This window comes from Panthera pardus, unplaced genomic scaffold (assembly GCF_024362965.1).
Source record: "Panthera pardus isolate Hobbes unplaced genomic scaffold, ASM2436296v1 HiC_scaffold_18, whole genome shotgun sequence".
NCBI classification, from domain to species: Eukaryota; Metazoa; Chordata; class Mammalia; order Carnivora; family Felidae; genus Panthera; species Panthera pardus.
In genome coordinates this window covers 30,221,499-30,358,364 of record NW_026526743.1, presented here as the reverse complement: position 1 = coordinate 30,358,364, position 136,866 = coordinate 30,221,499, and the positions used below count along the sequence as shown (strand labels likewise).

Genomic DNA, 136,866 nt, shown 5'->3' with positions numbered 1-136,866 from the left:
CAGGATCTGCTCTTGGAGAACTGATAAAGGGTCTTAGTAATTAGTTCTTTCTTTTCTGTGTGCTTATCAACATTGTTTAATAGTTTGTACCATCTAACTGTCAGGAAGCAACATTGGAATAATATCTCCAGTCTGGCGAATGTATCTTTAAAAATTTTTATGAAATTTATCATTGATGAGTAGTGTAATTTGGTACAATGTAATCTATGATGATGTGTCTTATCAGGACACTTCCCCCGGACTTGACCCCGTCTTTCTCACTGTCTTGCGGACCAGAGGCATTGTGCACCACACCAAATCCAACCTGGCCTTGCCAGCAGTTGGATAGCCCCAACCTAGACAGGTACTGCTCCTATATGAAGCCAGGCTCCTACAGCTTGTGCTGTGTTACACATGCTGAGCTACTCCTTGGGCAGTAGCTCCAGATTCAGGACTATCAGGCATTTCCTCTCCCCACCCCGCACATTATGCACATCCCATCTCCCGCCCCAGGACTTTCCTATTGTCATTAAAGTGCAAGACCACCATGACCACCATGACCACCATGACCCCCACTAGGCACTTTCTTTCCTCCTTGCAGAGGGATGGTGTGGAGACAAGGCAGCTTCCCATGGACTCCAAGAAGACATCCAGTAAGACAAAGCAATCATCTTGACAGGAAGTAATGCCCTTCCCTGTATGACTTCTCTCCTTTGCTGCCTCCTAAGTTTTTGCCACAAGCTTTGCTTTCTAGGTTAGCCAAAGCTCTCAGCCCCCTGCCTGTGTCCCCTTAGCACTCACTTCCTCTATCTGCTGACGACTTCCTACCACCAGCACTTTCTCCTGCATCTCAGCCTACACGTAGGGAAGGCTGGATGCACTGGAGAACCGATGCCCCAGAGGGCAGAGGATAAACCCTTCTGATTTCTCCCTCTTTGGGTGGGACAACTCTGAAACACATTCTACCCTGTGTCTCAGAGGTCCCCAGTGGGACTGAGCCCCAGATGCCTGCAGTGCTAACCATTGACCCGTGTCTTATTGATTCCCTTTCCCTCCTTGTCTCATTTCCTCACTCCTGTTCTGGTGCTTCTTGGAATCACCTCCCAAATAAGTGATTTCCACTGAAATCCTTGACTCTGGATCTGCTTCTTGGGAGACCCAACCTGAGGCACTAGGGTACCTGAGACCTTCTCCCATGATAAGAACCCCTTCCCTATCAAGGTCTCCCATTCTGATGGAAGAGTGACAAGGGTGTGCACTAGCCAGATAGGTCTTTATTTTTTTCCTATATTCTTGTACACTATTTCTTTTTTTTTTTTTTAACGTTTATTTATTTTTGAGACAGAGAGAGACAGGGGAGGGGCAGAGAGAGAGGGAGACACAGAATCCGAAACAGGCTCCAGGCTCTGAGCGGTCAGCACAGAGCCCGATGCGGGGCTCGAACTCATGGACTGTGAGATCATGACCTGAGCCAAAGTCGGACACTTAACCGACCGAGCCACCCAGGCGCCCCAGTGTACGCTATTTCTAAGTAAAATTTAAAGACGTAAATCATCAATGTTAACAGAATAGTGTGTTACCAGAGTATTGCAGCTTGTTATCTGCAACATTATATTAGTAGATCTCACTTTCGCATTTCATTTCTGTCAAAATGTTATTTCAATGATTTGAATAGGTAATAAATGGGAACATGGTAAAAAAAAATATGTGCAGAAGGATGGATAGTGAAAGCAAGTCTCTCTCCCCCATCTTAAGTCTACTCATCTGTTACTAGTTTCTTATGCATCTTTCCAGAAACGTTCTATGCATTAACAGTCACACGCACTCATGTTCGTGCACACACGCTCACGTTCATGCACACACGCTCACACACAAGTACACATGCCTAACTTCCTATAGGACAGGTGGAATCCTGTACTGTACTCTATGGATTCTTCTGAATGTTGCTTTCTCATGTGAGAGTAAATCTTGGTGGTCATCTCGTGTCAGTAAACCCACACTTGCCCTATTCCTTTAATAGTGGGGCTAGTTTTCCAGTGTATGCATCAGTTTCAATGCCTTTTAAGTAATCTTACTCCTTTAACATCACCTAGACCCTAACATGATCTAAAACCTTGAAATAACTCTTTTATTTGCTCACAATTCTACAATCTAAACTGGGCCCACCTGGGTAATACTTCTGGTCTTGCCTGTGGTTGTCCCTGTGGATGCGTCCAGCTTGGCAGGTGGATTTGGGGCTGGGATGGCTGGGTCCCTTGCTGTCATTCCATGCCATTTCAGGGTCTCTCTCTTTCCTCAAGAGCTCTCATGGCCTCTCTACATGGTCACTCCAGCAGGGGAGGGAGACTGGGCTTTTTATGTGGCTCTTCAGAGCTCTGGAAGCTGTCAGCCTTCTTAATGCTTAGGCCAGAAACTGGCCTGTCTTCACCTCTGCTGCATTCTATTGGTTGGACCACATCATGGACCCAGCCATGACTCAAGGACAAGGGACTTCACAAGGGTGCAGACATAGGGAAATGTGGTTCATTGGGGGTCACAAATCTGAAAGTACAAGGGACTTCAGGGGAAACTAACTAGTTAGGGGATCAGGGATCCCAACAGATGTACATCCTTTTGATGGGATTTGTGACATTTTGTTTGAAAATGTGATTATAATTTTTAACAATGGCAGCACATCCGTAATTCACATCATGGAATTGTAAGAAGATTTAGAGAGATCACCCGAAACTTCTCCTTCATTTGGCCAATGAAAGATCTGAAAATCTGAAAGGTTAACTAACAGTCGAAAGAATGACAGCATTTCCCTGACTCGTGGTCCCTGAGCCAGCCCCAATTCTTTATCCCCCTCCTTATCTTTCATGCCCTCCATGAAGTTCCCCTCTGTAGGCTTCTGCCCATTCAGTTCCTGGTTTAACAAACATGTATTGAGTACCTGCTATGTTCTGGGCACTGTTCCAGAAGGTCATTATTTCAGAGATGTAGTAATTCTAGCCCAACGTAAGTGGTGTGCTGGAGCTGGCTCGAACCATCACATGAGACCTGCCTGTGCGCATCTTCAACTCCGCGTTTGGTGACATCATGTTGGTAGCTTGAAATTGGCCGTGCTGGGAATATGTGTAGCACAAAACTTGAGAAACACTACAATTCAGGACTTTTTTTTCTCCCCAAAGAGTTGCTTGTTAAACATTTACCAGCACACCCTGGATTTAGTCTTAAACCACATTCTCTTTTAGGCTAAGAGGGGTTTCTTTACCACAGTCCATGCTGACCTACAGGTCTCTGTCTTGTCATTCACTGATTCACCCAATCAGTAAATATTAATTGATCAACTACCAAGTTATAGGCCCTGCATCAAGAAGGTGACCTCTGCTCTTTACCAGATAATTGTCTGCAGGCAGGAAAGTGGGCCTGGTGTTGCTAGATTTGCTTTAGTAACAGAACTTGGTAATCCAGATTTATACATAGCATTGCCCAAATTTGGAATGTAAGCAACAAATTGCAAAAATTTACAACTTGTGTCTGGGCCAAATTAAGCATGTCTTTAGGTTATATTTGTTAGGAGGGCCACTAGCCTATAACTTCTATTCTTTTATTATTATTATTATTATTATTATTATTATTAATTATTTTATTTTAGAGTGAGAGAGAGAGAGCACACGAGTGGGTGAGAGGGGCAGAGGGAGAGAGAGAATCTTAAGCAGGCTTCACACTCAGTATGGAGCCCAACGTAGGGCTTGATCCCACGACCCAGAGATCATGACCTGTGTCGAAATCAAGAGTCAGTTGCTCAACCAAATGAACCACCCAAGTGACCCTGCAACCTCTATTCTAATCCTCACAAAAGTGTGTGACATCAAGGCCCTAGGCTTTCCACCCCTCCATGCCCACTGGTGTCGCTGCAGTTAAACCACCTGGAAATCCAGGCATATGGAGGGCACTCCGCCCTCTCCCCTGTGTTTAAAACAAGATCCTTTGCTTACAGGTCTGTGTGGCTGCCAAGTAATAACCATTTCTTCAGGTTCATGTTTCACTCTCTACTCAGCTACACTGGCCTTCTTTTAGATGTTTGAAGAGCCCATGCTGCCTTCTACCACAGGGCCTTTGTACCTGCTGGCTCCTCCTCCTGGAACACTGCACTTTCACTTCAACACAAAGACTATTTTCTCAAGGAATCCCTGTTCTTCTAGACAAGCTCAAGTCCCTATAATTTATCTACCATTATGACCAGAGTTTGATCTTTTGTACCATTGTGATGGCCACAAGAATGCACTTCTTAGATCTTTTTGTGGAGGGGAGTCTAATTGATAACCCCAGCTGCTCTGCCCTGACCACCACCCCTCTGCTGGGGCCATACTTCCCAAGGGCTGCCCCTAGCCCATCACTGAGCATGGCAAGAACTCTCAGGCAGGTCTGTTCTTCAGAACATGAGACTCTTCTGATGGGTAACTTTGGCGTGGCCTGGATTCCCTGGGAACCACCCCACAGAGCAAGACCACTGTCTCTCTCCACCCCAGACCTGCTTCACCATCTGAAGACTGGCTCCCCCAGTCTTCTCCAGCCTCCTCCCTATTCTCACTCACAAATAAATCTCCTGCATGTTTAGTCCTGTCCTACTGGCTGCTTCTTGAGGGACCTAAACTAGTGTAAGCATCTATTATGGGGATAAATTTAGGTTTATAAGTGCAATTACTTGATGCTTGCTTACCTCCCAGACTCAACTGTGAAAGCAGGGGTTAGTTCAGAGATATGTTTGTCTTTGGCCGACTGTTAAATCCCAGCCCTTCCCACAGGGCCTGGCACACAGTGGGTATTCAGTAAACACTTGCCGATTTGACAAAATAATGAAACCATTGAAAATACAGTGAGTGTTGAAAAGTAAAGATCTGGTTAAATGTAACGTATGCTGGCCCTAACTATAGGCTGTACTAATTTCAACACAGAAACTGGAACTGGGGAGTGTCCCCTGGAGAATAAGGTAAATAAACATAAGACAAATGCAGCTAGTCCAAGTAGTTCGTGCGGTGATTTCAGAATGTTGAATGGGATGGCATTTCGATGTACTTACTGAAGGAACCTCTGCTTTCTCCCCAAGGCATGACAGTTTGGTAATGGAGAACACACTAGAAGAGTCAATTCAAATACTGTCCAAGATGGACAACCTCAGAAGTGGCACACAATGCCAGCAGTTGACAAAGGACTTCTCAGAGCTGACTAGCTTGAAATCTACAATGACCTGGCTTAGCATCTTTGGCAAGTCACTTTCTCTCTTCAGATTTTGATGTTCCCATCTGTACCATGAGGGGGTGGCGTTGGGGGCCCTGAAGCATTTCTAGCTTGGGCAAACTCTGGATTCTAAGTGGAGTGGACAGACATCTACCAAAGTGCCCGGTACTTAGGAGGCTTTCAATAAATCTTGCTTGAATGCATTAATGAAAACATGAATGGAGGATACCTCCTCTCTCCCCTGGGTACACAAGGTTTGGGGGCCCCAATCTGTGCTAGCAGGGGAGGCAGGAAGCAGCTGTTTACCTTTGAGGGAGCGGCTGGGTGATGTGCTTGTGCAAACAGCCATTTACCCAGGTGTCAAGAGGAGGGACAGAGAGAGAACACACATTTATTCCTTTCCTCGTGGTAATGATCCAGAAACCCCAACCTGCCTCTCTGCATTTTTCCAGGCAGTGCTGGAGTGGGGGCCTGTTGTTTTCTGACCAGGCTTGGGGCCAAGCAAGACTCCCTCCCTCGTTATTCCCACTTGTACTCCAAAGTCACTCCCTTCCCAGTAACTGTCTGGGGTAAATAAGATAAATAAGTTATCTTATTATTGGACGTTGTTTTCTGCTTGCTGTCTGTATCCTCTCACTGGAATAGAAACACCTTGAGAGTAGGTCATTTGTCTTGTTCACTGCCCTATCTCCATAGCTGGAGGGGTGTCTTGGACATGGTGGGCCTGCTCAATAAGTAGATGTTGACTGACTGATGGACAGGTGAGCTGTGCCCCAAGCCTGGTCTGGTGACATCACCAGCCTGGAATTACCACCATTAACGTCACCTCGTTGGGTACGTCAGCATCCTTGAGTCAATCATGGCAGTCATTCTCATAGTGTCTGTCTTACCTCCTACTTGTTCTTAGTGTATTTCTCTAACTGAGGTCTCCTCTGTAATTTAAATAAATGTATCTAAACTCTACATTGTATGCCATGACTATAAATGGAAACCAATATCACTTCCCATAAGGAGAAAGTAATCATAAATATGAGGACAGTGGTCATAAACCTTAGTGCCAAGGGGATGGCGAATGGAACACTATTTCAACGTGTTTCATCCTTTGGAAAACTAGGCATTGTATTGTATGCATTTACCAACCTTATTTTGATACAGGGTCCATAGGCTTCATCAAACCTTGTAAGGAGTTTATGTCCTCTTCCTTAAGAGCCATGGAGAAGACATTCCAAGGTGCAGTCTGCCAATGGTCCAAGTTTGAGGTCTTTCCTTTTCTAAAAAGGAAAATCCAGTCATGGTAGGATAGTGTGAAAGACATGTTAGCACTGAGCTGAGACCCTCCATGACGTAAGAACGACTAAAAGAAGACAGAAAGGGAAAGGGCTTTTTAGGTGTAATTTGGTGTCTGGGTGCCACATTAAGTCATCTTAGTTTCCTTGGGTGAAGGTAGGGTCTTCAGAAATATCAATTAAATTGCACAAAATTATTTAGGTTTAAATTTAATCGCACACAAATTATTTAGGGTTAAATTCCAAACCCATTATTTTGGATTAATTTATCAGTTCATATCACTAAATATTTGTTGTATGACTATGACTATTATTGACAAAGCTGTGCAATAAGTTCACGTACTAAAGAGCTTCTGAGTAATTGGCGAAAAATGGCTATGTAATCATGATATCAATATATATACATACATATATATACATATATATATATATATATATATATATATATATATATATATATGATAAAATTTAATTTCTCCCATGGTAGGTGAATCCCAAGATGCCATAAGATTGATGAGAATGTCCAGTGTTGGATGGCGGGGCTGAGAAAGGATTCCTAAACTTTGAGCCAAATCCTAAAGGATAGGCCCTCTGTCTATTATTCAAAATTGCCTGGTCATGAGAACTCTCCCTGGGACTTGTTAAAATAAAGATTCCTGGACTCTATTTCAGACCAGCTAGACCAGAATCTCCAGTAGAAGGACCCGGAAATCTTAAAAAAAAAAAAAAAAAGTACCCCAGGTGATTCTTATCATTAGACAAATTTGGAAGCCAATGTGCTACCTAAGTCAGTGGCTTGCAAAGTTGCCTGTGCATTTGTAGCCTGTCAATATATAGATACTGGGCTTATCTAATCAGATTCTCTGATTACAATGGCATGGCCATTTTAAGATGCTCCTAAGATAACTTTTGTGCTCACCATATCTTGAGAATCACTGAGCCTGGTTGGAGATGGGTGGTGTAGAGGTTAGGGTGTGGATAATGAATATCCCAGGCAGAGGGAAGAGCGTAAATAAATACTACCTGGTGTAGTATTTGGGAATCTACAAGTACCAGAGCACAAAGAGAGATCACAGTAAGAGATGCCGTGGCAAGGAACTTGGAATTTCTCCTATAGGTCAGCGCTTCTCACTGATAGATGTGTGTATGTGGTTGGAGACGCACCCATCAGAATCACCTTTAGAACCTGATAAGATGAAGTGTTAGAAGCAGAAGTCTATGAAGTAAGAAGAGCACTAGGATATTTTGTTCTGGTAACTCTTCTAGCTTTAGAGTGAATTTTAAAAATTATTGAAAAAGGTGCGTGGCTGGCTCAGTTGGTAAAGCATGTGACTCTTGATCTCAGGGTTACATGTTTGAGCCTCATATTGGGTATAGAAACAACTTAAAAATAAAAAATTCTTGAAGTATAGCATGCTTGCAGAAAAATGCGGGAATATAAATTTAAAGCTTGACGAATTAACACAAAGTCAATACCCAACCACCAGCCAGATGACGAGGTAGAATGCTACCATCAACTCAGATGCTCCACTTGTTTTCCCTTCCAGTTATTACCCTTGCTTTATCCCCGAAGTTAACCACTGTTCTCACGTCTAACATCATAGGTCAGTTTTCTTTATTTTTTGAGCTTAATATAAATGGAATCATGCAGTATAAACTTCTTTGGGTCTGGATTTTTCCATTCCACATCATGTTTGTGAAACTTGTCTGTGATGTTACACGTAGAAGTACTTTATATTTTCATTTTTGTATAGTATTTCAATTTACAAATATACAATACTTTGTCTATTCCATTGTTTCCAAATGCTGGCAATTATAAATAATGCTACTATGGACATTCTTGGATATAATCTTTGGTGTACGTATGTGTTCATTTCTGGTGGGAATATATCTCTGAGTGGTATTCCTGGATCATAGGGCATGGGCATATCCAATTCTCTATGCACTGTCAATGAGTTTTTAAAGTGTTTTTTTTTACCAGTTGACAATTCTACCAGCAGTGTGAGAGTTGTGCTTGCTCCATATCCTCACCTCACTTGGCATTAACAGTCTTTCTTATTCTTTCTTTCAGCTATTCTGCTAAAATACAGTGGTAGATACTTGTAGCTTTACTGTGCATTTCCCCAGTGACTAATAAACTTAAACACTTTTCTATGTGTTTATTGGCCATTTGGGTACCCACTTTGTGAAGTTCCTGTTTAAATTGTTAGCCCATTTTCTATTATTTTTCTTATCTATTTGTAGGAATTTATATATATTCTGGATATGACTTTTTTAGCATTTCTAGTTCATTTTTCACTCTGTGATTTGCTTTCCCACTCTCGTAAGGATGTCTTCTAATGAAGATCAATTTCTTCATTTTAATGAAGTCTAAAGTATCAATGTTTTCTTTTATGTGTTTATTTATGTCATGTTAAGAAAGCCTACCCCCAAGACACAAGACATGTCCTACATTATATTCTGAAAACTTAACAATTTTTTTTTAATATTTATTTATGGGGGGGGGGAGAGAATGAATGGGGGAAGAGCAGAGATAGAGTGAGACACAGAATCCAAAGCAGGCTCCAGGCTCTGAGCTGTCAGCACAGAGCCTGACATGGGGCTTGAATTCATGGATCTTGAGATCATGACCTGAGCCAAAGTTGGACGCTTAACCAACTGAGCCACCTAGGAGCCCCAGCGAGTCTATTTTTTAAGGTATTGATCATGGATATTTTAAAACCCAAGTCTCATAAGTTCAGTATCTGGACACCCCTTAAGTGTTCCTCTTTCAATTATTTTTTTAATCATGTAGTTTTGTCTCCTAAGATGGCTGCTAGTTTAGAATTAGATGCCAGATATCATAAGTTGACCTTTGAACAATGGAGGGGTCGGGGTGCCAACCCCATGCAGTCAAAACTCCATGTATAACTTTGACTCTCCCAAATGTAACTACTAAACAGCCTACTACTGACCAGGGGCATTACCAATAACATAAAGTCAATCAATGCATATTTTTATGTTATATATACTGTATACTATATTCTTACAATAAAGTAAGCTACAGAAAAGAAAATGTTATTAAGAAAATACATTTACATTGTACTGTATTTATTGAAAAAAATCCACAGATAAGTGGATCCATATAGTTCAAACCTTTGTTGTTCAAGGGTCAACTGTGTATATATAAAATTAAGATCACTTGAGACTCTGGGTAACTTTATTCTCTTACAAAGAAGATTTGCTTTTACCTCTAGTAATCAGGGTAGAGACAAATCACCTAATCCTATCAGAGATTGAGTTTATTCAAAACTGGACTTCAAAGAAAATTCTACCTCTTCAAACAAAACAAAACAAAACTGGACTTCATTCTTTGTGAGGGTTGGTTTATTCTGATTCACTGCCATTTCTTTACTGGGCTCTAAATTCCCATTTTCCCCCTTAGTCTGGTAAGACTGCCAGAAGCATTGCTCAGCTTCTGTCCTCAGCCACTGCTTGTGAACCAGATAATAGTCTTTGGGGGAAATAGGATGAATGTTGAGCTCACTGTTTGGTATTTGCCTTTTCTCAAGAATCTTAGCCCCTTAAGTCCTCGTAGTCTTGGTAGCCCTTTCATACCTTCAAACCTAATCAAATATTTTGTCTGGCTTTTCTAGTTGTCCTTGGCTGATGAATTGGTATACAGCAAACAGGTCTACCATTACAAGCCCTAAGATATGTGGTTACATAGGAAAATAAATTTAAGAAGAATACATATGTGGAGTGCCTAGGTGGCTCAGTCAGATAAGCATCCAACTCTTGATTTCAGTTCAGGTCATGATCTCACAGTTCATGGGATCAAGCCCTGCATCAGGCTCCATGCTGACAGTGTGGAGTCCACTTGGGATTCTCTCTCTTCTTCTCTCTCTGCCCTTCCTTTGCTCATGCTGTCTCTCTCACTCTCAACATAAATAAACATTAAAAAAAAAAAGAAGAATATGTAGGTGATCCTATATTCATTAAAATAAAAATATTGATAAGTTGTTAGAACAGAATGCATAGGAATATCATCTGAAAAAGGAGTAGTCACCTATTTACATTGGTTACATATTATGCAGTATCTCATTTTCTATACTACATATATTTATAATGATTGGACTTCAGTTTTCAGTGGGATATATTCATATATAAGAGGAAAATAATAAGGTCTTTTCAAAAAATTAAAGAAATAGAAATGGCATAATAGATAAAATAGCTGGAAAGTGAGCTTGTCTTTATGTTTGTTTCCTAATTTAGGAAAGCTGGGCTTACAGAATATCCACCTATATATAGAGAGAGCATGGTTAGACTTATGCTGTATTTGACCAACTTTCCCCTTGGTAAGCTTCATTATGGAGGGGCTTTTTAGTTAAGGGATTTTCCAGGTTGATGAGTTACCTGTGGGAACCTGACATTACTTACTGGGCCTTGTTATCCATTTGATCTGCAAATAAAAGGGAGACCAAAATTATAGAAGCCCTCCAACTTTAGGAAAACATTTACTTAACCAAACTAACTTTAGCACATAACTAATTAAAAAGGAATTTCTTCTTGGGAAGAGAAGATACACACTTACAGAGTGCTACAATTTATAAAAGGACTCAATTTGAAAACTCCATCCCATTGTTTTGCCAGCAAATACTGGACTCCAAATTTGGGAGTTAATACTAAGCTGAGCTAATTTTCGTCCTATTCATTCTACCCACGTTTCCAGTCTTTCATGATCATTTTGAGTCTGAATTTTGTCTCCAACTATATGAAACGACACTTCCATCATTTTATCAGTTGAAAGTTCAGTAGGCAGGCCTCCATGTCCTAATCTAAGTTATTTATTAAAATTTTGGGAAAAAAAATCGGAATCAAGGGTGGAATAAAGTAAGAGTTTACTAAAGGCTTCTCTGCAGGTTGTCGATAATAAATCAACACCCCTTGGGCATGATTGTTCCATCTACTTCAAATCCACCTGATACAGTATAAAGTTATCCATATTTCCTTCATTCCACTAGGACTGCCAATTATTTCATTCCCATTCGAATCCTCTCCTTGGTGAACTAACTTAGTCACAGCCCCTAAGAGCCAGCCCTTATGTACCTGGCCACATTAGATTGGACTAAGGGTGAACTGAGCCAAACAAATTTTCTATCTCAAGAGCTTGGTAAAGACTTGATAAGGAAGTAGATCTTAAAAGTTCTCATCATGCGAAAAAACATTAACTACGTGAGGGGATGGATGGCAAGTAAACCTATTGTGGTAACCATTCTGCAATATACACATAGATCAAGTGATTATATTGTACGCCTTCCACAACTTATACAATGTTGTATGCCAATTACATCTAAATAAAACTGGGAGAAAATGAAGAGAGAAATAAGACCTGAAGTCTGAGTCTGCTGGCTGTAGGGAGCTAAACAGGAGGGTCATGTGATTTAGGGGCTGGGGCCACCATCACAGGGTTACCATGATGGGCCATGTATAAACAGAAGAGTAGGGGCTGATCTGTAGGGAGAAAGAAAGAACCAAAACATACATGCTGAGAGAAACAGAAATTTGAAACCAGAAAGAAGGAAAAAGATGAAGAGAGTAGCTGTCTGTTGGCTTCCCAGTTCCCACGAGGTGTCTAACTTTATAACCTGTACTTTGATTCTGTGAGTTTTTCTGTAGTTTTAAAATTAACTCCTTTTTTGGCTTGAGTGAGTGTTGCAACTTTGTTCCCTCCAAAAGTCATATGCCGAAGCCCTAACCCTCAGTACCTCACAATGTGACTGTGTTTGGAGACAGGGCCTTTTAACAGGCATTGAAGTTTAAAATGAGGCATTGGGGGTGGGTCCTAACCCAATCTGACTGATGTCCTTCAGAAAAGACATTAGGCTGGAGAGAGAGACCAAGGATGAATGAGGCCACCAGAGAGTGGTCATCTGCAAGCCAAAGAAGGAGGTCTTGGGGAAACAAAACCTGCCAGCACCCTGATCTGGGGCTTCTACCTTCCAGAACTGTGAGAAAATACATTTCTGGTGTTTAAGCACCCTGCCTGTGATATACTTATTGCATGGAAGTCCTGGGGAACCACTACAGCAAGTTCAAGTGAGTTTCAGGGCTTTTAATTGTATGAACAGAAGACTTAGACTTAATTGGATCCAAGGATAAGAATATGTATTATTTCCCATCACTAGAAACCAGGAGGAAAAGAGCCCCGGGGTTGGTTACTTCAGAGATTCATGACATTGTCAAGGATCTATGTTCTTTGCATGTTTCCGCTTCACCATTCTCACGTCGGTATGTCAGCTCTGACCTGAGGCTGGATCCCTCATGTTGACAAGATAGATGCAACATTGCCAGACATGATATTGCCTAGAAGAAAAAATTATTATGTCTTTTTGAATGTTTGTTTTTAACAGCAAGGAAACCTTTCTCAGAAGCCCTGCTACACTCTTGTTTATGTCTCATGGGCCCCAAAAGCATAACAACCAATGAAAATGGGTCTGTCATGATAGCATCCATCCTGAATGAATATGGCCCCATGGAGGATGGTGGGACCTACATAAAATGGAGGTAGGGTTGCACAAGGAGAAGGGAGAATGAATTTGGAGTAGGTAACCAACAATGTCTTCCAGGTTTCTTTTACCAAGATTTCCTAGACAGCAATTATATGCACAAGATTATCACGGAAAATTTTGACAGATGTGTGGCTGAAAGAGAGATCCTTTTTTTAATGTCGCTCAAATGACTAAAGGTCTCATGTCACATGGCTTAAATTAGAGATATAAGGCAGTAAAATCATAGACATCCAGGTCAGATTATGGGGACCTTGAATGTTAGGGGGAGGGAAGAATATGAAATTGAAAAATATATAGTAAAATCTTAATCTAATAGGAGGCAAAGATATTTCAGGAAGATTGATCCACCACTGATTTCAGAAAACAATTCACAGGTAGATTAACTAAACAGCATACAGAGACCAGACTCCATTTTGGATTCATTCACTTTCCTTCCACCAATGTCTACTGAGCCTATGCCATGTGGCAGGCCCTATACTCAGCCACAGAAATCAGGGAATGAGCAAGACAGATATGGTGCCTTTCCTTGTGTGCCATTTCAAGTGAGGGGGAACTGAATTGACCAGGGTGGGCTAGGCTGTAGTAACTGGGAAACGCTGCTATCTCATGGCTCAACACCATGGAGATATATCTTTGCTCATGTACATTCTGAGGCTTGAATGGCCCTCCTCTGTCTTCTACCTGTGGCATCTGGACTGCCTGGCCACCAAGCACACCACAGTAGGGCAAGAGAGGTGCATGGAGAAGATGTAGGAAGAGTACCAGCTTTTAGTTGTCTCAGCCTTGAAGAGACACACATGTCTGCTGGGGGTCCACTGCCCAGAACTGGCCATGTGACCGCTCACCTACTGGCAGGACAGGTTGGGGAATCCATGGCGGAGGCTGGGGAGCAGCACGTGGACATTTAGTACACAGCAACTGTCTCTGCCACAGGATTTTATAATAAATACCTCAGGTAAAGGCTTGTTTCTTCTTCATCCGCTTATGAAGTTGTACTAAACAAGGGGTGGTTATAGAAACATCATTTTAATGACAACTTCTGCTTGAGGAGAAAAAGATTCATATTAACCTCGCTCTCAGACAGTGGGTATTAGGAAGAGACGGGGAGTAACAGGTCAGTAGTAAAGCAAGGTGACACTTTTATTTCTTTGCCCTGCAGTGATGCAGTGGAAAGAAGAGACCTCAATTTGCATCTCCGCTCCTATGTGCCTCTTTTGTGTCCTTAAGCAAGTCATTTAACCCCTGTTTGCCCACTTCTTCAACTAAAAAAGAAGGGGAATTACAATCTCCCTCAGAGAGATGTCATGAGGATTAAAATTTAAAAGATATACATATGCAAATGCAAATGTCTACATTGTGCCTCAACGGGAACAGGGTATAAACTCGTAAAATGTGAATGAATCTGCTGTAGATGAGTTAAAGCAAACTTGAGATCAGAGCACGCAGCCATGTTTTCCATGTCATTCTCCCTCAAATCTAACTCGGCTGCCTGGCCCTCAAGACTCCATGGTGCTTCCGGTCTCCTGCCATCTGTTCCCTGGGCAACTTCCCGGCATCTCATCTCACCACCCCTTCTCTTCCACACTCACTCGCTGCTCCCGCTGAACAATTTTACTAGTTTTCAGACTTTCGCTAAGTCTCTCAAAAATACCCAACACAATGACAACAAAACCTCTTCCCGTGTCACTGACCGCCTTATTGGAAAATACAGGTCATTCCCCGCCAGGGGGATCATCCTTTCTGTTCCATTGGCATCAGGCTTGGCCATCTCACTGGCTTTGACCAGTGTCGCGGGTGGGAGCGATGCGAGCAGACGCTTGGGAACACCACAGCATGCTTTCACGATCTCTTTTGCCTCTGCCACAAGACAGCCTCGGTCCTGAGATGAAAGTGTGGAGCAGGGCGGCAGCTGGCTCTTGGTAGGCAGAAATGTGGGTGAGCAACAGCCCTTTGTGCTGGTAGCCCACTAAGGTATTAGGGGGTGTTTGTTACAGTAGCATAATCAGTCCAAGAAGTGGCCAATATGACCTCATATCCCCACCACCCATATGACCTCTTCTCTTTCGTTAACTGTGTTGGAAACCTCTCTTCCCCTAGGGCACTTTTTCATCCCCCTTGCCTCCCCTAAATGCTTTTTACTTTGAAATGTCTTCACTAGGAAGCTTCCCCTGATCATCCTGATCGTAAATGATCTCTCCTTTCTCTACGCAACATCCTAACATGTTATCTGGGATACCTGTAAATAAATGTTTGCTGACTCCATCAAGGAAGGAATGCTTCTCCCATGACATGAGGAGAAAATTTCATTATTATAATACTTTCCCCGTGTCTTAAAATCTTCAGGGTAGACATCGATCATGCTTTTTCTTTTTACATTTCTGGAACCCTAGCGCCACATACTTACAAACGTAGAGGAGGAATCTGTTGAAGAATAACTGACAGGAGTTTCAGTTTTGGGTAGGATGGAGGGATCACAGGCTGAAAGCAGCTATAATACTTGGGACTTCAATCACAACAGTGGAAACTTGTTTGGTGGTGTTTCCAGATTACGAGAGCTTAATCTTTCAGGGCAACAATAGCTGACAAGTGGCTTCGGACTGCAGAATGGGTTTCTTTAGACCAATTAAATGCAAAAACTGCTTTCTCTGGGCCTGAGAATTGGCCATTCCCAGAGATGTTAACCAGAAGGTTGGACCTTTAATGGTCATAATTTTGTTGTTGTGTGGGTATGTGAATGACCAACAAGACTTTGTAGTAATCCCTCCAGATTTCTGGCTGCAGCATCCCCAGTGAAAGGTGGGGAGGGACACATGATGAAAGACCCCAGGGGATCAGAAGGAAAAGAAAAGGTGAGGAGAGCTGGCCAGTCCTGGTCAGGGTAGTGTTTGCATGGCAGTCTGCATACCTCGTGACACTGGCTTCATTTTCCAGCGCAAAAGGTATTTTTTGAAGAACAGTAGAGAGTCCTTCTTGAGCAACCAGTCACGTATTCCTGGGGAAAAAGAAAAGAGTTGAAGACATGGTGGCACTGGACAGGTGGGACAACAAATGAACAACCTGAGGAGAAAAAAGCCAGTTACCTGTAGATTTTAATTTCAGGACGAGAAGGATCCAGGACACTCATGGAATGTGTTGTGGATGAAGGAAGGAGGAATCCCAAAGGGGAAAAGGAAGGCAGTAGGTGGTAGCAGAGGCCAGCCTTAGGACCAGCCACGCAAGTTATGAGGGTGTACCTCGTTACTAGTAATTCTACCTGAAGATGTTTCAGTCCGCCACCATCATGGTTTTCATGTCCTGCCCGCCCTGGGTTTCTGGACTGCGTGGGTTGAGGTGAGCTGGGGGACCGGAGGGGGAATGAGAGTCCGACTTTCAGCGCACAACTCAGGTCATGATCCCAGGGGCATGGAATTGAGCCGCGCGTGGAGCTGCGCATCGAGCCCTGCATCGGGCTCCTTGCCGAGAGTAGAGCCTGCTTGAGATTCTTTCTCTTTCTCCCTCTGCCCCTCTCCCCCGCTCTCTGTCTCTCTCTTGAATACATAAATTAATTTTTTAAAAAGGCATTTTTGGGGGGCACCTGGGTGGCTCAGTCGGTTGAACGTCCGACTTCAGCCCAGGTCATGATCTCACATTTCGTGAGTTCCAGCCCTGCGTCGGGCTCTGTGCTGACAGCTCGGAGCCTGGAGCCTGGAGCCTGCTGCGGATTCTGTGTCTCCCTCTCTCTCTGCCCCTCCCCCACTCTCCCTTCGTCTCACTCTCTCAAAAATAAATAAATGTAAAAAAAAAAAAGGCATTTTTCAATTCCCAAAGCTCTAGTTCAAAATTTTAAATATTTTCCTTTTCTTCAACAAGTTGTTGACACAGGACACACTGAGTAGATAAAACTAAATGATTTTACAGCTGGCTTTAAAAAGACAAGCTCTTTTGCTAACTAGCCTTACTTCTTTAAACATGCTTTTAAAAAAAAAGTGCAAATCCTCTGACCTAACTTGTAAAACATTTAATATTTTGGACATGCGGCTTTAATGACCATCTAAAAGTCAGGCCGGCTGGACAATGGGGAGCTGCTGGAGTATTATTCATCCTTCACAAAGCCATGAGGTGGCTCTTTCTCCTGGGTCAAGAGGTCAAGCTCCACAGCATTAATTTCGCTGAGTTTCTTTGTTATAAATAACAAACAAGGTCATTTATTTTCATTTTCTTGTTTCTAATTGCATGCATGTACTCCCAAGGATGAACTCCATAAACAGGTGGTGGGAATGCTGGGGAGAAAGCTCGAAACTGTTCCAGAAAAGAGGGCATGTCCCACTCTGGCGAAACAGTTTGATGAGTTAGAGATTTCGTCACTGCAGGATATGCACCTGTGCTATTACTCGAAAAGCAAACACTCATCTGTTTGGCACGCACAGATCTATGTAAATTAGGGGAGATTATTTTGCTGCTAGTCCTTGGCTGTTTTGTGATCAAATGCAATTGTTTCTCATTTCTTAAGAAACAGAGTCTCTATTAGACTCCGTTCTCCCCCCAGTTATTTTGACCATTTCATTCTTTTCTGAGGTTATTAATAATAACATGCCCTATGAATTAGGCCTAGAAACAAGGGGTGCCTGTCAAAGAAAGGATGTCATCAGAGGCTCCAACTATGAGCAATACGTATCAGTGACGGTATACAGACCTGTCATGAAAAGGTTTAATTAATATCTGCTTAATAATTTTCTCTCCTTAATGCTTCTTTAGCTGCCCCTTGGTGAAGAATAAAAAATGGACACCCCCACCCCCCACCCATCCCTAAGAGAGTCCTGACCCTCAGCTCTCATTGTTTGGCAGTGGTTTTTGTGGGCAACACTGCAGGGCCCCTCCTGCTGGGAAAACTCTGAGCTTCCTGATTTTTCACTCCTGTAAAAACCTCCTCCCCCATCACTACCTTTGTCTCTTTGGGGAAAAAAAAAAAGGGTTTTCACTTGAGCAAAATAAAAACTACCCCGTATTTGTTTCTGGAGTGTAATTATAAACTTCATTGTACATTCTTCCTGGCTTTGATGCTTATCTTGAAGAGTTCAGTGAAAATAAATTGTTTTTATGAAAGCAGAGAAACCATTTGATAAACACGCTGTCTCTGAAAATTGTTCCTGCAAAAGAGGTCATTCTTTCGCTTCAAAAGAAATAGAACATATTTCAGAAAACAGGCAGGACAACAGTTTAGGATTTCTGTGAATACAGGATATTTTTTTTTTAAGGCAGGGTGTAAACACACTGAAAATTACACACCTCCTGATTGTGTAGAGTGTATTGGGTTTTTAAAATAGCTTTATTGAAGAGCTACTTAGGTCACAAGCAAATACTTGCTGCATTTCACGTTTCTGGGAACGAATTCTCAGCTCAGTACTTTTTTGCTACCAGGGGTTTGGGGGGGGTGAGCATTCCATAATTACTATGTATCTGTCAAAACCTATGGGTGTATCTATTCTTAGTAAAAGTAATAGTCAACTGAGAAAATGATTGGTTTTTCTAAAGTGGTTCTTACGCCTGGTAGTACAGAGACCAATATGGCCAAACTTGGTTGTAGTAATGTGAGTAGCAACCTCATGCATGCATATATATATATATATATATATATAGAGAGAGAGAGAGAGAGAGAGAGAGAGAGAGAGAGAGAGAGTTTCTCAATTTGCTCATTTCTGTATTTCTTGACCTAAGTAAAAATATCAAAATAGTTCTTATTTCCAGACCTGAAAAGTTTGGATTCACTGAAAACTGAAGCTAACAATGACAATGCATGGGGATTCCACCCGCCCCACTATAGTTCCTGTGTGTAACTCTCTCCTGGTAATTAGTTTTAGAGCCTGCCCTGGAGATGCGTATTGAGGGTCCAATGCTTCCTCTATACCATGTGCACATTCTCTGTTATGAAAGCCTTCGTAGGTCTTGACTTGATTTTATCTGCAGGTGATTTAAAATATGAATGTAAGTGTTGATTCTCTGACATGAAACTCCAAATTTCATGGAGATGAGTTATACAGATACTAAGAATCCATGCTGGATAGAAATGCTATGCTTTATGACATGAAGCCAGATTCAGACATAAAACCAAATATAAAATGTTTTACCAATATGATACATTAGCTGTTACTATGGGAATAGGATGAGAAGAAACTCGAGTAGTTCTGGCCTTGTTAATTTCCATTTGGAGCTGCTGTTAATTTGGCTACATTACATATTGCAAACAAGGATCATAATATTTGGATAGGGCTTTTCATGACCAAAACTCAAGAAAATTACACTGTATATAATGTTTAGTGGTATCCTCACCTCATCTGGGCAAACAATTCACAGAGAGGTTAAATTACTGTTCACAGATTCCGAAAAGCTGGCGTCTCAGTAAGTAAAGATCTTTGGGTATAAAGTTCAGCAGGTTTAATGCAGTCCTCATGGGAACTTTCTTAATGTGGAGACAGATAAAGTAGAGAAATAAAGTTTTTGAGTTCTGTCAAGATGTAAGATAGTTTTCTCATCATGCTCTCTCTGCTTTCATAAAAACAATCTATTTCCACCGAATTCTTCAAGATAAGCTTGTTTATCCTCCTCACCCCGCCCCCATTTTTTAAAAGAGATTCTTGGACGATACCTACTGTTCAATTGGAAACATCAAGCTAATAAGACTGACAGTTTTGACCCAAATCATACAGAAACCCGACAGGGATTTTCTTATGCCCAGAAGTTGAATTTTGGCTGTATAACTGATGCTTGTGCTGCCCTCCTAAATCAGTAACTGTTAGCACTGTTCAGCATAAATTCAAAGCATGTTTAAGATACGTTCTTGGAGAAGTTTCTTCAAACTCAAGGCTAACCTAGTACAAAGGAAACCTTTGTGGCATTTCAGAAACAAATGCTGACAGCCTGAAAAAGGTGACACCCTTAAGAATGACAAATAGCATGGCAGTCACAATGGCATTAACGTTTTTAAAAGCCTCATTCTAACGTTTTTAATGGATGCGTTTCAAATCCACTGGAACCCTTAAAATTAGATGGTATTCTGAATGCAATGGAGAGTTCACTCAGATGGGCTCTAAGTGAAACAACATATAATTCTAGTTGTGTTGCATACAAGAGGTCCAAAACAGCAGGGCGCAGAAGCCCCCCCACCCTCCCGCACCCTCAGGTAGTGTGTTCTTATTCACGTGATAGGTCTTGGGTTCCCTCTTCCCGAATCTTCCCTTAACCTGGTTCCCTGGGAATGCTTTTCCACTATTCAAACATCTTCCCCCCCTTTCCCTTTCTCCCTCTCTCCCTTCTTTCCCTTCTCCTTCTCACTTTCCTTGCTTAAATGGATATTAATTTATTGCAAACCACCTAAGCACCAAGCAAGGTCCAAGGGGCTGGGGATACAGCAGTGATCCAGCTCCGGCTCCGCAGAGGCATGTCTTACACCCACCCTTGAGCTTTCTTTTACAAATAACCAAGAAGGCGCAGAGCCTGGCATCCCTCCCACTGTATGTGAATTTATCAGATTGCTTCTCTCCATAGCAGTGGTCGTTGTGACAGGACAGGATCTCCAGGCCAGGTGAGTGGATGGGACAGGGCGTGTGTACATGTGTGCATATGGAAATGTGCGTGTGCATGTGGAGTGTGATGGGTCCAAATCATAGCCTCCTTTGATTTCCACGTGCGTCATCCGGGGATCCTCTCTCTCATTCACAAGTGCCTAAAACAGTGCCCGGCACAGAGTAGGCAAGCAAAATATAGCTGCTGAGTGTCTGGAGACTGTGGGCAAAACCTTGAGGTCGGCAGCCGTCCCGAATGACCTGTTTCTGCGCTAGCGATATTTTTCATTCTAAATGCCTCAACATACATATTTTCAGACTCCTCAGTTTCTCCATCCCCCCCCCCCAACCCGCCACTCTTTAATAGAGATCTACACTCGGAAATCAGCTACCTAAATCATCATCATAATAAAATAGTGACTGATGAATATTGTTTCCTTCTCCAAGGCATTTGCATCTTAACAGGGAGGGGGATTTTATGAGGAAAGCCAAGGGCCAAGAGGTGGTATTGGATATGACCCAGCATTCCTAACTCCTGGGAGCCTCCTGGGAGAAGGTTCTCGCTTCACTTTGTAGTGTGTACAGCTCAGGGCTCCATGCAATTCATCAGCCCACATGCAATTCCCACTCTGGCAGCTAGTGGGGTTTCCACTGTGAATATTTGTATTCTTGATGCTCAAGGTCTGATTACAACTTCAGGTTTAGTCTCTGTGTAACTTTGATTATACTTTCCTTCATCCTGTGTAATCAAGCTCAGATTGCTCCAGAGGCACAACAGAACGGGCACAAGGTGAGAAATGGGAGCGTGCAAAGAAACACTCGGCTTCCTAGCCTTTGGGGCTCCTGTTAACAACTACCTGGGAGAAAATAATTTCTTTTTTGGTACCTCAGATCAGCAAGCTGCTCCTCTCCTGCGGCCAGATGCTGCACTATCCGCCATTGTTAAATACTAATAGTGAAACTTAAAAGATGTTCTCTTGCGAGACAACAGGTGGCCACTGCAACCTCCCGCTCTGATTGGTGGAAAGGCCACAGGCGCCCAGTGGCCCAGAGAAAGGGCCTCCACTTCTGCGTTTCAAGAACCTGCTCAATGGGGTGTTGTCCTGATAATATCTCCGCTCGCTGCCAATTTGTGCAACCCGCTGGGCCATTAGGGAGCGCCGCTGGGTTGTCAACGTTAAATGGAGACCCGGGAGAGAGGACCTAAGCTTTTTCGAGGGGGGGGGGAATTGGAGTCAACCCAGGGACAATGTGAGCGGTTGTTCCTCTCCTGAATACACACCGCTCTCACGGGCAGTATCCAAACACACGTTTCAGCTAAGAGCAAATACACAAACTTTCACCTAATTGACGTTTATTTTTCCTGCTTGGTTCCAGAAAGATAATATTGGGTGAAGGTACATATACAGGTGTCACCAGGCCGGAGTGCCTGCTTTGGAGAACAGAAGAAATGAAAAGCAACCCATCTGATGTTTGAAAAAAAGTTCAGGCCCTGGTCCGGCCAAGTGTGCTCAGGGGAGGAAAGTGTTAGCGAGTGTCCGCTAAAATATTTGAAAATTTCTCCCTTCCGGTTGCAGCAGCAACTAGATAACCAAATTGTGGGGGGGGGGGGGGGGGTGGCACATCTCACCGCCTCTCCCTAACGTTCTCATCTAGCAATAAAGTCACTTCCCTTCGCCAAGGCTGAGGGCCAAACTCTCAAATTAACCCAAAGCAGTAAAGGGGGGTGGGGGGATAGGAAGGAGGGAGGGAGAGGGAGAGAGAGATAGCTTAAAGAAAGAGAAAGAAAGAAAGAGGAGGTGGGTGAGTGCAGTCTGAGGAAGTTAATCACCCAGAACCTTTTAGGAAAATGGGGACATTTTCTCTCCGAGAGCAGTGAATGATCCGCCTAGATCCAGTTACTCAAATGCCTTTCGAATACAAACAAGAGCAAAGGAAATACGAAGAGAACCGACACGAGGCTTAACCCGGGAAGCTTCAAGTCTGCCTACCTGTGAAAGGTCAGGCCCCAACACCCCTTCTGGAAAATACCACAGGTGTACATGGATGGGGTCCCGGCTCCCGGCTCCCAGGAGGCCCTCCTGCAGGTTAGCTGCCAGGATAGGTGCCTCCAAGCAGAGGACATTCGTGCGGGAAGAAGAGTAGGGTAGACGGGACGGAGGACCCGCACCACGAGGGACTAATGGGGGGGGGGCCGAGGGAAGGAAGCCCATGGAACGAGGGGTGGCAAGGGAGCGGACGGCTTGGGGATGCCGGTGGCAGGAGCCGGGGGCCGAGGGAAGCGGGGCTCGGAGAGGGGGTTGGGAGGGCCACACCGCGCCCCGCGGGCTGGCGGCGGGCCGGCCGAAGCGGCGGAGGAGAGGAGGGGAGCGAGGAGCGCTCCGAGGCATCGGGGACAAAGAGGACCGGAGAGGGAAGGGGGGCGAGGTGGGGAGAAGAGGGGCCCCGGGGAGGGGGAGGCCGCGGCGCGCGCGACGGGCACCGCCGGAGCTGCGCGACGCGCGGGGCGAGCCGCGAGGGGCCGCGCGGGGCAGGGGCCGCGGCGGGGCGGGGTCGGCGCGCCCGGGGGCGGTCCGGGCCGAGGAGCGCACCGGCGGGGCGGGCGGCGCGCCAGCTGCCCGCGGTGGGAGGGGCGGAGCGGCGGCGGCGCGGGGAGGGGACCGGCGGCGAAGGCAGGAGGGGGAGAAGGAGGGGAGGGGCCGGGCCCCTTGTCTCCGCGGCTCCTCTCCTCAGTCCGCCCGGGGAGGAGGAGGAGGAGCGGGGCCAGCGCCGCCGCCGCCGCCGTCCCAGCCTCGCCCCGCGCACCTGAACTCGCCGCGCCGCCCGGGCCCCCGCGCCGCGCCCCGGGCGCCCGGCCCGCGCGCAGCGCTGCCTCGGTGCCCCGGCGGGGCGCGTCCCCCGGGCCGCCTCCCGCTCTCCCGCGGCTCGCGTGGCCGCGCCTTTGTGTGCGGCGGCCGCGGCTCCCGGGCTCCTCGGGCTCCGGTCGCGGCGCCCCTCCGGCCCCGAGCCCCGCGCGCCGCCCCCGGGCAACCCCGGCCGGGCGCCCCCGACGGTGGATCTAGCGGCTTCGAGGAGGCGGGCACCGGCCCCGGCGAGCCCTAGCCCCGGCCCCTGGCCCCGGGCCCGGCTCCGGCATGGATGTGAGATTCTACCCCGCGGCGGCCGGGGACCCCGCCGGCCTGGACTTCGCGCAGTGTCTGGGGTACTACGGCTACAGCAAGGTGACCGGGCCGGGGCCGGGGGGCGGCGGGGCGGGGGCCACCTCCCCATCCCGGGCGCGCCCCGCGCTCCAGCTCCCCTCGCGCTGCACTTTTCTCTCCCCTCTCCACTCCTTTCCCTTTGCGCCCTCGTCTCTGTCCAACTCTCTCTCTCTACTCTTTCTGCCCCCTTCCCACCCTCCTTTTTGTCCCTCTGCCGGCGCTCCACTCTCTCTCCCCCCACCCCCCTCCAACCCCGCCGACTCTCCTTTGCCTTCCCAAAGAAACCAAGAGCGGCCCAAGGACTGAAGGGGGGGGGGGGGGAACACGCTTGTGATTCTTTGTTGTTATTAGTAAACACGATAGCAGCGCCCCGGAGTTGGGGGGGGGGCAACGCCGGAGTCAAGTGATCTCGTGGTCCGACGACCTCGCCGCCCTCACCCCCCACCCCCCCAGCCCCTCTTACCTTCCCCGCGCACTAGAGAGCTGGACCCAGGGCAGCTCGGGGAAGGAAAGGAACAAACTTTTGAGCGTGCCCTGGATTGAACGGAGGTGGGGGGGGGGGGCCGCGAAGTGTTGGGACCCCCGCAGGTGGCCTTTGCTGCCCTCTCGCTGGGGCGCTTTGACCGCGGAACGGAGATGCCGGGCCCCTCCCTGGTTAGCGCAAGTGGCTTCTCATCTTTCATTTTTTTGGGAGGGGTAAGTTTTGCATTTCGGGGAGATCAGGGTTGGAGACCTCCACACCACGCCGTGGGTCACCCTACCTCCCGCCCCCCCCGCTCCCCCCGCCCCCCCTCCCCGGTCCCCCGCGCCAACTTCGAGGACGGAGCGTTTCAGGTGGGCGAAGGTGGGTCTCAGAAGGGCAGCTGGCGCAGCTCGGACCGGCGAGTCGGTGCGGGAGTCACAGCCCTTGGGCCTGGGTGGCGCGGTCTCCCCTTCTCGGTGTTTCCTGAAGCCCCCAGGGCCAAGCTTTGGAGGAAATATCACCCCGAGGGCGATGTTCGGAGACCGAGCAGTGCTCTGGATGGCCTGTGCCTTTTGAATGTGGTTTTTCTTTCTCCTTCTCCCTGCTCCTCCCTCCTCCCCCCTCCCCCTTTCTTTCAAATCGTAGTTTGTTTATGATTGCTTGGATAACAGAGGAGGAAATAAGGAGCCGCTGAAAGAAAGGTGCTATACAAAACTAATGAATAAATAACAGGAAGAGAAGGAATTGTATCAAGAGTGAGGAACAGTTTGCTGTGCCCCGTGGCTGATGGAGGCTCCTGTTCCTTTCTATTTGTTTATACTCCGTTCCCAACTCCAGTGCTGAAGTTTGTGAAAGACCATTGGGGTCTCTCTGCCTCACCCTTGTGTCCTCGTCGTCCAGCCCCGCGCCTGGCACCGCGGGCCTCCCCACGAGTATAGAACGAAGGGACATTATTCAGTGTGCTTTAACCCTTTGGTGGTGTTGGGGGGGGGGGGGGTCGTTCATGGTCTCCAAATTCCAAGAGTGCTACGTTGAGCTTTGAAAGGGAAGCAAGAAAAGGCCTATCGCGGTAGCAGGGTTAAGGTTTTACTTTCTGTCCTCGGTTTTGGACTTACTCAGGTTAGTAAATGCTTTAAAAAGTCCCCCTTGTATGCTCAGTGAGGGACTTAGGCAGCCTAATTAAGTATGTCGTGTTTCTGAGAATCCACCTAATTGTTCCGGCGGGGTATTATTTATCTCCTTACAACTTAGCCTGTGTATGCAAGCCTTGGATAACTGGGCATGCTCTTATTTTTGGAAGCCATTACCTTGCTTAATGTAACTTCTTTCTCTGATTTAAGATCAGCAACACTCGAATGACACCAAAATAGAAACCTTTTGTACTAATCCAGTCACTGCAATGCGTGGCAAATCTCTCTGTTCACTGAGATCCCAAGGGTACTTCAAGGGACCAGAGGAAATTGTGGGTGTTTTGTGTGTGTGTCTTTTTTTTTTTTTTTTTTTTTTTTTTTTTTGAGAAAAGCTATTTTGAGTCCATTTAAACTGAGTAGTTACTTCAGGGAGAGCATAGAAAGCTTGAAAATCGACATTATTTATTGAGATGCTTGTTCAACTTCGGGAGGAGGATGCAAGTTGGTTTGCTATCATATGTTCTTAATGCAGTTTTTTGCCTGAAATAACCTGGTTTCTTAGTAAATCAGCAATCTGGTGGTCATAAGTGCTGTGTGTACCCGATTTGCGAAAGTTAGACACAGCGCTCCATATTGGTAGAAATCAAATTGTACTTATTTTAAAGGATGTTTGCATTTAATTCCTTGCAGATAAAAATACAATAATCTTTAATTTGAGCCCCAATACTTTATTTTCCTACTCTTAATTTCAGCAGTGAAAAACCCAGTTTTATTCCCTGTAATTTTTCTTTATAGGGAGAATGTAGTAGAAGACGATGTATTAACTTTATGGGTATAAAACAGCAAGTGCTAATTAAGGGTTTATAGCATTTTGTTTCACAGCTAACTTGTGTGTCTGAGTGGTGCTATTCAATATAGGTCTATATTGAACATGTAAAAACTAGCATACAAAGACCTCCATTTATTTCACTTGGAAATACCTGCATTTATTAATCTCTTAAGACTTAACTTTTGCTGCTGTGTATTATCATTCTGGATGGGAAATGATGAGTTTCAAAGAAGGCATGTTTCTGCCCTTTCTTGTTTTAACGACCATCTGGGAAACTTTAGAAGAAATACAGAACCCTTTGCTCCAGGCTTAACAAGTGAAAAGTTAGCGCTTATCTTTAAATTTATTTACAAACCGTGAATAATAGGGGTTCATTCATTTCTGTCTTTAACAAATGACCAGAGAGTCCTTTGTATAAATTATATGTGTGTGTATTATCTTTACATTCTGTGAGTATATGGATCCTTTTTAAATGTCAGCGCTCAGAAAGTGTACTGTCTACGGAGAATGGATGAAAGAGTTTTGAGGGTTCAAAAGTCCTTGCAAGTAAGAGAATAACTTCAAATAAAATATAGCCAGGATCATTAAAATCAGTTAATAATTCATGAACCAGCCACTGATGTATAAACTTACAGTCATCTCTGTTTTCTAAGGGCTAATTTCCATTTTAATTTCAAGTGGAAAATCTACTGTTTGAACATTTCTTTTTCTGATGTGGCCAACAAATGAAACCACCACCTACATTTTTAAAAGGGGGAGGGGCCTTATGTTGCTCAAGCGAATTAGCGACCCATTGTCTGTGTATCTAGAATTTTTCTTTTCCTGGGTTCAGTTTGTCTTTTCACCAGCAAGAAGGTAATATGCAACATATCAGTTGGCATGTCATTAGAAGTCTGCCACCCCGAAATAAACTATTATATTTAAGGTGGGCGTGCACAAGGTGAAATCACACAGTGGGTTAATAATGAACTTGGACCAAACTCAATATTTCATAGCTTTTTCTGCATATTCTTAGGTGGGTTTTTTTTTTTTGTTTTTTTGTTTTTTTGTTTTTTACCAGCCCCCAGTCCTTTCAAAATCTGGCTATTGACTTCTTATCCTATGCAGAATAGTCTTTTGTTGTTTTTACTCCATCAGTCCCAAACCTTGCTTTCTAATTACTATATGTGTTATTGATCATTCTGCTTAATTAAGACATTCTGATGTGAGTGTTTTCACTACACCTCCTTGGATTGGCCTCTACCTTGGCTAGCATGAAGAGTTAGAAGACCTGAAGGGTAGTTTGTCATTTGTCTATCTTCTTCGAGACCATGGTTCAAATTGAGAATACATTGAGAGGAGGATTTGATTGCAGCTCTCCTTAAATTGATACTTTGCACTGGCGTGAGAACTAATGATTTCATTTTAGGGCCTGCTGTATGGGGGTGTTGAATTTTGAGAGCAGGTTGAGAGATTTTTTTCTTTAAGCATATTATTTATTGTCAAGTTGGCTAATATATAGTGTATATAGTATGCTCTTGGTTTGGGGGGTAGACTCCTATGATTCCTCACTTACATACAACACCCAGTGCTCATCCCAACGGATGTTCCCCTCAATGCCCATCACCCATTTTCTCCTCTCCTCTCCTCTCCATGTTGAGGGATTTCCATGTGAGGTCTTCAAGCAAGATAATGGGGCGCCTGGGTGGTTCGGTTGGGTGTCTGACTTTGGCTCAGATCACGATCTTGCAGTCTGTGGGTTCGAACCCCACATCAGGCTCTGTGCTGACAGCTCAGAGCCTGCAGCCTGCTTCAGATTCTGTGTCTCCTCTCTGCCCCTCCCCCACTCACTCACACACTCACGTGTGCTCTCTCTCTCTCTCACAAATATAATAAACGTTAAAAAATTTTAAAAAAAGATATTGAAGTCACATTGTGAAAGACATGTAAAGTTTTTCTAAGAACCTTGGACAAGGGGTCATAAACTCAAAATGCTCCTCGGGACAGCCAGTTTAACCTACAGAAGATAGGGTTTGTGGTCACATGGAGAGCAGGCCCCATGTAAAGGGGTAGCCTTGTTCAGCATTTGTGGATTGTTGCCATGCCAACATCTGGGCCCAGTGTCTCCACGTTTTGCAGTTATTTTTCCAAGAGAATGATAATCTGAGTTTTTATGTAAGATATCTTGAATTCTAAATGTTGGCAGCAAATTCACATATTACTGAAATCCTTATGTGGGACCCTTAAAACATGCCTGTGGCTTGTGTCCCGCTTCTCTGCAGTTTTTGTCTTAGATAAACTCATATGCAGATGAGGTTCAAAAATCAATTTTTAATAAGTCATTTATGGTTTATGGTCAACTATGCAAACAGGTTGGACAGTTCCGCTCTCCTGTTCGATCATGCGGACAATTCAGCCGAGTGAGTACAAGAAGTAGAATCTAACCACTTTCAGTGTACTTCTAATTGAATAGTTTGAATTCTATCATTCATTCATTTTAGGTCTCAAGGCAACGGAACAGTTCTAGATCAGGGGCTGGCAGACGGCGGCCCACATGTCACATCTGCCTGTTCTTGTTTGGTTTGTGAGTTAAGAATGGTTTTTATGTTTTTAAATGGCAGAAAAATCAAAAGAAATATTTCATGACTGAAACTTACATGACATTCACATTTGTGTCCATAAATAAAGTTGCAGAACTGGCAGCCCAACTCACTTGTTGACATATTGTCTATGGCTGCTTGAGTGCGTCCGTGTCCAGGTTGAGTAGTTGTAACGTGTAGTATGGTCCCTTTACAGAAACAGTTTGCTGATCCCTGTTCTAGATAATCAGAGCACTTGATGGTACCAGGGTCTTCCTTTGTCCCAAGACTTGGCAGTAGAAGGAAGACGTAGTTAACAAGATGGTATAACTGGAGAGATTACCATTTCAGAGAATGTTTCTCAGAATGTTTCTAAACCAGTGGGAGTTTAGCCTTAGCTATACTCCAGTCATAGCTGGTGGGAGGAAGCTTGTGAAAGATACTCCAGTTCACCCTTACCTCAGACCAGTTCAATAAGAATCTTTGGGGATGGGAACCAGGTAGCAGTGTTTTTAAAGCTCCCTAGATGATTCCAGTGTGCAGCCATGGCTGAAAACTTTGTTTTAGGCTAGGGATCCTCCTTTGGAGTAAGTAACCTGGAGGGGCAGTAGTAGAAATGGGTAAAGTTTGTGATTGCTATAAAGTACGTAAGACTTACGACAGATGATTGGCTCTAGGTTGACACTCAGGGCCTTTTTCAGAACCCTGGTGGGTCCTAAGCACTGCTGACCTGGCTCCCCTCCACATCATATCAGACGTGAAAATGCTGCATCCACGTCCTGCATTTTATGTTCTATGATGTATTCATATATCATGGCTGAGTTGCTGCTGATTAGTTGACTTATGTTTGCATTTTGTCAGCATCTGTTAGTTTTAATTTTGTAGTGTGTGTGTGTGTGTGTGTTGTGTGGCCAATTAATTTTTTTCCTCACCTTTTAAACATTTTTGTGTGCCCTTGAGAAGCTTATACTTCTAGGTAACCAGTCGTTGGTGACTAATGGATAAAATAGTCCAGCTAACACTAAAGTCCGTCAGCTTACCATTTTGACACCCCACACAGTGGAATGTTGATGAAAACCCTGTGCTCCGTAAAGACTGATGCACAGTAAGCCAAAGAAAATTAATGTTAGTTGTTTTAGATGAAGTCAATGGAGGTATGTGGCCACGACATTCAAAGTATGTGTAGCTGTTGTAAGAACTATCTGTTTTGGGTCACAAGCTGTCAGGGGGATGCTGAATCCACTTGTCCACTTGAGGACTTGCTTTATCTCATTTGAACCAATATTTTGAAAAATTCAGTAGCTGTCTGTATCTAAAAATCTTTGCAATATAAATCTGGATGTTCAGCCCTTCCTCCCTTCCTTCCTTCCTTTCCTTCTTTCTTTTAAGAAACAATAAATTTGGCAATCCTGGACCTGTTCCCTTGCAAGGCAACATGTTCCTCTCCCCACTCTAACTTCCTCATATTCTGCCCTTGGTATTCCTCTCAAGTCCCAGGAGGCTTTGGGTTTGAAAACTTCAAGAAGAGATGAAGTTAAACAAGCGACCAATGTGATGCTCAAACCCTAGTGAAGTGAGGTTGCTGTCACTGGAAAAATATTCCTTATGGTATGTAGGGTAGTAGGTGAATGGAGACAGGTAATCTGTGATCATATTATTATAAGCAATGTTTCTCAAGCTTCAGCATGCACAAGAATCAACCTCAAGAGCTTTTTGTAATACAGACTCTTGGGCTTAGCCCTAGAGATTCTGAATCCTGGTGTCTAGGCTAGGGCTCCCACATGATGCTGATGTACTGTGGGCCTTCCAGTGGTAAGGTAAGAAGTTTGTTCTTTTTAAGAGTTTGTTGGTCACAATGCACTGGGCTACAGGTAACAGAACACCCAACAAACAGTGGCATAAAGCATAAGGACATTCGTTTACTTACAAAGAAGTCATTAGTTAGGTGGTCTCAGGCTATTTTGGATGAAGGCAATCATGTCTTTAAGAACCATCTTTTCTTTTTATTCTGCCATTCCTGAAGTTTTAGCAGTCTCCTCAGGGTCACAAGTTGGCTGCTGTAGCTCCAGACATCACATCTTCGCATGATCACATGTAAAATGGGAAGCAAGGTGGTGGTGGGGATGGGAGTGATAGCAAAAGTTTTCTGTACCTCTCTTAACAAGAAGGGATAAGAACTTTTCCAGTAGTTCCATTGCACTCTTGTTTATTGATCAGAAATGGATCGCATGCCCACCCTAAGCCAGTCATTAACAAAAAAGAAGGAGATTGCCGTGATCGGCTTAGATCAGTCCCATGTCAACTGGTGGGGGCCAGGCACATTGTCACATGAGCATAGATGATCTTTTATACTCTATTAGCAAGGAAGAAGGCCATTGGAAAGACAATCGGCTTTACTGCTGAGCACATTGTGAGGACTTTGGAGCGGGCCAGTGGTGTGGTTGGAGTTGTAAGTTGTGAAGAAGTATCTGACCTTTTGACTAGAGCACTGTAGGGCCTGCCAAGAGGTAGGGGGACGAGGGAGGATGCCACTGCCCAATCGAGATAAAGGTGTGTTAGGATTCGAACTAAGGTGATGTGAACGTGGATGGGAAAGAGAGGAGGGCACTGAACAGAGCATCTCTCACTTAGAAGGGAGGGAGAGGAGGCAGAGGTGACTCAGAGTGTTCGAACTTGGGCCTCGGACAAATGGTAGGACCTTGAGCAGAGGCAAAGAGGTCAGAGGAGAAGCTGGTTTTGAAGGAAAGGTAGAACTGATATTGGCTATTTTGGCGGAATAGCCCCACAGAGATATCAAGTAGGCACTTGGCACCAATGCCCTGGAATTCAAGAGAGAGCTCAGGAGGGCCAAGGGACCCAACTGGGGGGTCTTCCCGTGTGCAATGGAGCCGTAGAAATGAAACTGCCTGCTCCCAGAGCGGGGAGACAGGACTTGCTAGGACACATCCTTGGTTTGAGGTTTCGTTGGTGTGGTGTTTGCAGACTCACCTCCGCAGGCAGCCAGGCAGTGTTTCAGGAAGTAACGTGTGGAAGTCAGAAAACTTGGAAATCCGCTGTGCCATGATCGTGGTGTAAAGGAGTATGTGCGCTCATGTGCATGTGCGCGTGCGTGCATCTGTGTGCGCGTGCACGTATGCTCGTGCTTATGTGCGCAGGCACACATGCATGCATGATGGTTTATCCTTTCGGTCTTAGGAGTTGTTTGGAAAGAAACATTTTTAAATGGTTGCCTATTAAGGGGGTGGGGGAGGATGACGTAAAATTTATAGTAACGTAATTTAAAACTGTACGAGCCATATGAATGAAAACGTTTCACGTTTTTTTCTTTATGTAAGAGGTGCAATTTCAAGTTGGATTTTATGACGTGTGAGTGAAGTTGTAAGTATCTTGAAGAATCTGTTTAGATTGTGCTTAATGAGGAAGGACAGGATTTTTGCTGAGTATTCTTACAAATAAAATGTATTTGAAGGTGGGTTGAGCTCTTAAAAAAAAAAAAACAACCCACAAAAAACCCTGTTTAAAATGGAAGTAGAGGCTGGTACTCAAGGTCTGCATGAGCTTCTGATCGGTTATATCTTCACTCCTTGTAGCACCTTATTTTATTTTCTTTGTTTCCTGGGTTTGTATCCTTAATCCCTTCCTTAGGGAGGCCATGTTCTCTTAAATATGTTCTATGCTTGTGTAAAGCACATCAGCCACTGGAAAATGGCCCTTCTTGTATGAGTAACGTTCTGTCTTTAATCTTAATTTGATTTTACTTCGTTTATAAAAGAATAATTTGAATGTCTTGATAATCCAGAAGTTAAACAAACTGGCCGATACCAAGAAGTATTTGGATTTCATTCTAAATACGCATTTGAATGATATGGATTCCTTCTTTTGGAGAAGATACATTTTGACCTGGGCCTTTCTATTCCAAATGTTGGAAGGTGAATGTGGCCTTTTCTACATTAACTGATTTGGTTATACAGAAGAATTATATTAAATGTGATGGAGGTGAGTTTTTTAATATTTCAAGTTGACGGGATGTCAGTGACTGTACCGTATTGTGAAAATTTGCAGCAATATTCCATCCAATTTGTAATGAGCAAGGGATTTGACATACTGTAGAATAATAGCAAGTTTTACATTTTCTTTTAAAAATCATCTTGGTACAGGAAGTAGAAGTCCCTAATGTTGACCACCTGGAAAACTTTTCTGGAGTGTGTATGATTGGTTGTAAGTTGATTTTCTTAAAAAAGAAAAAAAAAAGGTGGTTTAAACTTTACTGGAAATATTGGACACTTAGGCATACTCTGTGGATCTGTCTTGCTTCTCCTTTATGCCTGTGTGTCTTTAATGAGAAACTCAACCCTTATTATTTGGCTTTTATATAAATTCCAATAAAAAATGTTTAATGGAAAAGCAGTTAAAACTGCTGTATTAGCGAAAATGCTTTTGATTGCAAATGGGCAAAAGTCCTTAAACTGAATTAAGTGGAAAAGGGATAGTGAGTTTTGTCTCCGGCATAGTTGGGCCCGGAGTTTCAAGGGATGTTGTCAACACTTCCTTACATTTATTTGCCCTGCTCTCATCGGCGTGGCTTTCCTGTCTGTCTCCACTCAGGTGGTGGGAAGGTGTCCGGCAGGAGCTGCAGGGCACATCCGCGCGGCTCAGCCTCCCCAAGAGGGACAGAGTCTCTTTCCTCCTTGTTTCAGAAACTTCTCTGGGTTGTTGGACAGACGTGGGTCCTCTGTGCAGGCCCAACGCCACATACCCATCTCAGGAGCAGGGGTGGGTACTGCTGTTGCCATGGAAACCAGGTGGGCAGGTGGGCTGGTGCTTCCCCAGAGGGAGAGCACAGTGCCGATCTCACCGGGTGGGGGAAGTGACGGTCGGTAGGAGAAAAAGTCCGCTTAAACGCTAAAGGAAATGAAGCCTGCCAATTTTGTAGATTTCTGAGGACTTGAGTTGTCCGTGCTTATTATTATTCTTTGTGGAAACCAGAAATAGCCTGTGCTTATTGAGGAGATAGGAGATACAATAGTTATATATGAGAGCTAATAACTATCGTTTATTAAGTACTACTTGTTAGGGGCTGATGTCAGATGTGGTCCACCTTCAAGAAACCTCTAGTTTGGTAGGGGAGCAGCTGTGTACACATGAGCATTCATGAAATGTGTGTGTGTGTGTGTATGTGAGAGAGAGAGAGAGAGAGAGAGGGAGGGAGACTATTTGTATACCTAAGGGAGATACTCTAGGAGGCAAAAGTGCTCCAGGAGCAGACTGGACGAGAGCAATGGTTTCTGAGGCAGCGTGTGGTCAAGTACAAGAGCTCCCAGAGGCTGTCAGGCTTGGAATGGACAAGTAGGAAAAATGGGATGTTAGACAGGCGAGGGCAGGAGAAGGAGTTCCAGGCAGCGCTTCTGCATGAGGGTGGCACCCCAGGAAAGGTTCCCCTGGAGGCCTGTGCAGGATGGTCCCATTGACAATGTAGGGGGACGAGTTCGCATCTGCGTGGGAATTTTCTTCTGGTGGGGGATACGGGTGTGGAGGCCCTAGGGCGTCCAGTGAACGATCTGAGGTTTTACCCAGCAGATACTAGTAAAGTTTGTGTGCATGGATGTGTGCGTGGGTATATACATTTGCATGTGCGTTTATTGACGTGTTTCCGTGTGTGTGCGCGTGCACACCAGTTTGTGGATGTGTGTGTGTGTGTGTGTGTGCGTAGGGGAGACTGAATGGAGGAGAGGAGGGTAATGAGAAGATGTTTTGCAGACTCCACCTGAGAATGTTTGAAGGAGAGATTAAAGGGGCACAGAGAGTGATGTAATGATGGGCGGGATGAGTGGTCAGTTGGCGTTGGGATAAAGGCTGGAGATAGAGGGGGATTAGCCTTGAAAGTTGGGTAACCCTTTCTCTGAGTTAATGGGGCAGAAAGAAAAGATGGCTGAAGATTCAGATACACATTTTAGTGAAATGGTGTGGGAGGGAGGGAGAGAGACAGAGACAGAGCAAGAAGGAGGGAAGGAAGCAGGGAGAAAGGGAGATGAGAATGTGGAGGAGGAAGGGGTGGGTGAGTGGACTGATAGGCCCACGATCCATCACTGCTTGTTTCTACCTCGCTTCTTGCCATTACCCCCCCTCCTCTTGACTTTGTGTGTCTTACCCACAGGGGTGTGGCCTGACCACTTAAAAATACCTGAATATCTCAAATCTCTACACGCCCCCCCCCCCCCCCCCGCCATTCTTCCAGTCACTGTCTCATTACTTTATTCATAGCCTGTATCCCTGTTTGAAAATTTTCAAAAGTTTATTTATTGATTTTGAGAGAGAGAGCATGAGCGGGGGAAGGACAGAGAGAGGAAGAGAGAGAGAGAAACCCAAGCAGGCTCTGTGCCCCCAAGCAGGCTCAGTGGGGAGCCCCATGTGGGTTTTGATTCTGCAAACTGTGAGATCATGACCTGAGCTGAAATCGAGAGTCAGCTGCTTAACCAACTGAGCCATCCAGGCACCCCCCTATTTGAATTTTTTGTTTATTCATTTATTTATGTATTTTCAGTTTACTTCTTTCCACGAGTATCCAAAACTCCGTGAAGGTAGGGACATTTGATGACCACTACGCCTGGCTTCTAGAACAGTGCTTAAGCACATAAGAGAAAATGCAATAAAGAGTGAACTAGAGATGAGTAAGAATATTGTTGAGTAGATCTGGTTCTAGTTTAATCTGAATAAACCCATGTTGGACCTGTTGTGTGCCAGATACTTGGAGGCAATGCGAATGCAATGGTGACGAGTCAGTTGTCCAGTTCTTAAGGAGCTGGCCTGTGGTTGTGATGATGATCCCTGTTAGATGTTTTTAAGTTCAAGTTTTATTTTAAGTTTTTGGATTTCATGTATTTCATGCACTGCCGGCAGGGAACGGAGCGATGGGTGGTAGGGATGAGGTAGTGAATCTTGTTCAGGCAGGAATAAGAGAAGAGGGGTGGAGAGAAGGGGAATTTGAAATGACTGTTTTCAATCCAAGTATCCAGGCTGGTCAAGGAAGGTCAAATGGTCAAGGACAGGGAGACTCCGATAAAAGGCAAAGAAGAGTATGTTACTTAGCGTTGGCCAGCAGGAAAAAATAATTTGAGTAGCAGTGGCGTGAATGAGGTAGATGTTCGTCTCTCTTTTCTCTAATGAACTCTAGAGGTAAGTAGTCTGGAGCTGTTACTGGGGCTTTGCAGACAACTGGGAGCCAAGCTACCTCCAACTTTCTTGTAGCCGTTGGCCCTTCAGGCTAGAACTCCAGTCATCATCCCTGGTCCAACCAGGAGGAAGGTGGTCAAGGGAAAAGGGAGGTTTTCAGGACCTGCCATGTGACACTTGCTTGTTTCTCACTGGCCAGGACTGAGACGCATGGCCACATCTATGACTTTAAGGTGTCCAGGAAGTGCAATCTATATTGTGGTTTGCAGTGTGCCCAGCTACGTACTCCATTGCTGTGGAAGAAGGGGATGAGTGGATAGGCAGGAACAATATATGTGTTTTAGCAGGTGCATGGGAGTGAATGATGGGCGAGGTCCAAGAAACCCTTCTGGGATATTTTCACGTTTGAGGTTTTTGCATACCGATTACAGCACTCCATTTTGGTAAACCGTATTCAGTATTTTAGTTTTCATTGCTCTTTGGAAGGTCCCTTTTTGGTGATGCACTGTGATCAGATAACTTTTCAATCCTTTCTTCATTTGGAGGGTTTTATTTGGGGCATGCTTAAAAATCCCCAGTGATTTATGTTCATCTTTGCAGGCACTTGCAAACCCGTATGTCCTGACTTTAATTGATTACCTATATTTCAGGCCCAAATTTCTCTTCTTTTTTTGAAATACCTCTTGAATTTTTATACTGCCATTTCTCAAGTCCTGACTGTTGGTAACAAAAGTTTTGAGTACAGGTCAATCTTCAGTCAACGTTTTTAAACTAGATTTTTTTTTTTAACTGCTATTTTTCTTTCTTGATCAAACCCAGCTTACCTCTGACTCCTCACATCCCTGCATCCACTGGACCTCCTTCCCTAGAAACATGAAGTTCTTTATGCTCTTTCCTCCTCATTTCCTCCACTGGCCCATCTTGTTAGCCCTTGACTGTTCTACAGCCTTGGCTACAAGGACACGTCTGCTGTCCTGGGCACCACCAACCCCCTCAGCCCCCTTCCCTTGTGCTGTGCGTGTTGTATCAGACTTCAGGATATGGCATTTCTCAACTTGAGGGTAACTGAACCCTATGAATGCTGTCGGAGAATACTTGGGCCTTTGGTGTGTCATCTTTTTCTTTATCTGTTGATTCTCTTGGACCTTCTTCACAATGGACAGTCCAGGACTTGTCCAGCAGTAGTTCAGCCAACCCTACCCTCATTCTTGGAAGGTAACTCTGATCTTTCAGTTTATGGGGAACGTTGATAATTTGCTGTCCTCCCTTGTCTGGAAACCAGTTCTCTCATTTTTCCAGTTCTCTCCCCTGAGAGCAGTTCTTTGGGACGAATCCTTCCAAAGGTGCTTGTCCCTTTCTGACTGCTTTGTATTCTTGGTTTTACAGACAGCTTCCTGATTTGTTCCTTTCTACCTTCCTATGTGCCCACGTATCTTCTGACCCCCACCACGGATTTTCCAGTCTTTAGCTTGTCAAGTGCCACCTCCCTTGTGACAGCTTTTGCTAAGACCTCATTCCATCCACATTAGGATATGGTTCATATTTTTTGTCTAACTCCATTTTTTCCCCTTAGATAAATGTGAAGTGCAGACCACCACAAATGAAAAATCCTATCACTTCCCTTACATAGAAGAAAATCCTGAAAATAAACACAAGGGGAGTAAACACTATTACCAAAAGCGCACTGGAGACCTTGCTTACCTAAGGCTTTGCCCTGTGTTTGTTGAAAGGGACATTTGCAAGTGTGAGGAAGGTGTTGAAGACCCCTTAGCACCAAACTGAGACTTTGTCTTTGATTTTATTTGGGGTGGGAGGAGGGCTTGAAAGGGAATTCAAAGCAGGACTTTCTCAAGATGTAATGAAAGGCTCTTTGGGTTTGTTGTCTTGGTATCTTCTCCTATGTGGGTGCAAGTCCATTGGGCATCTGGATACAATACAGATCCGCAGGGCTGGGGTGAGCCTGAGAATTGGCATTGCTCACATGTTTCCAGCTGCTGGCCGCTGGCTGCTGACCACACTCAGAATTGTAGAGTCTGAGAGAAAGGACTGCCTATGTTCACATGTTTGCCTGACTCTGCGGACCCCTGTCATAACACCTCTCTGAACAGTTCCTCAAACAAGAAATCTTGACCTGGGGTTCCATGTCTTTCCCACCCAGGCTCTCCTCAGCACTCTGCAAGTTATTTCCCTCCTTTGTTATATTACCAAAACTATCTTTCCACTTTTCCCCAGGGAGCTCCGCCTTGCCAGATTGGACTCCATTCATTGTCATGCAAGAATATGGAGTGTCTGCTTAGGCCAGATACTGCCCTAAGCCCTGGGGTTACGCTTTGCTGATGACTCCTTGAACTCACCTATTTTTACCCTATCCCTGTTTCTCTAACCTCCAGTGTCCCTGGTTCTCTAATATATCTAATATCATCCCTGCTTCTGATTGCTTTTGCTCTGTCATCTTGTCCACTCTCCCGCCTCTTCCCGGCACTGGGGCTATCCTCCCAAAGCTTGGTTTCTTACTCCTTTGCCTCTGTATTCTTTTCACTTTGTGTGTGGATCTTGTTTTCTGCCTTCAGCTGTTCCCTCTCTGGTACTGTTTGTATCAGTTATCTATTGCTGTGTAACAAACGAAGCTTTGAGGCTTAAAACAAACAAACAGAAACCACATTTCCCTGGTTCTGCAAGTCCACAACATAGGTTGGGTTCCCGTCTGCGTTTGCAGTCAACTGCAGGTTTGACTTAGCTTCTGGACGTTGGCTAGCTCTATCAGGGACCCCTCATTTCTCCTGCACAGACTCTCTCTTCCACCACGCTGAGGCATATGCAAGAGCTGTCCTGGTGGCAGCATTCCGAGGGGGTACACTAGAGCCCTTGAGCCCAGGTGCAGACCTGTCACACTGTTTCTTCTACCACATTCTACTGCCCCAAGCAATTCTCAAGGCCAGCCCAGATTCAAGGGGAAAGGAAAGAATACATTCCATTTCTTCCAGAGAGGAGCTTCAACAATCACACTACAAAGGGGCACAGATACAAGAAGGTGGGAAGAATCGCCTGCCTTTTTGCAGTTTCCCCCAAGGCCCCAAGTCCTCACCCCTACCTTGATCTGCACCTCTCACTTTCTAGATGGCGGGCAGCTCTGTGCAGGAGGCTAACCCCTTCATGGTCTGCTGTCAGTTCAAGTTCAAAATGAGCCCTATGGCAACCTGCTTTCCTTCTACATCCAAAGCTCGTCTTCAGGTTCTTGCCATTTCTCTCAGTGCCCCCGTGATTTCCAGGTACAAAAAAATTAATTTTTAGGGGTGCTTGGGTGGCTCTGTTGGTTAAGCATCCGACTTCGGCTCAGGTCGTGATCTCACGATTCGTGAGTTCAAGCCCCGCGTCAGGCTCTGTGCTGACAAAGCTCTGTCTTTGAAAAATGAATAAACATTAAAAAAAATTAATTTCGATTACTTGTCCCCTTTCTTTCCCTTAGTGCAGTGAGTCTTTTTATTGGTTTTATTTTGCCTTCTAATGATCTCTTTTGTGTCTGTCTCTCTTCTTCCATGGATCCCGGTTTAAGCTTCTGCTAGAACCACGGGGTCCTCACTGACTCTCTGTACTCTGGATTTCTTGTATCTGCACTTGAATCTATGCCCCAATTCTGCTTTAATCCTTAGGAGCATGTCAGTCTAAGCTATCATTCCCCTTCCAAAAACACCCCCAGTTGCTTGTCTTTGTTCATGGCAGTGCTTTCCCAGACTTTACCACCTTCATTTAGGCCATATCTATTCACCATCGATATTACTCTTTATTTCAATTTTTTTACATTACTCATTTTGAAATTTATACCACTGTTGCCTAAGGCAACCTTGTATGGCTCACAATATATGAAAATTACCCATATAATAAATGCATAACTATTAAGATTTTATAAATTTAGTTATGTATGAATTAAATTAGCCCAGCATGCATAATATTGAGAGAATTGGCCTACAGGATAAGTTGCAGTGTCTCCAATTTGACATTGAGGACCCTTCATATCTAATACTAAAGTTACCTCATTAAGGAAAAATGAAATTCTTTAGAAAAAAGCTAGTGAATTTTCTTAAATTTTAGAGTTCTGCTGAAGGTCATTGTAATGGTTATAGATCAGCACCACAAAGTAGGATTGCCTGCCTTAATTTTTGTATAGTGCTAAACATATTAGTTGTTTTGAAAATATTAATTTGAAGTAGTTATTTTCCCTGCCCCTCAAAGCCCAATTGTTCAAAATAAATAACTTTCTTTGTGGCATAATAGCCTTGCTCTGTCTTCATTAATTTATCAAATGTCCTCTTCAATCTTGGCTTTGGCCTAACAGGTTTCTAACTACCAGTGGGCTAAAATCGTATACCACATATTCCCTTTTTGTATAGCTTCTCTCAACTTTAGATTCCTAGAAAACACTGTACTTATGATATATACTGCTTTGATAATCTGGATTTCTCTTTGTAATTAGGCACTTTGAAAATACTGGCACTTAAGCAGGTGTATAATGGTGGGTTACAGTTACCATTCCCCTCCCTCCACATTTCTTGTCTACATGGGAGACACTTGTGGAAGGTTCAAGGCAGAAACCAAGGGAAGTCCGAGTTCAGTTAAAGGAAATTCTGATAGACTAATAAGAAAAGTACAAATAGTGACAACAGAAGACAAGAAGAGTGACAATGGATGAGAACGATCTAGAAGATTCTTACGTAAGGGTGAGAGACAAAACAGTATCAGTTGTGGAGAGGAAAAAGAGATGGTATATTTTTAGGAAACGAGGCCAATTCAACCTAAAGCGAGCAGGCACTTTAGATGACAGACCGCACCTCATTGCTTGATTATGGTTGCTTAACTAAAATTTCCGAATGTGACATAACCCATATAGGTTAGAATTCAGCTCTCTGGGAAATTTTTTTCTGATGATAAATATTGCCATCATACTTAACGGCTGACACAGAATTTTTGTCCTTTGGTTTCTCATAGCAGAAATTATAGTCTTGACGTCTGCTGCTCAGTCCTTATTAAAGGCTTTGTCGTAAGAAATAATATATTTATGGAGAATGGCCTGAAGAAGATTCAGTGCTTCCATTCATCCAGACGACCTGATCTGATGGGAAGCTTCTGCCACACTGAGAGCCGAACGCTCGGGGTGGCGCACTGTTGCGAACACCCCTTCGCACTTGCCTTCACTGGGTCTCTCACATCTATGGGATTGGCGCATTCACTTTGCATTGAGGGGAATTATGAGTAATAGTTTTGTGTACATCCTTTCTTCGGGTTCTGTTTAGATACAGCCTCTTGCATAGCAGAGTGTCCATTTTTATGACAGTTTACCAGAAAGTCATCTTAGGTTACTATGTCAGGAAGAGCTGCAAAAAAATAAAAAATCCGTTTTATCTTATAGGTATTATTAATCTTGTCCTTCTCATTTCTTTCTTGGCATTAGGGTCCGTGAAACCAACATGTAGCTAACCACAGTAATACGTGCATTCCTGTGCTCTGACCATCTTGGCTTTATAGCTTTCTTAATTTTGTTTTTCCTTTGTGTTCTTATAAGTGTTACCGAATCAAATATACTTTTAAAAAGTCACCCCCGATTCTTTTATGGAGAAAAGCAGGTTGTGAATCAATACTTAAAGTACTTACAAGTGCGATGAATATGTTTGTATAGTGTCAAGGATACTTTGCTTATCTTTCTACAAGAGCAATTTCCACTTAAAAAAATTGAAGTCTACTTGTGCCAATATTATAAAGCTAAAAAACTTAACACTTCCTCTTTTGGTCTTTAAGGATGAATGTAATTCTCAATTTATAGCACTTCCTTGAATTTGTTTCTTATAGGATATTTCCCCTGGCATTACATAATCTGCTAAAATGGTGAAACTAGAGAAATTGCTACACCCCCTGAGCCTTTAAATTAATGTGTGAGCTCTCTTATTATTTAAAAAGTATTAATTCCTGGGGCGCCTGGGTGGCTCAGTCGGTTGAGCGTCCGACTTCTGCTCCGGTCATGATCTTGCGGTTTGTGAGTTCAAGCCCCGCATCGGGCTCTGTGCTGACAGCTCAGAGCCTGGAGCCTGCTTCCGATTCTGTGTCTCCCTCTCTCTCTGCCCTTCCCCTGTTCACGCTCTGTCTCTCAATAATAAATAAACATTAAAAAAATTAAAATAAAAAGTACTAATTCCTGAAAGTTCGCATCACACCATAATCAGCATCTGCCTTAATTAAGGTGCAGAGTAAGATGCTGAGACCCAGCTAAGATTACCCTGTCATTGGGGATCCATCGGAGCAGTCATCAAGTGTTGACTGGTCCACACACGCATCCCATGATCCATGAGTTGACTTCCCAGTGGCCGGAAAGAAGTTTCTGCACTCTCACCCAAGGCATTTGTCCTTTGAGAAAGCACCGCTGACTTGGCCTGGGGAAGCCTGCCTAGTGCTTTGTGAGCCCTGCTCAAATTAAGAGAAGCAGTTAACATCTTGTAAAACCGGCCACCCTCTTAGATTGCTTTCAGGTGATTCATGGCAATGCAAATACGCTTCACCATTGTCCTGGGGTCACTGTTTTGTTTAATCAGCTTCCTGAAAAGTGGAAAATTTTATTTGGTAGCTTTGGAAAGCAGCCTGATTCATTCCTGCTTAGGTTGTTGTTGGTTTTGTTTACCTGAGGTTAGGCCCAAGAGGGCCTTTGGATTTCGATGACTTCACATATCTAGCGGTTGGCAGGCTGGCAGAGGGGGAGCACAGAAGCCTAGTTTGACCCAGTTTCCACCACTTACTTACTGGCTCTGTGATCTCCAGCATGTTCTGAACCTCTCAGTGTCTTCGTCTCTTAAATGGGCATTTTACTCTTTTGGGTGCCAGATAAACAGTGTGAATGAAACAGAGAAAGTCCCACCCCATCACATGTAGATTCTGGGGAGTTACAAACCCAGATAGGGCATATTATCCCTATGTAATAGGGTGTATTATGTAATAGGGATATTACCCCTATGTAATAGGGTGTATTCCCCTATGTATGTAATAAATACACTTACCATGCGGAGAATCGTAACAGTATTTACAATATAGAATTGTAAATACCGACTGTAAGTCTCTATATGAAGTACTTCATTAATGTTAGCCATAGTCACCATTATTATTGTAAGATACTATTATTATCCTAAGATCCGGTAAATTTCTTAACATATGGATAGATTGCTGAATAGACTATTGGAAGAAGAGTCTTGCCTCAGAACTCTTTGGAGGACTTTTCACTTTGAGCATTGATAGGCAGACCCTCTGTTCCTTGCTTAATGTGTAACTTGAGCAAGATTTCTCAGCTTCAGCACTTTCCCTGGGGGCTTTCCTGGGATTGGGGTATGTTCAGTAGCACCCCTGGCCTCCGCCCACCAGATGCCAATAACACCCACAGCAATAACAACCAAACATGTCTCTAGACACTGCCAGTGGTCTCTGGGGGCCAAAATCGCCCCTGCTTGAGAACTACTGAGCTTGAGGAATATCGGGGAAAACTTTCTGGTTTTGTCATTTAGAGAGTGCTAACTGGGATGAGTTACTCCTTTGTTACAAAGGGCATCTGTCTAAATATAGGTCAGTTATTTCTCTAGGGCCCAGTGAAGCTAAAAGGAGCCGCCATCGCTGTGTGTTTCTCAGAACAGCTAAGAAGGCCAGCGTCCAGGGAAGGAGGCTCCAGGACCCAGTATGCAAATCGACACCTGTCCTGGCACACCTGCCAACTGGTTTCTTGCGCTTTCCTTCTCTCGCTTTCTGTGTGGGAATCTCTCTGGCTTATTAACAGTGTCTTGAATCTTTAAAGCTGTGTGATATACAGCATTAAGAGGAGAAAGTCGGTGTTTATTAGAGGGAATAATGGACCATAAACTGGGGAATGGGCTCATTTAGGGCTCACTTGTGTCTCTAGGTGCTTAACTAAGTCAGCCACAAAACTGTTTGGGATGAATTACAAAAACACCCATGACCAGCTGGTGACTAGTTCTGTGCGATGATTGTCTTAGAATAACAGATAGGACTTGGATGTCAAGAATTTCAGCTTCTCATCCTATTTCTTTTAATTTGGGGGCACACTCCGGTTGATTATTCCATATGTTTTGGCCAATCCCGGTTTATATGCTACTAAGTTTTTATTTTTTTTTTTAAGTCTTGAGTCACATGAACCCTAAGCAAGTCTTTTCTTCATTTCTTCCTCAAATATTTATGGCATGGCTACTGTGTGTGGTGTGGCATGCATAGAAGTTTAAGAGAGAGCTTTGGCCTTTAAGCTGGCTTCCAGAGAAGAATGACCATATCTGTTTGCACTGTCTTCAGTGCCTCGCACTGTGCCTGGCGTGTAGGAAATTTTCAACATGTAACTAATAGTAAGATTTTTATGCTAATATTCAGTGTCCCTTGCCTAATGGGTTCCTAGGCTGACCTACTTTACAAATTTTTTGAACCACTGGTAGGATGTCTTAAGGAAACCGTTGCGATACGTTTGAAAAGACAGATCCCAAAGAACATGTATTAGTCGTGGTCCAGCATTTCCCAGGCAGTAAACCGCAAAGCCTACCTGGTTGATCTTTCCCAAAGCAGTTGTCGCCATGACCCCTTCCCTTTCTACCATGCCTGGTATTCCTAAAGGAAAGGGGGAGCGCCCGCAGACAACAATGTCCCCTCTCTGGCTGTGATCAGAGTTTTATTGTCAGGAAATCCCCCTTTTCAGGGACTTCATTGTCCGCATCCTCTGGCCAGCCAGCTCCCATCCCCCCATCCCCCGTACACCCCCCCCCCCCCTCCCCGACGATTTCAAGGCTTTATGGAAATGAAAAGTTGCTCTTCTTCACAAAAAAGATTGGAGGAGATAAAGTGATTAACACTTATTTTGTTCGGGAATCCATCCGAGCTACCATGCTTGAACACTCATTTGGCTTGTTGGAAGGGTAATCTCTTTCAGAAACATTGGACAGAATTGACCAATTCATTATGTATGTAAGTCTGCTTAAGAATGTTTAATTCAGTGAGCCCTCATCTCCTGGCTTCGTAATCTCCTGCCTTGGCTATTCTGTTCTCTTTGAGTTTCTGCAACTCATTTCTCCCCTGATTATTGAATCTTTCCCTGGACATTCCAGGCTCGGTAGAGTCTCAATGAATAGATTTATGGGGGGAAAAAATTCCATACTCTTGTAGATGGTTGTCGATGACTGAATTGTTCTGGGGTAATTAAATTTGGGGAACTACAAATGTAGGCAAAAAGTATGAGAGAATGCTTCAGCCAATGGGAATGTTGGAGAATGTTTTAGAGGTAGTGGGAAAATTTTATAAAAAGTAGCTATGTGGGGCCTCATGAACAGTTTCTGTAGAGCCACGTCTGGATCTAAATGTAAACAAATCAGCATATATTCCTTTATCACAGACCAATATTTTTGCTATTGAAAGGTAGACACAAATATTTCACATAATTTCATGGGTATCTTTCAGTGGGATATACTACACATTTTTATTTATTTAGTTTTTACGTTTGTTTATTTTGAGAGAGAGGGAGAGCACGAGTGGGGCAGGGGCAGAGAGAGAGAGAGAGAGAGGGAGAGAGAGACTTCCAAACAGGCTCCACACTGTCAGTGTGGAGCCGGAGGCAAGGCTCAAACTCACAAACCATGAGATCATGACCTGAGTCGAAATCAAGAGTTGGACACTTAATTGACTGAACCACCCAGGCACCCCATATTACACATTTTTAAAGTTTCTCTTCCTTTTGGGTTTACCTGGTAGGTACATATCGCAGTATTACTGCCTTATCCCTAACAGAGAAGAAGAGAGTGGGTAAAATATAAAAATAGTGGAAAACGTTGTTAGGATGTGTGTGTGTGTGTGTGTGTGTGTGTGTGTGTGCGTGTGTGTGCATACGTGCGTGCACACACACTTGCTCAAGCACCTGCACTCCTGGGATTCACGTGGACTTCCCAGCAGCGGGGAGAAGAGCAAAGGCTGAAAGAGATCCTTCTTTTGGTTGCTGCCTTTGTAATTCATGTTCCCACTATCTCTGATAGCAAAGAAGCAATGAGATAAATTCATAAATGCTTGACAGTAGCCGCTGATTTCAAATTAGTGTTTGCCCCTCTAGGTGTCGCTGATAAAGTTACTGATGGCAGGATGCATGCTTCTTAGCAAGTGGTCAGGATGCCTGAAGTAGAACTTGATTTATTATTTTATTTTGTATGTGCTCTACTGTCTTAGTAATTTAGGTAGGCACTCTGGGCTCCAGATAAGTTTTCTTTCCTTTTTTTTTTTTTTTTTTTTTTTTTTTTTTTGCTGTAGGAAGGCTTCAGGGAAAAGAACAAAAGAAAAAGAGAAGGGAGAAACAACCCCAGGAATGTATTCAAGTGTATTACATCATACCCTATGGATAGCCCCTCCCCAGCCATCAACCACTGCATTCATCGGGAAGATTCTCCAGTCACTTTATCTGCTGCATCTACTGTATTTACCGTATGTGCAGTGGGATCCACAAAACTACTCCCAGTCAGGTCCTGCGGTTTTATTTTTTAAAAAACCAACCCAAGAAATAAACAAAAAAAACCCCAACAACCTCTCTCTCCCCCTTCCCCTCAGGTATCTCTCTCCCCCTCCCCCTCAGATATTCTACAGGACAAAGTAGAATTTTTCTTTTATAATTATCACCCCCTCTAAAGAAACTGTTTTAGGGAATTTTACCTCAGCGGAAGAAAGCACATCGGGGTGGGTGTGCCAGCAGCATCATGCAGGGCATGGGGTCAGGAAAAGGCAGAAAGGGGGGGCGGTTCTCAGAGAGGAGATCCAGGAAGGAGCGTTGAGCCCAGATTTTGGACGGTCTTGGGCTGCCATGCTTCAGAGTTTGGGTTTTATCTTTCAGGTACTTTTTAGCGCAATGGGCATCAAGGGACGTGCTTAGATTTCTGTTTTGGAAGACAGGAAGTGGGGTGAGGAGCCCAGGGGGAAGAGGAGGAGAGGACGGAGTGGCCGTGTTCTTGTCCCAGGAGCCAAGCCCCCTTCAGCCCTCTATGGAAGGAGGAAGGGCCTGGAAGCCTCCGTTCCCTTTATGTCTTGTGCAGCGAATGCCGACGTCTTCTGAAATCTCATTAGGAGACTTTGTGATCATGCACACGTACCCGTGGTGATTTGAAATCATTTGCATTTACTGCTCCATGCATGTAAATCATAGTAATTTTAGGAAGAAAAAAAAATTGCAAACATCTAAAAAATTCATTTGAATTCATTTCACAAATTCCATCTTTAATATACCCTTTTCTTTCAGGCAATCTAATGTCCTACCAGATTTAAAAAAAAAAATGAAATAGACCACTTTTAGGCCCTTTTGCATTCAGCGAGTTATTAAATTTCACATCTTCCTGGGTTTATTTTTTTCTGATGCCATAGTTCAAGATAATGTTTTTTTAATACTACATGCAGAATTCCAGAGATTCATAATAGCTTATGACATCTTAATGTCCACAGTGACATTCCACTGGTCATATCCAACTGTGATAAACAGCTCTATACTCCATAAAGTCGACAGTCACTAAGCAAAATGCAGAAAGAGGCAAACAGTCCCTCAATCTTATGAATAATGTTACAGATCTTGAATGTTAATTTTGAAGAAAACACATACTTAAATTTAAAGTTTATGCCTTCAATTCATAGTCCTTTTCTTCTTCTAGGAAAAAAAAAATATCAAGCAGCTATACTTTAAATGAATTTAATGAACTGCAAAGACTGACATTTTCACTATAAAAGTCACACTTCATTTAATGAGTAGTTAAATATTGATGCTATATTAAAATACAGGCAGAATAAAAATGGCACAATGGATTTCAAAATAGGAATTCAGGGTTCTTTTATGTTGAAAATTTCATGAACGGAAAAAAAAAAGTACCGTTCATCAGAATGTCTTCATAAACACAAATATTCCAGTGAAATTGCAGAGTAGCCTGTGGTACATAAATCCCGGGGGAGGAGCTGAGGTCAGTCTTTCATTTCAACTACCTCATTCTGTGTCAATCTTTGTTGCTTAAAGACCCTATGACGTTAAATGTGGTTCCTGTTTTTGATGGGAAGAATGCTGAAATTCTAGAAGGGGTAGAATCTACCTTCCTTGAACTGATTTGGATATGAAGAAAAGACAACTGTATGTTGAGGAATATTCTAGAAAAGTAAGCTAGCTACTGTCACTCCTATTACTCCTCTGGTCAGAGCTCTCCAGTGGTTTGGTTTCATTCACCAAGTCAAGGTCCACATGGAGGCTTGCACAGCCCTAACTTGGTGACCGCCATGATATCCTTGACTGTGACATTTCTTCCAGGCAAGGCTCACTCTTGCTCTTGCCACACATTAGCCTCCTTGTTACCACTTGAAACTCTAGGCACATCCCCTACCTCAGGGTCTTTAGTTTACCTCTCTCTGCCCCAAACCTTCTTCTTCAGATATTTCCATGTCTCCCTTCCTCATCTTCTCAGGGTCTTTTCTCTGGGACGCCTTTTATGACCACCCTGTCCAAAATTGAACCCTCTTTTCTCCCCCCTGATATTCTCCACCCCACTTCCCTCCTTCATTTTTCTCCAAGTACTTGGTCTTAAAACATACTCTGCATTGATTTTATCTCTTCCATGTTGGACATAACTTTGTGAGGACAGAGATCTTTGTCTCTTTTCTTTGTTGCTTTATCCCTCTTGCCCAGAATTGTGCCTGCCATTGAAGAAGCGTTGAGGCACTGTTTGTGGAATGCACAGATGAATGAAGGAAAGTGTTTTTGGGGGCAAAAGTGGGATTTGCAAGGGAAATGTTCCCCATGAGAGTTGGGAATGGGGACCGCATGCCAGGACACCTGGAATATAGATCTGGTAACCATATGCATGGAGAAGGTGACTGCTGTGTTCTGGGTTTCTTGGGACTTTCCCAGTTTTAGCATGAAAGACCCATACCCTGGGAACCCTTTCGGTCTTGGGCAGGCTGGCATAGTTGGTCACCATACGCACAGAGAATATCCCGTAAAATGTTAGAGTTTGCAGGAGGACAGGGGTTGTAGACACCGGGAAGATGATACATGAGTGCTTCTCATCTGCTTGTGTATGTAGCGAACAGGAGGACACAGGCCCCTCTGAGGTTGAGACTCTGGCCAACAGTTTTGGGGGAATTGGAGGCCAGCATTTCCTGTGCTCCTGACTTCTTAAGGGGAAGATATTTTGATTCTGTGATAGTTTTTAATTTGTAAATGTTGTCAACCAATCTGGAACCGGCTAAGGATTACATATGGCCCGGGGGCTGTCAGTTGGCTACCTCTGCTGAGGTAGACCCAGACTTCGTTTCATTAGGCGAGAGGGCCTGTGAATCTTATGTTAAGTGGTTGGGGCGCCTGGGTGGTTCAGTCGGTTAAGCGTCCACCTCTTGGTTTGGGCCCAGGTCCAAGTGGTTGGGGCGCCTGGGTGGTTCAGTCGGTTAAGCGTCCACCTCTTGGTTTGGGCCCAGGTCCTGGTGTCACAGTTCCTGAGATCGAGGCCCGCATTGGGCTCTGTGCTGACAGTGTGGACCCTGCTTGGGATTCTCTCTTCCCTCGCTCTGTGCCCCTACACTGCTCGCTCACTCTCACTCAAAAATAAACTTAAAAAAAATCTTAAGTGGTAAATGAACATAGTTATTAAATATCTGTATTGTTTGGAGAAAATAAATGTCATTGTTAGCTGTAGATAAAGGTTTTATGTAGCTTCCATGCAAGAATAATACTATTTGTAGAATATTTCCAGGATCTGTTCTGAGCACTGTTATGTGTGTTAGTAAATTCAATCCTCCGCAACTCTGAGGCAAGTTCTATTAAGTCTCAGTCTACAGATAAGGAAATAGAGGCTTGGCTAAATTAAATAACTCGTTCAAGGTCATAGGCTAGGTAGGAGGTGCTAGATCTGGGATTTAAACCCAACGGTTCCAGGGCCTGTGCTTCCCCCCTACCCTCCTCCTTGCGTCTCAAATTATAATGAGCATCTGAATCCCCTGGAGGGCTTGTTAAACTCCGGAGTGCTGGGTCCCACACTCAAAAGTTTTTGATTCAGTTGGTCTGGGGTGGGGAGCAAGAATTTGCATTTCTAACAGGTTCCCAGATGATGCTGATGCTGTTGTCCTGGGATCTCAATTTGAGTACTGCTGCTCTGAACCATGCAGAGGCCTCTGAAGAGACCGGGGACCGTTGGACAGAATATACTGGCGTCCACTGGAGCTGTGCACACACAGTTGTTCTCATACTTTGGTGCATACTTTGGTGCTTAACAGTGTCTTCTGCACGGGCAGCCATAGACAAAGGCAGAACATATTTACCAGACACCAGATGGGTTTTATGTGAAATGAAGCACTTCCTGGACCCGCGTGGTCTGACGCACGGGTATACTGAATACTGGAGGCCTCTGTGTGTGTTTCCAAACGTCTAAAAAAAAGGTCAGGCTGGCCAGGGTCATGAGCAACCATTGGGATGCGTTGGTGTAGGGGAAGAGGAAGCTAGGTGGTATGAGTTACTACCATTGGTGGTATGTGGTTTGATTTTTAGCTACACTACATGTCATTTAACCATATTGAATTACATAGAAAGTGTATTCTTTCCATTTCCCTTCTAGTCTCTCTTACTACATCAATGAGAAAAATCTCCGTTTGGTGCCAGTATGTCTTTAACACCTAACACTTGCTAATCTCTTTTTTTCAACAGAGAGATTGAGAGACTGAGAGAGATGAAAGGGAGAGAAGGAGGGAGGATGAAGGGAGAGAGAGACAAAAAAAAAAAAAAAGGAGGAAGAGAACACAGGACTTAGTTAGAAAACCCTTCTGTTGCCAGTAGTTTGGTAGAATGAAATAGATTATTTTACTTTTATTGTATGTCTTTTGGTGATTATGTTCTATTTATGGCAAAGAATACTGTTTTTTTTTTCCACTTAGGATGTCAAGTTTCTTTCTGTTAATAAAAAACACAATTGTTTTTTATTCAAATGGCTGACTTGAGAAATAATAAATTCCAAAATTCTAAAAGTTCTGGGAAACAAAGTTTGTAAAAAATTAAGTTTATGGCAACATATTTGCAGCAAAACTGCAGCTGAACTCATGTGAGACTGTTTTTGTTCTGTATTTATATCCCTTTGTGTGAATACTGAGACATTTTGCTGCAGAAATATTTGTGGGTTATGGGGTGCTGCCTCAGACCACGAGAGGTATTATATAATACATAGAATATGCCCCACATCACTTTTCTAAATCTTAAAAACTCTCAACTGTAAAACACATTCTGGCCCCAAGGTTTTGGATAAAGAAGAATGTGGATCTGCTTTAAATTTTTTTTAATTTTTTTTTATGCTTTATTTTATATTTGAGAGAGAGAGACAGAAAAAGAGAGTGAGCAGAGGAGGTGCAGAGAGATAGAGACAGAATCCAAAGCAGGCTTCAGGCTCTGAGCTGTCAGCACAGAGCCCTACGTGGGGCTTGAACTCACAGACTGCAAGGTCATGACCTGAGCCAAAGTTGGACACCCAACCAGCTGAGCCACCCAGGTGCCCCTGCTTTAATTTTTTTTAATAGTTTATTTATTTTTGAGAGAGAGAGAGAGCATGACCAGGGGAAGGGCAGAGAGAGAAGGAAACACAGAATCTGAAGCAGGCTCTAGGCTCTGAGCTGTCAGCACAGAGCCTGACATGGGGCATGAACCCATGAACCTTGAGATCATGACCTGAGCCAAAATCACATGCTCAACCAGCTGAACCCCCCAGGCACCCCTGCTTTAAATGGCAAATACATAAAAGTAATGTATGAATACTGATATTTGGCAGACACTGATCTAAGGTGAAGAGCTATAATTTGCGGTGAATATATTAACATGAATGGAACAAACATGACATCTGATAGAGTACTCAGCTGTTGCTTGCTATAAACAATTGGTAGTGTTTGCATCTCTGTTAGAAGATAACTGTCTTCTGAGTAAGGTAAGGTGCTAGTCCTGCTGCTAAAGCTGATCTTAAAATAAAAGCTTTTCAGGGGAAATTATAGTATAAAAAATTACCCTACTTTCATTGGAAAACTGAAGACATTCAACCAAGAGGCAGTTTTTAAGTAGATTTAGAGGTACTATCTCAAGATTTTTTTTTAATACACTGATTACTCCTACGGACCTACTTTTTATGTTTGGATTTTATATACCAATACGTTATACAATTGGGTATATCTGACATGTGGTATCTACATCCATATTTCAGTTTCCATTGGCCATTTTACTACTTCTTACTTGGTAAGAAGTGCTGTTGGGTGTTTAAGCCCATCTCTCACCAGAGAAGAAAAATGACTGATTGCCCAGCCATCTCTTCCTTTCTTCTTTTGCTCAGCGAGGATTCACCTCTTTCACCTAAGGCAATCGAGCAGAGGCACAGAAGGGGCAGAAGAGGAAAGACTCAGAAGCTCCCAGAAGATATAGGGAGGGGTGATTGCCTGGCTCAGGGAGCAGAGCATGCTGACGTGAACTTTGGTTACCTGATAACCACCTATCTGATAGTGAGACCTAATCTTCTGGTAAGGTTGGCTAATGGATCCTGGTGGGCCAAGTGGCAGTGTGTTTTATCAGTTTGTGTGATGAATGAACTAGCCCTTCCATTTCTAGTTTCAAGAGGATGAAAGTGATTGGAGTAACAAGGTATAAATTTCAATAAAACATGTGGGAGCTAATGTCAATTTCGTGAGCTTTAAGCAGTTTGTAGCCTCCAAAATATTTGTAGATAACTCAAGACAGCTTAGCCCATCCATCTGCCAAGGAAGGACATTCGGTGCTAGAGGAGGTTGGTTTTACATGCCTTGAGTGGTACTGTTTCCCTTTGATCTTCTTGGCTGTGGTTGTCCTCACTGCTAGGAAGGATTTCCTGATAACTGACATTCTGCCCTTCTGTACCTTCTTCCTGCTCCTAAATCCAGGCTCATCAGTCATTGTCCTTTGTGTTTACACTCAAGTGTAAAGTTTGGTAGAAAAAAGATGAAATGATTTACTCAACCACAGAATATTAATGACCATAGAAATATGATTCAAATCAGAAACATCCTACCATGGAAGAGGATGTTTGGAAAAGCAGTTCATTGCTCATTATGCTTGAAATCTCTGAGAAATATATCAAGTAAAGTAGCTGTTCCTTTAATTTATATTATTCAGGCAAACACTAAGCATCCTAAATTCCTATAAGGTACTCTTCATCTCTGTGCCATATAGTATTGCCACGATTGCCTTTTACCAGAGTAAATGTGGATATTTAAGAAATATGTTGCTGACAATTCTTGTAAATATTAGAATTCTGTGTGGGAATATTGATATTAAAGCTGTATTAGGACTGATACCATTAGCAGCAATATAGAGAAGATGTTTTATTAAATACTAATTTCATATGTTATTTAACAAGTAGCCGGCTTTGAACACATTAATCTCTCTTTTTAATTCAAGGTTGATGGTCTGGGTCTTACATATTGTATCCCTGAATAGGCCATTCAATAACTATGCAAAATATCTATTTCTCCCATGGGTATTTGTGCTTTGATATATTCTGATCCTTATTAAATTTAAACAGGATCAAATTTATACAGCTCTGGCAGAGATTTATTAAAATACACTGAATGGACAGCTTGTGGGAGTGCAGTGTACTGTAATAACATATGCCTTTTACCAGAGAATAGTAATTATTGAGAATCAAATAAATCTGTAGGAGGTTAAGTATATATGGAAAAGATATCAATTGCAGATCTTCAAAACTAGCCTGAAATATTATTTGAAGATGTGTTACTGTGCAAAATAATGAACCTCATCCTTTTAGACTCTAAATATTTAGCAATATTTGAAATGCAGGCTTTTAGGGCTGTTGTAAATTCCAAAAGCAGGGGGTGGGGTGGGGACTCAGAATTATCAGAGGGGTTACACGTGTTTAGCATACTCCATCTGTAGAGGCACCTGCTTTTTACTTTGCCCTACTTTTTATTAAATAAAATTGAAAGCACATGTATTATACAGTTTGTAAAAAACTATTTTTTTGGAAGCAGAAATCTGTGTCTCCTTTACTTGGGGGTTTGAAAGAGGGATCACAGATGGATGAAGTACAAGTGTTTTCAGACTCTTAGTTTATATTCTTCAAATATAATGATATGTTTTGTTACTTTTGGGTTTTCCTGCATACTTTCAAAGTGGACTTGGTGTGTTCACTCTGATTGAAGAGATCACGGTATTCCCCAGTTTGTTAGTTTTTGTGGTGTGATGGCACTGTAGAGAAGAGTTAGGTTTTCAAATACTGAACTTGTGCATAAGACACATGTAGCCTCTCTGTTCTTCCAGAGCTCCCCATGGCTCTAATATTTTATCCTTTATAAATTATTTAATTATGATACATTAGTCATTATTAGTGCTTTTCTCTTTTCTTCTCTATTTATAGACACTCTTGGGGGCCGGGGCAGGGCACCTCCAAGGAGAAGGGAGTTATCAGTGGGGGCAAGAAGAGATTTTGCCATAACAAACCTGGCTTACCTCTACATCTTTCTCCTTCCAGTATTTGAATTTATTTCTCTGCCTGGCTCTTACTAGTGTAGGGGCAGAGGCACATGTATATTACGGTGAGCCTTTCTCTTTCCTGGTCAGAATAATTATGAGCATCGAGACTAGACCGAAGTGTCTGGAAACCAAGAGAATCTTTGAGGGGTGGGTATCTAGAGAAAGTGAGTTAAGATCTGGAAATCCCCCCAATTCTGCCCTAAATTACAGTAAATATTATTAAGGGATAGTTAGGACAGGGGGTGGGAAGTCTGTTTTCTGCTCTGTATTATGGTGTCTAACTTAATTTTTGTACTTATTATCCCTTAACATACAGTGTGTGTGTGTGTGTGTGTGTGTGTGTGTGTGTGTGTGTGTGGTTTTCTAGGAGAACACTATTTACTTTATACATGCTTTGTAGCCTACGTTGGGTCATAGTATTTGTGTGTACATGGTGTTCTAGATAGGTACACCATAGAAATTATTCTTAGGAGGCATCAGGGTATGGGATTTTGCAGGGGGGAGTGGAATTCAGATATATTGAGATATAATTTACGCATGATAAAATTTGCCAATTTTAAGTGTGTAGTTTGATAAGTTCTGATAGAGTTGTGAACAACCACCACCGTAATCATAGAACATTTCTGTCACCTGAAAAAGTTTCCTGTGTCCCTTTGTACAGCTTACCCCCAACCACTCATCTGCTCTCTGTCTACATGGTGTTTGTGATAAACACTTATGTGTAAACCAACTGAGTTAAGCCAATAAGTATATAAGTGTTTAAATATATCTATATTGGTGAACCTTTATGGTTTAGCATATGTTTTGTTTCTTCAGTCTCTTGCTACTTTTGGTAATGTTGACATTATCAGAAAGAAGGAATGTCCGAAATTTTAGTGAAAAGTTTATATCAATTATAGCAAAAAGATCTTTAAATGTCCCAAATTGTTTGTCTCTTGGAAAATAAGTATAATTGTCTCCATTGCCAGCCTTTCTTTTTCATTCTTGCTGATGAATGAGATAGATTTTTCTAAAAGCGTGTAAGTGATGCCTTCAGTTCCCTTTCTCTTGCGATTATAAATTTTCATTTTTATATTTTTATATGGGAAAATATTATAATTTTTCTTGTATAGTGTGTTGTACAGGGCTATGTGGATCTAGTTCCTGAAATTTGAAAACTGATAAAAATGTTAAATGAGATGTTATTTTAATCTAAATGTGTTAGTGTTAATTGATTGGCTGATTTTTGTAACTGTTATATCCATGACCATGTTACATAGCTGTGTGAAATTTGAAAGTTATTTTACATTTGAGATCATCTGCAATACTGAGTTTGGACCAGATGAACTCAGGTGCCGCTTTCAGTCCTGAAATTCTTTGAGGGTTTTTCCCCCACATATATGTGTGTGCTGGATTTGTGTTTGTGCGTATAGAGGTGTGTATGTACAGACCCCCCGCTCCCCGTGCACATACGTGGATAATAAATGAGAAAGAAAAGAGAAAAACCCAAAGCATTGTACTGTTGGTATTTTAGAGTTACTGGTTTAGAAGATGGATTATAAAAATAACCAAAATAGTTTAAAACCATTCTAGATGTTGACTGTGTCAATGAGAAAATGAAGAAAATGGAAAGCCAACTACTATCGTTTGCTATAGATATTCTTACTACCAAAAAGAAGGAAGTTACAAGGGCAAAACGCTTAAGCTAGTCTTGTTTTACCTCCTTCAAATTGAATGTAACATGATCACTAGCTTCATGAATGCCAAGCTCTTAAATCCTTTGCAGTAACAAGGGCATGTTTTAATGTTGTCAGAACTTTTGTTTGCACCTGGTGTTACACTTGATCACTGAATAATTGAGTGATAATGACTGTTATTTTTAAACTGAAGTATAACATCAGGGGAGGATGAGAAACACATAACGCCCAACTTCCCAAGGGGAGTAGGGGAAATATTTATAAGTACAGCATGATAGAAGTGTTGAAAGTACGTGCAGCCAGCAATGCAAACTAAGAGCAGAAGTCAGGGGATGATTTGTTCTGCAGCTCAAAAAATCAGATTCTTTTCTTTATGTCATAAAGATGGAAAATCAAACTGAAAAATCTAGTAGAATCTGGACATCAGTGAATTGGAATTAGGAAACAATCCTATCTAACCAAACACCATTATTCAGGACCAAGGACAGGGACACAGGCACGCCTCTCCCCACTTAAAAGTTTTTTTTTTTTTAAATAAACTTCAAAGCTATGCTTTTAAGTTATCTATTTGCTTCATTTATGTATCCAGCAATATCTAGTGAGTATCTACTGTGTGACCAAACAAGACAAAACTCTGCCTTCATGGGACTGCATTATCTTGTGTCCCTTTATGAAAGTTTGTTCTTTTCTAAGATTGTATATGCTCGTTCTCTTTTTCTGGGGCTTGGCTCTTCCACGTAATTCGTATCTCCCATATTAATACCTGTTCTTAGATTCTCAATCTACTTGTCTTCTTCCAGCATACGTATCCTCTTAATCGGCTTCTAGAGTCTTCTGTTTCCTGCTCTGTTGAGCTTGCTAGAACAGTTCTTAACCTCAGCCTTTACAACCATACTGTGAAAATGGTACCTGTTTCCCCTTCTTTTAAATGACTGCTCCAAACGTGAGTGACACATGCTATGAGTAGTTTAGGGGTTAAGTATCAGTCGGGGATCTTGCTGAAGACCAGTCATGCGGAGTTAAATTAGAAAGCACTGGCTCTTTGATTTATGGTTGCAATGATACCCAGAAACACAAAAGAAGACATAAAGTGTTTCATTAAAATATATATATTTATTTAGGTCCCAATCATTTGGAATTCGTTAAATTTGTATATCTGAGAGGCAATCTGATATGGCAGAAAAACACCTAAATTTGGAGCCTAAAAACCTTCTGTTTGACTCCCACAGTTTCCACTTATTGGCTTTGTGCCTTCGTTAACATTACTTAATATCTTCGAACCATGATTTCTTCAGAAGGAGATTGTAATATCCACCTCAGTTCCATTGCAAGGTTTAATGTATGTAAAGTATCTAGAAAAATATATGTAAATTCCCTGCCCTTCTTCTAACTAGTTTTAGTGAATCAAATAAGTAGCGAGCTTATTTTGAAAGTTCTGCATTTTAGATTTTTCAATTTTAGATTGGCCTTTCCGTTGCAGTTCTAGGGTACTCTCCTTTTACTAAGTAGAGTTAGCTTTAGAACTAGGGCAGAAGCAATGCAGAAGAAAACTGTGTCCCTTTCATTTTGGGAAGGAGCTAACATTTACTGAACCCTTATAGGATCCTAGGTACTCTGCTAGGAGCTTTGCATATATTATCCTATTTTAACTACAAGAGAAATTGTTTTCAGTGTATTTTCAATTTCTGTCTCATCTAGGCTTCTGTGATTTTCACTCATGCCTTTACTCCTGCAACAGCTCCAGTTATGTGCATGTTTGGGAAATATGTGCGTGGTCCTAGATATTTCTGTACATTGAGCATACAAAGAGGAGATGGTTATTTATCATCCTGTAGCAAATATACTATAAATCTCCAGTTATCATAACACAGAATGTTTGTAGGACACAGGTAACATTGTGTGTGTGTGTGTGTGTGTGTGTGTGTGTGTGTGTGTGTGTGTGTGTATATATATATATATACACACATACATACATCTGATTGCTTGGAAGGTTACTGGTAATGATGGCTGTCAGTGGGCGTGAGTGAAAATGGAGAACCAGTTGCTTTTTCTACAGCTTATGTCCCTAGCAGTGTTTATTGAGTAAGGCTGTGATTTATTCAACCTTTTGTATGGGTGTCTCCACCTCTATTTTCTTAAGCCCCTAGAAGAATCAGTTGCTGTCTATATGTATTATAGCCATTCTTTCCTTTTGATCCACTGCTGTTGTACCCAACATGATATTATGTACCTACATAGTGTTTAGAATTGCAAAGAGAAAATTGATCAACTTTTGGATGTTAAGAGTGGTATTATTTATTCTTTTTGCTTACCTTGCTTATATTATGTTCTTTAGTGCCTTCCTTCCTGTCCTTCTGAGCTCAAGTCATAATATTCACTGGCATTCACTTTGCTGAAGCCATCTTAGTTTCCCTGCTTTCCTTGCTTGCTTTTTTCTCTCTTCCCTTCCCTTCCCCTCCCCCTGCCCTCTCCCCTCCTTTCCCTTCCCTTCCCCTTTGCTTCCCTTCCCTCTCTCAGGCACATTCATTCTTAACTCAGGGCTTTTATACTATTTCTTTCTTCTGCAAGGAATTCTTTCCCCAGCTCTTGGTTAAGGCTGTCTCCTTGTTGTATATGTCTCAGCTCAAAGTGTCACCTCCTCCAGGGAGCCTTTCCTATTCCCCTTTCAAAAGCATCCTTCTACCAACTCAGTTTAAGTAATATAATCTTGCTGTATTTCCTTCCTCTGCAGTTCTTACCGATTGTCCTCTGCCTCTGCCTGTCACCACTTGTCAGGCTCAGGGACCTTGTTCTCTTTTGTTGCTATCCACATCTTCAGCACATGATAGCACCTGGCATATGTTGTATAAATGGGCGTACTGAGCAGTAAATATGCTCTGGGTAAATAGAAAACAGAGGTTCATGTTGGTTGGAATATCCCTGGAGTAAAGTTCTGGATCATAAAACATTTGGAATTGGAATCACTTTGAGGAGGTTGACCACAGTCTGTCAGCTGTGTAGTGTTTCCTTCTAGAACCTTCCTGGCACTTTAGCAACTGTTTCTGAGGCAAATTTTTGGCTCTTTGATTCAGTCAGAAGAGAATCAATTGGAGCTAATATTTATGTTTTCCAGAATGAGTCCTGATTTCTGAAATGTGGTAATAGAAAAATATCTTATTCTTTTCATGGTCAAACTGTCTTAAAGATGAACCAACAAATACAGTCAAACAGATAGACGCCACAGGGAGTGTCACTTTAAACACATTATTTCACATTTGATCCTCTCGTTTTCTCTGAGAGGGAGGCAGGGCAGGCATTAACGGTTTTGTAAACTGGGAAATAGGCAAAGTGGTGTTTGAACCTGGAATATCTGATTCCACGTTTGTTTCTCCTCTGTGCTCTGCTGCCTCCCTCAGGAGTTCTATGTTTATCCAGTTAGTTACTGTGTTGCTTGCTTTTAAGGATTCTTTGAAATGATAAAGTCAAATGGGATTTTATACTGAAGAATTTATTTTTAAGTACACTAAATTGTTTCTTTGATGCTTATTTATTTATTGGGAGAGAATGTGTGTGAGCAGGAGAGGGGCAGAGAGAGAGAATCCTAAGCAGGCTCCACACTGTCAGCACGGAGCCCGAAGCGGGGCTCGATCTCATGACCCGAGCCGAAACCAAACGTCAGACGCTCAACCAACTGAGCCACCCAGGCGCCCCAAGTACACTAAATTTTTAAGTCATGAGAGTATGGGTTAAGAGTTCTCAAACTTCCTGACTTTTTAAAGATCAGTCTTTCAACTGTTGGTGGGATCCTTCATGTTTTCTCAGAATATATCTTACTTTTCTGGAAGTATTTGGGTTACTCAGAGTTCTCGTATTCGTTCTTTTGTATAAACACAACATAATGAAAAATGCAGGTCTATACTTTGTAAAGAAACAAATGCTTTATAGAAGAAACAACACTCCAAATCTCTCACTCCTTCACCACCAATTGAAATTTATTTTAAAATACTTTCTTATCCTCACTCTTCTTTTGTGTTGCAAATAACCTTTTTGGTATACTTTACATTAAGTTTTCTATTTTAGTACCCTGAACTCAGAGCTTTTAGAAGACGCACTTGCTCTGTTTACTTACACTCCTTCTCAAATGGTCACAGGGAGACCTGTGGGGCTTCCTCCTTGGCCCTGTCTGCATCACCCCCAGGCATTCCTGAAAGCATTTTTGTTTTCTGAGAACCACAAGAAGTTCCAGTCAATCTTGATTTTCTTCTGTTCCAACACTTGGAATCCGCTATTCTCCAAGGAGCTCTGATTCTTTTTAGTAGAGAATAGTATTAGAGTCCAGAGTTTGGCTACTGTTCCACTCAAGTGCTTCTGGAAGGAAGAAATGACTTCTCCATTAGGTCATTTTAAGGAGAGAGCTGAAAAGATAATTTTTTGTTAAGGTCACGAGTTCAAATAGCTATTTTCAATTTAAAGCCAGCATTACTAAAGCCATTTTTATTTTCTTCTAATATAAATGTTTTTATATATATTTCTGCTCAGCATACCTACGTTAGATCTTTAAGGCCCTCATGCTAAAGACTTTTATTCCTTTCTCTGTTTTCATCTTTCTGTCCCATGCATCACTTTATGGACACAAACATTTTAAGATTATCTAAGGTTGTCATAACAGAAAGGGGAAAGACAAGTAAAAAAGAACCTTGCATTTTATCTTGTAAGTGGCATCTTTTTTTTTTTTTTTTTTTTTTTAAACCAAGGCTTGTATCTTTGTTCTTTCTCTTGGAAATGCAAGTATGTTTTCTGAGGCACAGAGGAGGAGGAGGTGGGTTTCCAGGGACTGGAGGAATATAGCGGATTTTGTACTTAGAAGCTCCTTCCTCGCTGTAACTAATTGCAAGTATCTCTGGTTTCTGGGAGGGGAGAACGGAGGGGTCCTTGGAAATACCCTGACTCACCGTTATGGCACGAGCTTGGGAACCATCTGTGGACCTTAGACTTTGGACTTGTCAATTCACATTTAAAGGTTAATTAATAGAACTGCTGCTATCAATCATCATGTTCAGTGTGTAACGATGTGGTATATGCTAAAAATCTGTCTGTTTGACGAGTACCCAGCAGTTACTGTTTCTGTGTATCTAAGCATTATGTGTGCTGTGTGTGCCCACGTATACACACACACACGTGCACATTCGGCCACACCGCATCATCTGGAGGAACTGTGCGTGGGTGTGTGTGATTGGCAAGTGTGAAATTGAATTTAATATGAGATTCTCTGTCTTAGGTAAAATATTTGAAAGAACGTTGATAGCATAAAGCTGTCGAGCTTTGGGAAAAAATGGCTTCTGTGTTTTGGGAGCAAGAGATCTGAATGTTAAAATTGCATTTAGCTGGCAAAACACTTTCAGGACTAAGTGAAGAATTTGGCTTTAGTGGGAAAACTTTAATTTGCCTATAACATGAAGTACAAGTTATTAATTGCACCAAAGATAACACACTAATTAAAAGGTTCATGTATAGTTGTCAGAGGTTACCAGTGCACACTGACAGACTAGGAATAGAAACTAATTATATTATGTTCTCTAAACGGAGTATTTTTACCCACTAATGTAAGATACCTTATTATAGTGCTGGGTTTTTTTTTTTTTTCTTAGCTTGGAAAGAAATCTTTTAGATGTTCTTTGTAATAAAACTGCAATGATAAGCATTCAAACCAATGATGAGGCTATATAAATAGCTTCCCTTGCAACGTTGGCTTCAAGCATAGTTATAGAGATAATTCTAAGTAAACATTTATTCATACTTGCAGCTCAGAAGAAAGATACACAAAGTGGAACTTTCCTGAACTTGGTTGTCCTGGGTTGAAGGAACATCACAGCAACCAGGATTTTTGGCCGTACCCTAATGCTTCTTTTTTGAATTCTCTCATCAGTAACAATCATCTTTTATTGTTAGGATGCCACAGATTTGGGCTTGTCCACTCTTGGGTTGCATTTTAAGCCTCTGAATTGTTACATATGTGATATATACATGTATATAGAACTACCCATGTGGACTTAAACAATGAAATGCATTTTATACATAAAAGTACACTTAATGAGAACATTTAAAGAATAATAAAATGATCACCTGTTTACCCAACACCCAACTGAATTGGAAGTTGTCAGGGATTTTGAAGCCCCCTAAGGGGGCCTTTTCTGTTGCAGCTTCCCCCATCCCCACCCCGAGAGGTGGTCACCCTCCTGAATTTTACATTTCTCATTCCCTTGTTTTTCCTGATGGTTTTACCAGATGCCTAGTGATCCCTCAACTATATACTGTCTGGGTTTACCTACTTCTCATCTCTGTAGCAGTACAGTTGTAACGTGCCTCTTCTTCTGTGACTTGCCATGTCCCCCTCAATATTATTATTGTCACACTCTTAATTTGATGCACCTGGCTGCACTTCTTTGGCTTTCACTGCTCTGTAGGATTCCCTTGTATGAAGATACCACTACTGTGAGGGGACACTTGGTTTGTTCTGAACATCCTGCCATTAGGAACAAACGTCCCTGCAAACATGCGAGTGTCCGTGCCCCAGTGCAACATGCAGGAGTCCCTTTCATCTGTTTACTGAGGGGTAGAACTTCTGGGCTTTCAGGTAGGGTCACTGGCTTGAGTAGGTCATGGTGAACTGTTTTCCAGAGTGGCTATGCTAGTCTGCACTCCCACCCGGAACCCATCGGTGCTAGACATCTTGTCCAAATCAGTCGCCATAATAATGTTTCCAGATATTTGTGGGCTTGCTTATTTCCCTAATTAAATCAAAGGGAAACTTCTTATATAATGGAAACCTAGAGGAGTTCTGCTTTCATGGCATATTTCTTTGCTCACAGTGCTTCGTCAAAAGCGCTCAATATTTTTGATCAAATATTTAACATGTTCTGTAACCAACCTGAAACTTACAATGTTGCTGTACGTACGCAAACGCCATAGCTTGGTTGGGACATAGTTGAATCATCGGATTGACTTTCACTCTTTCCTGGGCTTTTCTTCTGCCATGCAGCATGATTAGAAGTCATTATTTTCAAATAATATAACCTAGATACCAAAAGAAAAGAGGGAAAGTGAAGATAGTGTTAGCCCTCGTAAAGTGTAATTAAGATCATAGATAAACTGTGAAAAGTCTGATGTATTTCATTTCTTAGGGTATGACTTCTAGACTTCAGTACCGGTTCTGGACAAACTCATCTCTTGGGCTATCGGTGGCATTCCTTTGCTCCATTAACATGGACACACTGAGTGTATATCATTTTCCTTAAAAATGGTCTTTGGCATCATATTATCGTCACTATTTCTTTTCCTTGTTTGTGGTTTCTTTTGCTTACTACAGTATGTGCAAACAATTGAGCATAAATGTTGAAATGAAGACGTCAGTGACTTCTGAAAGATTCACTTTCCTGACTTTTATCACAGAAGCTCCCCTGATGGTGAAGAAGGTAAAGAACTCATATTCTTCAAAGTCACTCAGCTTCTTGCAGCAACTCTTCAAAGTTCTTTGTTTTATTTTTTTAATGCAGATTTTGCACTCTTGTATGTAGCATCTATAGTGTTTGCTATAATACACAAGTCGTGCTTCCCTTTCTTTCCACACTCTGTATTTTTTAAAAAATTTTTTAATGTTTATGTATTTTTGAGAGAGAGACACAGAGTGTGATCAGGGGAGGGGCAGAGAGAGAGGGAGACACAGAATCCAAAGCAGGCTCCAGGCTCCGAGCTGTCAGCACAGAGCCCGACCCGGGGCTTGAACCCACGAGTTGCGAGATCATGACCTGAGCCGAAGTCAGACACTTAACCGATAGAGCCACCCAGGCGCCCCATCTCCCCACTCTTGGAGTAAAATGGATTCTTTGGGAAACTATCACCTTCAGTCCGCAACTCTGAAAATGTTTCGTATGCATCCCAGGTGTCTGTCTGCCATGGTAGTGGGATGCCTCACACCACACATTTTAACAATAAAGATGAGTGTATGGGACTCATCACCTTGAGGGTCAGTGACCACTTTTTTTTTTAAACATTTTTTTAATGTTTATTTATTTTTGAGATAGAGACACAGAGTGTGAGCAGGAGAGGATCAGAGAGAGCGGGAGACACAGAATCCGAAGCAGGCTCCAGGCTATGAGCTGTCAGCACAGAGCCTGACGCGGGACTCGAACTCACAAACTGTGAGATCATGACCTGAGCCGAAGTTGGCCGCCCAACCGACTGAGCCACCCAGGCACCCTGAGCAACCACTTTTCTTTGGACGCTTTGAACACTGAGCAGAATTCACATCTCTCTGGGTGACTCTTAACTAGGACTCCCAGCTACTTAGTCTCCATGATAACCTTTGACACAAACAATACTACATTATAAATGGTAACACTTCATAGATGAAGTAGATTTAGAAGGACATTCTAAAGAAAGGCAGAGTTCTAAGGAGGAGAGTGTTAAGATGTGATTTAGTCATGTTTTTGAATCTTTGCAATGATTGTAAATAGCATCTCATTATTGACGGCCTCTCCAGCCACCCCTCTCCCCCGTCCCAATAAGAGTCTTCTTTCTGGTACCTCGTCCTTAGCTTCTAAAGGGTCTTCGTTACTTTATGAACCTGACCAATACGCTTATGGTAATGAGCATCTTATGGTAGGTGGCTGGCCACACCACGAGCCTGTGGTTATACCACTGTCCAGAAACCCTCCTTCAAAGGAAGAGCTACAAATTCATGAAGCCCTCGAGCTGTATGCAGCAGCCACTTTATAAAGTCTCTAATCTGCCTACCGTCCAGGTTGATACATTACTTGTATGGGTTGGGTTGAGATGAAGGCACTGATGGCTCTGTGTTTTGAATTCTTATCTGGGAGAGGTTGTTCACTTTCTTGTTCTAGCCTCTTTGTTCACCTTGGACTTGGGGAAAATGTTCCTCTTTATCTGTTCTGTTTGTTCTTGTCTTTTGGCAGCTAGACCTTTGGGTGCGTGGGTATTAGAGCTTGAGCACGCAAGAAGTACTTTATGCATTGTTTTTAGCATGAGAAGTTTGAAGTACACCGCTCCCAAAGTTCTTGGATGTAAATAAAATACGCTAAGAGTTTAGTACTAAGCCCCTTCTCCTATGGTATTTGTAATTTTGACTAGAAGTATCAATGCAGGGCTAAGTTAGTAAAATTTATCATTGAGGTTTCAGAGAGGGTTAGATAAAAACTGAGACCTTCCTGGAGATTCTGAATTTTTATTGTGATATAAAGTTATTAGCTCGTTGAATATGTTTTTGACTGTTTTGCCTTCTCCAGAAGGAACTTGGGGCTTATCCATGAAGCCATTCTTTGGACGCCAAAGCAGTTAGTGATTTTTTGTGGCAAAATCCAGTCATCAGCTTCATGAAAACCCAATCTTGTTGTATTGTCTAGCATAATCTGTAATTATTCCCATGCTTCCAAATTATCAATCAATTTGTTTAATGCTTAGTTTGGAGACCCTGGCATTCAGAACTTATTGTAGCTAAGGAAACAAGCAAATAAGTAATCCCTCTGAAGCAATAGATTAGCCAGATGACTATTGTTTGAGAGATTAATAAAATCAGAACTTTTGGTGGCATCTATTAATCATTATACCTTACCCGCATTGACTAAAATGGCTACTGTCATTTTAGCGGTAAGATGCAGAGATTCCTATCCGGGCCTTTTCTTTCCCATATATTGCCCTCCTTACCTGATCTTCACTGTCCTGTTTCTTCAAAGGTTTTACATCTTTTAGTACATCACCAGGGACTGCTGTTCTCTTGGACTGCTCTCATCTCCTCTTCCCATTTCCCTAGATCGAGGCCCTCGCCTTGCCTTTCTGTCTTTCATGCCCGATTCCCCGCTCGGCCATCTCAGGAGACGTTTATTCCCTTTATTCTCCTTTATTCCCTCGCTGAAGCAAACCACATCTCTTCCCTTCTGCAGATCTCCCCTGGGCTTTGAAGTATTGGCATGTGAGCAAGAGAGAGAGTAGAGCTAACTGGGCCCTCCAGCTCACGTGTGTCTACGGGGCCCATGGGCACATAGACCTTTCCTCATGCACCCCATTTTAGAACGTGAGCTTCTTAAGGGAAGGTACTTTTTCATTGTTTCCCAACAATAAAAATTATTGCACAACTCGGTTGGCCTACGCTGCCCTCATGTTCAATTTTGCTAGAAGAAACTACTTACCCTGTATTTTCCCGACCTGTTATTTGTTAACTATCTCATCTCATGCTGTAGTGAATAGGAAAGTGGTGATTCTGTTGGGGAACAAATACCAGCCTATGACCACTTGATTTGAAAAACAACAAAGCCGACTTTGGAGCGATGGGTAATTGTTGGGCACGTTTGTTCTTAGAGTATCGTTTTGGGCTGTTCCACCGAACACAACCTTTGGTTCAAGTCCTGTTGTACAACAGCAGCTCTTTTCATTTACTTTTTATGTTTTCTTTGGGAGTGCGGGAAAAACAAATTGTATGGAATTTTCTCTAGAAAACCTATCGATGCAGTTTACACATTAACTATTATTTTCTGTTGCCTCTCTCTTCTGTAAAACATTAGGAGTTTCAACTTTTATTTTAATTTGGAAACTAAGGCCAGAATTAGCCCCCTCCCTCCGTGCTTTTACTGTTTTCATTTGCTTGTTCTTTGCATCTGAGTACATCCCTGCTTAGTTATGTTGGCATTAGGCTGGGTGTTTTTTAATGTAGTAAGAGTCAAGTTAGAAGAAAATTGATAGCAGTAGTTGTGATAGGGCAAGTTTGGGGTTATGCTTTGCACACCTTCGCTTGTCTGGTCCTCACTGTGAATGACACAAAGTCAGGATGGTCATCGTCTCGATTTCCTAAGTGAGGACACTGGTACTTTGAGATGGTTGGTCACTAGCCTGGATTCACATAGCTCATGTGGAACCTTGCCCTTTGACGTCATAGTCCAGAGTTCTTTTTTCATCCTGCATTTTCCTACTTTCCGAATTTTTTTAATGAACAAACATAATTTTTATGATGTAAAGAGCCTGGTAAACATTAATCTTTAAAAGAAACTAGCTACAAATAATGGTTTAAACCATGGGTCAGCCAACTAGGGCTCATGGGCTAGTTTGCCTGTTTTTGTCAATAAAGTTTTATTGGAATGCAGCATGCTCATTCATCCATGTCTTCTGTGGTTGCTTTCATGCTACATCAGGCAGAATGGATGGCTCACAGAGCCTAAAATGTTAATATTGATGACCTGGTCCTTTAAGAAAAGGTTTGCCAGTCCTATTTAAAGTAATATGAAAAAATGCATTGTTATTTTTATTAGTAGTATTAGTATTTTACCAGCAAGCCAATGTTTTACTTAATGTAAGAAACAATATTGTTTGACAGTGTTTTCAAATTCCCAGAAACTGAGTTACTAAGATTAGTCTTCAGTAGGGTATCATGGAACTCTTCAGTTTCTCAAAAAAATGTTTTTTGCAATGATTGTAAAATACTTCCTCCGCTCTTAGTTTTGTTAAAAAGCCACATTTGAGAGCTCTTTGGAAAGTTCTTCATTTTGACTACAGTGCAATTAATTTATTTGGTCAAACTTCAATACTAAAGATTTTCTTAGAAACCTCACTGCTTTTCATTAAACATGGCAGCATGGATCTGAGAATTGTTTCCTTTTCTTGAAGATCTGTTCTTGTAGGTTTGACTTGCATCGCATTTATTGCTGCTTATCTTACTGGAAACCGGCTTTCTGGCTAATGTATAAGGGACAATATTTTAGAAATAAGAATTAAGCTTGAAGCATGGAAGAGTGGGGCTTTTTCCACCAATGTTAGATTTTTTTTTCCTCCTAGTTTTTACTGTGAAATCTTGTTCCTGAATGATTGTCGCTTTTATTTTTGTGCTCCTGGTACTGCACATGGGCTGGCAAACAGCAGGCACTCAAGAGATGCTTAATTTTTTGTCCTGTTGGAGGGTTGGAAAGAACTTTCAGGAAGAAATGGAGTTGCAGTGTCTCAGGATACCATGTGTTGACAAACCACCTGGGAGATGGTTTCCTCCTCTCCCTTATTGATATGGCCCAAATTTTATTTGGTGGGTATTGAAATGACAGTCAAGTGCAATATTCTCCTTCCATTTTCTGTTGCTTCCTTCCGCAAGTAATTGTAGGATTTCAGTTGAGAAGAGTCCATTCTACCCCAGGAAGGAAAGCTGAGGGAGCCTTAGCTGGTGGCATGATTGTTTCTTACAGATTATTCCAAATAGGTGAGGTTGTCAAAAGGACTCTAGATTAGTGGCTTGGGGCAGTGGTTTCCCCAGTATGGTACCCAGAGTGCAGGGAGTGACCTTTATGACTGGAGAAAATATTAGTAATTCTGTATTTTCAAATATTACAATACTTGATATTTTGAAATATGCATAATTTGTCAGATGATAGCAATTGTGTATAGAATTTATAAACAGATCGGCATATGTTGGGGTGGATGCCCATTTTTTAGAGAGACCATACAGTGGCTCACAAGAGTGTGCACTGTGGAGCCCACGTGTCTGCATCACCATGTAAGGCACTCAATTTGTTCTTCTGTAGAATGGTTATAAAGACAGTACCTGTCTCCTAGGTGGTTGTGACAAATTAATGAGTTACCACATAGATAGGGCTTTGGACTGTGTTTGGCACAATGGCAGGTAATAATAAATAGCTATTATTATTATTTATATGAGTGTCTTTAGTGGAGGCATGTGATAAAAATAACTGGAGACTACTCATTTAGAATTTAAGATGTCAGAATCCAACCTTAGTTGCTTAGTTTGAGCGCAGATTTTCTTTGTGTGTGATTGTAGACAGGTTACTTAACCTCTCTGAGCTTTGAGCTCTGAGCCTTAGCTACAAATGAGAATAGCAATGATGATAATGATGATAATAATCATAATAATAATACCATATTTCATTGACTAAGGCACACATTTTTTTTCACATTGTAACATGTCTTCAGTTGGGTTTTTTTCTTATAACAACGGTGTCTTAGATTTTGTGAAATACAACAGTTCTACCTCCTAAGATAGTGGTAAAGGGTAAATTAGGTAATGGGAGGTGATTAGCACAATGCCTAGTGTACAGAAGGGGCTCGGCAAATACTGTTATTGAGACACATTGGCACGTGGATTATTCTAAAAGGGAAGCGTGAAAGCAAAACGCAGTGGCAGTGAGTGGAGGGTTTTGGAGATCAGCCCTTGATATCTAGTAGGAGCGTAACTGTCAGCCATCACAACTCTTGGAAATGCTTCTGTGGTGCCCTGCTTGAGAAAGTTGGCAGCATTTAAATGTTCCTGAACTCTTTGTGAAGCATTCCAGCGTGGTACCATTGGTTCGTGCTGATCAGTGCTGCTGAGGCAGGACCAATACCGGTCAGTTAGCTGGCAGTTTGTTGATGACAGGGCTGCGTCAGGACTTCGTGGCCTGTGCTGAGCGGGTGATGTGCATGGGATGTACCTGTTTTATTTACATAATCCTTGGTTTTTGTTCTCGTTGTAGTGCCGTCTCCTCCAATAACAGATGTTTAAACAGGCAAAGGGAGTATGGAGATACAGGATAAAATTTGATGTGACGTGGCTTCCCTCGCCAGCTGAACGTTAGCAAGTTGTTTCTCTTAGGTCTCTTAAATGGAGCAGAATCTCTTGTATTGGGAGAAGGAAACCATGTCGTGCAAACCCTTCTGCAGTTCTAGAAAGCCCTGTCTTTGCAGAGGTGGAATACTTCTGGCCTACATGAACGTATCCTTTCTTAAGCCAGAAGCCACAATTCACAGTTGTCACTTTGGAGCCAGTGTGACTCTTGTGTTTAAGTCAAAGATTGATGCCTGCCATGGTTTCCACTTGTCTTAGACATCTCATACACCCTCAGAAACTGAGAAAGAACTGACTTGGGAAGAGCTTTTGTGAAGGGCCTTCCATCTTTACCTCGTACCTGGGGGGATGCTGGGATGTCGTCCAGCAGCTTCTCTGCTCATGACCTCTACCTGCCCAGGCAGGTCTGCATTTGAAGCGCTAGGGAAAGTGTAATTTCAGCTTGGTAAGACCTCAGGTGCAGGTGTGCATATCCTGACATGGGTCTTGGATCCTTCCAAGACTGTGAGGGAGGAGATTGGTTTAGAAATCATCACGAGGTGTATGTCCTTTTTATTTAGGGTGGAGGGCAGGGAGAGAAGAGGGGCCTTTGACCAGAATCCTTCAGGCAGTTTTGTTTCATCATTCTGTTTATTGTGGATTTTTGGAATCCGCCTGGTCCCAACGATCTGGTTCCAGGAGTGATGGATCCTTCATACTTACTGTAGCATTCTGTCATTTATGGCTGTCTTTGAATCAGAAAGCGGTGCATTAATACTACCCTCGAACATGGCTTAGCTAACGCTGTGAGTCTTTGGAGCACATGCCGTAAAGGAAAACGAAAGGAATACCTCTCAGATAATTCACAAGGACTGGGCTTTGGATGTCGTTCGATGTAAATGCCGCCTGGCTTCGTATGAGCAGGTGCCCGCATTGCTAAGACTGGTGAGGGAGCACCTAATTCCCTTCTTGCCTACTGGCTTTCTAATTTTTCCCCTGTGATCAGAGTTATAAAACCTAATTTCCAGGGGGTCTTGTGAATCATATTAGTAGCTTTGTGTTATAATAGCAATTTTCTATTGCATCGGTATTCATTTTCACTATTACGGAATAATCAAATCAGCACCTCTCTTATTATGCCGTTGAAATAGAAAATAATGGGGCTGTAATGTAAAACTGCTAATGTGATGAAACCCGCTCATTGTGTTAGGGTAAGAATGCCCTCCTTTCTTGTTCCAGCTCACTTGAAACTGTGATTGAGGAAGGAAATGGGAAGCATTTCTACATCTGTGATAAGGCCCGCATATATCCTTCATTTGAATACCTAATTGTCTTCCCCCCACCCCCCCCCCACCCCCGGCTCAGGGGGTGCTCGTCAGCCCCCTCGGAGGCCTCCCCTGCCACCCTGGCGGTGCGCTGGCGAGCAGGGGGCTGCACGGACCTGTCTTGCACCGTGGTTTCCCTTTTAATCATAAGTAACGTTTGATGTCTCTTTGCATCCAGAGGAATTGTTCGCACCCTCTTTCATGCTCATTGAGGGCCTTCTTCTGGGTTTAAAAAAAAAAAAACTGAAGAGCACGTTTAGGCTACATTGTTAGAAAGTACAACAAGCCCCCCAAAGGTTCTGATTTGACAGGGATGTTGGGAGGCAGGTCAAGTGACTGCCTAATGAAGATGAATGAAGAAAATTGCTGGTACCAGGATCACGCGGGGGCTCCAGCCCAGGTTGTTGAAAGTGTGATGGAATCTCATCGCTCCATTTATCAGTGTCATATTTGGGCTAAAAGTGAGCAGTATTGTTCTCATTTCTCCCAGATGGATAGGTCAACTTTAATATTTATTGCTCTTGTAGAACATTTGTTTGATGTATTTCCATTAGCTAGGCAATAATAGAAAAGCAGTGGAGAGAAACATAAAACAGTTCCCTTCCTATTCAGTTGAAATACAGCATACACTAATGTGTAGCTACGGCTTGAAGTGCCATTGATTTCCCCCCTTTTGGTTGATGACATGATTGTATATATTAAAGATTCCCATGAAAATAATGGGGAGGCAGCATGAATGTAATATATATTGAGAGCAGCTGGCGGGGTATAAATTGTGTTGTCTTTTGATTTTCACGATTTGGCCATATAATTGGTGAATTTCTCTTGGCTATATATTAAATTCTTAGCCCACTGTCGTCTTTTAGGATTGGGAATAACGTGCAATAGATCGCATCATCCTCCGGGTTCTACGGCGAATCTCAATAAGGCCAGAATTTTCTTCACATTACAGAGCAAATTGTTTTCGGTCACTGAATTATGTTGATTTTTTCTTTATATCTTTGTAGGAGAAAACCACCCTTGGTATAAAAAGTATTTCCCCATATGTTTTGAATATATTAAAGATAAGACCCTGAACACTGCAAAGAATTGGCTCTGCAAGGACATCTACCTCCGAATTCATTAGCTGATGTTCACAGTTTGCAGGAATCCGAACGTTGGGATATTATTTTCTACCGTGGAGCAAACCTAGCTCTTTGTGAGGAAGGTGTTGTCTTAAGTGCAAAGCAAACATCCTAGCCGTATGTTTCTATAATTTAAATTAATTTGGTACAGTCCTACTGTTAATCTTTAGTGACTTGTTGATTGGCATTTTGCAGACATATTTCTGGAAGGCTCCCAATACCATTTTCTGCAGCCTTTCTGGCAGTAGCAAAGAGCAACATTTCCACAAATTGGAATCTTGTACAGCACTGGGAAGCGAGCCAAGATTTAAATTAGACAATAACCTCTGCTCTGTATATAGCTTCTATACTTCAGCTGTAGGCAGAGTGATTTGTTAATACAGTCAGCCCTGTAGCATATAATAGACTGATATATGAGTCACTCCTTGGCAATGTGTGTTTCTTAAATTTATATAGATTGAACAACTGGTTGGTAATGTACTTGGTTACAGTTGTACAAACAATAACTATTAGCAGGGCTGAGACAGGCCTGGAAATGCTGCACGGGGCTGGTGTTTGCGAGGATGCTGACGTATTGCCGAATTTCAGAATAATTCCCCTTTGGAGGCTAAGGGAGACTCTATTTCATAAACATGAGTGTGCTTTTTTAGCAAAGTAGCAATAAAAGTTTTATGTTACAGTTTTCTGTTTCTCATTTTCTATTTGTTTAAAATTGAATTGGGGAACCTAATTTGCTTCAAAAATTAAACTTAACATCAGCCTGTGTGAGGCAGGATCATTTGGTGGCAAGGGTTTGTGTGTTTGTGCCTGTGTGTGTGTGTGTTTTTAGTATTCGCCATTTCTTTTAAAAAAGAACATTGGTAGAAATACAGATTTTCCATTCCCTCCCCCCCCCTCCCCCAGGTTAGATTGTGGCTGGCGTTAATGTTCATAGGTTGAAAGAGATCTTTCTGAACAACAAAGATCTTTTCTTAAGGGAAAAGCTTGTGCTCCAAGTTCAGTTCATGTTTATTTAAAAGATTAAAATCATTAGACCAGATCTCACTTTTTTGTCCCAAAGAAAATTGATTTTGCTCCCCCATAAAAGTGGGATCTGAAAGAGGATATTCAGGAATACGCAAATAGAGGCGATGTCGAAATCTGTTTGTGCAGCTGAACAAAGCAATTCTGTTTTTACCGCTGAACATTTACTCAGCCTTGGTGTGAAGATGTCTGAACGGAATCGTCACCTGTCTGTAGAGAGCACTTCTTTTGTAAGGCAAAGGAGATCGTTTTGATCCGAGATGTTTTAATGTCTTTTTCTTTTTTAACGTATGCCAGCTCGAGCATTTATAAAATAACACACCCTATAAATATTGAACAATACAAAGACATCTCTCAAAACAGTTTATAGTATGTTGCATGTGCTTGGTGGCAGCCAGGCAGTAGTTAGTGGCAAATGATATGCCAATCAAAAATTATTATTGCGAGTGTAACCTGGTATAATGCGGTATCTTATCTGGAAGTGTCAACTTGATATAAGCCAACTCTTTGTCTTTTAAAGTTAAGCTCTTGTTTGCCCTCAGTTAATTCTGTTTCCCAAAGGCTCATTTGAATTGCATAAAGGATAATCTACTTGACAGTTTTATACATTTAAACAATCTTGATTATATGGTATTTTACATGTTTTTTTAAGCTCCCAGTTACTATTTTATGTAGGCTTTTAAGTCTTCAGTTAAAAAAGAATGAGAAAAAAACCTCAGAGGTAGAATACTGTACTCGTTTGTGAGCAGCGTTTAGTGAAACTGGATAGAGCGCCTCTTTTCACCAGCCCGTGGCTCACGATGGTGATACCTGCCCGTTGTTGATGATGGGGTGGGGGTTGTTGTCAAAGTTTCTCAGGGCAAAATTCTAGTGAGAATAAATGGAAGAGAATGTAATACTCAAGTTTCACTATATCGAAATGGAGACTGATGGATAATCTTCTGCCCTCTTCCCGTCCCCCATGATGATTTAGAGAGTTTCTAGATGAATTTTGGGAGAAATTTTAGGATCCAGTGCCTTGCTGGAAGAATCTAGAGATCGTAGATGTGCCAGCTGGGCTCTGGAAGGACAGGGGTGTGTATAAACACCGTGGTGATTGTGAAAACACGCCATCTGGCAACAGACAGGCTGCCTTCAGATCCTGTGTGCAACACACGTGCGTGTACCGTGTGACTTTGGAACAAGCCACTAAACTTCTCTGAGAATCCGCTGCATCTGTAGCTGGGAGAGGTAGTGATACTTTCCCCACAGGGCTGTGGTCAAGGCGGTGTCCTGAAACTTGCCAATAAATGTCACTGTCCGTACGGTCTCCCCCTTAGATGTTTTAGAGCTAGCAAGGTCTGGAAACGCTGATTCAGAGTGCTAAACCTTCCTACCACTGCCAAATTATTTGATAATTATTAGCGAAAAGTCACATGGCCATTCTTCACGTCTCCAACGAATCTTCTCTTCAAATTCGTCTCCGGTGCATTTTGAAGAGAAGTAAGGCCTCAGGGAATTGCATTTTGAGGACTAGGAAGACCTCTCCCCCTTTTCCAGAAGCACTTTCTCAAGTCTTGACTCGTTGGAAGCCCATATGATTGACATCCTCAAGGCACAGGGGGCTTTCTTCACGTCTCTTACCGGCTGATGGACAACAGTCCTGTAAGGCCAACTTCAGTGTTATCTCCATTCCGTAGACGAGGAAGTAGGAGCTCAGAGGATTTAAGGAACTTGGGAAGAGCTGGTCTACCTAGCTGGTGGGTGGGGTTTGAACCGATGTCTGCCAGGATGCAAACCTGTGTCCTTTTCAACCACAGCACTAGGCACCGTTCCTATTTCTAGGAAGTCTTCATGGAGGATTTAGTAACCACCCCTCCTTGTAAGGTACTAAGGACCGTGTGGTCATAAATAAGCTAATTAGACCCTGTTGGCCAGTTGACATAAACTCTCGCACCCACTGGCGTGTGACCCACCCAGGTGGATGGTTCGTCCCAGGGAATCAAGCCAACTAAAAATAACCTCTTCTCCCCTCCAGTTATCCTGTGATCAGGCTGGCAGAAACTTTGCATCTGAGGTTAAGTACTGAATAAATATTTGCCAAGGGAGGGCTTGAAAGACTGATCTAACCCGATACAAGTGAATGGCAATGTAAACAATATATGTGTCCAGAGGATGATTTTTGCTAGAAGTTTTTATTAGAGAGATGAATTTGGTCAAAAACTTGAATGACATGAAGGACACAGGATCATCTAAGTAATGTAGAAGCATTGGGATGGCCCCAGAAGATATGAGAAGTGGGAGTAAACAGGAGACGGCCGCCCAGTGAGAATAGCCCAGTGGCTATAACATACAGGCCCCAAATGGATAATGAGTACACATAATAGAGGCGTATTTCTCGTTCACCTGTACAGTTCAAGGTTGGTCTGGTTGGCGGTAAACCCAGGCTGATGGAGGCTCTGCCGTCTTCCTTTAAGTGCCAACAACCAGCTGGGAGGGAAAGTGGGGAAGCCACCCTTGCTTCTCAACTGCTTTGGCCCAGAAGTGACGCACATCCTTTCTGCTCGCACTGCGACGGCAACAGCGTGCAAGGGAGCTGGTCCCACGGCCTCACCAAAATGTGAGGGGCTCGCCAGTAACTCTACCTGATGGAGCGAGGAGCCCGACTTTCAGAAAATAATTAGCTGCAGCCGCCACAAATGACAAGCAGATTTGTTTGCCAGTATTAGAGGATTCTTTGGGGAGTTGGAAGAAGAGATTGTAAAATTCTTCCCAAACCTGTGGATGGAAAGGTTATAGGGGAGTTTTGGATTATCAGTCAGAAGCTGTCTGCACTCCTAAGATAGAAAATTCAAGCCTTTCAGTATTGGTGGAGATAAATGTTTAAAGAGCACGTGCCTGCAAGGGAGAGGCAGAAACACTGGAAAAGCATCTGAAGTATTGACATTGAATAGAGGAAGTGTGGCAGTGACCGAAGAGATGTCTAGATAATTATGTGTTTAAATGGATGGGAGTTTGGGAGATAGTTACTGCCTTTCTTCCAAATTAAGGGAAGGACTTTGTAAGAAAGGTGGGGTTTTTAGAGGAGGAAGCAAAGGCGCTGAGTGTTTGGAGGAGAAGGCATGCTGTGCAAACAAGGCACAGTTGTGAAGAAGATTCTCTGAGACGGACTGGGATGAAAATAAAACAATTGAGGATGTTTCCTTGGGAGGAAAAGAGGGGTTGAGAAGGACAAAGAGAGTATTTGGGGTCGTCAAACATTTGTAACCAATTGTTTCTCTTTATTCCTGCCAGGAAGTAATTCTCTTCAGATGATATTTAGTATAAAATGTTGCTTATTGCTTTTCATCATCCTGTGGTTTATTTATACGTTTATTTTTTGACGCCTCCTGGGAACTCGCCATTACTACTTTTATTTTATGGTCCAATTTATGGATACGCTGAACCTGTAAAGATTGTAGCGCTCACTATTCCAAAGAGCCAGTTTCTGAGAGGAAGCGGGTCGACGTGCATGTGGGCTCCTATGTGAGAGGCAGGGTGTGTCCAGGGTTAAATACTTCTTAACATTAAAAAAAAAAAAAGTAAAAAAATAAAAACTCCTGAGGGGAGCCTGGGTGGCTCAGTCGGTTAAGCGTCCGACTTCGGCTCAGGTCATGATCTCACGGTTCGTGGGTTCGAGCCCCGCTTCGGGCTCTGTGCTGACCGCTTGCTCAGAGCCTGGAGCCTGCTTTAGATTCTGTGTCTCCTCCTCTCTCTGCCCCTCCTCCACTCGTGCTCTGTCTCACTCTGTCTCTCAAAAATAAATAAATGTAAAAAAAAATTTTTTTTAATATTTCTTAACATTTCCTTAACATGTATTTCTCCCCTGCACTTTATTCTGCGCGAGTTGTTGGGATTACGGCTGCTCAGTTCCTGTCCCCTTTGCCTCGGTGACAAGTCACTGGTTTCCGTCCCCTTTTCCTTTGCAAGACAGGAGTCCGTCCTGTGCAGGTGTGAGTATTTGACGAAGCACAGAGAAGCTCGGTTCTGTCCACTTGTTCTGTGTTCAGTGAAAGTACAAAGTACATATTTGTTTCACTTGTAAGTATAAAGGGGAAAAACCCACCTGTTTTGCCTTCAGAAAAATTCTTTTGATCTGACTGTTCTCAGAACGAAAGCTGGGGTGAACTTTTTTTTCCAGTTGGGTTGTCTGATCTACCTTGCGCCTCTCATGAAAACAAAATTGAGAGTTGAAAGACTCCACTCTTGAGGAAAAAGAAAAAAATGAAGATGCTTTTCATCATTCTGCAAATCAGACGCAAGGATACGGACTTTTATTTTTCTTGTCATACCCGGTAACACCTGGTCACGTTTGGAGCCCCGACTCAGTTGGGAAGGGGAAGAGCGACTTAATTTTGATTGGCCATCTGTCTTCGGTCCCAGATACAGGATATGAAAATTCAGCTCCTCAGGAGTGTTCTACCTAAAAGGAAAAGGAAGGCATTTTGGGTTTTGGTAGCTTTGAAGGTGACTGGCGTTAACAGCTCCCTTAAAAAAGTTTCGGAATATCGCCAGAATAATTTGATAACCAAAATTCGTGGGCCAGGTCCATTTCGGAAAATGGCTCTTATGTATACAGCCAGGAACAGCTGAGAGAGTAATATCTCGGGGGCAGCCTTTACCGTGTCCAGGGGGCCTATCAGAGCCGCTCCGATGGGAGTCTCTCAAAAGCTGAACTTCCTCTTGCTCCCGGCAACGTGGCACACAGCCCCGAGCGCAGCTTGGCATATGGCCGTGGGTGTCTCCTTTCACGAGAGACGAGAAGCAGTCACAAAAGTTGTTAGCGGACGTCGAAACATACTGGCGCGTCATCGGCTTTTTGCCGTGAAACCCCAACCGAAGTGCTTGCACTTGAGTTTCCGCTCTTTAAGGATGAAGATTATACCGTTAATGACCTCACGGGGGCATTTGTTCATTTATGCGGGAAATATTTATGTGGCACCTACCACGTTCCACCCGGTGTGCCCAGGATTCGGAACAGAGCAGTGAGCAAAAGGGGAAGCAGTTCATTGTGACATTTACAGCCAAGGGGGGGGGGGCCAGGTATGTCAGGCAAATACTCGTCCAAATACGTGTAAAATCGCAACTGTGAGGCTCGAACGACATCTGACGGGGCACGTACTTAACATTCAGGACATTTGAGCCCTTGTTATTGTAAGTGTTACGTCGTTAAGTCCCACAGTGGTGACACACCCAAACAAAAAACCACGGTCCCCACTTATTTGACACAAATGTGAGGCTTTAGCTGTGCAAGGAGATGATGGGTCTCATAGAGGGGCTCACACACTAATGGGGGGAATGGACAAACAGACATAGTGTGAAAAACAGCCCCGGGCATCTCAGCGGCAAGACCTGTCACCACTGGGTAGTAAGAGGTAAGGGCGCTGGTGGGAGAGGGACTGGCAGAACCAAGAAGTGAAGGATCATGGGAGTCGAGGGGGTAAGGTTGACAGCGGGGGAGGGGAAGGGAATGAGGCTGTACAGATAAGGTGATGGCCATTTGTGAATGGCTTTTCTCCCCCTACTGAGGAAAAGAGCTTGAAATCAGTAAGCTGCGGGCAGCCTTTGAAGGATTTTAAGCCCCACAAGGATACGCATGATCAGATTTCCATTTTGGAAGACTAACCTTACTGAGAACTAATTATGTGAATTATGCTATGCCCATGCCTTGACATACCCTGTAACTATTAAAAATCACATCTTAGGAGCACCTGGGTGGCTCAGTTGGTTAAGCATCCGACTTCGGCTCTGGTTGTGATCTCACAGTGCGTTGGTTTGAGCCCCGCATCAGGCTCTGTGCTGCCAGCACAGAGCCCGCTTCAGATCCCCTGTGCCCCCCCCCCCCCGCCCCTCCCCGGTTTGCACTCTGTCTCTCTCAAAATAAATAAACTTAAAAAAAAAAATCACATCTTAGAGGATAACAGTAAGGAAAATGGTTGGGGAACATCTTTAAGCCTAAAAAGTATTAGACACTTTGGTCCCAATTTTACTTTCAAGATTACACTATACATTGTGGAGAGGCAAGACAAGATAGGAAGTCATTATGTGAACATATTGAACGGTCGGTCATATTGCGCAGGGGTGGGAAATGCCTTTTCTGATAGTCCTACTCTTCAGTATTATCCTCTGTTTTACACTGTAGTAAAAATGTTGTTTGGGAGATGAATTGAAAGAACGGTAACTCCAGACATGGATTAGAAGGAATCAAATCTGGACTGGAATCTGAGGGCTGGGTGGCACTGGCATTGACATTGCCATTAGAAGAACAACGCGAAAGATGTATGTGTCACTGCCCACTTGATGGCTGAATGACCTTTTGTGGAAGATGACAGAGGGGATCAAGGGCGATGTTTTGGATGGGAAGTTTAGATAGTGGTAGGTTACTTGAGGCAAACACGTCTGCGATTTGTAAAGAAGATCCCTGCATTGGGTTTGTTGAATTTGAGTTGTTGGTAAGACACCCATGGTGAGATTCAGAAGGAGTTGGAAAATTACAACTCAGTACAACGACTGATATTTAGACTGGAGGGCTGGTGGTGGTTGACACATCGGACGTGATGAATTATCAGAGCATGTGTTAAGAAGAAACTGAGAAATCTTCAGGGGGCTAAGAAAACTGTCTGAGAGTAACTAGTTCCAAATGAAAACACTCTTTCATAAAAGGAATGGTTGAAAATGTCAGAGGAGGAAAAGCGATCATTTGAGACCGAGAGATTGTGGGGAAGTGTCCATGGGATTGGGTAATTAGGAGTCCACGGTGTACTTAATGACAAGCAGTTCATTAAATGGAGGAAGACGGATTGCAGGAGGGTTAGGGGTGAATGAAAGATCAAGGTGTGGAGCTGGGTTAGGGGCGATGGGGGAAGGAAGTGATGCTAATTTGAGAGGGACTCAGTGGTTTTCCCCGCACCCCTGGGGATGAACAGGGTTGGAACATTTTTGTAAACTGAGGGAGGAAGCAGCAGGGTGGGAAAAGCTGAAGAACCCAATGAGAGGTGACTTCATGGAGCCATGTCTAGATGGGGGTGGCATTTAGAGTAGCTGTGGAAGAACACAAAAGAAGGAAAAGGATGATTTAAGGTGCTGGTGTGGGGGTGACAGTTGAAGAATTCAACTGATAGCCTCTGTATTTCTCCGTGAGGGACAGAGCTCTTTAGAGGAGGATGGGACAGAATGCTGGAGGTGGGGGAAGGGAGGGGGGAGGAGAAGAGGGTGGGGGAGGGGAAAGAAGGAGGGAGGAGAGAATTTGGTAGAGCTGCTCTAGGAAATGAATAGGAAGAGTTACAAGGGATTGCTGAGTGCTCACAGGGGCTCTGCTGAGATCAGAAACCTAATAATAAAGAGATAGATCATGCCTGTTGGGACATACATATTATTGGTGCTCTTGTCTCCAAGGCTTATTTTAATCCTTGTATACATATGTGTGTGTGTGTATGTGTGTGTGTGTGTGTCTATTTATATATTCCATAATGAAGGCTCAGTGTACCTTTGTTGAATAAATGAGTCAACTGTAGATTTGCAGACCATTTGGGGCGGGGAGGGAGTCTATTTCCTGGAACCCAAGTAATATAATGTTAAGACTTGAATCCTTTTTCCTTGTTATGTTTTACTTCTATGACCTTTGTTTTCTTTGTCTTCAGTTGGTATTTCCTCTTCCACTAAAAAAAAAAAAAAAAAGAAAGAAAAAAAAAAAAGTTCATGGAGAATGCAGAGATACATCCAAACACTTACTTGGGTCCCTTCTGCTGATAAAGCATTGTATGTAGTTAGTCCTGCAAGTGTCCTCGGGGACAAGATGGTTTTTGCCCCTTAAGAAGCTTCCAGTGTGTGGGAGATGTGGGGGGGGTGGTGCAAGCATAGGAAGAATCCCTTATTATCAGCACATGCTGAGTGCCATAAAAGAGGTGGAAAGGAAGGGCTTTGAAGATTCTAAAGGAGACAGCAACTCTGGTGGCCCAAGCTGAGGAGGGTTTCTGCAGGAGGAGGTGTTTGCATTGCATCTTGATGAATGCATGGAATTTCAGCTGGAGGCCCCTAGCTGCAGGCAAGGGTGTGTTGCACTGGGGGTGGGAAGAAGCATTTCAGATGGGGACTGCAGCTTGAGGGAGCTTGAAGTCTGGAGAACGTGGGGTATGTTCAAGATGGAAAATACATAGCAGGAGGCCACCTAAATAGAAAGTATAGTCCGTTAGTTACTCAAATTTGGGGACCTGGAAGTTTCTCTTCTTATTTAATAGAGCTGACAGGACAGCAGTTGAAAGGGGAAAGAGTCAGTGTGGATGAATTTCATTCTTTAGACACATCAGAATGGAGGGGGTGGGTAGAATTCACTTTTCACTATTAATCGTTATTACTTTTCTTTTTTTTTTTTGCTTTTAGGCTTTATTTCCTTATTTTCTTCATCGTTAAGTTTTTGGTTCTTAAAAACCGTAGACTTGTAGGAATTCACCTGGCTTCGCAGAGGGTTTAAAAAGTACCCCAACATCAACAATCACCAAAACAAATTGTTTTGTGAGGAATGAATGGTTTCAGATTTTATTAGAAATTTCCTCAAATGTTCACATTTACTATTTCCTGCATTAACTTGAACTGCAAAATCTAGTCTGACTCTCTTGTATTTTACAACGGATATTGAGGAGACACGTGGCAGTGGCAGTTTCCGGCTTACAAACGGGTGTCCCAGACTGAGACGGTGCTTTTAATCCTGTTTCTTCTAGTGGAGGTCAGTTTCTTCTGAACACATTGCGGAAGTTCCTCAAACTTAAAGTCAATAAAACTGGAGATGAGAGGTATTTCTTGCTTAATAATACATGGATGTTTAATTTTGAATTGGTTAGTATTAAGTCTCGAGGTAGGAGTCAACCTGTAATACCTTTTAACATAAGACCCTTCCCTAGCAGTGAAAGAGTATTGGGAAAGCTCGTCTTTGTCCCTTTTGCACCACTCATGATGAAGGGGATGGCATTTGATTTTTTCCTTTTTTGTCATCTATGACTCACCTGCTCCAGTGACCCCTGATAATCCAGGCAATGGGGAGGGATGTGAGGTAGTGGTGTGAGCAGAGTGGCCCTGTGCTTACCACCACTGGAAGCCAACCAGTTTCCAGAACGTACGGTGCTTACAGATCTTAGACAAGCAAGGCCATTCCACTAATCCCAAAAGGTAGATCTCTGCTTTATTGTAAGAAAATCTCTTTTGCCCATTTGTTCCAAGGAATTTTCTTTTACAGACTTTTTTTAGACTCTTGTCTATCTATTGAGGATAACTTATATGCTTAAGGGCATAATGCTTACTATCTCTTCTCCCATAATAAATCAGGATCATATGATGGGTATTCACATTTTCTTTATAAAGTTGACCCTTGAACAATGTGAGTTTGAACTGTGTGGGTCCAGTTTTATGTGAATTTGGGGCGTAAATACAGTACAGAATTATAAATGTCTTTTCCTTATGATTTTCTCTTTCTAAACTACTTTGTTTTTTAAAAGTTTATTTATTAGAGAGAGAAAGAGAGCAAGCGAACGTGAGTGGGGGAGGGGGAGAAAGAGAGGGAGAGGGAGAATCCCAAGCAGGCTTCTTGATGTCAGCTCAGAGCCCCCACACGGGGCTTGATGTCACGAGCCATGAGATCATGACCTGAGCTGAACAAGAGTCGGAGGCTTAACCGGCTGAGCCATCCAGATGCCCGGGCTTCCTTATGATTTTCTTTTTCTTTTTTTTTTTTTAACGTTTATTTATTTTTGAGACAGAGAGAGAGCGTGAACGGGGGAGAGTCAGAGAGAGGGAGACACAGAATCTGAAACAGGCTCCAGGCTCCGAGCTGTCAGCACAGAGCCCGACGTGCGGCTCGAACTCACGGACCGCGAGATCGTGACCTGAGCCGAAGTCGTTCGCTCAACCGACTGAGCCACCCAGGCGCCCCCCCTTATGATTTTCTTAATAACATTTTCTTTTCTCTAGCTTGCCATGTATGTTAAGAATACAGTATATAATACATATAACATACAAAATATGTATTAATTGACTGTTGTCGGTAAGCCTTCTGGTCAACTGTAGGCTGTCATGAGTTAAGTTTTGAGGAATCAAAATTATATGGGGCTTTTCAACTGCACAGCAGTCGGTGCCCCTAACCCCCACATCATTCAGGCATCACCTGTATGTGTGACTCACCCTCAGCCACAGCATGACCTCTTGGCCCCTCCATTTTGTCTCCTCCCACCAAAACTGGAGTATTTGAGTTTCTTTTGGATATGGTTCCATGATGTTGCATAGAGGTCTGTCTTGTCTTCCCAAGTCCTGGAGGGCCTTGGGGCCTGTCCCTCCCTGCATTTCCGCTCTGTGCTTTTTGTGAATGGCAAAGTGTCTTGGTGTCACTAAAACAAACAGATCACACTTCAAGTTTTTCAGTATTTAACATTACTCATCCCTCTCTTCTTCCTGAAGTCTTCTCCTAACATCAGGAAGACTACCCTCTCTAAGCTGCTTCTACAACCCTTGTCACGTTCACAGGCTCCTTTGCTGGATCTATAGCTGGGTCATTAAATACTCAAGTTCCTCAAGGTTCTGCCCTAGACCTCCTCTTGCCCCACTCCAGATAGTCTCTCTCCCTGGTCTCATTCATGTTCATGGCTTCGTTAAACATCTGCACATACAAAATCTCTATTCCACACTGTTCCCATAAACTACAGACATCTCTTGGCGCCTCAATCCCAGCACATTGAGAATGCGCCCATGATTCAGCCCTCCTTCCCTCAAGACTGATTCTTTCCTGCTGACTCGTATCCAGTTATGGAAGCTCCAAACCTAGCTGTCTTCCCTGATAGCCCCTTCTCGCTCTCGTCTCTCGTCTCTCAACTCATCAAGTCCTCCAGGGTCAAAATTCTGGGACTCCATCCACTCCTTCACTTTCCTCATTACCTCCTTAGTTCATACTACCATCATATCTCACCTGCTCTGTTGCAGTATTTTCCTGGCTGGTCAGCCAGCAAGCATTCTAATCCATCCCACACCCTGTGTCTTTCTCAGTGGCATACTTCACAGGTGACATTTCACTCGATACTTTTTTTTTTAATTTTTAAAAATATTTATTTATTTTTGAGAGAGAGAGCGAGAGAGAGAGGGCAAGCAGGGGCGGGGCAGAGAGAGAGAGAGAGGGAGACATGGAATCCGAAGCAGGCTCCAGGCTCTGAGCTGTCAGCACAGAGCCCGATGCGGGGCTCAAACTCACGAACCGTGAGATCATGATCTGAGCCGAAGTCAGACGCTCAACTGACTGAGCCACCCAGGCGCCCCTTCACTCTATATTTGTATAATCGTTAGGTTGTTTTCTTATTTCTCTGCTCAGGGTTGTGTGCTCCATGAAGGCAGGGACTTTTTTGGCTATGTGCTATTTTGACTACTTCAGCAAACTGCTTGGCAACATAGATGTTATCAGAATATATTTGTTGTTAGAAGGAGTAAATGAATGAACAGTAAAAATTGATTATTGCTTTTTTTTCAGGATTTTTATATACTTGCGTGCTTTATGCTGATAGAGACTAGGGAACTCCTTTCTGGGCAGTTCCATTGTAAATGTATTTTTTTTTTCTGATTACAGAACTAGTAGGTACTAATTTTAGAACGCGCACAAAAATAAAAGAAGAAAAATTCCATAACAATGTATATAGTTTTGAATCGTGGTGTTTACACCATGGCCATTTTCCTATGTCATTAAAACCACTTCACAACTGTTTCAAATAAAATCAATAAATTTGAGACATACCACCTTTCTAGAATGTTTACATCTGATGCAGTTATACTCCTAGGAAGACCTTGCCCAGTGAATGAAGTTTCTCTCCACTACTGGAGTCCATAAGGTTTGATGAACATTAGGCACTTGGGATGAGCACTGGGTGTTGCATGTGAGCGATGAATCACAAGAATCTATCCCCAAAACCAAGAGCACACTGCATACTGTATATTAGCCAACTTGACAAGAAACTATATTAAGTAAATAAAATAAAATAAAATAAAATAAAATAAAATAAAATAAAATAAAATAAAATAAAATATATTACATTGTGTTTAGTGTCAAAGATACCTTTTCTACTTCATTACTCCTGCTACTTGGTAAAACTCCATATCTTATCCAGACCTTCCATCATGAACGTCCCTCGAGAGCAGGATGATAATTCCTTGGTCACTCTTTGTCAGAAAGCAATACTGTATCTAGTTCCAGACTGGGCCGCATAAAGCATCGTCAGGTTCTGCCGCTAGAAATTAAATCTCATCTCTTCGGTAAAGTTACTTTTCTTGTATTAAAAACTGTCAGGACCAACTTTAAAAAAACTTTTGGCCAGTGTACATCCATAAACCTGTGAGGGTTGGTTTCTTTTTATTTTTAGCTCATTTTCGAAAGGCATGTGAGGGGAGTTTGTAATTGTTCGATGCTGGAACGAGATGAGCACTTGGTATTTTCTCGGGCTCTTATGGTCAATGCCAAGAGCTTTGACTTAATATAACCTATTTCCTGTTATCTCTGGAGGGTGTATTTTCCCATTGGGGAAATCTGATCTTTTACGTCGAGTTCTCTTCTACGTGTACTTTTTTTTTTTTTTTTTTTTTTTTTTTTTTTTACCAGTTGTTCTTTAGGCTATTATCTTTATCACCTGGAGAATGTTATTAAAACGTAAGAGTTAAACAGTTTGGGCAGTAAGCATGGTCTTTCCTGTGAGCACTTATTTTTGGTATGGAGTGTTTGCACAGCCCGTTGGGGAAGGGAGCCGCTTATGGCCAGTACCAGATGGACATCCCTCATGGAATCTGTTACTTATCCCAGGGGGCCCTATTAGACGGGGTTTGTTTTCAGTATTAATCTTGATATGAAAGCAGCTGCAGCTCTTTTAAAAAAAAGATCATACCTCTAACTTATTTTTATGATGGCCAAAGAAATTTATAGATAGGCTTTATAGATGGTTCGTACTTTTTCCCTCAGTTATTAACCAGCGCCGTGAAATGTGGAGCGATTTTTCCTTTGTGCCATATATATTCTTCCACTAGTAGCAATGGGAAAAAAAAAAAAAACAACAACAAAACACATCCCTTTCTAGGAATAAATGGAGTCAGGATTGGTTGGTCATGTGTGCACTTTGTAGAAGTCCTTGTAAAATGGTGCTAACATTTTATTTTAAAGCTAAGCACTTTGTCCTTTTGTAAAAAAAAAAGTCCCTAAGCAAAAATGTCCTCCCCAGATAGGTTGCATTTGTAACTGTGGCATATTGAGAGGGTTGGTCAGTATTTAGATAGTATTCATGTACTGTCTTTAGCTTAAAACGCAGCCCCACTAATATCCTTGTACGATTGTTTTAAGATTTTTGCATCTGCTTTATCTCCTTTTTGGTCACTTTTGCCTTTACAACTCGATACAGTTTTCCTTCATATAGTTGAGTTACTCCTCTGGAACAGGATTGGACTTCTGCTGAAGTGGGTAAAATTTGATATATGATTTGAGAAGAGCTGCTTACACATTGCTGTATAATCACATCTTTTTAAATTCATGCAAGGAAATGTTAAGGTAATCTTGAATGTATTAGTATACAACGACTTTTTGGGATTCCCAGAATAAAATGCCTCTTTTATATAGGAATACTTGAATTCATGGTTATTTTATGTAAAATGCTAAAATAACTTTGAGCTGTACACCAGATTAACATTGACATCTTGACTGAATTCCATTTTTTGTCTTCAAGATGAAAGCCAATGGCCCCTCCTTTGAAGGGATTTTATTTTATGGTTATGTTTAAGAAATCATTAGCCTCCTAACCAAAAGTAATTAAAATACAAGTCTGGGGTGGGGGGAACCTCTCTTTTTTAAAGTAAACATGTTACGAAATCTGAAATTACAGATTTTGGAAGAGCTGGTGGGGAGGAATGTAATTTTGCTTTCTCTTGCCCCAGACCTTATCAGAAGTGGGATTTAGGGTCTTGTGTGAGCCCCTTCCCAGTACAAGATTTTAGATTAAAAAACAAACATAACTGGTAAGATAGAGACAACTAATGAAAGCCGTATGATCACCCATCTGGTAAAAAGTTGTCCCTACAGAATTCAGGCAATCATAAAAGCACAGAAAGATGTACGTAATCAAGATATTCTTGCAGCGTGAGCAAAAGTTCCCTGCCACTGTGCGGTAAAACACTAGGCCTGACATGTTTCAATCGCCAGAACAGTGCTGGTGGTTTCTTATGTTATCATCCTTATCGAGTATCTGAGGCTTGCTCTTAAACTTTTGGAAGTGACGGATGTGAATTCGTAGACACTAATCCTGTTGGATTTAAATGATTGTATTTTATATATGTTTGGGATCGTCTTATCACTGATGGTTTTTGAGTGACGTCCTTGAAGTATTCGGTCTATCAAGTATGATCGAGACTGGAAAATAAACACATTAAGTCACAATTCTTCAGGAAGAATTTATTAGAGGTTTGTTGCTCTTTTTTTAAATGTTAGCCTTAGAATAACGTGTTACACTATTTCTATTTCTCCATTTATTTGCGGCAGGAAAAAGAAAAAAAAAAGCAACTGAGCATTTATGTAAATGGAAAGCTTCCTAACTGACAACCAACTATTTGATACATATTTGAAACACATTTAAGATAATCCTTGGTTGCAGTCAATAATCTTATAAGTAGGTCTATCCAAAGTCAGCATAATGCCCACTTGAAGAAAGAACACTGATTGTGTTTGGATAGCGCAGAAGCAGTAATCCTGTAGTATTTATTTTTAAAACACTTCAAATATCTTTTGTTTATGCTTAATGTATGGATTGATCTATATCAGGGTTTCTCAGTCTTGGTACTATTGACATTTTGGACAGGATAATTCTTTATTGGGGGCGTTGCTCTGTGTACTGTTGGATGTTTAGCAACATCTCTGGCTTTTACCCACTAGATGCCAGAAGCATCCCCTAGTCGGGACATTAAAAAGTCTCTCCAGACATCATCAAATGTCCCTTGGGGGGCAAAATTGCCCGTGGCTGAGAATCCGTGGTCTGTATATCTCGATGCTTTACCTGCACATCTACATCTATAGCTTTATCGGCCTCTCTGTATTAGCTATTTGTCTTAGGCACCTGGACATGATATAGTTGAAGAGCACTACATTTTATACTGTACAGACCAAGGAATGGAAGACCGATAATGGGAAGCCGTCGATGATTTGAAGGAATTCATAACAAATCATAATTGGAGGGACTGATTGAAATTACAGAGCATCGTGAGTTTTACCCCTGGTTAGGAGAATTTAGTTATTGAACCCAGGAAATGCTGTGATTGTTTAAAACATTTTCACTTAAAAATCCTGCAGGATATTTGGCCACCTTTACATTTGAAATTTCATATAGTTGTGTAAGAAGGGAAGCCCAGGAGACTTACTAAGGGTATTCGGTATAAATAGGTCACATCATTAGAGACCTTAAAGTTTGTTTTCAGTGGAAAGTCTCTGAGGTCCTTAGTCATTTGGTTGCAGCATGCTACAGAATCTGGAAGTATGAGGAAAATAACTCCCCGATTTTATCTTCTATGACTTCCCATTTCTGTTTTGTTTTAGGCTGTGCAGTACTTTGGGGGTCCATAACCATTCGGGGTTCGCCCGAATGCAATGTGGACTGAATCACGTGCACAGAAAAAGAAATAGCTCAGTTACACGTTTTCCAAACCACGCTGAAGCTGCCAGTTGGAAGTACCCCTGAGCCTGATCCTGGGGCACTGTCTTAGCAGTTGGGTACCTACTGTGTGCCAGGATATGGTGCCGCGGTGGCCAGTGAGGCTTTTATAGCCTCTGCCCTTGAGGGAGATGGACTGGGAAGTAGGTCACTTTAGCGCCATGCTGCGTGACACACAGACTGCCTTGGAGCTTGGAGGCGAACCCCGTGCAGCCGGAGGTGGGCAAGGTGGCGCCGAGGAGCACTTTTCCAAGGTGTTATTTTCTGACCACCCTTGCAGATGATACCTACTGTGCGTCTCCATGGATCTACCTACTATAAACAAATTCCCACTGAAGTGCCCCTGACAGATGAGAGCTAAGTTGTTCTTCCTCCCAGGAATATTAGAATTTATCAGGAGACCCAACCCTTTCTACACCCAAGGGATGTACCACTGGTGATGGAAATCTGCACACCAACGTCAAAACTTTTGGGGACGGGGAAGGGTTCTTTCCGGTTCTAACACTGACATCAAAGAACATAGCCGCCTTTTTCCATCCAGACCAATAACTATTAGCTATCATTTCAGTGATTTTCAAGACAACAAAGCAGACCAAGTACATCTGTTTTACAAGTTGCTGTCACTGTATAAAAGATGCCCACAGTTTGCCGAAAACAGCAGAAACCACACAGAATAGACGTTATTCGTACTTTCTGGAAATTATGCTCTGAATCTTCTCTTCTGCTTATTGTTGGCTGATCTTCCTTCACTTTTGTGTTTTCTCTCTCCTCCACCTACAAACATGTCGTGAGTCTCCTTTTATCCATACAGCATGTTGGAGCTAAACTTCTCCAGTGTCGTCTGTAAACCTCTCCAAAGTATAGTCTGTACTTGCTGGCCCTGGCTCCTGTTTCAACCCTCCCTCTGTCCTCTGCCAAGAAGGCTTGTAGCCCAGTGTCCTGGTCAGCCAGGCCCACTTTTATGACAGGGCTTTGCCCAAGTAGTTTTCTCTGCCAGAATGCTCTGGTCTCACAGGCAAGCTCCTCTCCTACACACCCCTCAAGACCCCACTTGAATGGCTCCTTTTCTTTGAAATCTTCCTCTGACGTTTCATGGGGAGTGCTTTGCATATATCCATACTGTAGCACCCGTCAAAATTCCTACCTTTCGAGAGTGAGGCTCCTCACTCTCAATTCCTGACATTTACCAAGTGCCTCTTCCATACAAGACCGTTTGCTCTCCCTCCTCACACAGCCCAGCCCCGACAGAGCTCTATTCTTTCATCCTTAGAAATGAAGAACAGAAACTCAGAGTGGTAACGCGAAGCAGCTCGCAAGTGTGGTAGAGCTGGGATTTGCACTTGGATCGCTCTGGCTCATTCCTTCCCTCCCCCATTCAACAAATATTTACCGAGCACCTACATATGGCAGGCCACCGACTCTCCCAGGGTCAGAGGAAACGGCATGGAGCCAGACATTAAGCAGAAACTGCACAGAGTAAGGAGAGAGGGGAGAGCAGTCGGGGTCAGGAGGATGGCAGGGGCAGAGGCCCAGAGAGTGAGGAGTAGTCAGGGCAGTGTGCTTGGGGCTTAGTGGGCAGGAGCGGCCCTCTGAGGAGGGAGTTTGGAAAAGCAATGAGCAGCCAGATCATGTGGGAACTTGGATTTTACTCGAAATAACATTGAGAAGTCACTGGAGTTCTTCGAGTAGTAAAACTCTCTCCCTCTGCCAATATAAGCCACAACAGTCTGTAAAACAGATAACGCGTGGTCTGCTTTGGTTTCTGAAAGAATCATTGAAATGTTACCTAGCCATTAGTACAGATAGAAAAGGTGGCTTCTTAGGTACAGTGCTATTTAGTCCTCGAAACCCCCAGGATGAGGCAAAATGCTGTTCTTATTCCCATATCGTAGATTGGGGCGGGGGGAGGGGGAGGGACTTAAGCGCACAGAGGCTCAGTAGCTTGTGCACAGTTAACATGGCCAGCAAGGGGATCAGCTGGGGTTTGAACGGGCCCTTAAGACAAAGTTAGGCAACTTGTCTACCATCCCGCAGCTAGTGTGGCAGGATTGGAGTTCAGAGCCGGTTAGTTTGACTCGAGATGAAGCGTTCTCTGTATCCGCTCCTCCTTCTGCCCAGTCTGGACACCTGCAACCCCATGCCAACCTTGACATGTTCTTAATCGGTCTTGCTTCCAGTTTTTCCCAGAACTGACCTGTCCACCTCGGACTCTCCATGTGCTCAGGTGTGGGTTTTGCATCTCTCTCTGCTTCTTCCCTCCAACAAAATCCTTCACAGACCTTCCGATGTAGTACATTTCAAAATGCTTAGACTGGCCCTCAGGGCTCTGCAGAGCCTGGCTACCGACCATCTCCCCTAGCTTACCTCCCCTTCTCTCAATGCCTGGTGCCTCCCTGCAACCAGACTGGTCTCTGCTCTGCTTCTTTGAACGCAGCCTGTGCACACTTTGCAGCTTCGTGCACTCCCTTCTCTCTGCACGGGACGTCCCCTCCTCCTGCCCCCTTCTGTGGTTCCAGACTTGTTCCTCAGGGTGGCCATTCCCTTTTGTTCCTCTTCTGAAAGTACGTATCATTGGTCAGCGTCACTCCCGGACTTAGCCCTTAGGCTGAGAGATGTTTTTGCCCCATCACCCTAACTGGGTGGTCATCCCTTAAAAGCAACAGTCGGATCTCTTACTTCTTGACATCTTTGAAAAGTTAGATATGTTCCCCAAACACATCCTACTAGTTGGTATCCAGTAGATGCTAGGTTCAGTGTCAGTAAGGCTTTTGGGAGAAAGGGGAGAGCGGAGAGAATTACACAAAACATGTGGCCACTTAACAGCAGGTGCATTACCACTGGCTTCTTTTCGTTGGTTGTGTGCTTAAGACCTGTTGGGTCTTTCTTTTCCCATCCTCTCACTATTGGTGATGCTTGCTTGCTGGGCTAGTCTCGAAGATTGCTCCATTTTTGTGAAAAAGAAAACTTGATTTGGGAAGCTTAGTGTCTTCTCCTCTGCTTCTATTTGTTGTTCTGATATTAAACAAGTGCAGTTGGGTTTGAGAGGGTGTTGTGTTTTTTTTTTTTTTTCCTTGCCACCTCTAACTAGTCCAGATGGTTATGCAATTTACAGACTCAGATGCATCCCGATCATGAAAATCCAAAGGCCTCCATGTTTGAGTAGAGTCCATATGTTGCGGCATTGTTTTTTCCTTGTGTGGGTCCCTGGAACTTGTTGAGAAATCTAAAACCTGTATTCTAGAAGTCTAGAACCTTTATTCCCTCCTTGGTCCAACTTAGGACATTTCTGTCTTTCCTTCTGCTCATGAGGGTGGGAGGGGGGCTGATGGTCCCCTCATGGGTGTTTACATTTTCCCATAAGTGAGGAAGGTAAGAAGAGATTGGAAATAATTGAGCCAAGCATTTATTGCTTTAAACAAAACAGCTTGTGCTACATCAGCATTTCAATAAGATCATTTTCAGATGTATGGAAAGCTTTATTTAAAAAAAATTTTCTTTTCTACATTAGTCCAAGATGAACTAGGCTAGTAGTTTTCAAATATTAGTGCGTTCTAGAATTCCTGAGAAGCTGGTTAAAAAAATGCAGAATTTTAGGCCCCCACCGGCTAGAGATTCTGATACAGTAAACTCTGGGGAATTAGGTAATCTGCATTTTTTTAAACAGGCATCTGGTTAATTGGTAGTCCCTAGCACTGCACTTTGAGAAACTCTGACCTAACCTTTGAAGCAAAAATTTCTTAAAAACAGAATATTTTAAATTAGAAAAAAAAAAATCAACTGTCAGATTTAATACTCAGATTCTTGGTCCCTTGATGTTAGATTATTGGCTTTCCCTTCTCCGGGCTTTTTGCCTGCAGGCCAGAATCAGCCTTGTCCACTGCAGTGCATTTTCAAACACCAAGGCACCCACCCTTAACACTCCAACCTCACCCACCCAGACCTCTGTGTCTTTTTGATAAAAGGACTAGTGCATTTTCTAGAACGAAGCTTTTTTTTTTTCAAGCTAAATATCTCTAACATTTGAAATATTAATTTTATTAGAATATATAATTCTTCCCTTCACCCGTTCTTTCCAATAGGTGTGGTTTGTGTAGGAACATTTGGTGATGGATGCTTGGTTTCTCCTTTTTTGCTTGAATTTCAAGTGCTTATCTCGTGCCCTGCTTGGCTTGGAGAACAGTTCTGCGTACCAGCATTTCACATCTAGAAATTAATTTATTTGCTCATGCATTCAACACAGATTTGTTGAACACTTACTATTTATCAAACTCTCCTTGGCACTGGGACATCAGCGTAAACAGTAGACAACACGTACTTATCCTCATTAAATTTACATTCTAGGTGGGGGGGGGGTGGAGAAGACAGTAAATATGTTACGCTGAAAAGCATTATGAGAACAATCAAGGCAGGGAAGGGGACTAGAAAGTGCTGGAGGAGAAAGAGGGCTGCAAAGAAATCTTAGAGGGTAGTCAGAAGATGACCTTTGAGAAAAGACTCAAGAGGGAAGTGAGGCTCAGTGGTTCAGTCATTTGAGAGTCCGACTTGATTTTGGCTCAGGTCATGATCTCAGGGTTTGAAATTTTGAGCCCCGTGTTGGGCTCTGCCTTGGGCTCTGCGCGGGCAGCAAGGAGCCTGCTTGGGATCCTCTCTCGCCTTCTGTCTCTCTCTGCCCCTCCCCTGCTCACATGCTAGGGAGCTCGTGTGTGCGCTCGCACTCTCTCTCTCTCTCTCAAAATAAATAAACATTTTAAAAAGAGAGAGAGAGAAGGAAGTGAGCAAGAGCCTTGAGAACATTGCAAGGAAAGAGCCAGTACAAAGGCCCTGGGGTAGGAATGTGTCTGGGGTATTGGAGCAACAACAGGGAAGCCAGCAGGGTTAGAGGAGGAGAAGCAAGGGGGAGAACATTGGCCAAGGGTCAGAGAAGAAATGGGGTGCCATTTTGAGGTCTTGGCTTCTTCTCCGAGGGAACAGGAAGCCATTGGAAAGTTCTACGCAGAGTTGGGGTATGACCTAACTTAGGTTTTCAAGGTGTCTCTTTGGTTCTGTGCTGAGAATAGACTGGTGGACATTGTGGTAGGACCAGCGAGACTTGCCAGGAGGGGGAGCATTGACCCCAGGAGGGGATGGGTGGCTTGAGCCTGGGTGAATCCGGTGGAGGGAGTGACCAGCGGTCAGTTGTGTGTGTAACTGGAAAGAGGAGCCAACAGAATCTCTGATGATTTGATGGCGGAAGGAGAAAGAGTGGATTCAAAGATGATTTTTGGCCTGAGTCACTGGAACTGAGTCATCTCCCTATCAAAGGAGATGGGGAAGGCTGTGGGTGGGGCAGGTTTGGGGAGAAGATGAGGAATTCAGTTTTGTGCATGTGATTGGGATGCCTATTGACATCCACATGCAAATGTAGGCAGTTGGGTATGTGAGTCTGGTGCTCAGGAGGTAATTATCTAGGAGTTGTTAGCATATGGAAAGGCAAATAATATTTTTGAAAGTTTATTTTCTTGCAAAAATCTTGCTTTATATTTGAACCTATTAATATATATATGTGAATTTATATATGTGTGTGTATAATTATACATATATGTGAACATAATCCTCTCTTTCTGTATACATAATTAGCAGACTTGTGTGTGTGTGTGTGTGTGTGTGTGTGTGTGTGTGTATACTCTCCTGCTAATTATACATCTTAGTCCATTGTTTGCAGTTTCTGTTTCCAGACTGCTGTTGAACCCGTAGCCTTTGGTATGGACTGTCTGTATTCACTACGTCGCTGTTCGTTCACGATGTGGTGTGCCAGATCCACCCCTGATAATCTCCAGTATTTATTGTCCCTTGCCATATCTGGCTTGTGTTCACTCTTTGGGGCTCTATATCTCGAAACAGATTCCCACTGCCGGAGATGGTTAAACCTCGATTGTCTTTGGTAAGTTCTTTTCCACGGGGTAGCGAACAGAGCCTTTGAGAGTGTGTGAACTTTGAGGCACTGCCTTCTCATCATGTGACCGTACTTTGGCGCACTTGGTCCGTGATGGCGCAGTTCATCTGTGTAAGCAACTTGACAGATGTCCTTACTGAGGCATCAAATTGGATGGTGTCTGCTAACAAATCTAATGGGAACAAAGAAAAGAGAATTCGAAGGATTATCTTTTTTTTTAAGGATTAAATTGGTGCCATTTAGCTGTTTGATGCCCTGTAGTTAATGCAGCTTTATTAGAAGCCTACACAATTCTTCACATGGGTGTCAAAATAATTTTAGTGAAAATCATGTTGTGTGGACTGATCAAGCCGAAGTATCCGTCTTGTGATTACAGACGGGTTTTGTCTGGGCTGCTGTACTTTCTCTTCCAAGCCTTTTGCTGGACAAGCGAGAATTAACAATCTCCATTAATTTACTTTGGCACTTCACACGGGTAGACAGGCCATGAACACGATGGTCTTTAATAAATTTTTTTAGAAATCCTGCAATGCTCCTTTTTAATTGATGTCCTTCACAAATTGTATTTGCCGAAGCTATAATTATTCATCAAGGCGCAAAAGCAAATCTACCTCCAGGTACAATGAAGATGTGCTTTTGTGAAATTATTAAGATACAGAAGTTCGACGTGCAGAGTAATTCCGTCCTGCTTTATAATTATATCTTTGGGGATGATATCTTTGGGGATCACATCTATTAGAGCCTATCAAAGTGGAAAGGACCGATCATCACCAGTGTACTTCATAAATGCCCCTGCCTCGCAGTGACCATTCCCCCAACGTGTAAGCTCTTTGAAACACTTGGAATTGGCCTGTTTCTTAAGAAAGAAGCATTAAGGAATGTTTTTACGTGCTCTCCGTCATAGGTAACTCTGTTTCACCTGACGTTCCTTCAGTTGATTCGAAATATTTTGCTTTGACTCCTGAAATCACGGTAAATAATCTTAATGTGGCTGAACTGGGGGATCTTCAAAGGAACATCAGTGGAGAGCTACCACCTAGAAAACTTGGAAGTCGGCCAAATTACGAAAGCCCAGAATGAGTAATTTAGAAATTCTTATTTAGGTGATTCATAAAAGGCGTAAACTTTACCATGGTGCAAAATGAGGATGTTAGCTTTTTGTAAGAAGTATTTGGGAAAAGTAAAAGAATATTGTCAATAAGGGGTTTGGAACAAGGTTTCCCAAAGTGTTCCCGCAGACTGTTGTGGGGAAAACCAAAAGAGGTGTCCCATGGCAAATATGGGGGGAAAGGGGAGGTTTGGTATCTCCCACTCAAAGAAAACTGTGAGCTGCGTCCAGGTAGGAACTTTGTCATCTTTCTCACCGTTTTGTTGCCAGAGCCTAACGCAGTGCCTTGCACACAGTAGGCGCATAAATAAGTGTTTGCTGTGAATGAATGAGCTGCAGGACTTCTCGGAACGTTTGCCTGGTGTAGTGGGCACAGGGACTCATAAAAGAGGGGCGGTAGTCTGCAGCCTTTCTCAAACTTATGGGCTTTGCAACTCTGCAACTCTTTTCTTTAAAAAAAATTTTTTTTAATGTTTATTTATTTTTGAGAGACAGAACACAAGCAGGGGAGGGGCAGAGAGAGAGGGAGACACAGAATCCAAAGCAGGTTCCAGGCTCCAAGCTGTCAGCACAGAGCCCGACACAGGGCTCGAACCCACGAACTGTGAGATCATGACCTGAGCTGGAGTCAGAGGCTTAACCGACTGAGCCACCCAGGCGCCCCTGCAACTCTTTTCTTAAGGAGCATTCTGCTAGACTTAGGTACCTGGAAACACCTCCTGGGAGACTGTAGCCTTGAGTGAGAGGATAAAAACCAAGTTCTAACCTTGAATTCATCACTGGGTGAAATATTCAAGGTTCTGTGCCTATTGAAATGTTAAGAGGGGTACCAGACTCCAGTATTTACCTCTATGATTTGGGGCATGGACCCCTTGAAGCCTCAGTCTATTTATCTATAAAATAGGGATAACTTCCTTTTTTCTAACTTGTTCTTGGGAAAATAAATTCCATTTAGTCCTGCTTGGGAGAGTTAAATGAAATAGTGTATGTAGAAGGCCTCTCAGGGTAATTAGAATGTGGTCAACCTTTCTCCCCCTCCCTCTCTCTTCGGCAAGTGTTGGAGTGCTTCTAATATGCCTGGCACTGGTGCCAGTTTGTGGGGAGACAGCAGTGAAACACAGTGAAGGCCCTTTGCCTCGTGGACCTAGGGATTTTTTTGTAATATATTCTGTTTACCGATGTCACTGTCTCTTAGAACGTAAAGTAAATTTAATTGTACACAATTCAGTTAAAGCTAATTGTTCTGAGGTCATTATATTAGAGATCTGCCCCCAAAGGATCACTTTTTCTCTCAGAATCAGATCTGTTCTTACACCAAATGAGTAAAGCAGGATTCATAGGTCACATTTTAAAATAAAGCAAATTAAATTAAGCTAGTGTTACCAGATAAGGTAAATCAAATGGAAAGTGGCATTCCTGTCATCCTGATCAATTTAACGATGCTGTAGGGTGGCCAAATTTAGCAAGTAAAAATACACAATAGGGGGTGTAGTTGAATCACAGATAGAGAATACTTTTTTTTTAGTATAAGTATATCCCAAATTGTGCATGGGACATACTTACACTTTGAAAGTCGTGTATTTGAAAGCCAAATTTAACTGGACAGCCTGTATTGTATCCAGCCACCCTACCACGCTCAAGCAGGGACCCAGCCACCTGTGCAAGAGAAAGACCCTTCCCTGCACAAGTCAGTATTTGAGGCCATATTTGTAGGGGAGATCTGTTACCCCCAGTGGAACAGCAACCCTTGCTTCTATTTGAAATGATTTATAACTGTTCCCGCCCCATGGCCAAGTGTTTCCGAATTAAAAGCCATTAATTAAGGCCTGCTATAGATACAAAAGATATGCAAGGAGTGCTTTGTAATTCCAGCTCAGTACTTCAGGTGAGAGCTTTTCAAATTACGTGGACCACTGGAGCCACCTGCTTGACTAAACGCAGCGCGGCCGTCGTGTGGCTCGTCAGCACACCGCGGTGCCAGCGTCGTTACTGATTTTTCTCATTTCTCCAGGGCAAATACTAATTAATGGATACAATTCACAGCTGATTAGCTGTAGTTTCTTCAGTAATTACATTCGCATACTAACTGTTCAGAAGAGGATTTCTAACCCAGTTCTTATTTTACTCTAAGCTTAATTTGTTTTTTGAATTGTTTAGGCCCTTAGTTTAATAGCCATTTTATTTTTCTTTGTTGTTTTAGGTGCTATTAGGTAATAAGTGAGTTTAATCTTAAAAAAATACTCTCTGATAATGAGCTGCTTTCCTTAAATGGATTTCTAATTCCCCAACAACACGTACATTTAAATAACGTTAAAGCTGGGTGGCAGGCTTTGGGCCGCTTGCGGGAGGCATAGAATGAGTGCCTGGAAGGCACATGGTGACCGAAGTCCTCATAAACATCCAAAAAGAATAGTCCGAACGGAGGCCCCGAGATTTAATTCTAGGATCATTAATTCATCAAAAATTCGCAGAAGGAAACCTGCGCTTTTGCTTGCATGCATTTAATATCGTCGGAAAATGGGGGGAAATGTGTCTGTGTATGTGGGCAGGAGGCGCAGGTGCGTGCGCACCCGCCCACGTAGGTACCTTTTTTCATTTTAAAATTATTTTAAAACCGTTTTATTGAGATATGATGGGCATACCACAAGCGGTACCTATTTAATGTATATACACCTTGATGGGTTTGGACGTGAGTATCTGTTGGTGAAACCATCCCCACACGTTTTGGATATCCCGTGCCTTCAGAGAAACTAGGTAAAGGTCTCTCTTAAGTGCTAACAAATACATCTTTCAGAAATCCTTATAAAGATGTTTATCCAAATGAACCTGAAGCTCATTGTGTGAGTATGTATTTAGGAGTCGTTTTACAGGGTGGGATTTTGCTTCCGGAGACCACAACAGCACTCTGGAACCATTAGAGCCTTCTGTGTAAATCCTGCTTAGTGCTTGGATCCCTGACATGATAAAGTGTAGCATGTCAGTTGGGCTTCTGTGCACGAATCCTACAGGTTCAGAGTCAGGGGCCGAGAGCCTCCTAGAAATAAGTGTTGGTGGGTTTACTACGAGGAGAATTATGTGGATCTTCCATATCTATGTGTCTATATTTATTCTCTACATTTATCTATCTGTGTATCTGTATTTCTTTTCTCTCTCTCTCTCCCTCTCTCCTTGGGGAAGTTATTCCTTTTACTTAATTTTTAAATTTTTTGTAAGGTCTATTTATTTTGAGAGAAAGAGCAGGGAAGGAGCAGAGAGAAGGAAAGCCAGAATCCCAAGCAGGCTCTGCACTGTCAACATAGAGCCCCACGCGGGGCTCGAACTCACAAACTGTGAGATCATGCTCTGAGCTGAGATCAGGAGTCAGACACTTAACTGATTGAGCCACCCAGGCTCCCCGCCTCTTAGTTTAAATAATTGACTAGCTCTATTTACATGAGAGAATAGATGTATACATTTCACCCTTTGCAGACCAAACCTTTATGTTACTTGATGCACTGAAGGAAAGAAACAGTACACGTTACAAAAAGAAGGGCATTCTTTTACCACTTCATAAAATCGTGAAAATAATATAGCCCCAGATAATTATGCTCACAGAGCCTTTCCATATTGCCAGACTGATAACAGAATGTTTAAAGCAACAAAACGCGCCTCCTTATACCATCTGAACCTGAAAATACATTTCTGGCAAAATCCAAGTTTTACATTTTGATAACAGGTCTCTAGCAGTAAAGAGCTTACGTCTGAAATGCTGATACAGTCTTATTTGTGATGGTATGAATGGGCTATTGTGTTAGGGAATTAAATAAAAATTGCTGTGTTCATAGGATTCCGTTTATATTTTAAACCTCTTTGCACTTAATGTTACATTGAGAGATTAAATATCACTGTTTTCAACAGCTCTGATGGATACAGATATCGTTTTCAACTCTGTTTGGAGATTTGAAAAATATTCTTTCGTCTTATTATTTCTTTATATTCATGCCACACCCCATTCGCCAGAAAATAGAATTTGAGTCCTGGGAATTGGATTCTATTCCCCTTAATTCACATTTTAACCTACTCACACTTGTGACATCTGTTCTTGAAAAGTGAGCTATGAAATCTCAACATGCTGTAAAAATGTGTCAAGGTGATTTTCTTGGAAACTTTTCCTTCTCCTCTCTCACAAATGCCAGTTCAGTAAACAACACCCACTAGTGACCGGGCGGCCAAAAGTTCGTCATTGTCTCCCTTCGCTGTTAGTCTTGATGAGAAACAACCCCGTTTTCTAGAATTCTCAAGTTAGCTTGACTCTGTGCTTTATTTTCTGAGGGAAGCAGCCGGACTACATGTAGCACAAAACCTGTCACAGTTCGCATTTGGTCCGAGTGAAACTACTCTTTTAATTCATGACACTAGCATTCTTTACAAATCCCATCTGAGTTTTAAGCACACCACCGGGATTCTTGATCTGTCTGCATATTAACGTAAAACAATCTGTTTTCTTTCAGTTTGGAAACAACAATAACTACATGAACATGGCTGAGGCAAACAGTGCTTTCTTTGCAGCCAGTGAGGTAGGTATCTGTCTTCATGCGTCCGTTCACGTTTCGTGTGTTATTTGGATCATTTAAAAGGCTGGAAGGGAAAAGCAGAGTATCAAATTTATCTCTCTTATGTGGTGCAAGGTAACGACTTTGGAGGAGAAAAACCTTTTGGAAAAGAAAATGACCTGACAAGACTGTCACTTATCCGGAGGCTGTTAGGAACGTTAGCAATTCACACACATCTCTTGATGAAAAGAAATGTACATGCCAACAAAAGTAAATATGTAAGACAGCACATAAAATCTGTCTCTCCAAATTGGCATCTAAGCAAATAAGTGGTTATTTTGAAAACTAGGGGGTGGAAGAGACTTTTAATAGAAAGTATTTCAATTCCACAAAGCTCTGGGGATAATTTCATTAAGTTGCCATGGTTTGGGAAATGGTGTGGGGGAATATAGTATTATAGTTTCTGGGGTCTTCAGTGGGAGTGATGTGAAGGGAGTGTTTCGTTTTCTTGTTAGATCCCCATAGACCATTACAGTACCTGGCACATAGTAGGTGTTCAATCAATACAGAGAGATGGAAGGAGTGAAAGGGCATGCTCCAGGACTTGGTCATAGCAGGGAAGACTGGATGATGGCTCTGGGTTTGTCTACAGCTTTACTGGTACAAATGGAAAAAAAAAAAAAAAAAAAGACATCTTCTTGTTGCTGTTTTTACTGCATTCCCTACTTACTGACCTAGGGCTGCTGTCTGAGCTCATTGGCCTGCCCTTCCAGAAAAACCTCCATCTTGATTAGATCAAGAAAACGGTTTCCTCACAAGTGGCAAACGGTGAGATCTAAGATGCTAGAACAAGAACAAGCAGGTGAAATTGGTCCAAATGGAACATTCCCTCTTGTGGTCCCTGTAATAAAAAGTCTTCATTTTCCAAGTACGTTCACATATAGGAAACCGAACTAGCTTGACCCCAGAGGATGGAAATCATAATGGCTTTGTAAATGATCTTGGTACAGGGAGGCAAGTGGTATGAAAGAAATGAAGTTTGCAGAATTATTAGAGAAAAGGGGGAAGCGAGGATTAAGGGTATTCCTAGATTAATCATTTCTGCAGTGGCCATCATCTGTCTAACCAAGAAGACCGCCTACATAAGGGATATTGTCTGGCACTGGCTGCTGTGTTGTTTGTGATAATGAACACAAACCCCATCTGTAAGGACAACATGATGTTTCATTCTGTAGGATTTTTTCCCTACATTTGAATCAAACATTGATGAAAGCTCTACTGCCAGCAGCTGTTCAGAGACAATTTAATTCCAGCTGTGATAATTCACCGTGTCAGACATTGGCTGTTATATGTTGATACAACAGTTCTCCAGATTTGCATTTTTATCAAAAGGAACAAATGTTTTGAACATTTCAGTACAGATGGTATTTAACCATGTACATACTATTTTAACATGTTCAAGGTAAACACTGAAAAGTCAGTATCCGTAAAAAGTAATCACTATAGACTCGGAACGACTAACCTGATAGCGGTCAGATGGCTGAGTCACAAAAGTCAGTGTCTTTTTTGTTGGTACTGGTGCCATACGTGGTTATTTTTATAATCGCAGATTTATCCGGTGTTTGGGGTCACTCTTTTCTCTAAGGAATGCTTAATTTTACCTCTCTTTTAAAAGTGGTTTAACATTTTAGCATTTTCTTGGTGATTTATTATAATGTCACTTTATTAGGTTATGCTACAGCAATATACTCAATTCTAACTTAAAATTAATTTGTTTTTGAAAAAATTATACCATAGGGACACATTATTCGTAAGACACCTCTCTGTTCCTTAACGAAAATAAAAGTGAAAGCCTCCTTAATTTTGACCGCCTAGCATAAGACGTGCTTTATGTTAGAGTTTTTAAGAGCTAATCTTACGCCATGATTTCACTGTACATCTTGAACAAAAAATAAAGCCCAAGTAAATGTTAATGCGCCACATTACAGCATGTGCCTAATTTCCCGATCATTGCGTTAAAAGTAAATTTATTTGGTTTTTTAACATTTTAATGAGTGCAAACTAATTCAGGAAGACTTTAGGTTTGAATGCTGTGAAGTCGAAATTGTGCCTGAAACCAATTCCCTTCACATAGATATTGCCCTGTAGATAACGCCACAGGGACTGGGATACTCTGAGTTGGAAATTCACACATTTGCTTTATGTTTTCTGTCTGTGTCATGATTACCCTGGCCATTTTTAAAGTACTTTAAATATTTATTGAAATAATATTTCAAGTGTTAATTACAGTGGTAATGAAAACAGCCAAATGCCACATATCAAGAATGAGTGTTTATCCGTATTGTTAATGTGATATGTTAGATTTCATTAAGCAGTAATGGGGTAGCAAATGAGTCACAAATTACAGTTGCATCTGTTACTAGACCACATTAGTGCCAAAATAACGGCAAATGCAGCCATAGGGTTACGTTCATTAGCCAACCACGTTTGTGGCCAATCCATCCCTTTGTGTTTGGGAACTCGGGGTACCACAGTAAGAAATTGACGTCCTTTGGGGGGTCAGTATTAGAATAAATATGTCAGAGAATCTAATACTTCATTCTAGCTTTCAGACATGTTTTTGTGCTATAATGTTTTTGCATATATCGAATCTGCTGAGAACCTCAAGATGTTCACCTGTCCCACCATAGACTCCCATAGCTTGTGACCTCTTTATTTCTGGTGAGATACAATTAACGGTGGACAGGTTCTATATGCACAGAATGGTTTTTTTTTTTCCTTCAGTTTGTTTCTATTTTCTCTCAAGTGGTTATTATGTATCATCATTGATAGTTCGAAGAATGATGGTTTTCCATTCTTAATTAGTTCTCTTAACCGATTACAGCAGATCCAAATTAACTTGCACCGGTTAATTCTTCAAAAAATGGTACTAATACTGAACTATAACTTTGATCCTCTGAGCTAGAAAGAATATCTGACCCCTTCACCCTACCCAAAAGAATATCCTAGACCTTGACTACTGCCCCCCACCCCCCCCCCCCCCCACCAATCTAAGTTCTATTTTAAGAAAGGTGGTTGGTGTAATAGAACATGGAAGCCCTCATTTACATCAAAAGGCCCCGTTTTAAAACACTGTCTTTAAGGATCTAAGGTCCTTATTTACTTAGGTCTTGAGAGATAACACTTGCTTAAGTAAATGAGCCAGTACAGTTAGTACATGTATATCAGTGTATCTCTGTGCTCATTCTATAGATAGTCTTCCAGACTTGAAGACTCCTAAAAATGTTCTGATAGGTACACAGTAAAATCATCATAAAAGCGAATAACTCCCCCTTATTATTTTAACTCTCCTTTTTATTTTATTTAAAATAAAAGCACTGGGACCTTTTAATATATGCTCTGATAATCCTTATGTAAAATTTTGTATTCTGAACTGTAACAATTTCCATAGAAGCGTTCTCGGCACTTGGGAATATACCCATAAGGAACTTTAAAAAGCAAACCACCAATTTCATATTACTTGTTTTATATGTTGTGGCAGAAAGTAAACATGTGTAATGTTCACTCCTGGATTAATGTTGTGTGTGTGCACCACAAAATCGTCAGCATTTTATGAAGCATGTGGATAATGTAAGCGGTTTGAGCTGTTTCGCTAACATATCAATAAAGTGGCAATTTGTTATATAGCCAAATCTAATGTCTCTGATGCTCCAACTAACAACAAAGACAGATGTTGCTAATTAAGTACGCATTAAAAAACTGTTAATACTGATACTCCATTAAAACCATATGATAATGAGACTTAAATCTTTAATCAGAATGATCAGCAAAACTTTATATATGGAAATCTGTGTTTAAGATGTTTTCATTTGAGAAATAAATATTTGGCCTAGCTATGCCGTGTTTTCATGCAAAATCTTTCTTCTTCCCTCCAAGGAGAAATAAGATATAGGAATAGAACGTGAAGATGTCTGTGTTTTGTTTCCTTTTAGCAGACATTCCATACGCCAAGCCTCGGGGATGAGGAGTTTGAAATCCCCCCTATCACGCCTCCTCCAGAATCAGACCCTGCCCTGGGCATGCCCGATGTTCTTCTACCCTTTCAAGTCCTCAGCGATCCGTTGCCTTCCCAGGGAAGTGAATTCACACCCCAGTTTCCCCCTCAAAGCCTGGATCTTCCTTCCATAACAATCTCAAGAAATCTCGTGGAACAAGATGGCGTGCTTCATAGCAGTGGGTTGCATATGGTAGGCACTACATTTATTGCTTGAAAGTGTTTTTTTTTTTAATCATTGCACTTCTCATGGTAAAGACCAGGAGTCTATGTTCTGAAACGTGCTCCGCCTACCTACTGATGGACGTGAGGATTGTTCTTCCTAGTGCCATTTCAGTGCAGGGACAAGAGGGTTATGGGTTGGTTCATGATCACTTAAAGGAGGATGACCCAGCAAGATCCTTCCGATTTGAAATGATTTTCAACAAGTCTGATTCGTTGGCTTGGAATTAGCCAATCTTCCCTTGGCTTTGGTTTACCACAGAGATGTCCTCGAGTTAGAAGTTTGCCCAGGAGAGATTTGAGAAATGGAGGCCCTTATCTGGTGCCGAGGTCTTTTGCATTTGTTGGATTGTGACATGATGTTTATTATGGTACATGTTCTGTTCCTACCTCAAATGAAATCTCAAACTGTGATACGGAGAAAGGGAAGAAGAATAATTTCTTATAACCAGCAGAGGAAAATATAGAGTGAGTTATTGTGTGAAATATACCTAATTGTGTTATTTATTGTCATAAACACGGAATAAGGCACTCCAGAGAGCCAAGATCACTAATGCAATAATTTTGGTTCCATTTTTCTTAGTGTGCAATTATAGTCAGCAATCACCAGAGTAAATCTGCTTAAGTATTTTAAACTCTTCTGCTGGGATTTTTTTTTTTTTCTCCCTCATAGTGTATAATACATTTGTGTCGATCTAGGTGAGGTACTAAGCAGACATTTTAAAACAAGATTAATCGTTTATAGGGCTTTTTTTTTTTTTTAACCCTGATAAAATGAAACAGATGTGTTGGTATAACAAAAAACAAATCCTATTGCTTGTTTACATATTTCTCTGCACATTAGGACCACGCCAATGATGTTTATTGGTTTCATTGTTAATTCCCCAGATAACAACAGATGATTGCAAAGTATGTAGTAGATTAGCGGTGTAAAGATTCAGCGTGCTCTCTGAAATGTAAGATTGCTTTCCCAAATAGGATTGACGCAACATGATTTTCTTTTGCTTGTGATCTCTTGTGTTTGAGCTGAACGTCGGGTTTTTAGTTTTCCTTTTTTGTCAGAAAAGAAGCAGCAAGCAGTCAGGAAAGTGGTCATTAAGTATTCATAAATGTTCCTCACCCTCACAAATAATTGTTTCCTGTGGACTTCCTTACGTTCTTGTCCCTTTGACACTGGAATGGAGGGTTCTTGTCCTCTGTTCCTCTACAGTCAGGCTTGCAGTGCGGTGCCTGGAAAGTCATAAAAATAAAAAAGGGTGTTTAGTCACCAAGGGAGTTTACCAGGGCTCACCATTATCCATAGATGCTCAGCAAGGCCGATTGAAGTTGCAGAAATGGTTAAAAGACCATATCATGCGTGCTAAAATGTGTATTTTATTAAATTGGTAAATATTTATTAATAATATAAGAATCTGCCTTTGAATTAAACATCTGATGAATTACCTCGCCTTAAAGCTATAAAACTGTTATTGCTGCTATAAAAAAGTGTAAAGGAGGCATTTTGACTATGAAATTTCATTTCATGGTCAATTGAATTTACTATATTGGAAAGAACTAAAGATGGAATCATAAAATAATTATGATATTCACATACACTTAAAGAACAATGCTTTCACGGACTGGCCTTGGGAGAGAGGACTCAATTTTTAATGCTTCTTTTGTAATGTATTGCTAATCACTAAAGCAGTTGAATTATTTCATTGATTTTTAAGGGTATAAGTACTTTAGCTAAGTGCATGCTGTTGTCATGGTATTTACATGGGCCTCATCACATTTGTTGGTGCCTTTCTGAAGTTTCGCTGAACCTGAGTGATATTTATTTTGGCTTGAAACAAACTAATCTTGTTGAAAATTCTAGTAGAATTTCACCTTGAAGAAATGTCATGGGATTTTAAATCACAAATGTTGGAAAAAATAAAATGTACTTGGACAGAATTATGATGAATACAATGTGTCGTTGGCTTTGTTCTATGTACTACCTGACATGTTCACCTATAAACTTGAATTCAGAATCGCCAGAGGCATGGTTAAAAATAGGCTATGTCAAGGTTCTTCTATATCTCCCTCCGGGTACCGAGTTGGCTGGCTACATCATAATACTCCACAGCAGCTCCTCAGAGATTTCCCTTCGGAAGGTCACCAGAAAAATAATAAATAATACTTTATACATCATGCATTCGGCTTCCCAGTGTGCAGTGGATATTTCATACCTTATGCAAGTAAGAAGTTTTATTATCCAAATGAATATGGCTGTCTGTTAAGGTTTGCTGTGGTGAATTAAGACTCTCATAGAAGAAGAAAAGCCAGCTTGTTTGTGTTGTATCGAACCAGCTTTTCTTCAGAGCTTCATTGGTTTTCCTTTAGAAAGACTGACAGTTTTGTCACATTACTGATTAGCTGCATTTTTGTTGGCAACAAGCACGACGTGTTTATCTTCCTTAAATTTATGCCATCATATTTAAAAACAGAAAGCAGGAACAAAAAGGAGGGATTAAAAAGAGCCCAATGATAAGCATTCACATTTCAAAATATGCAAATAATGCCCTCGTAGTCAGAAGCAAATTGTTGAAAAATTGAATGTCGATGCGTTTGTGAGTTCAAAGAACAACCTTGATTTGCTTGTGGCGGATGTGTATATTTTCAAACAGGATGTGGTCGGCAAGTCAAAGCCAGCAGTATATTTTGGTTAGAAAAATCTTTACCTCTAAGCATTATTGTCAGTTCAGATGATCATCTGGAAATTATTTTAATCTACAAAAGATTGCAATTCTAAAAATCTACAACGTGCGCTCCAAAGGGTTGGCTGGTTTTTTTTTTTTTTTTTTAACACCTCTCTATAATCTGCCCAGCCTGCTGAGTAGCATTGACATCAGTAGTACATCAATTTCAGAAAGTGGATTATTTTTACTAGACAGCTATTGTGACATATTGGGTCAGTCATAAATGAAAGATATTCATGCAAGCATGCAATACTTGTAATGAAGTCTCACTCTGACCTTCTGTATGATTGATTCTGTAATTTAGTTTTCTCAGGCAGTGCCTGAAATGAAATGAAATCATGTTGAACAAGTTTTGAATACCCACAGTGCACCAGGAGAAGAAAAATCTGCAGCCCTAGAGGCTTGAGAGAGAGCAGCTGAACGATTTATCTCTGTGCTATTATAGCCTTTGCCAGCGTTCAACATTTCTTCTTTTTTTTTTTTTTTTTCTTATTTGGCTTAAGTACTTAATTCTGCAGGTAGCTGTAAATGGGAAAATAAAATGCTGTTCAGATTTAAAATGACAGGACAGGAGTATGTGCAGGGGACTGATAAAATATCTTGAATAGAACTGACCTTTCATGTAGCTGAAAGTTACTGGGGGATTCATCCTCATAATTACCATATAGATTATTTTTATTTCTTTCCTGCAATGAAACATTTCAGAGAGCAGTAGTGCTGATTGAATGAAAATTGAACTTGTTAACATTCTTTTCAGCTTAGCCTGTTGTACATAACAGAAGGTTAGCTTTGATGAATTTCAGAATTCTCTTTGATATCCAAGAAACAGACAGGAAAATAATTGTCTCTGGTCTGATATTTTGTATGCCCCCCAAAAGAGAATTTATAAAACACACTGATAATTCACATACTTTTTCTTCATACATTATATTTCATGTTTAGAGGACTGACATTTTCAGTTTGATATTGCTTTGGATTTCATTGTGATACCACATGTTTATAGAAAACGGTACTCTGGTCGCTCTGGTAATATCAAACGTAGTGTGAGGGAACAGAAGAGGATGGAAGTAAGGGAGGTGTATTTGAGTACGGGAGTCTCTGTACCTAGTAAGGAAAAAGAAAAAGAGAGATAAACGTCCTATGGAAGAAACGCATGCCCAGAAGAAAATTAAAAGCTTTTGAAATATTCATAAGACTCTGAGGTCACACTCTATAGACAGATGCCATTTTTGACCAGAGAAATGGGAATATAGCAAAATAACACATCTAAAATTACCAGGCTTGTTTTCCAAGTTTTACTTTTTCACGCCATCATTTGTTGTGGCTCCAGTTTCGAAGTTGAATTATTTTTGTTTTTACGAAATGACTTCCATGCCGTTTTTGTACTTTAAAAAAATCTTACATTTAGAGAAATAGACTTTCAATTAATACATTGTTTTAGCAATGTTGCCTAATGTGTTACAGATAAAACAGTTATTTCATGGGTCATTAATGTGTTTAATGCGTGGAACGTTCTATTAAAACAGGCCCTTATTATTGTTATGAACATGTTCATTGCCATTGTCAATAGGGTCTGCAGAGCTGCATTCCACAGGATTGCCTTGTAGCCACTGGAGGGACCAACAGTCTCTCATACAAATTGAATGATGACTTCGTTTAGATTTATTTTTGGTCAAGTGATGGTCAAAAAGCATTCTTATTCTAAGTTAACACTGGAAAAGGCACAGCTTACCTAAGCAAAACACTCCCTTTGAGTGGAACTAATTCAAGTCCAGATTGTAGAATTGAAACGGTGTGAACCTTTAACATATTTGCTGAGACCTACTAAGTGCCATATGTTGTTCTTAACCGTTAGACACTACACTATTTATAAAGTTGTTTTCTTGGCTACCAGTGTCTGTTCCATGTAATACAAAAACCACAGAGTCTGATGACTATTTTACAGATGTTTATTGTCCAAAGTCACTTTCTAAAAAATTTTTTTAAATGTTTTTATTTATTTTTGAGAGAGAGAGAGAGAGAGAGAGAGAGACCGAACACAAGCAGGGGAGGAGCAGAGAGAGAGGGAGACACAGACTCTGAAGCAGGCTCCAGGCTCTGAGCTGTCAGCACAGAGCCCGACACAGGGCTTGAACCCACAAACCGTGAGATCATGAGCTGAGCCGAAGTCAGTGCTTAACCGAATAGGCCACCCAGGCAGGTGCCCCCACAGTCACTTTTAATTTAGCTGTTACTACACTTTGGCAATTGTCTGCCAAAAATGCACAGGCTGCAGACATTTTTTATGGGCTGCCTTTCTTTGTCGAGCAAATAGCCTTGTACCATACACCGCTTAAAATAAATATTCTTTGTTCTTCTTGGCCTGTAAATACTCACTGACCCTGAACATACGCGTGCTGTCTTTAAGGTCAAGTTAACGTTAGGCTCATCTATTAAAAGAGGAGCGTGTTCCAAACTTTTCCGCTAAACCTGCTTAGCTTGCGTGCAGTATGACACATGGTCACGTGTTTGATTTATAACATGCAAGAAAAAGCATCGTTAGAAAGTTACACTGTGATTTATTTCTCCCTATCTTGGTTTTAGCATGTCTAATCTATAGCTACCAACTATACTGTGGTATTGCCAGTAACTCCCAGTGGGTCAGGGACAGTAGAGACACCATTTCCCATCCCTCAGATTCCCGAATAAAACTGGCTTGAGGACTCCAGTGTTTTTTCAGAGGGGTGGGTGTTACTTTCATGCCACTGCCCCATCCTTTTATGCATGGCACCTGTCGCCCTTTGACACGGTTTCCGTTGCTTGTTCACATCCTGTCCCCTCCTCTTGCCTGTGTGAAGTGGACAGAACAGGGTCTGGGCTGGAATACAATTCCAGGCTCTCAATAAATATTTTATTCGTCGGATATATGCACGAATGAGAGAACGACGAAGGAATGCGTATTTGCTGTGAAGAGAATACCTTGACCACTAAATAAAGAAGTGGAGGAGGAGGGCTTAAAGTTACAAACAGCTGTGAACACGAAATCCCCCTTTAAACTTTCCATTTAGACCCGAATAAAATAAGCAGAGAGCTGACTCCTTGGTAAAACAAAGGAGTTACAGGGTATATCGCTGAAATACCATTAAGTGTTTTATGGTAAACTCTTGGAAATTTTGTTTTGCTAAGAAACTATTAATTAGCTCTTGGGAAGACTGTGTTTCACAAAACACTCATGTGTAGGTATGTTTGATTACAACCCTGAGAGTAGCTATTAAGTAAAAATTATCTATTTTGGTGAAGTTCAAGTTTGTGGTATCGAAGGTCTGTAATTATCATTGGTATGCATTTGTCACACCTGTGTTTGTTTCAGGGTTCACTGGGGTTCGGAATCTACTAGCTTTGCATGGCAGCTGCTTGCTGTTCACTTGGAAACAAAGTTTTAACATTGCAATAGACAGAACTTAAGTTAATGGAGCATAAAATTACCGGGCCTGAATTTCATATTTGTACTTCTCTGATCTTTATTAATATGAAGCAATTTTTATTACTGATAATTGTTTAATTGCTCCGTTTCTCAAGAAATATTGATTGAAAAAAAAACACCACAGTGAAAAATGTTATTTAGTCACACTCGCTAATATATTTGGGTTATTTGCTTCTTAATTAGATGCTATCCTCTCTTATGAAAACCTAACATTGGATCGTTACAGAGAATATTTATTTGCATGGAAGGTGCGTATCAGATGTTTCAAAGTCCTTTATGATAAAAATCAACCCAGACAGAAGTCAGCACCACTGTCGTGAGTAAAAGGAAATAAAACAGAGTAATAATGTGTGGTTTTAAAAATAAGGAATCAGTTTGAAAGCCTCTATCTTCCATTTGCACAAGAAACCAAAACCCAACGCTAGAGGATGTGTAATTACATAGTACTGAGCGGGCAGCACAGAGATAGTATAATAAATACCAGGGGTGAGAGGGAAAAGAGTCCCTGTTCAGGCACCAAGATGTCATAGAGGCCCAGACCCTTGCTCCAGACCTGATAGAATGAGTGAAGACAGATTTTAATATGTAGAGGAGGGAGAGTTTTGTTGGCTGAGAAAGTCTGAACAAACTGCTCATTTCCCGCCCCCACACCCCCACCCAGAATCCCCACCTATCTTTATATGAAGTATGGCGGGGGGTTGGGGCGGGCGGTAATATCCCGTTGTGATTCATACAGGGAGGACATTTTTCACCTTGCCAGCCTCCTTCAATCTTGATTAAGTCTAGCAGAAAGTCTCGGTTTGGGACTAATAAGTCTTTCACCCCTCTTTTATCTTTCTAAATAAGAGAAAGCAAGGCTCACAGCCTTAGGCAGGCCCCATACCTTGACCGTAAAGGTGTTGTTTCCTTTCCTTGGTATTTATTTGGCAGTCCATTGATGCGGGTGTCCCCGGTTTTTAATTTATGCTAGCGATCCAAAGTTTCCTTTTTATTTAACCTAAAACTATTCAGATTTTAACAGTTCACTCAAATGGTTAATGTTCAGTAATAGACTAGATTTCAGGCAATTTAAGAAAATGAGGGACCACCACCAGAAATCTCCATTCCTTGGTTTCCTGTTAAAAAAAAAAAAAAAAAAAAAAAAAAAAAGACAAGACAAAGAGGCTCTTTTATCAGGTGGAGAGAGGAGCCAGTCTCAGCTGAGCACTCCCCACACCAAGACCTACACAGGCCATGAAGGCTTCGTTGAACTGTACTTCTAGGCAAATAGAAGACCCTGCACGTCCTATTATTTTGTGAAGCCCATGGCCTGTCCATTCAGAAAGAATTGGGTACTCTTCAAAATGTAGGAAATGTAGGTTAAAGTGTTAGGATATATATTTATATTTATGTTAATTTATATTGTAACCAAATTGTCCCCCACTGATTTCAATGGGTTGCCCATGAAGTGCAATCAGTTACTATCTATTGGAATAAATAATCCCCCTAGATAGATACAAAGCCTTTAAATTTATCACGACATCCTTCTACACTATGAATAAAATCCAGGCTTCCTAGGATCGACTACAAGACTTGTCACATTATGGCCATTCCTTGCCTCTACAGCTTCAATGCCAGTCTTGCTTTCCCTGGCCCAGTAACACTGGCCCCTCCTTTCCTTCCTCAGGCACCAGGCCTTCGCACATATTCTGCTCTGCCTTGGATGCTCTTCCCTCTTTTCTAGCTTACTAGCTTCTATTCTCCCTTTATACCTCGGCCCTAGAGGGTCACCTCCTCAGGAAGCCTTCCCTGATTACCCCCACCCTTTGCACCATCTGGCTCATTGCCACCTCCCCAGTCCACTGAATGTCACTCTTCACCCTGCCCACCCTGCTCCCATCTGTACTGGCGTCCTTTCCATTTCTCAAGCAAGCGAAGCTCTCTCCCACCTCAGACTTTGCACATGCTGTTCCCTCTGCCTGGAACACGATTCCTGTACCCTTCTTTCCTGGCTAGCTCCTCATGCTCCAGGTATCTGCTCACATGTCCTCACCAAGAAGCCTTTCGTACTGACCCCTCAAACGTAAACCCTATTCTTGTGCCAACTTTTTTTCTTTAACCTACTTATTTTCCTCACAGTATTTATCGCAGTTTGTGTCTTGTTTATGCAAATGTTTTCTATTCTTACCAGCAAAACATAGGCTGCGGACACTCCCTCCGCACCCAAGATGATGTTTTCCATTATGTTTGTCTAATGAAGCAGTTCTCAAATGAGCGGGATTTTGCCCACCAGGGGACATTCGCCAATGTCTAGAGACATTTTGGCTGTCACGATCAGATTGGGGAGTGGAGGCTCCTGACTCCTAGTGTGCAGAAGCCAGAGATGCTTCTAAGTCGTCTACAATGCACGGGAGACCCCTCCCCCAACAAAGAATCATCCAGACCACAGTGTCCGTCCTGCTGAGGTTGGGAAACTCTTATCTAATAACCTCAGAGATCAGAGTGAGACGAAGAAGAGAGAATGAGTTTTTCCCAAAGGATGAACTGTTTTAAGAAATGATACACGTGAACCCTGCAATTGTGAAAGCTACCAGCCTTCAGTTCTTACGTGGGATATAATCGTGGCAATCTCTTATAACCCGCTAGTTGCTTTGCCTTTCAGTGATCGTTGGTAAGGCTTTAGGACTTAATTTTAGGGGCACCTGGGTAGCTCAGTCGGTTAAACGTCTGACTCTTGATTTCAGCTCAGGTCATGATCTCACGGTGCATGAGTTCACGCCCCACCTGGGGCTCTGCGCAGACAGTGTGGAGCCTGGCTGGGATTCTCTCTCCCTCCCTCTGCCTCTCCCCTACTTGCTTCCTCTCGCTCTCAAAATAAATTTAAAAAAAAAATCTTGTAAAGACTTAATTTTAGTAAGTGAGAGGTAATGATTTTCAAAAATGCATTAATTTCTTAGGGCTGTATCTGTGGTTATACATTTCTTTATTGTGTCGTGACTACTGGGAGAAATTGCGAGCTATTTTTGAGGAGTATATATGAATTATTCTTGCCTACACTTTGTCAGAGTATATTTATTAGTCCATTCTAAATCATGTTTAATTTGGGTAATGCTTAAAAGAATCACATGCTAGCTTTCTAGTTTTCAAGGATTTGAGCATTGGTATATTGGTTTCTCTGGCCTGGCACATAGCAGGTGCTTAAAAAATACCTTTAAACTGAACTGACATCTTTCTTTTTTTAAGTGGGAGTCCTAAGATCAAAGGAAGTATCTTTCAAAGGGTACCTTTTTTTTTATGGAAAATGATTGGAGCTGTTAAGAATCAACAAGTTCCCCAAGGCAGTTAGTTGTTAATAATTGGTGGCCCTAAAGGAACTTGAATTTCTAAAGAGAGACTTTCACTACTAATCTTCTTGTTCTGTAATAGTCATGCATAGAAAGTTATTATGGCATAATTGTGGACCATGGCAAATGCTAGCACATTTTGATGCATCAGTTATGTGGTTCGGGGGTTACTTGAAAATATGTTAGAGGACCTTGGTGCATTGTCCTATGGGAGATAAGAAAAATGGCGCCAGCATGTTTGGGGGTCTGAAGGCTATGTGGATGGCTCGAAGTTTTGGCAAGGCCTGGGCCCCACCACCAGTATGTTTCAGGAGTAGTTTTCTCTCTGTCCCCAAGGTAGAAATTTCTTGTTATTTCTCTCTCTCCCTCTCTCTTTCTTAAGTGAAATGTTACGAGCACTCTCAATTTATAAAATAAATGAATATAGACTGCTTTCATTAAAAGGGGGGTGATGGCAGTAGAGAGCCTGGGGCCCCATTCATTTCTTTCTGTCAACACATGTCGCCACTGTTGGGCCATGGCTCCCGAGAGCGCCGTTTTCCCATCAAGCTAGCTCGGTGACACTGCAGGTAGAATTTAGAAAGAGCTGATGAAGCCAAGAAAACTTACTTCTTGGCCTTCTGTTTGACCAGGAGCTCCATTTGAAAGGCAGTAGGTGTGGGATAAGTCAGTCAAATACCTGTATGTGCTGAATTTCATAGGCATTGGAGCAAAGCAAGTTCTCTGTTAATGAGAAAGTTGTGTAAATCACATCATCGTATTTCATGGTCACGCCAGTTAGCTGATTTATTATTTTACAGTCAGAATTGAGATACACAATTTAAATGTAATCTGGAAGTTCCTTGTAAATACTTAAAACATCTAGATTTAAATAAGTCTGAAAGGACTATTAAAGTGCATTCTGAAAGACCTATCTGGAGAGTAGAATTAAAAATAAGATCGCTTGGGTGCCAGGGTAGCTCAGTTGGTTAAGTGTCCAATTCTTGATTTCAGCTCAGGTCATGATCTCACAGTTTGTGGGAATGAGTTCTATGTTGGGCTCTGGACTGACTGTACAGAGCCTGCTTGGGATTCTGTCTCTCCCTCTCTCTGCCCCTACCCAGCTCACGCTGTCTCTCAAAATAAAATAATAAACTTGAAAAAAAAGAATACGATGGGGCGTCTGGGTGGCTCGGTCGGTTAAGTGTCTGACTCTTGGTTTTGGCTCAGGTCATGACCTCGTGGTTTGTGGGTTCGAGCCCCACGTGGGGCTCCACACTGACAGTGCGAAGCCTGCTTGAGATTCTCTCTCTCTCTCTCTCTCTCTCTGTCTCTCTCTGTCTCTCTCTGGCCCCCCTCTCTGCCCCTCCCCTACTCATGTGTGTTCTGTCTTTCAAAATAAATAATAAACTTTTAAAAAATAAAATTTATAAATCAATAAATAAAAATTTTTTAAATGAAAAGAGTAAGATCACTCAGTTGTCACTAGTTGGAGGGTAGAAGCGACATAAGCAAGCAATGGTGGAAATTGAGAAGAGCATGGGAGAGCAGGTAGACAGCTCAAATTTTTTAGGAGGAATGGCTAAATGAGTGGTAGGATGCCAATCAAAAAAAACCAAACAAACAAATTAGGACACACCGACACTGTAAAATCCACTTTTGTGATACACGTCTGCAGAGGGACACCTGCCAGTAAGCGGAATGTAGTATTTCAGGGACAGCGGAAGAGGGTGTCGGTATTGTCAGTGAGACCAGGAGGAGTGGGATTGTTCTGGTACATGTGACACGTTTCTCCAGGATTCCCCAGCAGTTTAGGAACTCAGAAAGTATTAAGAAATGGGAAGCTTATACATTTAAGATGAAACCCTAGCACTTAGCTCTACTGTTTAAACTACTCGTAGATCTTTTTAGCTTGTCCTCACTAGTGTGTTTTTTTCATTCATTTTGTTTTGTGTATTTATAAATGGAAACGTTTAAAATGCTCTTCTCTTCACCCTTCCAGTTCCTTCTCTTATAATGTGACCATTGTTAAAAGTTTAGATACTTCTTAAAAAAAAAAAAAGAGGGGACTATACACTATAATTATTTTACAACTCGCTTTTTCAACTTCTTTTTTTTTTTATTTTTTTTTTGTTAACATTTATTCATCTTTGAGAGACAGAGAGAAAGAGAGAGAGAGAGAGAGTGGGTGGAGGAGGAGCAGAGAGAGAGGGAGACACAGAATCTGAAGCAGGCTCCAGGCTCTGAGCTGTCAGCACAGAGCCCGATGCGGGGCCCGAACTCACTGGCTGTGAGATCATGACCTGAGCCAAAGTCGGAAGTCGGATGCTTAACTGACTGAGCCACCCAGGCACCCCATCTTTTTCAATTTCTATATCTTGGATATCCCTCTAGGTCAGTGGTTCTCAGATGGGAGAATTTTGCCCCTCGAGAGATAATGTCTGGAGGTATTTTTGATGGTCATGACTGGTCAGGAGAAGGAGAAGTTGCTTCTGGTATCTAGAAGAGGCCAGGGGTGCTATAAACATCCTACCGTGCAAAGGACAGCCTCACAACAAAGAATTATCTGCTCCAAAATGTCAATAGAGCCAAGATTGGAAACCCCATTCTAAGTCAATACACATAAATCTAATTCATTATTTTACAAAGCTTCGTAATACTTACAGGATGCTGGATCATCGTTCATTCAACTAGTTTCCTATTGATATCTGCGGCTTCTTATTTAGTGATGATTATATATTTGATATTTAGAAACGAAACGCTCCTATTTGGGTATTTACAACTCATCTGTTTCTTCAAAGAGCAAAAGTAAGTCTTCTCAGAGAGACTCAAAAGAGGAACAGTTAAGAATTCATAGGCTTCTGTATAAAATTAGATTCCGGGTCACTGTGAGTCGAGAGAAATTTGGTTTTGGTAAAAATCACAGACTCACACTAAATGACAAGTCTTCAAGTAAGTTGTTTAAAAGCAGGTCTTCATTTTTTGATTCTTCAAAATTAAAAAAAGAAACAGCAGCAACAACCCTAAAGCCTTTTAAATGACTGCCCACAACAGAAGGGCTGCTCTTGAAGTCACTGCAGTAACTTTCAGAGAAGCTACTTCTGATGATCTCTGCTTCCTCCTCATATGTATTTTTAAAAATCCATTAGTATCTTAAATCATGGCGGGTTGAACGAAAGGTTTCAGAAGAAGAAAGTGATATCCAGTCCTAGAGATGTTGAATGACTTCCAGATGCCATTGACAATGGAATTCAGACTGGGCATGGCCCTCTGGTTAACCACAGAGGGTTTTATAGAAAGGGTGCCCTGAAGCAAACAGATGTTGGCTCTGTGCTTCCCTAAGCCCCTCCTCTCTGCTTGTCAAATGCATTCCTGGAAGGGTCAAGTGAAGACCAGATCCTCCCGCCCTTGTAGAGCTGGGTCTACGGGAATGGTACCAGAAGTATGTGGGAGAATGTTGGAAGACCCACCTGGTAAGCTGGGAAGGAGTAAAACCCCTGCTTCAACCCTTTCCTTCTTGCCTGTTTCCTCAATAAGAAGCCTGAGTTGGACGTTTATCCTTCTTTGCCAATAGGCTTTTATTATTATTTTTTAAAGCCATTTAGTGACAGTTCTAGAGTGAAATAGACTAGGCTGGATGATTTGGTCTTAGTGCTTTTGACCCTTCAACTTTGAGGCAAGAGTCCTTCTAGTTAATGAATGAATAGGGACCATCATCCCGGAATAGGTCAGACCTGTCTAAGGAACTGCTAACATTTTCAGCTTGTTGACATTTGGGAAAACGGAGAGCTCACCTCCTCGTTGTCTGTTGCCTTTTTAGGACCAGAGCCACACGCAAGTGCCCCAGTACCGTCAGGATCACTCCTTGATCATGAGGTCCATTGTCCACATGACTGATGCTGCTCGCTCTGGGATCATGCCTCCCACTCAGCTCACCACCATCAACCAGTCTCAGCTCAGCGCCCAGTTGGGGTTAAATTTGGGAGGCGCCAATATGCCTCACACGTCTCCTTCACCTCCAGCGAGCAAATCAGCGACACCCTCCCCTTCCAGCTCCATCAATGAAGAGGATGCTGATGAATCCAACAGAGTAAGTTGACTGCCTTAGTGTGTCACGTACCCAAGAATTTCAAATCACCTCATGCTCTGTCTTTGAATTTCATTCATGGTAGTTCCTGCCTTCTCTTCGTGGATTTGGCTAGCATGTAACTTTATGATGGTTTGATTTTTTTCCCCCTCTTTTACTTATTCTTTTTTTTTTTTTTTTTTTTGTGAAAAGTGTATTCTGCTGGAAATTGGGAGATCTGGCTTCTCCGACTGATTGTAAGGCATCGAACATGTCACTTAACTCATGTAGGCATGATTTTCCCGGTCTGCAGAAGGGAAGGCTTATACTAGATTCCCCAGGAATTCTATACTAAAGTGCTCTGGTTCTAAGTTAATGTCCATGTGGATAAGTTTCATCCAGTTAGTTGGCTGAGCCGCTGTCAAATTGGGGAACCTTGCACCTTGGATGATGTTTATCACTTAGTAAGTTCTAATTGTTGCACATCTCTGCTTTTGTCATGGAGAGTGATGCTCAAATATGCATGGGTTGAAATAAAAACTTAGTTGCAGGTGGGACTTTTATGAATGCCTAGAAAGGTATTCTGTTTCATTAAAGTCACTTGTCCAAGATACACGGTTACTCATTCTTTATTCATTATGTGTTGTATACCTACTCTGTGCTTTGCCTTGTACTTGGTTCTGGTGACATAAAGATTTATAAGAGAATTACTACCTCTGGGGCTCCCCACTGGGGACGAAAAGCAATGCTTAAAACTAGCTCCAGATGTGATTAGTGGTATAATTGATGTATCTGGTGTGCTAAGATTGTAATCGATTCTGCTTGGGAGAGTGATTTGAGGAAGACTTTATTGAGAAGGTGATATTTGAATTAGGTCTAAGAGGATACATAAAAGTTTGTGAGGCAGAAGAGAGAGGCCAGCATTCTGGTCGAAGGAGCAATGGAAGTACATGTCAATTTATGAGTGTCATGAACAGTTTGATATGGGGAGGAAAGACATAGGAATTGAAGAAAGCAGTAGCTGAAATGTGGAAGCCTTTCTCCTGCAGGTCGTTGAGAGCTGATTAATGATTTGCATAGAGGAATAGCAGAAGCAACTTTATGCTTTAGAAAGATGGCTTTGGCTGTATACAGAATGCGTTACAAAGGGAGGGACGGGAGGAAAGGAAACTAATCAGAAGATCTTTTTGTCATGAAGTGTTTCCTTTTAGCAAAGGAAGGAATGGACAGGGGGTACCAGATCCGTGAGACATATAAGAGGGAGAATCATAAAGTTTTGGTGATCCGCCGGGGTTTGAAGGAATAAAAGATAAATGGGGTTTTAATACGAGAGTTAGCATGGGTATCAGCAAATGAGAGAATCAGTCCAGAGAAAGAAGAATGTTACTTTTTCTCCCATGGAAAAGATGAGAGTTTGGCATGGTATGGGTCGAATTTGATGCACCCACATTTGAGCTAGAACTCAGTTCATTGGAGGGAGAACAACCGATTTGGGGACCATCACACGTAGATAGGAAGACGTGGAAGTAATCAGGATTTCTCAGAGTGCATAAGGAGCCCTGAGCATCATTTATTTTTATTTTTAAGTAGCAAATGGAAAAAGAAGAGCTAGAGAAGGTAGAGAGTGATGAAGTAAGAGGGAAGCAAGGTTAGAATCTATTGCAGGGATTTAAAGGAGGGTTTGATCTGTCCTGACATCTTAGCACCCCACTGGATATGTTAGCAACCTACTGGACACAGATTGGGTGAATGGATGACCAGTCTCTGCTCACACTCAAAAGAACTTTCGTAAGGTAAAGTGAGAAACAGGGATGTGAATAAGGCACAGCTAGGTTACAACTGGCCATGACACAATTCAGATGGATTCCTTTCATTTCACTCACATTTCCACTGATCTGATACTCACTTTTGTACCACACTGAAATTGTCATGGCTAAGGAGAACCTTATCTGTGACTCCTAGCTTACTCCATTTTAAGCAAGAGTCTAGGTTTTGTGTAAAGGCAAGGAATCCAATTTGTTCTCCTTTAAGCAACTGAGCCGAGAAAGAAAGATTAAAATTATCATTGATTATGTTTCTTTTGGGGAAAACTACTTCCCCACCTTTCCCAACCCTCTTCAGTCAATCACATGCAGGTTCCTGTAGGAGAATTAATTCTAAGATTTTATTTAAACTGCAAGATTCTGCATTTCAGGTTTATTCTTAAAAGGTAATGATGTTTAGGGCACGTCATGGTTATCCAAGGAAGATATCAAAAGTTGTCAACATTTGAATGCTACTTTACAGGAAGGGAGATTGAGCTCTTTGGGAAAGGTTGCCCTGGAAATCGCTTTCACCTTGCCACTGGTCAGGGCATTATTGCTGCAAACAGTGCCAAGTTTTCTTCCAAGAAACGAATATAGTTGTTGGACTCAATTAGAAAAATCTGTGGTATATGTATATATTTTTTTCCTTGGGGCCAAAGCAGTATTTTTTCACTGAAGGAAAACTTGGCTCCCACTGAAGCTCTAACCGAAAGGCATCTGACAGCCTTACAATAAGTTCAGATTCATTAATTAGAATTAAACAAGTCGCATTGATTCTGAGAATTTAAAAAGGAAAAAAGATTATTGAGAATCATTGCATTCATTATCTGAGTTATGAAAGATGGCATTTTGGAGAAGAGGTGAGATGTGGCTCACCAGCCTCTGAAGTGGGTAAACTACTTGTATGAAGTACGGATGTTGTTCCCACTCAAGTAGCGTGTGTAATAGCCCCGCCGAGAAGCGGACTTGGGATACCCCAACACATTGAGGGTCCAGAGCGCTCAGAAACAAGGCACTAATCAGTTTCCTCCCTGAGAATTTCAGTAATTGGATGGCGTTCCAAATGACTGTCATGCAGAAAGTAATGATACTCTCGGAAAATTTGATTTTAGGATTCAAGACTCAAGGCCATTAAGAACCAATCTGTCAGCAACTTGAGTCTATCTCTGTTGATCTTCCCCACGACTGGCTTTTAAAACTGGTCTTGTCATACATTTCAGCATTCTTGATGAAGTTAACGGCAAAACGATCTTCAGTATAGTCCTATTATAATCTAGGGGGATAAAACAAGGCTGATGTATCTTTTCTCCTGCTTCTCTGATAAGGATACTTTACGATCACTGACGCTAGATAATGGTAGCAGCAGGTGACTCTGGAGCTCATTGGTATATCAATGTAGGGAGCTATACCCATGTCATGTCTGTGGTTTTGCTCTCAGAGAGTTTGTATGATAAGTATGTGTAAAGTATTTACTGTCTCTATGGCAGGATTCTTCTGGGCAGAGTTAGTCACCATATATCATAACTCTTTTCTTATCAGTCTTCTTTGTAGCCTGGGTGATTTTAAGTATCATTTATTGCTCTCATACTGGTTTTTAGTTCAGTGAAGAATACCAATTTCCTTTCTATCTCCAGTTAAAGGAGTTTTGACATTTTTTATGTTTCTTGTTATCCTATTCTTCAGAAAGTTTTAATTGCTTAAAGAAATAAAGACGACCTTTCTTTTATTGTGCAAGCTTAGGGATTGTAGCTACTTTCCACTGGCGTTTCTGGAGACCCATTAGCCAAGTAACATTCTGGTAAGATAAAACTTGAAGCGTCAAAAAATTGATTCAGACTGATCATATATATGGCAGGTGACTATGGCAAGGGACCTCATTTCAAATATCTGAATATGATCCACGTCCTGAATTATTATTTAGATTTACTTCTAATACCTCTGAAAATGTAAAATATTTTATGCGTACACATGTAATGCACACACACATACACACACACATATGCACACACTTCATTGCCTGGTATAATGTTCTGTTTTTCATTACTCATAATTGCTATTTAGAGCATATGTTGTGAATGTATTGAAGATACTTCTGGGTCTCATTAATCAATGTTCTAAATGCTAATCTCTGCTGTCCAGTTAACTCTAAGAAAACTTACCCCTCCCCTGCTTTTGCCGGTGATTCATCCGTTGATGAATCTGCTTAACAAAACCTTAAAAGAACAATTGTGGCTCTGGTTAGGTCTTGCTGCCTTCTCTGCGAGTACATTCTAGGCAGTGAATTTTCTTCCTGCTTTGCAGGCCATTGGAGAGAAAAGAGCTGCTCCAGATTCTGGCAAGAAGCCCAAGACTCCAAAGAAAAAGAAAAAGAAAGATCCCAATGAGCCCCAGAAGCCAGTGTCAGCATATGCCCTGTTTTTCAGAGACACACAGGCCGCAATTAAAGGTCAAAACCCCAATGCAACCTTTGGAGAGGTCTCGAAAATCGTTGCATCTATGTGGGACAGCCTTGGAGAAGAACAAAAGCAGGTGAGGCAGAGATCCATCGTGACCATAAAATCAAGAAGTTACCAGAGTATTTCTTACATCTTCTCTGAGTGAATGTTCGCTTAATACGACTGTTTCCTATGAAGGCCTTTCTAAGCTGTGGAATTTAGAGACGCAGTTGTGTAAATCTAAGCCGCTCCCCAGGTATATGGATTTCTCGGTCCCCCTTAAGGGTTCGTGTTGGGAACCCATTCAGTGGAGAAATGGGGGAAATTCACGCAATATCCTGCAAGCATAAACTTTTGATGATCATCGTTTCACGTTAGATAATGTGGTATTTGCCCCCTTGGTTCAGAAAGGGCACTACAAACCGATCAGGACCATCCCTCTTGCCTTTTCTCTGATCATCTTCCCGATTGTGCCGTCCCGGTGGGTTTCCAAACTTTGAAGCCGCCTCTGCGAGTCTCAGTACTGTCCCCGGGCATTCAAAATTTTATTCCAAGTTCATTTGAAAGCTTGGCTGTATGAGATGTATTGAGAGATTACCAAGCCGGTGGGAGATACTTCCTTTGGGGCCTCACCTCCTATGCTTCCCTTGAGGCTCCTCCACACAAAGGGAAGTAAGAATGGCTTCCCGGCACCTCGCATGAAACTCCAGTGACCATTAATGGGATTTCACGTTATGTGTGCTCAGATGACCAGACCTCCCTTAGGAATAAAATGGAATAGCCATTTCGGGAATGAGGAGTGCCAAGGCCTCGAGTTTTCTTTTACGAATCATGACCTCATTCCTACTCGCTGGTGACTCTGGGATGGTGCAGCTATAGAATTTGCCCATTTGCGGTGAGCTTATTGTTGTAGGTGGCGCACTGATTTTCTGTCCCAGAAATGTAATCCTCAGGGACTGCCAAAGCTGCTGCGTCTTTTACCTCTGGAGAAAAAGGCAGTTGCACTTGGGTCTAACACACTACCGTCAGATACCGTTAAGAAAAGGAAGAGCAAATCATGGGATCTGTTTATGTAACTCGTTGGCCTCACTAATGGAAATTTACCACCTTTTAACTATTTCTGCGTTGTTTTTTGGTTTTTTCCTTCAGAAGAAAACCGCTAGTTCCATCTTTTTCTCTTACGTCTTCGCACACCGTACCTGTTGTTGGTGGTATTTTAATCTTCTTACTTGGTGCAGGTTAGACGTGTGTCAGGGCGAAAGAAGACACTGATGGAGAAACTTGTGATTTCCTGTGATTTGAACGATTGGTAGCAAATTTTGCTTTTTTTGCTATACCCCATCCGCTGCCTTAATGTGAGGCCCTCAGCTGGCTCTCTCAAGGCATCTAGGCCACAACCTGAAATCTTTTTTTCTCATTTATCATCGTAAACATCCAAATTGTGCTCCTGTGAGGATGGCAGGGTTTTGTTTTCGTGTGTGTGTGTGTGTGTGTTTTCACGTTTAAAAACCAAAGCCACTGAAACCAGCTTTCTCTGTGAGTTACGTTGTGACCCAATTTGTGCGGCCGTTCTTTTATGGCTGAGAATTTGTAGGCTAACGGTGATGCTAATTGTGTCTTTTAATAGGTTTATAAAAGGAAAACGGAAGCTGCCAAAAAAGAATACCTGAAGGCCTTGGCTGCGTACAGGGCCAGCCTCGTTTCTAAGGTAAACCCGTGCAGGAACGGCCAGTCTCTGAGTTACAGTGTTGAAAACAGCCCAGTGCACTGAACACATACAGGCAGCTCCCCTTTACAGTTGGTAAAAAAAAGAAAAAAAAAAAAAGGCGTCTTGAACAATTCATTAGCTTATTTGTTCCCATTGGAGATTACCTCAGTGATGGCATGAAAAATAGGAGTTCAGTTAAACCGCTGCATCTCCATTGTTTCCAGAAGCTTCACTTTATGTGTGTTGAGACTGTTTAACAAAGCACAAAAATTAAAGACCGATCTCGAATAGCCTCTCATTTTTGCTTTTTGTCAGGGACTGGGATCGGTGTCCTCCATTTAAACTGGGTGGTATTTTGGTCAGGCGGTTTGCGACATCCCATCATAAATTCTCGAGTGCTTCTATTATTGTCCTAGGGGATGTTGCAATTTGACCAAACTGTCCCACATCATATACATAAATAAACCTCACGACTTTTTAAAATAAAATTAGGCTCCAAATACTTAAAAAAAAAAAAGGACGTGTATATGTATTTTACATAGAGGAGCAAATGGGCCCTGATGTATTATAAAATGCACCAGTATCCCAAAGCAAATGTCACTCTGGATTATTATTACCTTGATCCAAAAGGAGTGTGAGCAATTACGTTATATTTTAACATTTAATTAACTTTGTCTTTAGCCTCTCAAGAATTTTGAGAGGCTTTGGGGAGAATAATTTGAACTAATGTTTTTGCTCTTGATATATTTCGTCTGGCAATCAGGGCTTCATTTCCACTGTCATGCTTGTTGCCAGAAGTACCACACGAGGCTGCAGGGCATGGTGGGTGTTGCTGGCAAAGCCATTTCAAAAGGGGCTACTTCCGGGGCACCTGGGTGGCTCAGTCGGTTAAGTGTCCAACTCTTGGGTTTCGCCCAGGTGATGATCTTGAGGTTCGTGAGTTCGAGCCCCGTGTCAGGCTGCAGAGCCTGCCTGGGATTCTCTCTCGTCTCTCTCTGCCCCTCCCCTGCTGGCTCGCTTTTTCTCTCTCTCTCAAAATAAACAAACTTTAAAAAAAATTTAAAAAGGGCTTCATTCCTTTTTTTCTCTTCTTCCCCTGAGTTGTTTCTTCTTTATATTAAGATCCACTAGCAGCAGCAGCTCAAATCAGATCAAGAGGGGCCCCCCTTGTTTAGCTGTCCGCTGTTGGGACAACTTCCATGTCATTAGAAAGAGAATACAAACATTCATGAGGTCAATAGTGAGACCTTTTTCTGAGACACTGGAAGACACACATTAAAAGATGTACCAGTTCTGGACTCAGATTTGCCTACTGGCAGAACACAGCGAATGTGTAGGCTACTGATGTTAAGAATGGAGGTATAGTTGGCTAATTAGATAGAGTGACCCGGCTAGAGGAGCAGTGCACATGTACTTCCTAAGTGGATCATTTATTCATTCATTTACCCAGAAGCAGGCATAGGTGATCTTTGTGTATTAGAGCATGAATAATTGACCACACATGGATTTCAGCCAAGAGGCAGTATCTCAAAAGACATCCAGAAAATAGCAACCATGATTGGGCTCATCGAGTCTGTGACTGATGTGGAAGGGATACCATAAAAGTTATACATCGGGGACTACAGTCACGATTCAGAAGTATGTCAGAATAAAGCTTAGTGAGTCCCCCAAACCAACAGGATGGAATTTAAAAAGAATAAATATAAAGCAGTGTTTGTTTGGGGTATTTGGGTTTTTGTTTTTGTTTTTGTTTTTGTTTTTTTCACTAAGTTAGTGCAGTTTGAGAGCATCCTTCATTTATATTCAGAGTCCTGGCAGGTACCTAAAATAGTCCGTGAAGTAGAAGTTCAGAATAATTTCAGTCCGAACCAAAAGTGTAAAATAGCTTCTAATGTGATGATCATCTCACAGGAAATAGTATCTAATTGTACAGCATGGTGATTAGACCACATCTGAAGTATCGGTTCCATTTTGGAATCCACAATTTAAAGGGGCATGGTAACCAACCAACAAAAGTTAATAGAAGCTTAATATTAAAACACAGGGAGTAAACCTGGCAGGCAAGCAAGAACTCTTTCCACTCGCCCACCCATTTCTCTTCACCAGTACGGTGGTGTCTTAAAGGCACACTGGTGTGATTGGCCAGGTGTCTAAATACAGACTTCCCTTGCAGTTTCATCCTTAAGACTAGCTGGGTGATTTTTAAATATTAGAATATATAAGAATTGTTTTCCAGTTTATATGTAGAACACTGTGTGTATTCTACCTTATGGGTGATTTAATAGTTTTTTAAAGATGATTAATGAGTCTTTGCAGGCTTCTTCTTACCTGAGGACTTTAGAACGTGAACCTCCAGTAGGCATGTAACCCACCAAGCTTCCGTAAAAAATCGGGAGAGCTGTCCACCGATAGCTGGTGTGTCGCCATGATGATGTGTTCAAACATAATCCATCAACAATGGCCTCTCCTCCATTGAGTGACTGTCAACATAAGATCACCACTCATAAGATCCTTCTACTAGTAGAGTTTATAAATGGGAGTAATAAAAAGCTGGAAGTAAACATGCAGTATCATTGAAGAGTGGATGCCAGCTTGATGCCTCCAAGGTGCTCCCACTCTCCCCTTCCAAAAACACCTAAGTTTGTGAAGAACAAGAGAAGAAAATAGCCAGTAAGAGCAATCACTTCAATCACGGTTACATTAGTAAAAGAATTTATCTTTGTGGAGGTGATTACGTATTTTTAGTGCAAAATGTAATAGCCTCTCTCCGTGTTGAGCCTCAGATCAGATCAGTTGTTTATCTTATGACAGGTTATTCAGACACCCGAGTGTTGAACGTTCTCCCCTGACCTAGGACTCCTGTGATAAATTCTGGAAATCTTTGAAGATATTGGGTAAACTAAAACATCTCTTAAGCCATAAAATACTTGCATTTAGTATCTCTAAGGAATTCAGTGACATTCCTCCTATATTCAAGTGAGCATTGTCATACACTGCCTGGAAGTGTAGGGCTTTGACATTTTCTAGTAGTAGTTTTCTGGTAGTAATTGTTAATTAATAAAAAATAGCTAACATTTACTAAAGGCGTCCCCTGTGCCACACGCTATTCTAAATGCTTGACAACATAGGAATTAATTTAATTCTCACAACCTCTACATAAGGTAAATACCATAACACCCCGTTTTATAGGTAAGGAAACTGAGGAACAGGTGGGTGAATTAACTTGCCCAGAGTCATGAAGCTGCCAAGTAGTGGGGCACAATTTGAACTCCCCGGCGGTCTATTGTCTTTTCAGTATGAGTCATAGTGATGAGGGTTAGCTCAGGCTTCACTGCTGGAGGTATGTCGTTTCTTGAACGTGTGTATCAGTTATCTTTTGCTACCTTGTGCTGTGTAACACCCAGCCACAAAGCCCAGTGACTTGAAAAGACAAGCATGTGTCTCAGAGGGCGCCAGTGAACTGGCTGGTTCTTCAATCCAGGCCTGACTGGGCAGGATCCACCAGTCCTGCTCATTGGTCTGCAGTCCGCAGGGGGGTTGGACCTGGCTGGGGCTCCTTCACGGACAAGGCAGTTGGCTGGCTGGCTGGCTTTTGAGTGGTGACTGGGCCCTGTGCCCCTTGTCACGCACATGGTGATGGCAGATGCCTAGAGAGGGTACAAGGCCAGCCCGATTCAAGGGGTAAGGAATTTGACTCTACCTTTTGGGGGCGGGGGGGAGGGGGAGCTGAAAAGTCAAAGGACAGGAAAATGGAGTCCAGGGAAGAAAAATGGTGGTCACTTTTTTTTTTTTTTTAACCAATTTGCAGTACTTAAAAAAAAACAGTTGACTGTTTTAAATTCTTGGGTATTTTAATATCTGGGGATTTTCTCCCCCCAAATGCAGGCTGCTGCCGAATCCGCAGAAGCCCAGACCATTCGCTCCGTTCAGCAGACCCTGGCGTCCACCAATCTGACATCCTCGCTCCTTCTCAACCCTCCGCTGTCGCAGCACGGGACCGTATCCGCCTCACCTCAGACTCTCCAGCAGTCGCTCCCCAGGTCCATCGCCCCCAAACCCCTAACCATGAGACTCCCCATGAACCAGATCGTCACGTCGGTCACCATCGCCGCCAACATGCCCTCGAACATTGGGGCCCCGCTGATAAGCTCCATGGGGACGACCCTGGTGGGCTCGGCGTCCTCCGCCCAGGGGAGCCCTTCCGTGCAAACCCAGCAGCAGCACCTGCAGAGGCAGCAGCAGCAGCTCCAGCAGCACCAAATGCAGCAGCAGCTCCAGCAGCAGATGCAGCAGCAGCATTTCCAGCACCACCTGCAGCAGCACCTGCAGCAGCAGCAGCAGCACCTGCAGCAGCAGCTCAGCCAGCAGCAGCTGCAGCAGCAGCTCCAGCAGCAGCTCCAGCTGCAGCAGCTGCAGCAGCACATGCAGCACCCGCCTCAGCCCTCTCCTCGGCAGCCCTCCCCGGTCACCTCCCAGATGACGTCCCCCATCCCCGCCATCGGGAGCCCGCAGCCAGCCTCTCAGCAGCACCAGTCACAGATACAGTCTCAGCCACAGACTCCGGTGTTGTCCCAGGTCAGTATTTTCTGAAGGCGCCCGCGCGGCAGGCGCGCCCGGATTGGCGCGCGCACGCGCGCTGCGCGCGGAGGCGAGTGGCGGAGGAGGGTAACCCGAACGCGGCCGAAGCTTGTAAGTGGCGGTCGGTTATGCAGAAACGTGTCACAGATCACATGGTCCTCTCAAGTGTCTATTAGATAGGCAATAAGAACACAGTGTAGCCGAGTATCACCTTCTAGCTGACTGTAAATCACTTTGTTTTTAAACAAGAAAAGCTGTGCTCTTTTATGTGATGCCTTTTTTATTTATTCAGGCTATACCTACAATATGTGAATCAAACCGTTTAATGAATCCTGGGACGTACTGAGGACTCTAAACTGGCCTCTCTGAGTCATAGAAAACGGCCTTATTTCTCCAGAAGTGAATAAACCGCACTTCCAGGCTATTTGAACTTCCGGAGCCCTAAAAATAAAAAGCACAGTGGTAATTACCTGACATAGGAAGATCCAGTTTCATACAAACATTTGTATGACGTGAATAGTTGATGGCATTTTTTTGTCATGAAAAAAAAGATAATGTAAATCACAGACTTTTGCCAAAGCTCTTATTTTTTTTTCCTAAATCTCTCCAGAAAAAAAAAAAAAATACAAGTGATTAGATTCAATTATTGACTTATTTCCACTTTTTTAACCCATGACTTCTCCAAATCAAACCACAGTATATGTTGTAACGATATCTATGGCCACTGTTAGCCCATTATGTTCATCCCAATTAGAAGAAAAGAATGTGAATATTATATTCTGTGTTTTGAGTGACAAGTTTCGAAAATAAAAACACTGTATTTTTAAAAGGGAAATGCACTTAAATGAAAACAGTTATTACAAAAGTTAAGATTTAAAAAAAAATGCAAGAGTTTTTATTATGATGTAATACCGGTAGAATATTTAAAAGGCGCACCACATCTGAATAATCAATGTAAATATTTTCTTTCAAAGTTGTAAGTTTTCATATCATGTGTTGTAAAGTTTTCATACATGAGGCTTTAACGTAAACACTGGTGACATAAACCATTCATTGCTACGTTGCTTATTGTGTTTTTATGCTGTTTTATACTTTTTTATGAGTTATGATAGCAGCGATTAAGTTGTTTGTATTTTGCTTAACTAAAACAAAAAATGCTTTTATCTTGCTATAGAATAAACACATTTCAGTAAAAACTGTGGACTGTATTTTGATGCAACAACCAGGAAAATGTTCACTTTTCAAATAAAATGATATGTCAAATTTCACTTTCGGTTCCTTGAATACGTATACGATGGGAAAACAGGCCACCTACCAACTTTTCTTGAGCCAATGCATCATACTCTGTTTTCAATCGGAAATCGGATACTCATTGCAAAGAATTCGGGTTGCGTGGCCCACACCCAGGACCTCTTAAAAAATGGAAAATATTTTTTTTTAACGATCCTTTTGTTAAGATGCAAGTGACAGGTAAGTATAGGGGAAAAGGCAATTGTCTTCTCTTTGGGGCCAGAACTTGCCGGCAGTGTGTTGGTACTGCTGGTAAAAGGAGTGGCGAATGCTGATTCTTAAGCCAAAATAATTATTTCAGTGCTCATTTCTTCCCCCCTTTTCTTGCTCTGTAGTGGCTCCTCTTTGAGAACAGTGTGACCACTATCCCCAGTTGTCTTGCATGATTAATTACAGCATCTGTCCTGTCAGAAGCTATAATGAAGAGGTCTTGATAAAAATTGCAAATTACCACTGGCAACAGTCTTAAACTGTTTATGATAAAATGAAAATTAAAAACAGCAAGTGTCAGCCCTGACCAGAATCCTAATCTAGGAAACATGAGGGTGTGAGTAGGGTGTCCGTAGCTCCCGTGCACAAGACATTCAGACATAATGGAATATGGATTCCTCAAAGTTGTTGTTGTATTTTCAAAGAATATTTACTGTATGTTGTGGGCTATGAATAATGAATTCAGCTTTCAATATTTCATAGTCCTCTCGTACTCTGTATTATGTACAAATATTGAACAGCAAGAGATTCTAATTATAAATTTATAGATTTCTTGCTGTAGAAAAATTTATGTCTAAATTGAAGCTTTTCATAAGATGTATTAGTTGACAGGTATCAGTGTTCAAACAGTCTTAGAATGATGCCTAATCACATCTACAAGGAGGCAATTGTGTTCCACAAAGAAATGATCTGCTTGCCTCGGACCCATCAGAAGGAGAGCTGATGGTAAGAGATTTTCTGTGAATTGAAACTAACATTACATAACAATAAGAACCATTTTATATTCTGTTGTGAAACCTTTAGACAAACGTCTTCAAAATTAATTGCTAAACTACATGTGACAGTAATTGTGTATTAGTTCTGTCATTGTCATTTTGAAAACCCATGAAGTATTGCTTGGGAAAAAAATGTCACTAGTGATAAGACTTAATTGCAAGCGAAGTCTGTTTTCAACTGTTTGCAGTTAGAAGCAGGTGTTGTAACATCTATTAAATGATTTTGTAAATCTTGGGTTTTATCACATTTGATTAAATGCTGCTAAGCCACTGACGGTCAATTTCAAGGCAAAAAAAAAATAGCTTAATTACGACAGTTTAAGAAAATTAATCATCAGGCAAAACTGTATGTTTAAAATGTCAAAAGGCTTGAATCATGAAAAGAATTCTCCAACCTTGCCACCAGATTATTTTTCTCAGAATTCACTAAGGCATATTATGAATCAACTTGTATTTCAATGTATACATGTGACTGGTTCCTATTCCTGAGAAGTCAGTAAGTACTGGCTGTACTTTTTGTTGTTGTTGTTGTTACAGGTCAGAAATAAATCAGGGTAATGAAAAATAGACATGAGAAATGTGGTATCTGATTAGTGGGATTTCTAAATGGTCTAACTGCCTTCCCTCCTAAGCGGTCTCGGGACGTGAAGGAGGCCCCTCCGCACCCCCGCCCCCGCCTCTACCGCGCACACCTTTTCACTCCCCCTGCCCGGTGTGCGTTGTTTTGTTACTCTAGCTGAATACATTCCCTTTTTTTGCATTAACCTGTACTGCTGTATGATGGAGGAACATAAGGAGTTTTCATTTTTAGCTGACACGGGGTCATTAGTTCCCAACTCAAAGAACAAAAGCTTAAATGCCTTCGTGCAGCATAATTTTTGCAATTTATTACCACCTGACGGAGGTTTGAAGGCGTTCTAGACAGATGGATTAATATCTCGAGCTTAAGTAGAACTCCTCTGCTGTGTCCATTCAGCGGGTTTCAGACATCTGAATGGTTTCTTTCCCGTAACTCACTTCATGGAGCATTTTTCAGCACTGGACTTCAATCTAACCTTTCCTTCCACCCACCCCCCCACCCCCTTTGTTTGGCTTTTGTTTTGCAACAGCTGTTATTATCGTTTTTGGTCAGCTGTGATTGCTGGAGGCAAAATAGGACCAGATGGTGTTTTGCTATGCATGAATGGCGAGTTAGAGGCGTTGAGATTGAATAGGCCAAGTTTGAATGGTGTCGGTTCACCACCTGCCTGCCTGGGCTGTGGCACACACATCACAGTGGCAGGATCCGCCGCCGATCTACTAGAATCGGATGGGAAAGTGGGGCGCCGGGGTGGATTTTCCCCATATTTATTGATCTTCCATGCACTAACAGAATAATGCAGTGTACTGTCAATTTGAGTTAATTGGATATGACACAGCATGGGCGCGTAATCTATCACTCTAGAATTCTGGTTCACTGTAAGGATTTCATTGCTCACGCAGACACACACACATACACACACACAGAGCAGAAATTAATGGGCTAAGTAGACACAAGTTTAAAAAAAAAAAACAAGTCTGTCTAAAATTATAGACTCTCAAGTCTAAGGTTGAGGTTTTGGAAGGAGAAGACCTCTCAGGATTTGTGTCAGCTAATAACGCAAGGTAAAGAAGAGCCACGATTCTAGTATGTTTACAGAGCCCTCCTATTTGTCAGTTACCCATCAAGTGGTGCACATTTAGAAGAAATGTGCCTTGGTAGGAAAACCGCACAGATTCACAACCAGATTAGAATCCTCTTAGAAAACATTCCTAGATAGAATTTTCTCCTCACCCCCCTCAAATATAGTTAGTTTTGCTGACCATCCGAAGTAAATTTAGGGATAAACACTATCCCTGAATTTTAAAGTCCGTGAACGGCTTAACCCATGTTGCTTAGGATCCTACAGGTGTGACGGGTTTGTGTGTGCCAGCGTGTTGGAGGAAAAGCTTAACCACCCACGAAACGTGGAGTTAGATATGCAGACAGGCAACTCCATTTGCCTACGGCCCTAATTACTTAAATTTACTTCTGCTACATGCAAAACACTGTGATAGGTCCCAAAGGAGATGGGAAAATAAACAAGGCCTTCTGTTTACTTTGTATATGTTTGAAATCTTCCATAGTAAAGGTTTAAAAAAATAAACAGATAATAAGCCATCTTCAACATCAGTAGCTTTTTTTTTAATTTATTTATTATTTTTTTTTTTTTATCGTGGTGGAGAAATGTACCCAGCAGACAGAATATGAACATGACAATAAGAGACAAAACAAACTAAGCAAATTGTTCTGGGTGATTGTATTTTTGTTTTTGTTTTGTTTTGTTTTTTGGGTTTTTTTTTTTTTTTTTTTGGTCCTCTAAGAAACTGAAAATTTATTTAGAAAGGGAAGAGATTGTAATTGGTTAGGGGTGTTAGGGAAGGCTGCATGGAATCATCGGTGTTTAAGATGTGCCTTGAAGTTTGGGTGGATTTCAGTGGGCCGGGATGGAAGTCCTATCCTGGTAGAAGGAGATGACTCCGGACAACAGGAAGCAGGAGAAAAGCCATTCATGTTGAAATCACAAGGACCATCAAAGCAGCAGTAGACAGTATAGCAGACTGGCTACACAGTGCTTCTGGGGAGGTGAGCAGGAGAAAGTTCTAGAAAGGAAGTTAGAAGTTGGATTTGTAGAAGGTCTTGCAAGCCTGGTGAGGGACTTAAAAAGCACTGAAGTTGTCCAAATGAGGAAGGTATGATCAAGATTGATTAAATGCATGCAGGATTGTATCAACCGACTTTTGAGAACATGGTATCCAGTTGGCTTTAAAGCAGAATGAAAATGGAACAGGATTCCCACTTGAACATATATCTCAAAATTTTAATTATTCACATACCTAAATAAAGCTATCACTTCATGCTCTCTCACCTCACCCCACCCCTGTCTCCCTGGTGCAAGAATACACCAATGACAGAGCCAAAGGAAGGCATTTTTGGCGACAACTGTAGAATAAGCCTTGTCCCTACATTAGCATCAAGAGGGAAATCATTTTTCTGTGTTTCTGCTGTGAAAAGAAAGCTATTTTCACCACTGGTAAAAAGTACCTCTCGGTGCTTGAACTCCAATGTGATGCATGATGAAAAGAAGCCCTTGCTTTGTGGCCGAGTAAAACCTCAGGCAGGCAGCACTGGGAGGGATGTTGCTTATGGTCTCAATTTCATTTCAAAGAAGAACCTTCACAGATAGAAAATGTGAATGTGGCTGTAGACTTCTTAGCAGAGGAATAATGCTCTTTTGTGAAACATCTCATTATCCTGAGCATTTGTATAGTGCTCTGCACTTTTCAAAGCCGTTCCCTCGCTAGATAGGGCAGGGGTTAACCCCATGTAACAAATTAGGAAACTGAGGCACAGAGGGACTTGTCACATGTTCTAATATCTCTGCTTATAAGAGGCACGGTCAGAACTGGAATGGAAATATTCTCATTGTAGATCTGCTTTTTCATCTTTTTAATATTTATTTATTTATTTTGAGAGGGGGGAGAGAGGGAGGGTGCGCATGCATTCACGTGTAGGTGGGGGAGGGGCAGAAAGAGAGGGAGACAGAATCCCAAGCTGGCTCCACACTCTCAATGCAGAGCCCGACACGGGGCTCTATCCCACAAACCTTGAGATCGTGACCTGAGCTGAAATCAAAAGAGTCTGGAGCTTAACCAACTGAGCCACCCAGGCACCCCCTTTTTTAATGTTTATTTGTTTATTTTGTCATCTTCTGATATTTGTATATGAATGCTATGTCGAAGACATATTTATATCTGTTACATATCTGTCTATAGACTATGTAGATAAGTGTGTGGATAGTAGATATAGCTAGATAATGGATGATGGATGATGATAGATGATAGATACATAGATGGCTACATAGATAGATGATAGACAGATGACAGAAATCCATCAATACAAAAAAGAATAAGTAACCCATGTTTTCCTCATGGTTGGACAGTCTGTAAACCAGGGTGAATGCCACCTAGTCTGTGTTCTCCACGGAGCATAACGCCACATGGCAGTTTTTTCAGTGTGAATACTTTCCAGTCTGATTGTTTTCTCTACCAAGGTCTCTCTGTAATTATTTTGTATTCAGGCAAACAGCTTTGACCTGTGGTGTTCGAGCGTTAGGGCTGGAGGCACCACAAAAGTGCCAAAGCATACTATCCCACTGCGTGTGTAAAAAGAGGGGGAAAAAAATCGGGTTTTAAGGAAGATGGAGATGGATGAACATCAGGTAGATGTGGGTTGTTATGCATTATTTAAGGCATCCAGTGAATCCATATTGAGCATGGGAAATCAATGACTATATAGGGAGTGCATCTCCTTGGGGATGATGCAGTGCTGACCCTGCCTACTGCTTTGTGAGTTACCACTCCATTTCCAAGACTACAGCACCCCCCCCCCCCCCCCGCCCCCTGGGCTAGGTGTGGTGTGTTCTGCCACAGTCCACCACTTGTTAAAGGAAATAACAGGGATGAGGACCTCTCTCATCCTTTGTCCCTTATCTGCAAGAATTTATTATTGCCTTAACTTTAAACGAACAGAGCTCTAAAGCTATCTTTGCAAACAGTCACTTGGTAAGATTGAATAGAAATGAATGACAATTCCAACTTACCCAGAAGACGAGGCATGAGCACTCTGGTGAATAAATATTTGGGGACTTTCATTTGCAAGGTGTTTGAGTGACTTACACGGAGTCAACAGAGTCACGGTTATTTTGAGAGCCACATCTTAGGTTTATTTTCAGATTTTTGGCCTACTTTTTTCTTTCTGGTCAGTTTGCTTGCATCCAAGGGTCTGTTGTTACCGATAGGTACTTTTTGATAACAAAAAGATTCTTTTTGATAACATTCCTTGTCACCTGTCATCCCTCTGACACGGAGAGGGAGTCTTAATTTTCACTTTGTCACAATGAGTGAACACGATGCCATGTTCTAAACCTGCCTTAATTGGTAATTTGCAAATTTGATACAAGATCTTAGTCCAAATCATTCAGGCCTGCTGTTCTACCCTCGCCCTCTCTCTGCTCATTCTTAATCCTCTCCTCTGTAATTGCTATTGAGTATGTAGGATCCCAGGGGACAAATAATAGCATCTGAGGAAATTACCTACATGTAGTCCGACCTCGTGTGTGCTTTTTTGGATGCCAAATTAAGGTATCCATCTTCGGATGTTTGGACAGTTACCTGGAAGGACTGGCACCATTTTCTCCATAATAACACTTTTATAAATTGTGTCCAAATGCTGGCATACCTAGCATGGGATTTGCTAATGATGTTCAGAATATTGTGGCCAACGAATGTCAGTACAGCTATATAGTCCTTTTCAAAGCAGAACATAATTCCATGGGGGAAATGCGTATCCTTTTATGTGCAGAAAATAAAATCACTGTTGCTTATGCTATTTGGAGGTAGAAATTTCTTACCAAAAAAAAAAAAAAAAGTAAGTTTTCTCACAGTTTAAATCCTAAAATGTTAGTTAGCAAGGAGATTGGGACTATTATCAGGAAAATTTTTCAGGATTTAAATGTGCAAAGAAAAGGTGGCAATGATATTTGCTTCTAGACTATCAAGGTCCCCAAAATGGGCTGCTTGGCCTCAATCAACTACGGGACAAAAGCAACCAGTCAAAGCAGATGACTCTTCAGAATGGGTGCAAATAATCCTTTTTGGATTGGGCTTACTTTCTGTGAAGAA

General features: G+C 42.1%; 1 protein-coding gene across 6 annotated transcripts; it reads left to right on the top strand.

The window, feature by feature from the left end:
• The first annotated feature begins 22,543 nt into the window (after positions 1–22,543).
• TOX3 (TOX high mobility group box family member 3) lies at positions 22,544–130,116 on the top strand. 6 transcript variants are annotated; one of them, XM_053906104.1, is made up of 8 exons: positions 22,544–22,577; positions 100,454–100,519; positions 104,491–104,742; positions 118,077–118,346; positions 122,429–122,656; positions 124,190–124,270; positions 128,156–128,845; positions 129,141–130,116. In XM_053906104.1, the coding sequence occupies exons 2-8, from the start codon at positions 100,475–100,477 to the stop codon at positions 129,192–129,194; spliced, it is 1,620 nt and encodes a 539-aa protein (XP_053762079.1). In that variant the 5' UTR covers positions 22,544–22,577; positions 100,454–100,474; the 3' UTR covers positions 129,195–130,116. The 6 variants fall into 6 exon arrangements, with proteins under 6 accessions (XP_053762079.1, XP_053762078.1, XP_053762077.1 ...); XM_053906103.1 differs by having other exon boundaries at positions 22,557–22,577; positions 104,488–104,742; XM_053906102.1 differs by lacking the exon at positions 22,544–22,577 and adding an exon at positions 23,602–23,798.
• The last annotated feature ends 6,750 nt before the right edge of the window (positions 130,117–136,866 follow it).

Coding starts and splice junctions, on each gene's coding strand:
- TOX3 (XM_053906101.1), top strand. CDS start 23,712: ATGGATGTGAGATTCTACCCCGCGGCGGCCGGGGACCCCGCCGGCCTG. Junction 118,347..122,428: donor ATGCTGATGAATCCAACAGA/GTAAGTTGACTG, acceptor CCTGCTTTGCAG/GCCATTGGAGAGAAAAGAGC. Junction 128,846..129,140: donor AGACTCCGGTGTTGTCCCAG/GTCAGTATTTTC, acceptor TTATTTATTCAG/GCTATACCTACAATATGTGA.